The sequence below is a fragment of the Giraffa tippelskirchi genome, chromosome 6 (genome assembly GCF_054371585.1).
Source record: "Giraffa tippelskirchi isolate mGirTip1 chromosome 6, T2T-mGirTip1v1.2.pri, whole genome shotgun sequence".
Classification (NCBI taxonomy): Eukaryota; Metazoa; Chordata; class Mammalia; order Artiodactyla; family Giraffidae; genus Giraffa; species Giraffa tippelskirchi.
Window position 1 is genome coordinate 37,169,123 of NC_137280.1, and position 144,179 is coordinate 37,313,301.

The 144,179-nt window shown below is 36.9% G+C and overlaps 1 pseudogene; it reads right to left on the reverse strand.

The window, feature by feature from the left end:
* Positions 1–5,154: 5,154 nt before the first annotated feature.
* LOC145510767 (glutaredoxin-2, mitochondrial pseudogene) lies at positions 5,155–6,157 on the reverse strand (annotated as a pseudogene).
* Positions 6,158–144,179: the final 138,022 nt, after the last annotated feature.

A 144,179-nucleotide genomic window follows, 5' to 3' on the forward strand; every position in this document is an offset into this window, starting at 1 on the left:
TGAGAATTTTAATATCATAAGTAGCTTCATGAAACCAATTATAAAGATAGGATTCTGGGATTTATTATTTGATGCTTTTATATTTAAAAACAGGGATGAAATCACTGTCACTGGAAAACAGGATACTGATGGTGTGTTGCAGTGGCAATACTGTTACTTAACTGTTACAGTTGGTGTGTAGTGAAGTGCTTGTTGTATGCACTGTTTGATAGTCTAAGTGGCAGGAGCACTAGAGTATTGTCGTAATGAGAACTATAGCTAGCTGCTTCAGGGTTCACTGAAGAGTTTATAGAGTGAAGATGGAAAATACAAGCCTATAATCTCTGTTTAAGTCATGTGCAAGGAAATAGAGGACATATACATTTGACCTTGAAAGAATTTTTTTTTAACTCTTCTAGCCAAAGGACTAAAACATTCAAAATATAGGCCTAAAGTCTGATCTTGTACATTTCTGAATTACAGTGCAGTTTGGAGCATTGATTGGGAAAGATCAATATCTTCAGTGTTTTAATTAGAGCTTCTTAGTGGATTTTAAAAATCTGAATATCTTGGTGCCCTTTCCCCATATCCCATTCACTAATATCTCTTATCAGGAAAGTTATCCTTTGCTTATTCTGTCTGGAGAAACCTGCCTACCCTGTATTAGTTATTCCAAGTCCCCTTAAGACTCATCTCCTCTACCCTGTCATGAACTTGAGTTTCATAGTTAGAGGCACATCTAGTGTTCCCCCAAATGCAGTGTAGCTTATTCAATGAAAAATTGCATAACATTTGATTGCTAACAGAAACCTGAGAAATATATGTGAGAATCAATTCTGTAAGTATTAGGCAAAGAAGGAAATAACATAATTTGATCAGGTTGACTATATTGATATGCATACAATTATAAGTGATTGATTCATGATTTGAATAAGATGCAAGGGGATGTAATTCTTACTCTGTTGCTTGAATGGCACTTGAACAAAATATAACCTAAACTAATTGCAACTGAGGATGCAAAATTCTCTGGTACAGTGTAGAGGAATGAATCCAAAGGCTCAGGAATATAAGAAATGTTTAAATGGATTAATAATACCGAAAGAGCCATTCATAGCTACCTACCCCATCTCTCTGGGGTTCAGGATATACTCTCTCTATGCAATAATGAGGGGATCTCAGCATTCATGAAGATTTCCCTAGTGGTGGTCCTTCTGGAACTCTTGGTACACCATTGGCCTTCAGAGACAGGAAGGCATGTTAACAAAGTGGTAAACAGCACCAGAGCAGACATTAAAATGGACTGACTGAAGGAAAACTTTGGAAATTGCTAATTTATTAAATTGTTTCTAGAACCCAGGACAGAAATAAGTTGTCGCCTACAGAGTAATTATCTGGTTAGAATAATTCAAAAATAAAATACTGGTTTGGTGTATAGTTTTCCCTGCACTATTTGTTGAAAAGACTACCCTTTCCCCTTTGAGTAGTCTTAGAACTCCTGTCAAAAATCATTTGCACATATATGTGGGAATTTATTTCTAGACTATCTAGTCTATTCCACTGGCCTGTATGTTGGTCTTTATGCCAGTTCCACACATTTTGATTACTGTAGCTCTATAGTAAGTTTTGAAATTAGGAGGGAATCCTCCAATGTTGTTCTTCCTTTTTGAGGCTGTCATGGTTATTATAACCCATGTGAATTTCAGAATGGGTTTTCCTATTTCTGAAGAAAACATCTTTGGGTTTTTGATGGAAATTGAATTGAATCTGTAGATTATTTTAGGTAGTATTGACATCTTGACAATATTAAATCTTCCCATCCATGAAAAAGAGATATTTCCACTTATTTCTTTTAAAATTTCTTAAAATGTTTTATTGTTCTTATTAAGCAAGTCTTTCACTTATAGGTTAAAGGAATTCCTAAATATTTTATTCTTTTTAATGCTGTTGTTAATAACATTATATTCAAAATTTCCTTCCAGGTTATTCATTGTAGTGTAAACAAATGCAACTGCTTTTGTGTCCTGCTACTTTGCTGAATTCATTTATTAGTTTTAACAGTTTGTGTGTATGATCTTTAGTGTTTTTTACATATTAGATTATATTATCTGGAAATGAAAAGAATTTTACTTCTTCTTTTCCAATTTGGATGTCTTCTATTCCTTTTTTAATTGCTCTGGTTAGAAATTCCAGAATTTCTTGAGTACAGTATCGAAGGTGGGCACCCTTGCATTTTTCTTGATTTTGAAAGAAGCACTTTTCATCTTTTACTGTTGAGTATAATGTTTGCTGTGCATTCTCATTGGTGGCTTTTATTGTGTTAAGGTAACTCCCTTCTATTTCTAGTTCATTAAATGCTTTTATCATGAAAAAGTGTTGAATTTTGTCAAATGGAGATAATCATGTGAGTTTTTCCCTTTATTTTCTTAATGTACTATATTACATTGATAAATTTTCATATATTGAACCCCATTCCTGCATTCCAGGAATAAGTTCCCCTTGGTCATAGTGTATAATCATTTTAAAATGAGTGTTGTTGAATTCAATTTGGTAGTATTTTATTGAGGCTTTTTGCATTAATATTCATAAAGAATATGGGTATATAATTTTCTTTTTTCTTGTAATCTGCCAGGCTCCTCTGTCCATGGAATTCTCCAGGCAAGAATACTGGAGTGGGTAGCCATTCCTTTCTCCAGGGAATCTTCCTGATCCAGGGATTGAACCTGGATCTCCCACATTGCAGGCAGATTCTTTACCATCTGAGCCACCAGAGAAGCTCTTTCACTTTCCCTTTTTTTTTTAGATTGAAGATTTTTACATCAATATTCATAAAGGATGTGTGTGTGTGTGTGTGTGTGTGTTAGTTGCTCAGTGGTGTCCAACTCTTTGAGACCCTGTGGCCTATAATCCACCAGGCTCCTCTGTCTATGGGATTCTCCAGGCAAGAATACTGGAGTGGATTGCCATGGTCTCCTCTGGGGGATCTTCCTGACCCAGGAATTGTCCACAAGTCTCTTATGTCTCTTGCACTGGCAGAAGGGTTCTTTAAGATATTAGTATATAATTTTCTTTTCCTTGTATTGAATTTGTCTTTGGTATCAGGGTAATTCTGGTTTCATAGAATGAGTTAGGAAGAGATCTCTTCTCTGTAATATTTTGGCAAAAACTGAGAAGGATTGGTATTAGTCCCACTTTAAATGTTGGATAGAAGTCACCATGGAAGATCCAGAAATTTTCTTTGTTGAGTGACATGCAGATTCTGACTCTGTCTCCTTCCTAGCTATAGGTCTATTCAGATTTCCTGTGTCTTCATAATTTGGTCTTTGTAGGTATTTTTTCTAGAAATTTATCCACTTCATATAATTTATCCAATTTTTTTAGCATGCAATTGTTCATAATACTCTCTTACAATTCTTTTTATTTCTGGGAAAATGGTGGTAATATGTCCACTTTTATTTTTGATTTTAGTAATTTGAGTCTTCTCTTTTTCTTATTTAAAGAGCTAAAGGTTTGTCAATTTTGTTGATCTTTTTGAATAATTGACTTTTGGTTTCATTGACAATTTTTTATAGTTATTCTATTCTATTTCATTTATCTCTGCTCTAATCATCATCATTTATTTCCTTCTACTAGCTTTGGGTTTAGTTTTCTTTTTTTCTAGTTCCTTAAGTTTTAAAATTAGCTTTCTGATTTGAGAACTTTCTTGCTTCCTCTAATGTAAGCTGTATAGCTATACATTTCCCTTTAGTACTATTTTAGCTTCATCTTATAAGTTTCATTATGGTGTAGCTTAATTTCATTCATCTGTGCTTTTTAATTTCCCTTATGAATTTTTCTTTGATCCGTTTGTTTAAAAAACATTGATTTGCATATTTTGTTAAATTTGCACTTTTCCTTCTCTTACTGATTTATAACTCAATCCCATTGGATTGGAGAATTACTTTGTATAATAGCTTTTAAAATCTCTTAAGTCTCACATTATGACCGAATATATGTTCTGTCCCCAAAAACATCCCATGTGCACCTGAGAAGAAGGTGTATATTCTTGTCATTAGGTAAAGTGTTCTATATGTGTCTGTTAGATATGGTTGATTTATTGTGCTGTTTAAGTCTTCTACTTTTTACTTCCTTTCTATCTGATTTTGCTATCTATTGTCAATAGTGAGTTGTTGCTGTGCTGTGCTTAGTTGCTCAGTCATGTCCGACTCTTTACAGACTCTTTTTACAGACTCTACGGACTGTAGCTCACCAAGCTCCTCTGTCCATGGGGATTCTCCAGGTAAGAATACTGGAGAAGGTTGCCATGACTTCTTCCAGGGAATCTTCCCAACCCAGGGATCAAACCCAAGTCTCCTGCATTGCAGGCAGATTCTTTACCATCTGAACCACTAGGGATGCCCAGTGAGTTATTAATATCTTCAAATATTATTATAGAGCTATTTCTTCTTCAATTCTGTCAAATTTTATTTCCTGTATTCTGATGGCTTCTTGTTGTGTGTAAATAAATGTTTATAATTGTTATTTGTTTCTGTTGTATTGAAATTTTTAATAATATATAATGTCATTCTTTGTCTTTTTAAACTTTTCTGATTTAAAGTCTATTTTATTTAATGCTAGTATAGCCACCATCTTCCCTTTAAGTTTCTATTTGCACGCAATATCTTTTTCCATGCTTTCACTTTTGGTATGTTTGTATTTGGATCTGAAGTGACTCTCTTATAGACAGCATATAGTTGGATCATGTGTGTTTTTCTATTCTGCCAACCTCTGTCTATTGGTTAAAGAATTTGTTCCCTTTACAGTTAAAGTATGCTGAAAATCAGGGACTGCTATTTTGCTATTTGCTTTCTACATATTTTACAGCTACTTTTTAATCCCTCAGTCCCTCTATGGCTGTTTTCTTTTGAGTTTTGCTCATTATTTGTAGTAGAATATTTTAATTCTTTTTTCCCTTTGTGCATATTCTATATCTCATGGTTGCCATGAAGATTATTATCTTAAACTTACAACACTAATTTAAATTGTTTAGTTTCCATAGATATTTATCCATTATTTATACAGCTTTTTCATAAAGATAAATTTAAAATGCAAAATACTCACAAATTCTTAAAGTGCATTATGAGACATTATGATTTTATATAGCGGACATTTTACTAGCAAAGTTATAAGTACTTATCACTAAAATTCTTTCCTCACACTTTTTAAAAAACAGCACTGATGAAATAGTAGAAGCAATTTCTCTTCTTTGTGAAGCCTGTAAGTATCTATTGCACTTTCAATAAAAGTTCCATTGACAAATATTTTTAGCACACTTCTTTCACTGGTCATTTTGTAAAGAACATCTTGAATCTGGCTTCTATATTTAAGCATGTCCAATCCCACAACTTTATAATTAACATTTATGTCATGCAAAATCATGTTTACCATTGTACTGTAAGAACAAAATGTTTTTGAGAAAATCATCACATAATTATCAGAAATTGCTGCTTGGATCTGATTCACAGGAGCAGTTGCTGAGTTCCACAAAGATGATGATGTGCTATTTCCCTTAGCAGAGGCAGAAACTTTCACTGCCAATCAAGCTGGTCCACTGAGCCACTCAAACTTTGGATGAGCAGCTCCTTATCAGAGCTGCATGGTGCCAGCACACAGTCCTGATTTGAATATTCACTTTTAATTTCAGTAAGTATGCTCTTTTACAGCTCTATCCTCACCCCTTCTTGTTGTTGATATCACAAAGTTACATCTTTATACATTCATCATCTTCATCTGTGCACATTCAGTTGAGTCCAACTTTTTTGCAACCCTATGAACTGTAGCCCACCAGGTTCCTCTGTCCATGAAATTTTCCAGGCAAAAATACTAGAGTGGGTTGCTGTTTTCTACTCCTAAACGAATGTCAGTTTCATGTTGATCAGAGCTGGTTACGTGTGTGTGTGTGTGTGTGTGTGTGTGTGTGTGTGTGTGTTAACACACAGTCGTGTCCAATTCTTTGTGACCCCCCATGGACTGTAGTCCACCAGGCTCCTCTGTCCATGGAATTCTCCAGGCAAGAATACTGGAGTGAGTAGCCATTTCTTTCTCCAGGGGATCTTCCTGACTCAAGGATCAAAGCCAGATCTCCTGCATTGCAGGTAGATTCTTTACCATGTGAGCCACCAGGGGCACCCTCTTTATACATGGTGTGCTCTAAAGGAAACTTTTATACACAGTAGTCTCTTAAGAGCTTCCTTCCCGGTCTCTCAGACAGGAAGGAATCATCCTGCAATGCGGGAGACCTGGGTTCCATCCCTGGGTTGGGAAGATCCCCTGGAAGAGGGCATGGCAACCCACTCCAGTATTCTTTCCTGGAGAATCCCCATGATCAGACAAGCTTGGCAGCTTACAGTCCATGGTGTTGCAGAGTCAGGCACAACTGAACGACTAAGCACACACTCTCTTAAGTTGTGTTTTAAACAAAACATTGAATTGTAAATCACAGTTATAATAGTATCAGCTTTTAGAGTAATACTTTTAAACAAGATTTTCATTTCTTGGATGCTGTAGAAAACAATAAATGGACTTACAAACCATTGTTACAAAAATGCTGGCTTGACAATTGTCCACATGTTTACATTTGGTGAATTGTTTTTATTTCTTCATGTGACTTTGTGTTGTTGCCTTATGTCCTTTCATTTCACCCCTTCAGGACTCTCTTGAGTATGTCCAGCTCAAGGGCAGGTCTAGTGGTAATAACTCTTTCAGTTTGTGTTGTCTAAGAATGTCTTAATTTCCCCCTCACTTTTGAAGGACATTTTTATTGAATATAGTATTCTTCGTTAAGATATTTTTCTCTTTTATCAGATTAAATATATAGACCCTTGACTTCTGGCCTCCAAAGGTTATGTTAAGAAATCTGTTAATAATTTTATTGAGGATTCTTTGTATGTGATGACTCACTTTCCTCTTTCTGCTCCCAGGGTTCTCTCTTTGTCTTTTGAATGTTTAATTATAATGTGTCTTAATGTTGGTCTCTGAGTTCACCATACTTGGAATACATATAGTTTCTTCTAAGTTTAAGTCGCTTCAGTCGTGTCCGACTCTCTGTGACCCCATTGACAGCAGCCCACCATGCTCTGCCGTCCCTGGGATTCTCCAGGCAAGAATACTGGAGTGGGTTGCCATTTCCTTCTCCAGTGCATGAAAGGGAAAAGTGAAAGTGAAGTCACGCAATCATGTCCGACTCTAAGCGACCCCATGGACTATAGCCCACCAGGCTCCTCCGTCCATGGGATTTTCCAGGCAAGAGTACTGGAGTGGGGTGTCATTGCCTTCTCCCATACAGTTTCTTAGATGTTTGCAATTAAATATTTCATCAAATTTTGGAAATTTTCAGCCATATTTTTTTCCAGATATTGTTTTCTCTTCTTTCTTTTTTTCTTCTCCTTCTGTGACTTCTACAATGTGTATGAGAGCTGTATTGGATAGTTTTATTGGTAATTCAGAACATTTTCTTCTTTTAAAGTTTCCCACTCAAAGACGATATGTATTAGGTCAACAATGTTCCTTCCAATAAATACAGCTAAAAATCCTAGATGTTATAGGACCACCCCCCACACACACACATGAAAACCTGAGAGATAAAGATGGAAAATTATATATACATATATAACTTTTTCTGATCAATTTCTTCCTAAACACCTATCAGCAAGCAAACTTACATAAAGAAAAGTAACAAGAATATAGATATTGAGTATTGAATGTTATTGTATAAATGAAGTAGGAAATAAGGAATATTTGCTACATTATATTAAATTAAATTTATTATGAAAACATATTTTGCCATTTGAATGCAAATATATTTTAACATAACTTTTTATTTCATTAATCTTAAATATGTCTCTTCACACATTAATTCATATATATGTGTGTATATATATATATACACACACACTCACACACAGACTGAATGTTGGGGTATAAATATCTTTTTGAATAAGTGTTTTTGGTTTCTTCAGATATGTATCCAGCAGTGGAATTGCTGGATCCTGTGGTAGTTCTATTTTTGGGTTTTCAGACCTCCATACTGTTTGCTCTAGTGGCTGCACCAATTTGCATTCCTACCAACAGTGTATGAGATTCCATTTCTCTACAGCCTCACCAATATTTGTTATTTGTAGACTTTTAATGATTAGCCATTGTGACAGGTGTGAGGTGGTATTTCACTATAGGGGTATTCTGTGTTTTAAGGAAAACAAGTGTTTCGGATAATTTGAGTTTTGTCTTATTCAGTTTGTTGCTATAATAAAATATAATTCCCTAGGGGAGTTAAAAGCATGAATTTATTTTCTCACATTTCTAGAGGCTGAAATCAGAGATCAGAGTGCCTAGTATGATTGGGTTCTGGTGCTAACTATCTTCCTGGTTTTCAGATAATCAACTTCTCACAGTGTGTCCTCACACAGTGGAGAGAGGGAGCTCTGGTGTCTTTTCTTCTTTATGTGTGTGTTAGTCCCTCGGTTGTGTTCAACTCTTTGGAGCCCCATGGACTGTAGTCCATCAGACATCTCTGGCCATGGGGCTCTCCAAGCAAGAATACTGGAGTGGATAGCTGTTTCCTTCAATCCCATCCTGGGGGTTCTATCCTTATGACCTCATACAAATCTAATTAAGTGCTTCCCAGGTGACCCAGTGGGTAAAGAATCCACCTGAGATGCAGGAGACAAGAGATATAGGTTCAGTTCCTGAGTGGAGAAGATCCCCGGGAGGAGGGCATGGCAACCCACTCTGGTATTTTTGCCTGGAGAATCCCATGGACAGAGGAGCCTGGTGGGATACAGTCCGTAGGGTTGCAAAGAGTCTGACATGACTGGCATGACTGAACATGCACACAGAACCAATTACTTTCCAAAGACTATGCTGTGGGCTGTGCTTAGTCACTCAGTCATGTCCAACTCTTTGTAACCCTATGGACTGTAGCCTTTCAGGCTCCTCTGTCCATGGGGATTCTCCAGGCAAGAATACTGGAGTGGGTTGCCATGCCCTCCTCCAGGAGATCTTCCCAACCCAGGGATTGAACCCAGGTCTCCCATATTGTAGGTGAGTTTTTTTATCATCTGAACCATCAGGAAAGGCCAAGAATACTGGAGTGGGTAGCCTATCCCTTCTTCAGGGGATCTTCCCAACCCAGGAATCGAACTGGGGTCTTCTGCATTGTAGGCAGAGTCTATACCAGCTGAGCTATGAGGGAAGACATCACTTTTTAATACCATCACATTGGAGCTTAGGAATTCAACATATGAATATGCAGCAGCGGGGGGAGGGGGCACAAACATTCTGTCCTTAACAGATTTATTTTACTACAAAAATCCAAAAAAGATTTTCCTTTAAAATTGAATGCCACTTACTGCACTACATGAAAATTAGTCCTATAAATGTTTATATAAGCACTTCTTCAAATCAACATATATAAAAATATCTGTGGTGCTTCTTTAAAATTCAGGCTCACAGATCCAAAATACATGTTCTTATAAGCTCTTTTCCCATTAATACTATGCAACTATTGCTGTAAGTGTTAAAAAAGAAAACTTTTCAGCAATCAAGAGACATTTTAATGGATACTTTATTAAAATGCTTATTTATTTAATGTAGAAGTCACTATATAATTATTTGAACATTTAAGTTGCTACATATTTAATGTCATGGGATCAGTAACAACATAATAATGACTACATTTTTAAGCATCCAGCAAGACACTGTAGTTTAGTTGTATTATTATATTTTAACTTCATAGGAGGAATACAAGATGCATAATAATAGTATTTTCAACTTTAATATTTAGAAACTGAGATTTATATCGATTAAGTCATCTAGCTAAGAAATAGAAGATCAAACATGAATTTAAGAAGCTGTGGATCTGATTCCATTTCCTGTGCTCTGACCAATGTTAACAAGAATGTGACTGAAGTTACTTTTCAGATTTCAAAACAAGTTCTGTGTATTTAATTAATTAATTTAGTGATCTTTATTATTCATCTACATTTTTATGTTTCATTATAAAGTATTGCCATCATCAAAGACACAACTTCAAATTTGTAACTTTTAAATATGATCTTTTGGTGACTGGTACTGGTATTTTGAAATTTAGCATGTTGAGAATCTCCAGGAGAGTAATGAGTTTAATTTTCCATAGAATCAACAGATTTCTTTGGTCAACCAGAAAAAGACTGAAAATTGCAAATTTCTCATAAGTTAGACCTAGCATACATTTTCTTCTCATTATAAAAGTGCAAAGAGGAAGTGACAGAAATTTTTGCTTTTATAGATCTGGCCTATGGTATGCAGACATTCTGTGTGGCAATAGTACAGTTTCAGTTGTGAACTCCCATGCTTTGATACTTTAGACTGGAGTATATCTTTTGGAGCCTTGGTTAGAAATCCGAAGCCCTCATTATTTCTGCATTTGTTAAACTATGTCTTTTGTACCACTTGCAGACGAAGTAGTCGGCTTTGATAAAACTTGATCTACATTCAGAGATCTGCTCTGATCTTGGCTTTCTAAATGGTTCATCCTGGGGCACCCTAGAATGTTTGAGAAGATATTTTTAACTAGTTCCTTTTTTTTGTTCTTTTTAGCTTGGCTGTTTTCATTTATATACCTGAAACTTTTGACTTTTGCATTTGCTCTAAGACTGAAACTGTTTTGAAAAGCTTTGCATTCATATATTTTGCAGGATTTTCATGAATTAATGCTCTTATTTCAAATGTAAAATCTTATTTAATAATTTCATACATATATATACAGATCTAGATAAACATATATGTGTGTACATGTTTTACAAAGGGAATTTGCTGTCTTAAAACAGAAATACTGGTTATGTTCTACCTATGTTTACTCAAAATGTTCTTGTCAAGATCAGAATTTTAAAGGTTATTCTTCTGTATCTATTCTCTTTGAAACTGTGCTCATTGAAGGATGTAACTGAGGGTTTCTTGAAAACACAGTTTATTTTAGGATTTCACATATAAACACTTCATCAACTGAAAAATAATCTTAAACTATAGTGTCGTTTTTAAATTTTCAAGGTACTTTGTATATCTCAACTTTTAATTTGTGGACACTCATGAGATTAAATTAGTGATGTTAAACTATTTCCTCCATGCACATATGCACACACTGATATATATTTATATCAGTTTTCTGGGTCATTACATATATTATGCATTCCACTAAAGCTCCTATATGAGAGGATAGAAATTGACTTTACTTTTCTTCCCTAGATTGTCTATCCAGCTTGCATTCCGCTTTTCCAACTCTTTTGGACATTTTCCACATTTTTCATATTCTCATCAGCTCCTTGGGCTTCCCTGATGGCTCAGATGGTAAAGAATCTGCCTGCAATCAGGAGACCTGGGTTCAATCCCTGGGTTGGGAAGATCCCCTGGAAAAGAAAATGGCTACCCACTCCAGTATTCTTGCCTACAGAATTCTATGGAGTCCCAAAGAGTTGAACATGACTGAGTGACTCACTTTCACCAGTGCTTTGAGCCCAATATGTGTCAAGTGAAATTATTCTCTCTCCCTCTCTTTTAAGTGTGATCTTAGAAGTCTCACCAAGTGTATGACAATGGTGCTGATTCTTCTTAGTGCCAGAAGTTGATTTTCCATGGAGCTCTTCTGTAAAAATCAATATTATGGTGTATTTACTTGGCAGCTTTCGAATTTCTTTCCTTGGTTTTGGTAACAGGAAACTACCTGAATACAATTTACTTAGACTTACATGTAGAGACCAGGTAGAAGTGGTTATGAAAATACACCAGTCAGATCTTATGCTCTGAGGAACACTACTGTCCAGTGATCCCAGTTGCTCCCCTATGGATTCACCATTGCACTAGCACTGAGACTATATCTTCTATGTCCTGTTCCTAGTCAACAACTAAACACAGAGGAAGTATTAACATGGACCCATTTCAGTGAAAAGCAGGGCTATTCCAAGGCACAGCTTTTTCTTGAGAGCACTCAGCTACCCAACTGCAGCATTCTTCAAATTGTGCTGTAATCTGCAACATGTCCTACAATAACCTTCATTCCAATCACTCTTTTCTTACACAAGATTCATATTCATATCAAAAACTAAAGATTCTTTACACTTTCTGCTGCCCCTCCTTCTCACTTTCATCTCTAAACCCTTTTGGTCATCTGGAGAGCCAAATTTATGTAAATGATAGCCAGAATAATTTAAGAAAACTGATGGTAAAATGAGGTTTTGGGGATTGATTCATTCCCCACTGTGCTGGTGAAAAGTACATCATTCTGAGTAGTATCAGAGCATATATAGTGTTAAATACAAGATAGTCACTCACTAACTAAATATTTCCCTGTTTAAGAACTGGGGCGATAAACATGTGGAGGAAAATATCCTTGAAGATGTGGTGATTTCAGGCATTTGTCAGATATGGTGGGAACCATGTCTATAAATAGAGCAGAATTATGGCAATGTCTATAAATTAGCAGATTACGGCTAATCTCTATTGACTCTTTGTGGAGGGATAATGAGACTCAAAGAGCAATTAACAAGCAGTTAGGACCTCTTTTTTAAATTATAATATTGCCCTTAGCTCCCACAGTAAAGGCTGAGCACTATACCAAAGACAGGTTCCAGTAGAGACCAAGAGATATTTGAATACTCTGCCAAGGTAGATCTGAACCTCTTTGAAACTGAAAGTGGGGCTGTAACTTCTAGAAGAATATCTAAAAGTATGATTCTGCATAGTCCTGAACCATATGAGTTTAAAGAGATATCCCACTTTATTTCTTTCTTTCTTTATTTTGTCCAAGAGCTATCACTTCTCCTTTTGCAAGATGTTGCAAAAGCCTGTCCACCATAAAGGACTTGTAAACTTTCAGTAGCTTCCAATACTCCTTTTGCTGACCCACAAGCTGATAAACAGTTGAAATCTCAGCATAATTTGTGTAAGGGATGTACAATGTATGATAAAAGAGACAGATTACATATTGGAGACATTGCAAAAATTAGCTGGAGTCAAGGAAGCAATCCTGGAACTGGATTTTTTAATTAATTTATTTTTAATTAGAGGATGATTGGTTTACATTGATGTGTTGGTTTCCATCATACATCAACACGAATCAGCCATAGATATACACATGTCCCACACCTCTTGATCTTCCTTCCCACCTCCAACCCCATCCCATCATGCTACATTGTCACAGAGAAATGAATTTGGGTACCCTGCATCATACAGCATTCTCACTGTCTATCTGTTAAGTTTCAATGCTACTCTCTCAATTCATCCCCTTCTCCTTCCCCCACTGTGTTCACAAGTCTGTTCTCTGTATATGCATCTCCATTGATGGTATTTGATCAAGGTGGTTGGAGTTTAAGACTGGATAAATTTCAAGACCCATTGGCTTAGAAACACATTTTCTGGGCATGGAATGTAATATTCTGTCAAGAATTTCAGGGAATGGAGCACATTTACTGCTCAGTTCAGTTCAGTCGCTCAGTCATGTCAGACTATTTATGACCCCATAGACTGAAGCATGCCAGGCTTCCCTGTCTATCATCAACTCTCAGAGCTTGCTCAAACTCATGTCCTTTGAGTGGGTGATGCCAGCCAACCATATTATCCTCTGTCAGCCCCTTCTCCTCCCACCTTCAAGTTTTCCCTTCATCAGGGTTTTTTTCCATGAGTCAGTTCTTTGCATCAGGTGGCCAAAGTATTGGAGCTTCAGCTTCAGCATCAGTTCTTCCAGTGAATATTCAGGATTGATTTCATTTAAGATTGACTGGTTGGATCTCCTTGCAGCCCAAGGGAATCTCAAGAGTCTTCTCCAACACCACAGTTCAAAAGCATCAAATCTTCAGCACTCAGCTTTCTTTATGATCCAACTCTCACACCCATACATGACTACTGGAAAAACCATAGCTTTGACTATATGGACCTTTGTTGGTAAAGTAACGTCTCTGCTTTTTAATATGCAGGCTAGGTTTGTCATGGATTTTCTTCCAAGGAGCAAGCGTCTTTTAATTTCATGTCTGCAGTCACCATCTGCAGTGATTTTGGTGCCCAAGAAAAGAAAGTCTGTCACTGTTTCCCTTGTTTCCCCATCTATTTGCCATGAAGTGATGGGACCGGATGCCATGATCTCAGTTTTTTGAATGTTGGGTTTTACTGCTACAGAAACTTTTATAAACCTGGATAACATTTACTGCTAGGGAACCTTTTATAAACATGGAAAAAATGATGGCCAAAGCTGAACCTTTGATATGTCTCTATTTCTATTTTAAAATGTGTACACTTGTCTCATATCCTTGGAAGGACTAGCTGTCATCCACATAGAGTTAAATACTTATTATGAATGTGAGTTTGCCTTTCTTCACTTCAGACATCCAGCACAACTACCCAGGGGATTATGTAATACCTGATCTGTAAGCCTAGAACTGTATACAGCATAGTATTACGACCAGAAGACTATACATTATACATGCCTAGCCAACTTACCTCCCTTCTTTTCCTCTGTCTTTCAATGGGTATAATATGTACAATATTCTGAAGGTTTTCTTTACTTTCTCATGCTCCTTCCACTAATAAATCTCTTGCAAAAATAATTCCACCTTACCATCTGCTTTTCCACAAATGCAAAATGAGTCAGAGTATAAATTTATGGAGTAACCCAAGAGAATTCAATACGATCTTCTCTTATGCACCTAATGGGACTCAGGAAATAGTTCTTAAACGTATTATGAGTGGACATTTGTGGGACTGTGCATGAGGACAAAGATTAGCAGCCATCATTTATTGCTCTTGCTGTGTTACTTTTTTTTTTCATCTTTTGAACTGAGTGAGTGTAAACAGCTATTAGCCTGTGTGGACAGAGGGAAGAAAAAAAGGACTCTTCATTTTAACAGTGAGTGAAGATAGCAGTTTACACTATAGATGGGTGTTGAGAGTTGTATTCTATGAAGGAAAAAATGTTGTCCCATGCCAACAACCATTTGTCATTTATTAGCATCATGCAGAGGCATTTCCCTTTAAATAAATGTACATGTAAGTTTAGCACTGTCAATCCAGCTGGGGTTTTTTAGAGAATATAAGGGATTCTCCCCCTTATTTGGTTAAGAATGAAGAGGAATATGAAGGAAAGAAGGCAAAATAAAATCCAAAACAGTTAAACGACATTATTACTAAGCAGTTGGCCGTGGCTGTTTAATATTACTATGGAACAAATTATTTTTGTAATCTACTCTGGGAATTGTTCATAGATACATAACATACTCATATATTTCATGCTGCTATTTACACTGAGTAAGTTATTGATTAGAACCTCCAAAATGCTCTCAAGTTTGGACACTCATCTGTGTCACTTGGGGAGCTTTAACAAATACCCATGCCTTAGTCACACATCTGGAGATTCTGACTCAATTGTCCTGAATGAATATAGGCATTAATATTTTCAAAAGTTTCTTGTTCAGTCACTAAGTCCTGTCTGACTCTTTGTGACCCCATGGACTACAGCACACCAGGCTTCTTGTCCTTCACTGTCTCCCGGAGTTTGCTTAAATTAATGTCCATTGAGTTAGTGATGCTATCTAACCATCTCATTCTCTCTTGATCCCTCCTCCTTTTGCTTTCAATCTTTCCCAGCATTAGGGTCTTTTCTAGTGAGTTGGTTCTTCACATCAGGTGGCCAAAGTACTGGAGCTTCAGCTTCAGCATCAGTCCTTCCAATGAGTATTCAGGGTTGATTTCCTTTAGGATTGACTGGTTTGATCTCATTGCTGTCCATGTCATCAAAGTAATGTCTCTGCTTTTTAATATGCTGTCTAAGTTTGTCATAGCCTTCCTTCCAAGCAGCAAGCATCTTTTAATTTCATGGCTACAGTCACCATCTGCAGTGATTTTGGGTGCCAAGGAAATAAAATCTGTCACTGCTTCCACATCCTCCCCTTCTATTTGCCATGAAGTGAAGGGACTGGATGCCATGATCTTAGTTTTTTGAATGCTGAGTTTTAAGCCAGCTTTCTCACTCTCCTATTTCTCCCTCATCAAGAGACTCATTAGTTTCTCTTCACTTTCCACCATTAGAAAAGATTCTTGGATGTTCTAAAGTGCAATCAGGATTAAAAGCAATTGGTAACATGCAAAAGAAAAGGAGAGAGAGACTGAATATTCCATCCATATTCTAGGTCAGTGGAAAGTTGTACGTCTGCCTGAACTGTTTGACAGAAGGAAACCTCGGTTTGATTCCTGGGTTGGGAAGATCTGCTGGAGGAGGGCATGGCAACCCACTCCAGTATTCTTGCCTGTGGAATCCCCATGGACAGAGGAGCCAGGCGGGCTACAGTCCAGGGGGTCTCAAAGAGTTGGACATGACTGATCTCGACTAAGCACAAGCACAAGGAGGGGTCAGAAGCATTTTCTTGTCATGTTATGTCTTGATGGACTAGCTCACATTGTACTTTGTCTCAGTCTAAAGACCCACACTATCGTCTACCTCCAAAGCCTCAATGTCATACCACAGTAACTCTCCAGGGTTTTTCAGCCTAGATTCATGAAGGTTCCATGCTTTACAAGTTAGGTTTTTGATTCACATCAAATTCTTAAGTGGTTAGTAATTTTATTTATACTGCTTTAAACTTCTTTTTTTAAAAGAAGGAAGATATCACGTTGTGTCAAAAATAAACCTGACCAAATAGTAAGTCGATGCTCCAGATTAGACCACAGGGCTCTTTGCTCCCCATTCCGCTGCTTAACTCACTGAGGCATGAGGTTAGGGTATGGCTTTGAAGCCAGCCACAGCCTCTTTGGATTAGTCCTTAGGCTTAATGCCTTAAGACTTAGTGAGCTGCAACATATCAGTTCCCACATGTCCCACTTCTCTTAGTGATGGGTTAGTTTTTGCTTCATCATTTCTGCAAGCATCATAAGTGTCAAATGGGTCGATAAAAGCATCAGTATTAGGACAGTTCATATCCCGGTGGTCAGCAAGTGCTCACATGCAGAGAATCAAGTGGCATATCACTCCATGAATGTCTCCAAGATATGAGAATTAGGCTGCATTGACACATTTCTCAGATGGAGCAAAATAATAATTTCTAGTCTGCTACATTCCATTGTTGGGTTGCTCAGTCATTCATAGAGACTTCTGGTAACAATTAATACAGTCATAAAAAAGGGAAAATAACAGGGGAAAACATGCACACAAATTGAAAGCAGATATCTGAACGCTGTTATCCCACAAATTTAGATCAACCACACGTCTGCCTGGAAACTTGTAAATAGCATACATAAGTGATGTTATCATATAAAGTGTGGTGGGGAAATCACAATGGAGCCCATTTGTACATTCTGGAATTAATATCTATGTGCAGATAATTAAGAGAACAATAAAAATACGTGAAACAAATGTACACAGGGGAAGGTAAGAACTGAACATGATCCAAATATGTCATATTGTGGAAACCTTGGGGAAATAAAGCTTTATGGGATACTGGCAGACAGTATTGCTGCTGGAACCAGGATTTTCAAGCCTTTCAGCCTGGAAATAATGTTTTCAGTTAATAAGGGTGTGTGGGTGGAATTAGACTCACCACTCCCACTATTGTAGCCAGAATTATGTGCCTCATTTCCATACCCGGTCCTAAAAGTTATTCTTGCAATTTCTCTTATGAGAAGGCTTTTGAACAAGCCATGGTAGCATCAAATGATATCAAGATACACCTTCTTTGTGTTGCTTCTGTGCACATACGCTTACTTTGCAAAGTTTTAGATGTGCACACAGGCATCTGGAACACTCCAGCATTTTCCAAGAGAACAGACCTTAACCAAGTGTGTCAGTTTTGGTTTTTGACCCAATTAAAATTCTTTGAAGACTGCCAAGGTTACTAAAAGGCAAAAGTATTACATCTAGCAGTGTTTTCACAAGCTAGTGCTTCCTGGTTTTAGGAACATGTATTGAAAGAATATTTGCAACAATATAGACACAAGGCCAGATATGGTCTAAGTGATATAAATCTTTTGTTTATGTATCTCACAGTACAGTGCAGCAGGCTTTGGGTTGGGGGGTGGAATGTCTCATATTTGAGGCACAATTAAATGCACATGTAGCTTTCTGTGCACAGTTCACTGTGCACTTTGATTTATAGCAGACTAGATTTCAAAATCGATAGGTTTATATAATTGTGTGTGCTCCTGGTTGTGTGTGTGTGTTGGAGAAAAGGGAGTTCAGATTTGTTTTAAGAAGTCTTTGGTATTTCTCTGTAAATTTCAGTGAAATTAAAAAATATATAATATTTATATTATATTAAAATATAATATATTTTAAACTATATTTATAAATAGTTTAAAAAATGCCAAAAATTAAACACAAGGAAATTTCTACACACGGTTTCCAAATACCCAAAGACATGCAGTTTCTTTTGAGAGAGATAAACAGAAAGGATTAAGCTCATTGAATAGCGTAAGCACAAAGGATTCTGTCACAAATTGCTTTCAAACAATACTTTCCCATGTTCACTTAACTTTTTAAAATTGTTAATAAGGAAAAAAATAATGGTACTACTCTCAGCAGTGAATAGACATTGTAGATGGTCCTTAGTAAAGTGCTCCATCAAAAAGCCAACATGAATAAAAAATTAAAACCAAATATATTACCCTATAATAAATTATTTTTCTTCCGTGATCTTTGTCCTATAGCTTCTGGTGATTCATAATCAGTTGTTTTGTATGCCACCATGAGAAAAGCAACTTTCTCATATGCTAACAAGTCTTATTTGACTTAAAATGGACATGTTATTTTATTGGCATGTGGTATGAGCTTCAACAAATGTAAGTAGAAGGTTTATATAGAACTGAAATATCTCAGTTTGTTAGTAATGGAAGGGTCCTAAATAATATTTGTTTTTAGTCAAGGAAGGGGGCAGTCAGGAGAAAGGATGACACATTGAATGAAGTTTTCATCCTGTGCCATCTGTAGATGGTAGCTGTGGTGTAGTCACTCAGTCATGTCCAACTCTTTGTACCCCATGGACTGTAGCCCACAAGTTTCCTCTGTCCATGGAATTCTCCAGGCAAGAATTTTGGAGTGTGTTGCCATTTCCTTCTCCAGGGAATCTTCCCCACCCAGGGATCAAACTCGTGTCTGCTGCATTAAAGGCAGATTATTTACCACGGAGCCACCAGGGAAGCCTCGCCACTTGTGGGACTTGTATGAAATTATTATTCCCCAGCCTGTTGCTGGGAAGATTTGGAGAGAAAGCTTTTTGACTGTGATATTGTCCATCCTCCCATTAGTCTCAGGGTTGGTAATTCTAAACACAAGAGTGCTCTTTCTATCAAGGACAAAACTGTGACAAAGGTGGCATGTCACTTGGTCTACATAGAGCCACACGGAGTTGCCCTTATCTGCCCTTCCCGCACCTCTGTTATGCCTTTTCTCAGCCTTGCTCCTTAAGCAAAACTGTCTCTGAAATGTAAATTCATTCATACTTCCAGGGACTAAAGGTCACTGCTCTTCTGGGCCTTTGGGATTTTAAAAAATCCACTTAGCTATCTGGCTTAAACCAAAATCTTAGAGTGACCTTCAGAAATAAAGAGAATGTCCAAGTGAGTGTGTGAGTGTGTGTATGTTATTCTGGGCACAGTGAAAAATTCTCTTGAGGTATAACACACTGAATGGGGACTGCATTCTATTCTGTCTGTTTAGGAGGACAGTCCAATGTTTGGGCGGTCCTCAGAGATCAAAACTGCTTCACATTTATACTACTGTTAGCATTTACATCATTAGAAAACAATAACACAAAACTTTAATGACTGTTTAAGAGCTCCTTTTATTAATTAAGATCTCACAGCTACTCCAAGAGTTACTCTTTTCCAGGCCATCTTGTATATTGCACTCACTCCGTACTGGTTTGTTTCATTAGAAATATGATGTGACTGCATCTTATGCTATGTTTATCTGATACATTCTGGAGGTGAGTTCATGAGGGCCACCCTCCTGATTGCATAAGGAAACCAAAATTCAATGATAAATCAACTTGGATAATAATGAGCACAAAGAAAAAAGATAAATACAAGAATTACTGGCTTTAGTAGTTGTTCTAATATTGGGAGCTGACATGTAATAAAAACAGAAGTTAACACTTCCAGTAACTGGGGTACCTAAGACTCCTCTCCCCCAAATAAACTCAATGCTCTTTAAGATGGAAACAAACTTATTCAGAACCATGTATATACCTTATCTTCAGGTGCATCCTTATCTAAAAATGAATCTCTAAAGATTAAGTAGGACTAAGAATTCTAAATTCGCATCTAAAGCCTATTTTGAGATGTGTATGCAGTATCTGCTCCTTTTCACATAAGATCAGCTACTCTCTCCCCTACACTGCTTCCTTTAATCGTTCAAACTCTTACCATCTGCTATTTTAATCACTGGGTGAATGCAGACGTATAGGAAATACACATATGAGATTACCTTCATAAATTTTCCAATCTCATACAAAATATGATGCACAAACAAATAATTTTATTACAAAGGGACAGTTTCTTCCAGAGAAGTAGTACAAGGTACTCTGAAAGCATGAACAGGAAGAGATTTTGTGATATTTCAGTCGATTTTTGAAGTATCAGTAAGGATTGTTACAGGAAGAGGCAGAGATAGGACAAGTCAGTCACATCAAGTAGATTTAACATTTCAAAAAACATAAGAACCTCACATGGCTGGAGAATAAAGGAGAATAAGAGAGGGCAGAAAAAGTGATTAAGGGTCACCATGATCAGTTAGGTGAGGGTCTAGATTGAACAAACCAAGTCTGAATACAAAAGTAGTTTGGACCTCACCTGATATACAAGAGGGGATTTTAAAAACATTTGTCATAGTATCTGTGTTATATGGAGTGCATAGATGATGATGGGGAGAGGATTAGATAGGAAAAGAGAAATAGGACAGTTTTGATTGAGTTGAAGATCGTATTCCTGTTTTTAAGTGTGAGAACCAGCCTTGGAAGAAACCAAGTAGCAGACTGTCAGATTTGCACTGATCGAATGGGAAAGCATGCAAGATCTACAGACCCTTCGGAGTGCTGGCTGACACTGTGTCTGCCTTGCACATGGTAGAGAAGGCACAGTCAAAACAGTGAGTGATGCTCATTCCTCATGGCTCATTAATACGAGACGAAAGGGGTGAGACTCACATTTTCAGCTCCGCATCTTTAATAGAGAAATGTCAGTGGGTGGCGGTAAATTGGAATGACAAAAGATTACCCTTTTCTGTATTTCCAATGGAGGTGCAGGGTATGAAAAATGTGTGTATATAATCCATTGTCAAAATCCAGAAAAAAATTCCAGACCAATGTAGTGATATTGTCTATCATTCTCTGTGCTAGTCTGACATAAAGATTCTTTCTGGTGTCATGGGGAATATCTCTCAAGAAATTATAATGTATATAATGTATAAGCATCTAAAAGAAGAGACAGACTACTTCTAGAGCTGATTATTTGAAGAGGTGTTTCATAAATAGACAATAGGAAATAAACAAAAATACAGTGGCTATTTGAATTATTTTCCTTTAGGATGGAAGCAGCTTAGTACTGTACATAGCTGGTCATGACATTGCACCTGAACTGAGCATGTAAGCTTCTAAGTCAACTAATTCCAAAAAGGAAAAGCAACAACATATCATTCATTCATTCATTTATTAATTTTCTATTTCCTCAGATTCACCATTTTAAGTAGCTTTAAGTAACTTTGTGTACTATGGATACAAAGTTAATAAAAACAATGACTCCACTCTTGAGGAATGTTCAGGCCTGTAGAGATAAAAGTAGGCATGCAAAGAGATTGATTGTATTCAATAACATGATGTGGCAAGTACAATGGAAAGATGGAAACAATTCTTTCTAAGATGGTTCAGGATGGGTTCCCAGAAGTGATATTAGAATTTTGTCTTGAAGTGTGAATGGCAATGAGCCAGGTTTAAAAGAAAATGTCATACCAACAAGGAAATTGTAGCTTAAAAATGTATCTAAGAAAAATATTTTAAAAATCTTAAGATATAATAGAATGACTTTTGAAAACAATGGTAAGCAATAGGTAACTGATACATTTGAAGTCAGTAAGCAGCTTGGAGTCTGTCTTTTCAGAATATGCTGGATAGTCTACTTTATTTTGCCAAGAACAGTAACAAAGGAAAATCTTTCATTTTATTCTGTGGTAAAATTTCTCCTAATGCCATAGTTTTCTTCCATCACAAACTCGTTTTTAATAACACCATTATTAGAAACATTATTTTGGATATAATATATAAATTATATATTATATCACCATATTGCTGTCATTGTTGCAATTATACATTTAAATATTTTAGCTCAGTGGGAAATAATTATTGGACTTTGAATTTCATCTGTTGAATTACATTCTTAGTTTTGTTTCTTAATAAGTATACAAATTCAGGTAATGTATTTACTGTGTTCTTAGGACTTAATTTACTAATCTTTAGAAAGGAGGTAGTTTCCCTGAAGTGGAAGACAAATGCTCACTGGATCAGACTTTACATTGAAAATATAAAATTCTGTAAATGTGAATGTGACATTACTATAATAATGTTTATCTCTGATATCAATGCATGTCTCTTTAGGCAGAGGCAGAACGAATATCCTGTTAATGAGAAATGTACTCTGCTCAGCTTTTTGTTTTGGAAGAGAATGGGAGAATCTTAAGCAAAACTATCTATTTTCTCATCTTAGCCCTATTAATTATCAGTGATGTGACAATCCATTTACCTTTCTGAATCGCAGTGTTTTTCATGTGTAAACTGTGAGTGGAAATAGCTAACACCTATACATAAAATATCTTTGCATTTACAATACAGTTTTGCACATAATAGCTTGTGTAATTTATAACTAACATATTAAGCAAGCAATTGTATACTCCCTCTGTTTCTTTGTGCAAAACTGACCCTCAAAAAAGTGTGTCACTTGTTGGAAGTCGCAGTTTAATAATTCAGGAAGCCAAACTTATTTCTCTCATTTCTTCTTGTATTGTAGGTTCTTTTAAAACATGCAGTTGCCTTACTGAATTCTAGTTGCACTGCATTTCTTCAGGGCTGTGGAAGAGAGCACATTAAATAATGTATTCATATTCTAATTAAATTAATGCCTATCCATAAGTTCCTATTACTGTTTTCATGCTCTAGCAAATAATGTGATATATCTGTGCTTATATCCATGTATATCTGAGACTTTTCACATTCACTTTAAATTATATGGTTAATATTTTATTCCCCCAAATTATAAGATAAAATAAACGTTCTCCTTGAGTTTTTCTGTTGATGACTTTTTGTAAGTATAGAAGATTTTAATTTTATTCAAGGTATATAAGATAAGGTAGCAATGTTTTGCCAGTTCGAGTGTTTTAGGAAAGAAAAAACCCATTCAAACCACGGATGCTCCTAATTCACACACTTAAGCTCTGTTTGCTTAAATTTCATTATAGGCTATGGCATTCTCAAAGAATTAGCTGTGGGCAAGGAAGAAATCTTTACTCCCTGAGAATAATCAAGTGAATCACCCTGGGATAGGAAAACAGGAGTGAAACAAGGATTTGAGTACTTTCAAGCCCAGTATTAGATTTGAGGACCCTTGTCTGCCTACACTACAGGATTTTAAACAAAAAGGTATCCATTTACCTTAAGAAGTACAAAGTTTATTTAAGAGCCCCTGATTTCTTTAGAATATGATACGAGTCTTGGCATTGAACAGAAACACGTGATTTCACAACATGTGTCCACATGTGGTTCACGTACTCCACATGTGTTCTGTCAATGGGTCCTGTGACCTTGCTGTGGATCACATGTGTTTTACATATGCTTTGTATGGTTCACATCTGTTTTAAACATTTTTTTTTCTCTGACAGTAGACACTCTTGTTATATTACCATTTGCTATAATAATTAAATTCAAGGAACTGAACTTGAGAGGATTTGTGGGGGAGGGCATTTGTTAGTTTTGATTTATATTTGGTGCTGTGTTGAGTGATACCCATTATAACTGCTTATCGTATCTCTTTGTAGGCATGCTGTTGCTGCGTTTAACCTCACTGAAGCCAGACTAATCCAGAGATGTTCTTAAATTCCTATGACTCATATGAAGGTTATCATTTTAGAAGAGACCTTGAAAACATACTCTGGATTTAGGAGGAAAAAAAAAAAAAACCCTGACATTTCCAAGAGGAAAGATTTCTTTTTAATTTTATATTGTAGATTCAGAGCTTAAAGCACTTAAACACATAGAGTAAGTAATATAATATGTGATATAACAAAAATTAAATTTAAATGAAAACCTTTTGTGGTATATTGCAGTCACAAAAGAAGATACAAAATGAATGTGGACACCTGACTGTTTTACTTATTTCAGGAGAAAATAAAATTCATTTTAATTCAATGAAATACTTTCTATTATAGTACACTTAATTATCTCCTCCTTTTACCCCCAGGAAGTATCTTTTTAAACTCTCAGCTATATCTGAATACGGCTACCAATTAAACAGGGAAGCAATACTTTTTATTAATTACAGTGTATTTGTTTATATCTGTCTTTATAGAACATTCTAAAATTAGAGACTTGCCCCTTGAATAAAGCAATACTGAGCTTAATGAAGTCTAAGAAGCAGTGACTCTATTTTGTATCTTTTCTTGATGTGTGGATGTAATGCTCATTAGTGCTAATAATTTTTGGAAATAAATGAAGCATACTGGTTTGTGGCTACCTTATCTAAACACTGAGTAGGAACGTGGCGCCCCCCAGCCAACAAGGTGCCTAATGTTCAGTTGGCCAAATGTTAAAAGAGATTTGGTGCTGTAGGCGATTAAATCCACAGCCTGCCCCTGCGGACCAGGCAGCCGTAAATAAGAATTTTAAAAGAATCTCAGCCTTTAATGAAGAACAGGGGAATTTCGATCAGTAATCAGAAACAGCTTTGGAAGTACAGGGACAATGGTATGCATATTTTGATTTGGTGCATAGAACATGCATTGTTTTAGAGACATTCCAAAGAATGGATCCCACTATACTAGTAAATGTTCCACGGGTTTTGCACCTCTCAAGAATTTAGAGGAATCCATCTAGAGTAAAAAGAGGCATCCTTGTGAGAAATGCTTATACTTAATTTAAAATAAATGGCATAGAATGAAATGAGACAAAGAACAGGTACACTAGAAGAAGGAAAATATTTAAAATACAAAGTGTAGCAATTTTAATGCTTGCAGGTATTGCATATGAATGTGTGTGCATATTTAGAAAGAGCTTTGCAATATAAAAGAAAACATGCTTTTATCTTATAGTTTATAATAACAAGCACATTAATGCAGTATATGAAATCATTCAGCTAATGAATCATCAGAATTCTCAGGAGGAAACACAGTTCCATTCCCACATAGTTAAACATACTTAAAACAACTAGGAAAACATTAAAAGTAAAGGCAAGTCAGAGGAAAAAAGTAAGAATTGGTAATGGGTGCAACACAGTTAGATGGATGAAATGAAAGTAGATTAAAATGCTTCATCTTGGGGATCACTATTCTAAATAAACTGAATAGTCAAAGCTTGTCAATTGTTTTGTTTCATTTTTTTTCCTTCTGCTTGGAGTCAGTGTTCATCCCATACATCTTGTTGCATTTGAGATTGAAATTTAACGAGCAGGGGATTCAGAAATATAATGTAAGGCAAGTAATGTCTATATGTGTAGAAATGTCGAAAAGTGGTACCAAGAATTGGTAAGGCTGTCCCTTTGCCTCAGACCATTCAGCTGCCCATCATGCTTTCAGAGATGATCTCTTACAGCACTATTGATACCTTGCTGGGTGGAGTATTTCTAAAAGGTATTCTAATTACTTATTGTCATGCTAACTTGCATGAGAGGAATGACCAACAATATGCGGTCAATGCATGAAAGTCACAGGCAAACCCAAAACATGATGACAATAAGTCCATCTCTTTGATCTTATACCCAAAGCAACCAAATCTTGACAGTGTACTGCACTGTCTCCTTGACCCTCTCACTTAAGTATCTAATCATTATCTCACATTTAAATAAATTCACAGCTAGGTTTCTGATTCTCCCTTATTCTCCAAACACTACATATCTCACAATTTTGCCAACTCATTAAAGTTAACTCCACCCTCCCAGATACTCATACCAAAACACTGAAGTTGTCTATAACCTCTCTGCTTCTCTCACAACCAAATCCACCCAATATCATTGGTTCTGTTCCCAAAGGCTGTATGTTCAGTAGCTCAGCCATGTCCAACTCTTTGCGACGCCATGGACTGCAGCAAGCCAGATGTCCCTGGTCTCCACTATCTCCCAGAGTTTGCTCAAAGGCAGTATACTCTGAATACAAATTTTTTTCCCATCTTCATCCTTGTTACCTCCATCCAAGGTACCATCATTTCTCGTCGGGATTATTGCGACAGCCTTCTAATTGCATCAGTTCTTGTCCTCTTTCAATCTATTTGCAACACATCAAAGACTTTGCAAGCCATGGTTAATGACGGTTCTCTACTCCCATTCTTCAATGCTTTCACATTGCACTGAGAGTAAAAGCCACATTTCTTTAAAAAAAAAAAACCTGCATGATCCCATCTCCTGGAGGGCTGTAATCATTTTTCTTCCCTCATTTTGCTCGGGACACTCTGACTTCTGCAATGCCCAATACACCAAGCATGATTCGGCGACAGGGTATTTGTGCTTACTATTACTTTTCCTTCAAACATTCAGTGCTCAAATATGCCCCTGGATTATTCACTCTATTTCTGTAGGTTTGTTCTCAAATGTTAACTCATTGGAAATTGAACACTTCCTAGCTCTTGCAATTTTTCTTCACAGCATGTATCTCCAACTAATATGGCATTCATATATCCACTGTATCTACCATGGTATCAGCCACATAGTATTTAGTCAGTAAACTTTTATCAAATTAGTTAATGCCTTCATTACAAGTGAAGAAGAATAAAGGCCTGGAAATCTTATCAAGTCTCAACCTGTCACAGAAAGCTACAGACTAAAGAGCTAGAAGGTAGTGTCCACAAAAGGCAACATCAAAAAAAAAAAAAAAAAAATAGAGCTTTAGCTGTTTGTTCTCAGGACTGTCCAAAGGCTGTTGAAGGACATAGGACATTCAATGGGAAAACAGACATCAGACATCCTTCACACGTTTCCTCTGTGCTAGTGATTCTTTTTCCTGAACACACAGAAGATTCTAACTTCATGAGATAAAGACTACAGTCATCTCCTTTTCAATAGTGAGGAAGGACATCAAGGTACAGAGATTTTAAACAACTCGTCCAAAGCACTTGGTTAGAAAGTGTCAGAGTCAGCGTTGAAACAAAGGCAAGAAGGCTTAGGACCTTCTCTCTTAAAAACTGTAATATATTTCATTGAATACTTTTGTGGTCCAGAGGACTCATACACTTCTCGCTTCATTACTTAATAGAATTTCTGGAATTTAAAGTCTAAGTAATTCTGAGATTATTGTGACCCTGCACCACCTGAGACTTTGAAACCTTGCAGAACTCACAATATGTGATGGGATAGGCATCTCTGTTTTACTTTTTTTTTTAAACTGAAGTATAGTTTATTTACAATGTTGTGTTAGTTTTAAGCGTACAGCAAAGTAATTATACGTATATATCTACACATGCGTGCTAAATTACATCAGTCATGTCTGACTCTTTGCAACTCTATGGATTATAGCCTGCCAGGCTCCTCTGTCCATGGAATTCTCCAGGCAAGAATACTGGATTGGGTTTCCATGCCGTATTCCAGGGGATCTTCCTGACCCAGGGATCAAACCTGTGTCTCTTGCATTGCAGGAGAATTCTTTACTACTGCACCACCAGTGAAGCCCAACATATATATCTGTAGATATATAGATATGAAAGTGAAAGTTAGTCACTCAGTTGTGTCTGATTCTTTGTGACCCCATGGACTGTAGCCCACCAGGCTCCTCTGTCCAGGGAATATTATATATATATATATATATATATTTTTTTTTTTCATATTCTTTTAACTTATAGGCTGTTAACGATATATTGAATAGAGTCCTCTGTGTTATGCAGTAGGTCCCTATTGGTTACCTATTTTACATACAGTAGTGTTTATCCCAAACTCCTAATTTATTCCTCCCTCCAATGCAAAGTAGATTAAGTGATGAACAGTCAACTTTAAAAAGATATTATTCTCAATGAGGATGATTATACACTTAGACTATAAGCCTAAATGTCTTTGCTTAATCCATTCACTGTAGAGTAAGAGCTGGCTAATTTTTGCAGGTATGACTTGAACTACCTTGAAATTATTAATAAAATTGTTACATTTTGACAGCTTCTGTGCTTTACATTTTATACATTTTATAAACCCAATAGACTATCCCATAGCATCAAGGTACTTATTATTTATACAAGAAAGTACAGATTTTTTACACCTAGAGTGTTCAATGGGCTTCCCTTGTGAGTCATAAGGTAAAGAAACTGCCTGCAATGATCCCTGGATTGGGAAGATTCCCTGGAGAAGGGAATGATTACCACTCTAGTAGTCTTTCCTGGAGAATTCCATGGACAGAAGAGCCTGGAGGGCCACACAGTCCATGGGATCACAAAGAAATGGACATGACTAACACACTTGCACTTTCATAGTGTTCAATATGCTGTGCTATTACTATGTACTCACAGCTGTATGTTGGTGTGGGCAAATACCAGATGCACACATACACACACAAAACACACACATGCTTGCATTTCTCCTTGGAAATATTTGGCAATGCACACAAGGTTGGATAATGCATTTGTTGTTAGAACTTGGCCTTTGTTCTTGAAAGTATATTTATTAGCTATGAGAAAGATTCTTGAATTCAACTTAAGGTAAGAAAAATCTTTTTAATTTTTGTGTATTCTCCCTTACTCCTAAAGATAGAGGACACCTAAAAGTTTATAGTACGATTTTCCCTAGGACTAAACATGAGACACAGAAATTTTCAATGGTTGTGCAAAAGGTATACTGTTATTAAACAACAAAGAGAGAACTTGATAGTTGGTGTGTGGCTTCCCAGTCTATTGCTTTGTGAATGCACAGATCAAGAGACTTGAGACAAGTATTTATCTTAAATAACCAAGCTGCAGGCTTCTTAGAGACAGATAAAGGTTCTCTACGGCTCCCAGGGGTCCTTTGTGTCACTATTATTGTGTCACACATCTGTGACCCTTCTTTTAATTTATTCCCCTAATTTTTTGTGTCTTTTTATATGAAATGAAACACTGACATTTCAAAAAAAATGAATGTATCAAATTATAGTATGTTTTGAATTTAAATGTGTATGTGTAGACAGATAAATAGATAGACAAATAGATCTCATTATTTCTACTACATCGATAAATATTTAATATTCAAACTCAGAACTGATGTATCTGGGGAGAGGTGAGTCTGGGAGTAAACAGATGAAGATAAGCCACCCTTTCCTTTTCACATCAAAACCAGAAAAATCCAGTCTTATCTCCTAATTTTTTCTTGATTTTTAACAGTAATTCATCTCCCATTTTTCAGGACTGATTGTTATACTAGTCTTTATACATACATACATATATATATATATATATATATATATTCATACACTCAGCTTTTACATTTTTGCCATAGAAAACACTTCACTTGGCTTCTTTTGTGAATAAACATTTAAAGCAAAAGATGAACAAAGTAAGAAGTAGGTCCGTTGATACACCATCTTTCCCAGTGTATTGGTGAGTACTCTAAGCTCTGAAGAGCTTTTAAGAAATATAAACTCTTAATGCCAAGATCATTTTTGTGTTAAAAAATGTTTTTCTATAAAGTCAAGCCCCCAGCTGTATGAAACATTGTTTTATTTATTTGGGGGTTTAAAAAATTTTTATTGCAGCCAAGACATTTATCTTTTATGATGATGCATTTTGAAGACACAGTTGGGTTAAGCCTTACTACTTTGGCCTAATAAACAGAGAGATGAAAATTGAGCAGCTGGATGAAGCCAGGAAATTCTTGACTTTTGTGTCACTTGCCTCAGCCACCTGGTTGCCTACAAAGAGATCCTGACCTATGTCATAGAAGCACTGATGTGGAGATTAAATAACAAATAGCTGCAAGTGATTTTGAAGGGCAACTCAGGATGACTTTAGGGTGTTAGTTTACCCTGAGTGCCCCGTGAGAAGTCAAAGAGCAATCCATTGCACTTGTACTGTGGCGTCAGACTTGACTCCTGGCAGGTAACCAATACTCTTTATTTTGATTATAGTAGGAGGCCAGGATTAAAAACAAAGTATTCACTTAAGGATGAAATTATATTCAGTCCAAATAATGGATGCTGAAGTAAAACATTATCTTCTTGGGCTAGGGTTTTGTTATATATATATATATATATATATATATATATATATATTTTAAATACAAAGAGCAAATTTTTAAGAATTCTTAAAAATTAAGAGCAAATTTATTAAATTAATTGAAAAGGCTGATGCCCTTTTTCTGTATAGACTCCATAAGATTTGAATATAAGTTATTGTGTGCCAAAGGATATGGACAGTTAATTAATTGAATGGTAAATAGCAATCAAATAATGAAACTGCTTTAAAACATATATCTTAAAACTTAAATAAATTTATTCACACCAATTTTTTAAAATCTTCAATTGTAAGAGAAATCTGTTAGCAGTGACTTATCCATTTTGTTGGAATCTACTTGCCATACTTCTCCTTGAAATGCGTGCTTGTGTGCTCAGTCATGTCCAACTCTTTGCAATACTATGGACTGTAGCCTAACCGAGCTCCTCTGTCCATGGCATTTCCCAGTTACGAATACTGGAGTGGGTTGCTATTTCCTACTCCAGGAGATCTTCCCTACACAGAGGTCAAACCATGTTTCCTGTGTCTCCTGCATTGGCAGGCAGATTCTTTACCACTGTGCCACCTGGGAATTCCTCTTCTTGAAATAGTTTTCCATTATTTCAAAGTAAGAGTAATCCTTCCATTCCCCACTTCTCCCTGCTGTCAGCACAAGTTCTCATTATCTCATATCAGGGCTATTTTCTCCTTCTCACCAATCTCGTCCCTTCCAGTGCCTCCTAGACATGTCCACTCCATCTATTATCATCCATGTTATGTGACCTTGGGCTTCCTCAGTGGCTTAGCAGTAAAGAATTTGCCTGCAATGCAGTAGACGTGAGTTTGATCCCTGGGTCAGGAAGATCCACTGGAGGAGGGCACAGCAACCCACTCCAGTATTCTTGCCTGGAGAATCTCATACAGAGGAGCCTGGCGGGCTATAGTCCATGGGGTTGCAAAGAATCAGACACAACTGAAGTGACTGAGCACACACACACCTGTGACCTCTCCCATCTCCTAGAGTATAGAATTCAAAGCCCATATTCTTGTTATGAAACCATTCTACATGCTTCCTTTTCATCTTCCCTATCTTATCTTTGCTTTTATTTTTCTGCACAAAACTTTCCAGCCAAATGATTTTATTAATTAGTCCTCTTGTGCATTAATTCAATAACTACCTGCTTATCATCCACCCTGTGTAAGATCAAGGCTCTTGTGTCTCTGATTTTTCTGAGGCTGCAAGGCAGCAGCTCCCCAACCCACCTGGTTGTGAACACGCTCTCCCTCCAGTCAATTCCTCTTTTCCTACTTTCACTTGAAGACTTTTCTGAAACATTCTAGTCTTAAGGATGAGACTCTTCTACATATATAAAAACTGTATCACTTTATCAACACATTTGCTATATTAGTTAATTTATAGAAGATCAGGAGCTTGTGTCTTGTGTTTATTTCTAGCCTATATAGGCTGTTTGCAGTATCCTTCCTGTGTGTGTGTTAGTTGCTCAGTTGTGTCCAACTCTTTGTGACCCCATGGACCATAGCCCAACAGGCTCCTCTGTCCATGGAATTCTCCAGGCAAGAATATTGGAGTGGGTTGCCATTCCCTTCTCCAGGGGATCTTTCCCACACAGGGATTGAACCCAGGTCTCCTGCATTGCAGGAAGATTTTTTACTGTCTGAGCCACCAGAGAAGCCCATCCTTCATATAATACAATCTTAATAATCATTTATTGAAAGAAAACATAAAGAAGTAAAAGAGAATATGTTTTAAGTTAGATACAAGCTTGAACCCTGTTTGTGCCCCTATCTAGCTGTCCTTAGGCAATTTTATTTAATTCTTCTGAGTGTTTTTTCCTCATTTTGCAATGGGCATGATAATAACTACTCCATAGGGAGCTCTGAGTGCTAAATATTTAATCACCTTTTTCTCTTGATGATGAAGAGGAACTAAAACTAGAACTTGTGAATTTATTCTTTAGAATTTTTTTTTAATTTCAAAGAAAATATTACAAAAGAATCATAATCCATTCTTGCCACAATCAAACATGAATTGTCTTTCTGGTTTATGTACATGTTTAACATTTACATATGTGTGATTGCATTATGGCTGATTTTCTTTGAACTGAGGTTATTGTCTCAAAAGAAAGTCTGGTTTTAATATTTAACCATAAATAGAAGAAGCACATTCTACTTGCAAGTGTCATTAAACATAAGAGATTAAAGATTTGTCCATTTGAATAAAAATTGCCTAGTAACAAATTTCATAGCAGAATATTAATGAGTTCAGATAGTAGCTAACTTTCTCAGTGGCTCCACCTGTGGTGTAGACAGCTAAAGTCACTCAGGAAGAAGTGGATATACCTCTTTGGATCATGGAGCAGCATTTGCACCTCATATGCCACAGTACAGTCACCCAAATTTAGAAACTGTAAGTCCTGACACCTTGCAGCTCTCAGCAAAGGAAAACTGTCACATAGGAAATAAAAGTGCCAACCCCTCAACCAGAGAGAACCAGTCATGGTAGTTGGTTCTGCAAGCCACCTAGATACTTCCTGAGTTTTAATAATAAATGATACCTTGAGATCACAAACGTGGTAGACACTGAGCATCTTTCTCTGGGTCCTGAAGCATCACAATGCCTGAGGGTTGTGCGGGCAACTCAGGGACTTGAAAAAGCAGCAAATATAGATGTCCAAGAGAGAAAACCTTAGCAAATTCATTATTATTCTCACCTTAGAAGGGGAAACAATCTGAATGATTATGAAAAGTGAAAGAATAATGTTTTTGAATTGGATGAAATACAAATTTGGGATTCCCAGATGGCGCCAGTGGTAAAGAATCCGCTTGCCATTGCAGAAGATGCAAGAGACGTGGATTCGATCCCTGGGTTGGGAAGATACCCTGAAATAAGAAATGGCAACCCACTCCAGTATCCTTGCCTGGACATTTCCATGGACAGAAGAGCCTGAAGGGCTACAGTCCACGGGGTCGCAAAGAGTGGCACACGACATGAGTGTGATCGTTATGACTATGACTACCTCTTATTTGCTTTCTTCTTTTTTTAACAAGGGGCTTTTTGAAAAAATCGTGTTAAGATAGGATGGGTGTGTGTGTGCTCAGTCTTGTCTGACTCTTTTGTGACCCCGTGGATGTAACCCGCCAAGCTTCTCTGTCCATGGGATCTTCCAGGCAAGAATAAGAAGAGGGTTGCCATTTCCTTCTCCAGGGGATCTTCCCAACCCAGGGATCAAACCCAGGTCTCCTCTGTCTCCTGTATTGGCAGCCAGTTTCTTTACCGCTGTGCCATCTGGGAAGCCTCACGGCAAGGTATACACAGCATAAATCTTTCTGTTGTTGAAGGAGTCTTTTGGGCCTAGAAAAGAAAACAACAGTCTCAAAGGCCCTTGCTGAATCATCTAACTTCAGAGAAAACAAAATAGAACTTTAGGTCCCGCCCTGATGCTCCAGGCCGGTTGCATCTATCTGAGACTTATCACCCCCTCTTCAGAAACCTTCCACCCCTGACAGCTGCCCAGAAGACGTATCACCCCCTGCCCAACTACAAATGCCATCTCAACTAAAAAATACCCAAAACATCCCGCCCGATTAACGTTTCCCTTATCGCTTCCACAAACCCCCTATAAATATGGAGCCTCCCTAATCCCTCTCGGCACTCAGCCTGGTCGTTAGGCTGACCGTCTCCCCTCCTTGCCTGAGTAAAAGTAACCTAATTTCATTGAGGTCATCTTTCCTTTTCTGCCTCGGCCCGAACTATACCGTACAGTTGTAACCATTTTAAGTACACAGTGCAGAGTTTTAAGTAACTTCACATGGTTGTGCAGTTGTGCAACAATCACCACTACCCATTCCCAGAATTATTTTTAGCATTCTGTCCTGTACCCAGTCAACTCTATTTCTCCCTTCTTCCCTGCTGATTCCAACTTTGGCAAACCACTCTCCTTCTTGCCGTCTCTATGAATTGGAGGACTCCTGGTACCTCATATATTGACTTTCTTTTCTTCACCTTTCACTCCTAAACATATATGGTTTAAAATGTGTTGTCTTTGGAATGTGGACTTCATTACAAACCACTCACTAAGAAGTGCTGCAGCCCAGTGAGAATTCCTATGCTGGTGGTTTGATCTGATTCTACTCTGAGCAACCCAGCCTGCTACTGCCTCCAAGGATGGGGGCTCGGTGGGCTGGCGTCCTGAGAGGCCCCACGGGTTTACTTTGAGAGACTGTTATGTGACCCTACTGAGGCAACCTTCCTATCACAGATGCCCATGCAAAAACCTTTACCATTAGAGTGTAATGGAAAGCAGATTTTAACATTCAAGGAAAATGTGATTTCAGATATAGTAAAGATCTTTATGTTGAAAAGGCATCTTTTTAAGGGAGTCCCCACAGGAAACACGTTTCCCCTTGGGTGTTATGTAACATAAGCATGATTCGGTCTTCAAGATAGAGTTCAGGCAATTTAATGGGGGACAAGCAACAAACTCAAACTATCCAGACTTGAACTTGAAAGAAGTACAGATGGAAAAAATATAAAATGATCAAAATTTATATAAGATTGCTCTGATCAGGAAATCAGTTCATCAAAAGAAATGGTTTGCAGAGTATTTACAACTCTATAATTTAAGATATTATTTTCTCCATAAGCTGCATTTTAATGCTTCATTGCATGATGGATGCAAAGTAGAATACTATACATAATAAATTCCTACAATTGACTAATCCTTTCATAGTTATTTGTGCATATAGAGAATAATGTACTGCCCTGCAGAGAATACCAGGTTTTAATTCACTTAAGGGACTTTATCAACATAAAAATTGGAAAAATATGTGTTAATTTACCCTTGGATCATCTGTCAGTGTTATTATCACTAGCAATAATAATCATAATATTATATACTGTACTCATAATTAAATCATTTTTTCTTTTCATTCATATAATGCTGAAGGTTTTCCACACTCATTTCTAAACATACAAATGTCAGGGCTAAGGTACTACAAAGATATTAAAACTGAATTTTTATGCATTGATCTAGCAGGAAGCCGTTTCCCCTGATGTCAGTGAAAGAAAATTACTGGTTTATTCTCTGTGCCCCTTCCCAGAGAAATAAACTTGCATTTATGTTATAAACAGCCAAACAGCATCTTATATATATAAAACTTTACAGTCAAATGCCAGTACTTAGATCTGATATAATTCTCTTATAAGCATTATGGTATAACGTGTAAAATGCCAGGAAAACAAAGACTTATAGGAAGAGAATTCCTCAAGGGAGACCAAGCTCCAAACCTGTCAATCAAAACCTCAGGCACATTTCTATCCCTACATCCAGCCAGTGGTATTGCTACTGAGTGAGAAAGAATATAAAATTTGAATAACTGCAAGGCACACAGTAGACCTTTGTTATGACCTCTGGCTTTGCACATAAACAATATCTTCACAGGGGAGAAATCATCAGTTTGGAGACAGAGAATTTGAAGAAACTTCTTTGCCAAACATTTGCCTGTGCCTATTTTCCATCATTCTCCATGCATCCTGAATGATCTCAGAGTTTACAAGCATCAGTTAATTCTTGTAGTACCCATTTTGTATGTCACATCCATTCTAAAATAAAAATGATTCATCACTGTTTAACCTTTACCATTATCTTTCTCTGGCTTGAAGTTTAACTTGAACTGTAATGATCATTGCTAAAAATATCGATCATGTTTTCATAAGATATTGAGGAAATTCATGTCTTTCTTACGGACAGGCTAACATCCCAGTGTCTGTTGGTGAGAAATTTTGGGTCTGTTATAAAAAACTAAGCAGTGTTTGCAACTGTGTGTTGCTTATCTTTCCAGTTAGGCTGATTTTCCCATTGTTCCAAACACAGCAGTCTGTTTTCTGTTTTCCAGTCCATGCTTTTTGTATTCCATTCTGCCCTCTGAAATATTCTTTCTCCTCTTCTCTTCAGTGACAATCCTAGCAATCTTTTATAGCTGAACTCTTCTCTGAAGATTTTTAAAATCATTTCAGACAATTTTATCAGCATTTAATGGGTATATTACCACTTTTGCTCTTATAGCTAGCTTGTATGTTTGCATGCACAAATATATCAAAAAACAAAAGTTACAAAGTGAAGTCGTTCAGTCTTGTCCAACTCTTTGCGACCCCATGGACTGTAGCCTACCACGCTTCTCTGTTCATGGGATTTTCCAGGCAAGAGTACTGGAGTGGGTTGCCATTTCCTTCTCCAGAAGATCTTCCCAACCCAGGGATCGAACCCAGATCTCCCACATTGTAAGCAAGATGCTTTACCGACTGAGCCACCAGGGCTCAGCCTGCCACAAATATATCAAACTACTTTTTAGATCAAATATAAACTGCTTGAGACCCAAGGGTGTGTTTTCTTTTGTTTTCTGTAGTCTCTTTAAAGCTAATGAGTCTTATCTCACTAAAATCCATCCTCCTTTTAAATTATAAGGAGATGTGGTACATATATACAACAGAATATTACTCAGTCATAAAAAATGAGATAATACCATTTGCAGTGACACAGATGGATCTAGAGGTTATTATACTAAGCGAAATCAAACAAAGGCTAATATTATATGATATTGTTTATTGTGGAATCTAAAAAAATGATACAAATGAATCATTTTTATCTGTATTTACAAAACGGAAATAGATTCACAGACCTAGAAAACAAATTTATGGTTATCAAAGTGGAAAGGAGGGGATCAATTAGAAATTTGGGTTAACAGATATCATATTATATAAAATATGTGAAAATAATATATATAGGCTTCCCTGGTAGCTCAGGTGGTAAATAATCTGCCTGCAATGCAGGAGACCTGGGTTTGATCCCTGGATTGAAAAGATCCCCTGGAGAAGGGAATGGCTACCCAATCCAGTATTCTTGCCTGGAGAATCCCATGGACAGAGAAGGCTGGCGGGCTACAGTCCATGGGGTCACAAAGAGTTGGACATGACTAAGTAACTACACTTCACTGTATATATGTGTGTGTGTGTGTGTGTGAGTGTGCGTGCGTGTGTGCATGTGTGTATGTGTGCATGCATGCTAAGTCGCTTCAGTCATGTTTGACTTTCTGTTACCTATGGACTGTAGCCCACCAGGCTCCTCTGTTCATGGGATTCTCCAGGCAAGAATACTGGAGTGGGTTGCCAATCCCTCCTCCAGGGGATCTTCCAGACCTGGGGATTGAACCCACATCTCCTGGGGCTCCTGAACTGCATTATTTACCTTATGCCACCAAGGAAGCCACATATATATATCACGGAATCATTTTGCTGCATACCCAAAACTAACACAACATTTTGTAAATCGACTACACTTCGATAACAATTAAAAAAATAAAGTATGAGCAATATGAAACTATAAATAAATTATAAGCTGTCTTTCTAAAATGGTAAATAATCTGTTTGCATTGATTCAAACCTGAAATCCTTGCTGACTGTGACAGCATGATCTGCGATCTTACCTGTTCCTTATCTCTCTTCATCCTAAAGCTTCATCCATTGCTTTTGTGCTCTTGCGGTCAGGAATTGGGTGTCTTACAGCAGTGCATTTGGTAGGTTCACCGTCTCCATATCCTGTCAATCCTTCACATTCACCTATTAATTCTTAGTCATCTTTTAAGATGCAGGTCAAGCATCACTTCCTCATGGAAACCTTGTCCCTGGAGACTCTGCTATGAGTAACACATGTCCTCTGGTAGCATCTGAGCCTCCCTTTGGTCCAGGCCAGCTTCATATTACATAGTATTCTAAAGTTCTGTCAATGTCTCTTCTTTTTCCTTGGGACTGTAAATTCTTCAAGGAAAAAGGGCTGTGTTTTATCTGACCCTAGATTGCTTGAATGTGGCACAGGACTGGACTCTAGCCTGCCAGGCTCCTCTGTCCTTGGAATTCTCCAGGCCAGAATACTGGGGTGGGTAGCTATTCCCTTCTCCAGGGTATCTTCTCAACTCAGGGATCGAACCCAGGTCTCCTACATTGCAGGTGGATTCTTTACCAGCTGAGCTACCAGAAAAGCCCTATCACATGATAAACAGGTAACAAATCTCACCAGAAGGGAAGGTACAAGGTTGCTACCTTTCTGCTTCTCTAGTACCTTGTGGTTTACTGCCTGGGGCTGAACTTCAGCTATTCTTTTAAGTACGTTAATGATGACCCATAAAATAAGTAAATGTGTTTGTAAAATTTTCCAGAAGTGGTTTATTTTTATTGTATATGAAGCTTTAGCAAGGAACATTGAGTTTTCGCTTGACTTTATTATGAATACATACCTTTTTAGGACAGTTGGTAATGAGCCTGGATTTTTTTTTTTGCTTCATCAGACTGTGTCCTTGCTACAAGTGGCCACAGGTTTAGGCAAACCCAGAGAGTATTTAGCTGTTGGCTTTCTGTTTCCTTGAGGTAGTGGGTTACTGCTGTCAGCTTCTTCAACCGGCTGCAAAGAATGGAACTATTCTGGCTTCAGCCCACTGTCACCCGTCAGCTCTGGGCTGCTGGGGTGCTCCTGGGAGAATCACGGGAGAGTGGATGAGCCCCTAAAAAGAGACAGGATGGTGGGAAGAAGGCATCCAACAGAGGATCCAGAAACAGATAGCCAAGAAGTGGGATTGATCAAAGATGGAGCTATATGCGGAGATTGTTTTTCATCTCAAAATGTGCCATTGTATTCTACATTCTCCTAGAAACACTTCAAGTGCTCCATTTCCATATATTGTATGTTTACTTCTTTTCACTTCACATTCATCATTCCCACTGAATTACGTGTTAATCTATTAACTGTTGCTCTTTGGTACTTCTATCACTTTATATAGTCCCTTAAAAATTGGAAGTAGAAGTTTTCTAGCGTGTTTTCCTCTTGGTCCAACTTCTTTTGAATCTATCCCATATATGCAGAAAGATCTCAAGGGTGTGGGCCAGTCCAAATGAGACCAAATACACACTACTGAAAGCCTACACTCTAGAAAGACTTCAAAGACAAATGGGCTGCTCACTGTTGCGGTGACTACAGTCAAATCTATCTACAGTAGTTGCAAGGAGACTTCTTTAGCCCTATTTTCATATTAATTCTATTAGTATTTACATTTAACTGTATTTCTCTAGTTGATTTGAGTAAATCATTTGCTTAAAGTATTTTGTTTCAGTAGCTAATTTGTATCCTATGACATCCCTTATATGTGGAATCTAAAAAGAAATGATACAAACTAACTTACTTACAAATCAGAAACAGACTCACAGTCCAGAGAAAGAGCTTTTATGGTTGAAGGATGGGGAGTCGAGATAGTTAGGGAGTTTAGGATGGACATGCACACTGCTGCTGCTGCTGCTAAGTTGCTTCAGTCGTGTCCGACTCTGTGCGACCCCATAGACGGCAGCCCACCGGGCTCTGCCGTCCCTAGGATTCTCCAGGCAAGAATACTGGAGTGGGTTGCCATTTCCTTCTCCAGTGCATGAAAGGGAAAAGCGAAAGTGAAGTCGCTCAGTCGTGTCCGACTCTTAGCAACCCCATGGACTGTAGCCCACCAGGCTCCTCCGTCCATGGGATTTTCCAGGCTAGAGTACTGGAGTGGGATGCCATTGCCTTCTCCGGGACATGCACACACGGCTATGTTTAAAATGGATAACCAAGAAGGACCTACTGTAGAGCACAGGGAACTCTGCTCAGTGTTACGTGGAAGCCCAAATGGGAGGGGAGTTTGGGGAAGAATGGATACATGTATATGTGTGGCCAAGTTCCTTTGCTATTCACTTGAAACTATCACATCATTATTACTTGACTATACCCCAATACAAAATTAAAAGTTACAAAAAAGAATTCTGGAGAGTTTAATAAACATGAATTTTGTTTGTCCCGACAATTAAAATTCATGAATCAATCTCCTGCTTGTACAAATGCAGAATCATTACTATCCCTAATAATGTAAAACTCTAATAAATTAGATATCACTGTTCCTAAAGGTAGATTGACCACAAGATTTTTTTGGACCTAAGAATCTGCATTTGTTTCAGGCACATTTAACATCCATTCATGGCAGAAGGGTCAGGGTTTTTTTTTTCTGTTTCATATACAATTCTAAGAGGACATCATGTTTGCTTATATTTCCTGCTTATAATTTAAAGAAAAAAAAAAGACACCAAAAGAGAATAAAGGGATTGAATACTTGAACTGTTCCTTAATTGTATCACTGATTTTGGGGGGAACATGGTGTGATGGCTTTTATATATTCTCTATTCCCCCCCCAGTTTTATTGAGATGTGATTGACGTATGACATTGTATAAGTTCCATAATGGTTTGATATATGTATATAATGTGAAATGATTACCACAGTAAGTATAGTTAACTTCTGTCTCCTCACATAATTACAAAATTGTTTTTCTTTGTGATGAGAACTTTTAAGATTTACTCTCTTAGGGACTTCCCTGGTGGTCCAGTGGCTAAGACTCAGTGCTCCCAATGCATGGGCCTGAGTTTGACCCCTGCTTGGGAAACTAGATCCCACATGTTGCAACTAAGAGTTCCCATGCTAAAACTAAAGTTCCCACTGCAGCTAAAACTCCTACATGCTGCAGTGAAGATCAAAGATCCCACATGCTGCAATTAAGAACTGACACAGCCAAATAAATAAATATTAAAAAATATTTACTCTTAGTAGTGTCCAAATATACAGAACAGTATTGTTAACTCTAATCATTATGTTGTACATTATATCCCTAGGACTTTTAACTAGAAATTTACACCTTCTTGTGTTGTAGCCACACGTTCCGGGAAACAAACTCATTCAGAATGACAATGCAGATAGTGGAGTGCAGTTTATTACACTGGTGGGCCCAAGGCAGAGTCTCGTCTTAACCAAGAACCCCAACCAGTTTTTGTGAAAACCTTATATACTCTAAGTGTATGTGCCCAAACCCACCTCCTCAAATTCCCTGAAACTAGTCTGAACAAAGGAAAAGGAAGATACAATCAAAATTATTCATATGTCTTAAGCCTAGGTAGTGAACAGTGGGCAATTATCAATAGGCCTGTGGTCATACCCCAATAAGCATAATAGAATTTATGATTCTATTCAGTTACACAGATAATTAGGGTATTCTTTAGGCTATGGAGAGTCTAGGTACGAGCCCTTGGGGTCTTCCATCCAGGGGGTCTGGTTTTCCAGTTGGTATGTCGTTTCCATAGATACTGGGCATATAGCTCAAAGTCCACAGTCCGGCCCAAGATGGAGTCCTGCTTTCAAGATGGAGCCTGTTCTGTCTGTTTCTTCCCCTTGTAGTTTACCTATGCTGTAGCTCCTACCTCTGGCAACCACTAATTTGATGTCTTTTTAGGAATTTTTGTTTTTCCAGATTCCACATCTGAGATCACACACTGTTTGTCTTTCTCTGATCTATTTCACTTAGCATAAATCCTTCTTTACTTTCTCAATGACTCTGTTATTTGCCTTAATTTAATAACAACAAAAAATGTTTATTGAAGATCCCTATAAATATTAAGACTAAATTTACAAACTGTCTCATGCATTTGCACAATGTTGCACAGAGTCATTTAACTAATTTCTCTATTGTTTACATATTTCCTAACAATATATTCGAATCCCAGTTGATATCTAGTTTAGTTTAGTGAATTTTCTGGCTACTTTGGCCTCATAGTTGATGAAAATCGCCTGTAAAAATTGAGAAAAATGATGCATCATATTTTTCTATTTGTTTGACCAATATGTTCAGTCCAACATGCCTTAGACACTAGTATTTATTGATTGCTGTGATGTTTAAAGTACTTGTGTACCTTCTGTTAATGGTGAGATCACCACCTTACTACAGAATTCATCTTGTCTTCAGTTAAGCTGTGATTAAATGTGGTGCAGCCAAAATGGCTGGCCTCTTCTTTATTCACTAGAGAATTGGTGTTATTGTTCAATTGCTAAGTCCTGTCTGACTCTTTGCGATATTCCCATGGACGGTATCATGCCAGGCCTCCCTGTCCCTCTCTATCTCCTGGAGTTCATGTGAACAAAAGGTGGACAGAAACGAAGTAAATTGTTGTGACTAAAATAATTTACTATGTGGATCTCTGTAGATCTTTAATTTTTTCCTTACTCCTGGGATTCTAGTTGCTTTTGTCTTTTTCTTTTGTACAGGATATAGAAGTATTTGGGGCCAATTTTGTTCTTTTACAATGTGAGAGAAATATCAGTTTAAACTTATGTAACAACAGAGGACTGGAGCCATAAAAAAGTGATTACAAATTGGGGAATATGCCTTGCATAAAGTGAGTCAGAAAAGATCTGGAATTTTCCTAAAGACTTATACAGACTGAAATAAAGTCTGGTTATAAGGTAAAAGAACTTTGAGAGACAAACCTTCAGTTAAACTAAAAAAAGAAAATAGCTATGGGATAACATTTTAGTCAATAAATCTAGAAATATTTTCAGAGTTTCAGTTTCAAAAAGAAAAAAGAAAACCAACAAACTAAAGAGGTGTAAGAAATCTAAGAGATGTGGCCAAATGATATTTCTTGGAAAACATGAGTGAATTTTTTATTTGATAATTTATATCAGTATGGACTCATGAATATGTATTCTATTCTAAAGGTAAACCCAGGGCTGTTATGTTAATTTTGTTCCTGTGTTGGTTAGTAAGAGCTTCTACTCTATATTCAAATGAATGTTTTAGGAAAAAAAAATTAGCTATGCAAATATTCAAGTAAGTGGAAAAAGAACACGACAAATCTGAAAAATGTTCAAAAGAACTAATAATAACAATAACAATTAACAAAATATAAACAAAATAAATAAAACTAAATCCAGTACTTTAAAGAGACAAAGATACATTCTATGTAAACCAATTATTTTAAAGGATATTAAGTTTGAGATATGAAAGAGATTGAAAAATCACATGACTACTAATTTAAGCCAATGATGTTAATAAATTTTAAATGCAATATTATAGAAAAAATTTTAGACACACACAAATTCTGAAATCAAATTGGGTTAAACTGAGAAAACATAATTGACCAGTGCTATAGAAAATGTGTTAGAAATTGTACTTTATGCCTCTACTAAAATGTCTCCTCCAGTAGATCTGCTCTGACCACCGTATTTAAAATTTTAGTTCCTTTTCTTGGTTTGTCATTCTCAAACCCTAGACACTGCCCTACTTTTAATTTTGTTCCATTATATTTATCAACATCCAAGATACTACACTGCTTACCTATTTATTACACTTGTTGTTGACTGTCTCCCTTGCTAGAGTGTTGTCTCAAAAGCTTGAAATTGCTTGTCAGTATTGTTCACTGATACACCCCAAGACTCTAGGATATTTTCTAGTATGCAGTAAATATTCAAAAGTTTTTGTCGAAGGACTTCCCTGTCAGTCCAGCGGTTAAGACTTCACCTTCCATTGCAGGGTGTCAGGTTCCATCCTGTTGGGGAGCAAACACTACATACCTCAGGGCCAAAACAGCAAAACATAAGACAGAAGCAATATTATAACAAATTCAATAGAGATTTAAAAAAAAATTGCTACATTAAAAAAAATCTTAAAAAGATTTTTGTTGAATAATAATAAAAGGATGAACATATTGTAAACAGTGCTGCAATGAACATTGGGGTACATGTGTCACTTTCAATTCTGGTTTCCTCGGTGTGTATGCCCCTCAGTGGGATTGCTGGGTAGTATGGCAATTCTATTTCCAATTTTTAAAGGAATCTCTACACTGTTCTCCATACTGGCTGTACTAGTTTGCATTCCCACCAACAGTGTAAGAGGATTCCAGGACATGAGGCAACCTAGATGTCCATCGGCAGACGAATGGGTAAGAAAGCTGTGGTACATATACACAATGGAATATTACTCCGCTATTAAAAAGAATGCATTTGAATCAGTTCTAATAAGGTGGATGAAACTGGAGCCTATTATACAGAGTGAAGTAAGTCAGAAAGAAAAACACCAATACAGTATATTAACGCATATATATGGAATTTAGAAAGATGGTAACGATGACTCTATATGTGAGACAGCAAAAGAGACACCGATGTAAAGAACAGACTTTTGGATTCTGTGGGAGAAGGCGAGGGTGGGGTGATTTGAGAGAATAGCATTGAAACATGTATATTATCATATGTAAATAGATCACCAGTCCAGGTTCAATGCATGAGACAGGGTGCTCAGGGCCGGTGCACTGGGATGACACTGAGGGATGGGATGGGGAGGGAGGTGGGAGGGGGGTTCAGGATGGGGATCACGTGTACACTCATGGCTGTTTTATGTGAATGTATGGCAAAAACCACCACAATATTGTAAAGTAATTAACCTCCAATTAAAATAAATAAATTAATTTAAAAAAGGGATGAACATAAAAAGCATTCTTATTGAAGAAAAAAAAATAAGTGATATATTACATTACTATTATTAAGTGTTACTCTAGAGGTCCGGAGTTTCCCAAGTGGTGCTAGAGGTAAAGAACTTGCTTGCCAACACAGGAGTCATAAGAGAGATGGATTCGATCCCTGGGTTGGGAAGATCTCATGGAGGAGGGCATGGCAACCCACATCAGTATTCTTGCCTGGAGAATTCCATGGACAGAAGAGCATGGTAGGCTACAGTCCATTGGGTTGCACCGAGTGGGACACAAACTGAACCAACTTAGCACACAGACACTCACTAGAGGTCCTAAACTACTGAGATAAGACTAGAAAAAAAATATACCCATGCATAAATGTATATAGCAATTTGTACACATAATTTGTAAGTAATTTTGAAAAGTGTAGTTAAAACATCATGTTTAAAATAGAAATAGCAATCAAAATAAACCAAAGAATCATACCCAATATAAAAAACAAAATTTTAGTGAAATATTTTAAAAGCCTTTAATAAAAAGTTCTACTAACTTTTTGGATGAGAAGGTAAAATTTGGTAACAATTTCACTTCTCTCTAAATTACTCTAAAAACATCAAATAAAATTACAGTTAAAATCATGCTATGATGTTATGAGAATCAGCAAGGTAATTGTAAAATTCATCTGGAAAAGTAAATAATAGACCTAAGACTGCAGTTAGGAAATTCATTAAAAGACAAAGATGGTAAGACTGAATTAAATCATCTAATATTTGAAAAATTTCAGCCTACAAACTGATGCAGATCATTTAAAATGACAGGACATACTCAGGTTTAACATGCAAATATAAACAAATAATAAGACTCCCAGGAAAAATTAACCTTCAAAATATGTCTCACTTTGAGGTTTCTTCTAGACATGCCTAGCACATGTCTATGTTAAAGAGATGGACATATTTAGGACTGTAGATTATATTTTTCAGTTAATATACTATATATTCAATTTGATATAAACATTTCAATTAAATGCAACATTGTCTGGAGAATATAAAAACAAACAAAAGATTATTAGGACTTATGAAACCATCTTGTGAAACTTAAAAATTGTAAAGCACTACAGATTCAAGAGAATTTTTCATTCAATGAAATACTTAAAAATTAAAAAGTAAACTGTTACTTCAAGAATACAATAAAAAATTTGAACAGACTATGCATGAAACAAAAAGACTTCTGTTCCATAAAGGTTATAAAGTTTTGTTTAATTCTTAAATTTTTATAAACGATGCAATGATATGTAAACAGTTTAAGAATATAGAAAAATAAGGAAAAGGTCATACAGATCTCTGATTTCTGAGAGTATTTCCTTTTCCTCTTTGATTTTAGTGTACTCAGATTTTATACTTTTCTTTTAAGTGAACTTTGAAATTTATATTTGGCATCAATAATTTCCAGTAATAATAATAGTCAAAAATTGATAAACAATTCTAAACAATTCAATTCTGTGTAGTATTCTCCATTAATTTTTAAATTGCTCTCCATAAATCTGTATTTCATTTTAAAATTATTTGATATATATATATATTTTTTTTTTTTCCTGGTCAAATTTTTCAACTACTTGCCAATTTTATTTGTTTTCTTTATTAAGAAGATAAATGTCAAGCAGTCAAGGTTGTTGAAATGCTATTGATACCTAGCATTAAAAACCATGATAGATGGAACAATAGAGGGGTAGGGGATTAAGAGGTAGAAACTATTACGTGTAAAATAAGCTACTAGGATATATTGTACAACATAGGTAATATGGTTAATATTTTGTAATAAGTATAAACGGAATATGATGCTTCCCTGGTGGCTCTGTGGTAAAAACCTGCCTGCAAGGCAAGAGATGCAGGAGATGTGGTTTCAATCCCTGGGTTGGGAAGATCTCTTGGAGAAGTCATACTCCAGTATTCTTGCCTGGAGAATCCCATTGACAGAGGAGCCTGGCGGGCTACAGTCCAAATGGTTGCAAAGAGTTGGACAGGGCTGAATGACTAAATGCAACCACACTGTTAGGGTTCATAAAATTAGTACTATATTAATCATTTTTAAAGATCTGGAGTACAAGTGGAACACGGATTCAGTTCGCAATCTGAAAATGGAAGTTTTTGAATACTTTCATTGCTCATAAAACATGTTACTTTTCCTGCCAGACATCGACATTTCTTTACCTGGACCAACCATATCTCAAAATGTTCAGCTGTAGAGATAAATTCCCTCTATTAAATGTACAATATTATTTATAGTGTTTCTATCATGCTCTAGGCACTCTTCCAATGTTCTAATGATCAAGAAAATGGCAAAATAGCACAGAGAGGGAAGATCCACTGGAGAAGGGGAAGGATACTCGCTCCAGTATGCTGGCCTGGAGAATTTCATGGACCGTATAGTCCATGGGGTCTCAAAGAGTCAGACACTACTTAGCGACTTTCACTTTCACTTTCAGATAGATAGAGATAGATGGAGATGTGGACATGCATGTATATTATTAAATATTTGGATAAGAGAAGATTAACAAAATAATATAGGTTTCCCAGGTGACTCTAGTGGTAAAGAAGCTGCCTCTCAATGCAGGAAATACAAGGGATGCAGGTTGAATCCCTGGGTTGGGAAGATCCCCTGGAGTAGGAAATGGCTACACACTCCAGTATTCTTACCTGGAAAACCCCATGGGCAGAGGAGCCTGGTGGACTACAGTCCATGGAGTCACAAAGAGTTGGACGTGTCTGAGCGACAGAGCACACACAGCACACAATAAAATAATATGGAATCAGAGCATAAGGAAACCAAAAATTATATATTTGTGTTTGTGTGTGAACAATGTGAAGGGAACTATTAAGCAGCATTATTCTTCACTTCTTGACACTTGGTCTTGAGTTGAGTGTTCATTCAGATCACTTTATTTCTAGTTGAGTCAGAATTCTGTAAGCACTGACAAGTTTGGAAAGGTTTCATAGTTTGAAGCTGTCAGAGTCAGTGCCATAGATTTTCTCTAGCCAGAGCAGTGTAATCTGCTGCCATGTAGCATTCTCATATTTTCAGATGGTCACTCAAGACATGAAGTGAAGACCTTGATGTTTAGTCTATTTTCTAGAGAACCATATATCTCACAACCATAAGTCACATATACTTAAATTGTCCCTGAATACTCTGCAAAGTTTCTGCATTATTTCCCTTTTTCAGTTGATGCTTTGCTCTGCTTGTGTTTCAATATTATATCACAGGTGGTATGATATCTGCTTCCTATTGTATTATTAGGTTTTTCACAGAGAGGCTGCCTAATTAAAACATCGTGATTCATTTAAAAAATATTGCCTACTTTCCCATCCACTTGAAATAATTTCTTGGAAATAGTGTGAAGATGAGAACTAATGCAGAAACTGGTTCGCCAGCAGTTCTCTATTTTTGGTTCCAAAATTTCTTTTCTAAATGGAAAGCAAACTTTTAGTGACTCAGCTTCATCTTTATACTTAGAATTGGGGAATGATCCTCACTTTTCCTGTCTGAGAGCTATAATCAGTTGCCAGGTACCCATGCCATGGAAAGTTGGTATGTGAAGCTCTACATGTCAGTGAGGGCCCAAAGAAACCACTTACCCATTCCTGGAATAAGGGCACTCCAGGAAAGCTGTTGAGTGGCTATTTCCAATTCTAAGTCTCTTTTCATATAAAAACAATAATGATAGTATAAATTAAGCATCCCGAGTCCCCTTACTATCATGCTGAATTGCAATGAACCTGGACTCGGTGCCTGTGGACTGATGGCATTCCCCAATCTCATTACTGGAAACTCTGCCTTGTCATTTAACATTTAGTGGAGCGTGCAATGTTGCAGGTGGAATTTTCTTTTGATTTAAATACATGCCTGTAACAGCAAGTTGGAGTTCTCTTTATCTGAAGAAAGATAGACAGGGACATTCATTCATTTTTGCATATGTTGGACAAATTTTCTTAAGTACCTGTTATACTCCAACATGACACCCTTGGCTGAGGGAGACAAGAGAAGTATCAGTCATGATCCTAAGAGTGGAGATGCTTGTATTGAAACCTCCAATTTTATCTGAAATTTTCTTTAACCCCATTTCTTATTAAGCAACAGTGATAGCAGACACCATTTCTTGATCACTTATTGTATTACAGACACTGTGCTAAGCACTTTCTAAAATCAACTCATCGAATGTATTATTATTTTTGCAGAAAAACACCATTTTACAAATTCAGAAAAAGTCTGAGAGTGGTTTATATCTTGCTCAAAGTAACAGCCAACGAGTAAAGTAATCTCACAGCTAGTGGGTACAATAGTAGAGCCAGAATCTGAATTCAGATTCATTTCACTCCAGTGTCATTTATTTGATTGTTAGGTCTATACTGCCTTCAAAGTACTGAGTCAAAACTGAAGTTCTTGCATTTTCAAAGTACAGCAGAAGTCAAAGTAAGTAAGGAAAAGGATCAGTTAGTAATACCACAAAGCCAGCTTCTACATCAGAAGCCTAAGAAATATCATTTTCTTTCCTCATTCCTTCCACATAAATCTTTTGCAAGTGTTTGCACTCTTAGACCAGCTTCACACACTTGTTTCTCTGTCTCAAGTTTAGTCTATTAATCTATTCCCTGAATTATCACATAATGATCAATCTAATATACAAACCTGACCGCATCATTCTCGTGTGGAGAACTTGTTGAAGGCCTTCCATCATCTCATCCAATGCCCCATAAAAGGCATGGGATTTAGCCCCTTATGTGTCATCTCCTGCAGCTCACTTACTTCCCCCTAGAGACCCTGGTGGAAAACATATGCATTTTTTTCACATATCATTTTGTTTTGTACATTTAAAAAACATTTCCGGTATAGTTGCTTTACAATGTTGCATTAGTTTCCAGTATAAAACAAAGTAACTCAGCTACATGTATACACTTTTACTTTCCCTCTTGGACCTCCCTCCCACCCCTCATTCCATCCCATCCATCTAGGTCACCCAGAGAGCACTGAGTTGAGCAATTTTGCTATACACCAGGATCCTACTAGCTAACTGTTCTACACATGCCAGTGCACACACATCAATTTCTACCTCCCAAATCATCCTATCCACCTACTCCATGTCCACATGTCTGTTCTATACATCCACATCTACTTCTGTCTTGCAAATAGGTTCATCTGTATACTATTTTTCTAGATTCTCCATATAAGCATTCATGTACAATAATACACTTTATTTTCAAAATTTCAAGCATGGGCTTCCTTTCTACTTTGGTGCTTAAGTACCTCTCTGTATTTCTAATAACCCAGCACACATTTCTATCTTGGCATTTCTCATGTGAAACTGGATATAGCTATTTTTGTGTTCTTTATCTCCCAGAAACCTAGACTACTTTAATGCACAGACCGTGTCATTTTCATATTTGAACTTTCAGTGCTTAGCCAAAGGCTGAACAGTAGAAGTTTATTAAATTGAATTAAGCCAGACTGACAGCAAAACCAACTAACCATAAAACGCCAAATCAGAGATACTCCTCATTGTTCTAGTAGAACATAGGAACTGCTTTGGCAAATAAATCTGGTGAAAAATCAATGGGCTTCCCTGGTGGCTCAGATGGTGAAGAATCTGCCTGCAATTTAGAAGACCTGGGTTCGATCCCTGGGTTGGGAAGATCCCCTAGAGAAGGGAATGGAAATGCACTCCAGGATTCTTGCCTGGAGAATTTCGTGGATAGAGGAGCCTGGCAGGCTATAGTCCATGAGGTCACAAAGAATCAGACATGACTGAGTGACTAACTCTTTCTTTCTTTCAGGTATTTCTCCCAAGTTTCCTACATCTTCACATTTATTCATCACATAATCTTAGACCAACCACTTCATAACTTGAAGTGAATCTCAATTTCTTATTAGTTAAATGGTTGCATTCTCTCAGCCTTGGACATCATTCCAGGTGTAAAGGCTATGGTTACCATTCTAACTACCCAGTGTGCTAGAAATGACATTTCAGAAGGTATAAGTTCTCTAGAGGTCACAGATACGAATCAAAACAAGATCTATACACAAAGAACAAGCCAAATATAATACAGATTCCATTTGTAGGCAGAAACTGTTCCCCCAACCCAATTATCCACCCTAAAATGACCTGCTAAGAGTTTGAAGGAACTAAGTAAGAAAATGTAGAGAGAAAATTGCAACACAGCACCCCCAAGTAGAAATCAAGCTCTAACCATTGGGATAGTATCACAACCTTAGACATTTTTAATGCCTTATCTACCCAAAAAGCTGCCAGAATGGGCCTGCTTTCTACCATCTAATGAACCTATTGGAATCTAATAGGACTAAAGATCCAGGGGCAACCTTCCTTGGTTCCAAGAAGCCTTACTTCTTCAGTGAAGCAAAGGTTTATCTTGAGAAACAGCATCAGCTATGGAAAAGGACTCCACATGAAAAGATCCCTCATTAGTGTGGCTGGGCGGTTGATTTTCTGGGGCTGGCACACATTCATCTCTTTAGCTATAACAGATTCAAGTTACTGGTGTTGGAAAGCTGTCCAAGCAGTTTACAAAAATAGCAATGCAGAGCCTGCAAGAGTCATACACACTGTGTTTCAGTCTATTCCCTCTACTTAGAAGGCTCAAATTGTAGTTCTAGAATTTGGAGACTTAACAGATCAGTTGAACAAAGGGGAATAAAAATTCATTGTCATTGAAGGTTTAAGGCTTTGCTGAAGTGGGATCTGGTCACAGTTGGCTGATTGCTAAAACTAGAATCTTTTTTATGTTATTAAGAATCAATTAAGCATTGCTCCCCTAGGTATTGCCATGGCCCCTTGGCGATGTATCCAGGGTTTGTCCAACCGTATTTTTTGTAGGTGTAATATAAATGGGTCTGATTTAGATCAAGGATATTTTTAAAATTAATGAGTGGATCTCAGGGACAGACTAATGAAAAGCTTTATAAGAAATTTTTTCAACTACCTTCTCTGCATGTGCCCAACTTTAAAGTACTGAGCAGTTTTCACCGACCTTCTCTTGAACAAATCAACAAAATTAAGGACCATATTTATTAACGACCCAATAAAAATTACACTGAATTATAGAAATAGAACAAAAAATACACAGTCCACAGTAACAGGAAGACCGCTTGAATTTGTCTTCGGAACAGGAGACAGTTTTACTCAAAGAAATTATAAAAGTCATAATTAAAAAAAATCACAGTTGAGGGATGTGTTAAAAGCAGAGCATGGGTCTGAGCTTTTAGTGAATTTATTTTGAACCTCCTCAAGCAGACACTGCAAATTTTTACATTCTAATGAGTGAACTAAAAACATATATTTCAAAGCAAATAGCACTCATAAATTACATTTATGACACATGAGGTTGCTGACTGCTGCGCAGGGAGCACAGAGTAATGGTTCTAATATGCACTCTAGCTTGATTTTCTCAGTTCCCAACATGCTCTAATTCCACACTACAAATCTTTAAATGGCAGTTATATTTTAATTAATGTGATTATGTGCTGCCATTAGCAAAACCTCCCCCAGCACATTTCTCCTGCCAGGCCCATGAATGCCAGTAAACCATTAACATAAAAGGGCTGTTTGCTTATTAAATTCATCTACACAAATAGGCAAGGGTTGCAATTGTTGATTTGCCACTGGAAGAACAGAATGAGAAGGAGTTGCTCTGTGCCTGGCAGTTGCAATTATCTGGTGTAATTAAGTCTAATTTATAAAGCCCCCCTCAAATGAGAAAGTAACAATTTTTGTTAATTAACAAGAGCATTTGTAAAGCTCGTTAACTTCATCATTCAGAGGCTGCCTGGAAAAATGGGAGCATATGGCTATTACGATGGGACATGTTGCATATGTGTATTTGTACATTAATCTGTTTGGAAGTTCTAATGATTGAAATGGGAACTAGAAATGGAGGTTATATTACTGAGGAAAGAAGATCCACTGTTTTCATTTATCTTTACAGCAATGTGAGTGCTTTGTCATTATCTTCTGCATATGGTTTCATTATTCTGATACAGAGCTCAACATTGCCTCATACCATCAGGCCCATAAGCCTGCAGGGTACAAGAGCACTTATCTTTCCTGATGACTGTTGAATCATTTAAAACAAGTTATTAGTGAAACAATTAAAATGATATTGGTTCACAATTGTATTTATAGCTGGCAGGCATAATGGAACATTCTGAATAGCAGTCGGGGGTTCTCAGAATGGATGGAAAATGCTGTTAATCAGAGACAAGAGAAACCTCTAAAGAAAACCTAAATTGCAAGAGCACATTAATTGTATTGAAGCATTTCATTTAATTGAGAACAAAGGGAAGGTAAAAATCATATTATCAATGTTTTATGAACATGAAGAAATAGGAAAATTACTATGTCATTTGTCACATATCTTCTGCTGGAAGTGAAAATTAAAAAGGCAGTATTTAACTTTAACCAGAGCAGGCCAAATGCATCATGTTGTTATAAATTTTCATTTTCAAAAGGAGCTCAGAATAAAATAGAACAAATAAGTTAATTAACTCATAAATACAGAGGAAGACCTTTGGGCAGAACACCCATGCACATGGGAGGAGTCCAATGAAATTTAGAGTTTGTTAAATGGCTATAAAAGACATTGAGGACTGTCCCTGCTCCATTCCATTGATGATTCTTAAGAAATTGCTGCGATCAGATTTTCTGCCAGGAGTATCTAAATGTGTTATTTCTTTATTGCTGTTGGTGGTAGAAGAACCTGGAATTTGTCAGACATGGCTGACAACATGTAGATGAATGAATAGCCAACTTCTCCTCTCACATAAACCAACCCGAAACATGCCCTGACCGGTATTGTGAACAGGAACCATTGATCACCCCACACTATGCGTGGAGGTGTTGATATGTACTTGAAAGTGGTAGAAGTGAAAGACTAGAGTTGGAGTAGGTGACAGTGAGAATGAAGTTGATTGGAATAAACAAGACTCATACTTGGGAAATCAGATTTTGTAAGCTGCTTTGCAGGCAGCAACTCTTTGCAGGAGGCCCTTTGCCTTGTCCCTTAAGCAAAGCTAAATTTTAACTTAACCTTTACACCAAAATCCCCCATGCTTCACCAATCTCTAGCCTAGGCATACCTCTCAAATCTTTTGATCACACAATGCCTTGTCTAACCTGTTGATTCTTTTCTTAGATTGAAGAAGCAGGAATGGAGAATAAGTAGTTAATGGGTGACGAGATCTCTTCCCCATCTGCCCCTTCAGTAATCCTGGAAACAGACTGTGTGAACAAGATAACATTTAAAGGTAGATCACAAGATGTCAACAAACCTGCACACAATGAAAAATGGCAAAGAATCTGATCCCATATTTCAATGATTGATATTATTTTCTCTTAAAAAAAAATTTTATGGTCAAGTAGAACCCTGGAGTTGGTTCTTGTACATGAGTCTGACTTCTCCCCAGGTTGCTGGCCTCCTGAATAAGCAAACTTCCCTTTTCCAATCAACAATTGTCTCTCAAACATTGGCTTTGAACAGTGAGCAGCCAAATGTGAGTTCAGTAACAATTTCTTCTATAAAAATCTAGTTCACCAAACAAATGAACTGGCCTCTAGTCCAGATCGGTTTATTTTGGTGTATGGATACTCAGTCTCTTTGTCATGTGTCCATCTCTTTGTGACCCTGTGGGCTTTAGCCCACCAGGCTCCTTTTTCCATGGAATTTTCCAAGCAAGAATACTGGAGTGGGTTGCCATATCCTCTTCCAAGGGACCTTACCGACTCAGGAATCGAATCTGAGTCTCTTGCATCTCATGAATTGGAAGGCAGATTCTTTACCACTGCACCACCTGGGAATCCCTGTTCATTTTGGGGTTGTGTTCAAAATATGGACCCTGACATAAGTAGCTTTATTGATATCAGCAACTTAAAATCTTTACATTGGACAGAAATATAGATTCCAAATAGCATAAAAGTAGCACTAGCTATCAACCTGACCATTGTTAATCCGAGATGGCAGTTGTGTGGATAAACATACCACAGATCTGGAACAGAAAACAAATTTTTATGTACAAAAAGAACTTAAAATGGATATTAAAATAATGTGATGACTTTTCAAAGGGAATATTTTATTGACAAAGTCTGAACTTGTTGAAATAATTGCATCACAACATCATAGACAATTTAAGGAGACTTGAAGAGTTTTGAATCTGAAAGGAATAGATTATAACAGTAACAGTTAACGTTTATTGAATTCTTACTGTGGAACAAGCATTGTTTTAAATTTATAAATTGAATTGCAAAACCTACATAACATTTCTCAAAAATCTCTATGAAATATTAATGTCTTTATTTTATAGATGAGGAAATTTACTTGCAGAAATTTTCTGTAATGTGCCTGAGAACACACAATCACTGAAATAAATCCTTTTCAATTGATTAGGTGGGTTATAATCCATTGAACTCAACATCTGAATGTATATGTTGCTTCTACTCATATACCCTCTCTCACTGAGAAAAATATTTTAAAATAAAATTCCTATGAAAATTTCAATATATTAATTTTTCTACTTTCTGAAATTTTAAACTATATGTATATATACACACACACACACACACACACACACACACACACACACACATATATACTGGAGGAGGCAATGGCTATCCACTCCAGTATTCTGGCCTGGAAAAATCCCATGGACAGAGGAACTTGAGGGTCGCAGTCAGACATGACTGAGCACACAGGCATACATGTGTATATATGTGTGTGTGTGTGTGTGTGTGTGTGTGTGTGTGTGTGTGTGTGTGTGTATGTGTTAAAGTTGCTCAGTTGTGTCTGACTCTTTGCAGCCCCATGTAACCAAGTGTGTGTGTATATAGTTGCTCAGTCATGTCCGACTCTTTGGGACCCCATGAACGGTGGCCTGCCAGGCTCCTCTCTCCATGGAATTCTCCAGACCAGAATACTGGAGCGGGTAGCTGTTCCCTTCTCCAGGGGATCTTCCTAAGCCAGGGATGGAACCAAGGTCTCCCAAATTGCAGGCGGATTCTTTACCTTCTGAGCCACCAGGGAAGAACATATATATGTCTATACATATACATTTACGTATACAAAGATAGAATAATTTTCAGTCTAATCAGATAAATAATTAAAATAACATTTTCCTGGCTGCATTTAATTGTCTGTTGACTTGTAAAGTGAGGTGGTGGCAGCCAAGTAGTGCAAACAATGATGGAATATAGAAGCTAATTATTGTTCACTATTTTTTTCTCCTTTTGGCTTTCTCCTATTCACCCTCACCCTGCTGCTGCTGCTGCTGCTGCTAAGTCGCTTCAGTCGTGTCTGACTCTGTGCGATCCTATGGACAGCAGCCCATCAGGCTCCTCTGTCCATGGGATTCTCCAGGCAAGAATACTGGAGTGGGTTGCCATCTCCTTCTCCCCACCCTCACCCAAGTACATGGAATTCTCTGGTCCCAGTACTGTTCCTGATTATGAGGAAAATGGCAAAAATATGACTGACTGCAATGACCACCTAGTTTTTCTGCCAGTAGATCTGAGTTGGTTTAAGCTCATTATTATTGAAAATTTGCCTACAACATATGTATACTCTTGACTCTTACAAGAAGTAGAGTTTATGAATGTCTGTTTTTTGCCTTAGAGTTTTTAAACTGCAACTGGTACCAAGTAATAAATGGATGTTTTGGAAAAATATTTCATAATCTGATATATAGTATTTTAAAATTTTCACCTGAAAACATATAAAAAGGAAAATCTAACTCTTAACTTTTTGTTTAGTTTTCAGTCAAAATTCCAATATGTTACACATGAGAAACTAGGAAAGATATTTCACACAAAATATGTGAATTGTGATGACAGGATAAGGCATAAGATGATATGTATTGGGTCTATATAAGAAAACAAAAATAGACATGAGTATTATGGCAACTTTCTTCATCTTGAAAGTCTATCTTATTTAGAAATACTAGGAACCAGTATTTGATGAAGACATGAAAACTTAGTTATATCCAAGTTTCTTATCTATGTGTACCATTCCATTCCATTTGTTTTACTTAAATCTTTCTTATATATTCTGGGGCCTCTCCAGAGAAGGTAATCTCAAATGATAAAGAACCATTATAAACAATTTAATGAGACAAAGTTAAGTGTGAAGTTCAGAGAGTAAAGGAAAGGATGGAGTTGTTTTTATTTGTCTCTCTTGTTATTCACAATGTCCATAGTAAAATATATGCTACAAGATACAGATTTAATTAAACATGCTGGCTAAAGAAAGTACAGAAACTCTCAATACACATGCTATTAAACACTGAAATGGGCTATCCTGAGAGATTATTGAATTTCCTAGCCTGAGAATGCTAGTAATTGTGAAGAATTAGTCTGTTACGAATCCTAGAATAAGAGATAAAGGAGACTTCTTCTAGTCTGAAGAGCTTAAAAAATGTTTATTAAACTATGTATATCAAAAGGTCATTAGGTAAAAAGAGGTGTCCCAAATACACAGTTCAGCATCCTCTCACACATTAACAGCTTTGTAAATATTATGTTCTATTACAGCTTAAACTACATTTTAACTCTCAAAATACTCAATGTAATCACTCCATCAATGGCCAAAAGCTGCTAGTGTTGAAAGCCAAAACTGTGTGCCATTGCTGTTCCCATTGTACAAGGATCAATTTACACAAGGTGATTACTGAAAAAGCAATAGCCACTGATAGACGTAACTCTTTTATATTATCAAATTCAATGTTTTAACCTAATTGTAAAGCATAGACAACATTAGGTGGGGAAAGGTATTCTTGGGTTGTGTCAATGTCATAAAAATTTGACTCACAAAGCTACCTTTGACTCCCTCATACTCACAAGGATGCCCATATACATGTGCACTTGCAATGAAAACTAATTTCAAAAAAACCACAAACTTTAGTGAAAACTATGCTTCTCAACATAGGTAATCAAGATAAATGGAATCTGTCATTACCCTACAGCATCGTTGCAGCTAGTGGTGCTGTGTTTGTTGTTGTTTTGGTCACTAAGTCAAGTCCAACTCTTTGTGACCCCATGGACTGTAGCCTGCCAGGCTCCTCTGTCCATGCGATTTCCCAGGCAAAAGTACTGGAGTCGACTGCCATTTCCTTTTCCAGGGGATCTTCATGACCCAGGGACTGAACCTTCATCTCTTATGTCTCCTGTATTGACAGATGTGTTCTTCACCGCTGAGTCACCTGAGAAGCCCCAGTGGTGCTGTGTGCTCAGGGCTAAATTCTGGTTAGTACACTGTTTTAATGGAGTTTATCCTGGCTGCAGTTTGCTTCTCAGCCTTACCACCCTCAAGACAACTGGGAGCCAGAGAAATGTACTAGGTAAGAAAAGTAATGAGTGATTTTTCATAGTATCTTTCTTTAAACATTCCCAGCTTATGGTTAAATATTTACTACCAAAATTTATCAAAGTTCACTCAAATAATTGTTCTTTTTAAATTTTTTTCTTCCAGTTTTATTGAAATATAATTGACATACAGCACTCCATAAGTTTAAGGTGTATAGCATTATTATTTAATGTATATGCATCAGGGAGTGATTATCACAATAAGTTTACTGAATGGACATCATTTCATAGATATAAAATTAAAGCAGAAAAAAAATTTTCTTGTGATGAGAACTCTTAGGATTTACTCTTAACTGCTTTCATGTATAATGTATAGCATCACCAATTATATTTATCATGTAAGTTACATCCTTAATATGCATAACCTTACTATGCATACCTTTTGACTACCTCTGTTTTCCACAATCTAGAGGTGTTAAAGAACAAGCCATGTGCTGATTTTTAGTTCCTCCTACTTCAGAGTTACTGAATGAGGCGACTAGGAATGGAGAAGAAGACATACCTTTCCTAATAACACTTTATTCTGTCTTCTCTTTGCACTCCTTTATAGAGAGAAAAGAGCCAAGATTAGGAAGCAAAAGTGGAACCTGAGACCAGGATCGCAGTATTCCCTCACTTTGTCCAAATCCCAACCTTCTTAGCATTTCTCTGGTTTCTCCATGGCCAAAACATAAAGCAGGAAAAAAATGAGGAAATCAGGAAAATTATTGTTTGGTTATCCCAGTAAGAGGTCTTTCCTTACTGATAATGGAATTCAGTGTGGTTTCATAACAAGTCCAGTTAAATTTAATTTATGCTTTCTAAGTCATGTGAAAAGGAAGTCAAACCCTGCTCTGTGTTTTGAGAACCATCTTTCAAGTTTCTCTGGTATGTTGACATGTTACTAGAGCAGCAAGTTACCAGTGGAACATTCTCCTTGGCAACGCTCCCTTAATTCCTCTTTTTGACTAATTTCAAATATTATTTTCCAATTGCATTTAATCTAACTACATCACATCTCCTGTTCCTTTAATCCCTGATCACTACTGAAACTTCTAGGCTCATCAGTTATTACCTATCTGGTTTATATTTCCTTGCTTCATCTCTTCCTACTTTTGCCTCCCTCCCTCTCAGTCCTTCACAAGGAATATTCTGAATCTTGATGTGATACTAAACCCTCTTACTCCCATTCTTAACTAATTATTTATTAAGGGATCTGAAGGTGGGAAGGTGTTCTCCTATTTCCTAATCTCTGCATTCAGACCGCACATGTTGTCTAAGTGCTTACCTTCTCCACACACCACACCACCTGCCCTAATGCCGGCCACCTTTTATTTCCCTAGTAACTACTCTTTAGTTAAAGATTTATGTGGCATTTCCTGATACCAGGACACCATGATCTGTCACACCAGTTGTCATTCAGGCTGTCCACCCAAATGTCCACATTTATAATTCTTAACTTTTGATCTTCTCTGAGAGCCTCATTCTGCTTATTTAACTTATATGCAGAACACATCATGTGAAATGCTGAGCAGGATGAAGCACAAGTTGGAATCAAGATTGCTGGGAGAAATATCAATAACCTCAGGTATGCAGATGACACCACTTTATGGCAAAAAGCAAAGAGCTGAAGAACCTCTTGATGAAAGTGAAAGAGGAGAGTGAAAAAGCAGGCTTAAAACTCACGTTCAGAAAACTAAGATCATGGCATCCAGTCCTATCATTTCATGGCAAATAAATGGGGAAACAATGGAAACAGTGAGAGACTTTATTTTTTGGGGGAGAGGGGCTCCAAAATCACTGCAAATGGTGACTGCAGCCATGAAATTAAAAGATGCCTGCTCCTTGGAAGAAAAGTTATGGCCAACCTAGACAACATATTAAAAAGCAAAGACATTACTTTGCCAACAAAGATCCCTCTAATCAAAGCTGTGGTTTTGACAGTAGTATGTAAGTATGGATGTGAGAGTTGGACTATAAAGAAAGCGGAGTGTCAAAGAATTGATGCTTTTGAACTGTGGTGTTGGAGAAGACTCTTGAGAGTCCCTTGGACTGCAAGGAGATCAAACCAGTCCATCCTAAGGAAATTAGTCCTGAATATTCATTGGAAGGACTGATGTTGAAGCTGAAACTCCAATACTTTGGCCATCTGACATGAAGAACTGACTCATTTTAAAAGACCCTGATGTTGGGAAAGATTGAAGGTGGGAGGAGAGGGGGACAACAGAGGATGAGATGATTGTATGGCATCACTGACTCGATGGACATGAGTTTGAGTAAGCTCCGGGAGTTGGTGATGGACAGGGAAGCCTGGTGTGCTGCAGTTGCAAAGGGTCAGACATGATTGAGCGACTGAATGGAACTGAACTGAACTGAGAACCCCACCTGCCCTTCCATTCATGCATAGATTACACCCTCAGTTCAGTTGCCCATTCCCAAGAAGATACTATGGGTTTGTCACCAAGAAATGTCATTAGATCAAAAAAGTTGAACTCTCATCCCCTCATCTTTGTTCAAAGCTGTATATTCAGCTGACTCTCACATGATTTCACATAGTGGTGCCTCTAAGTGACCTCTGTTTTCTATTTACTCCACCTACAACTTTCTCCACATTCCTCATCCCACTCATTAGCAATCACTTGCTCTCACATCTCTACCAAGCTTTGATTGTAGTGCTCAGGAGTTCAGGGACTATAATCCACCCACTTCAGGTTCCCTGGTGGCTCAGATGGTAAAGAATCTGCTTGCAATGCAGGAGACCTGTGTTTGAACCCTGGGTTGGGAAGATCCCCTAGAGAATGGAATGGCAACACACTCCAGTATTTTTGCCTGGAGAATTTCATGGACAGAGGAGCCTGGCAGGCAACAGTCCATGTGGTTACAGAGAATTGGACATGAGTGAACGACTTCCACTTTCACTTTCAAGCTACTCATTTCTCTATGTATGCAAAGAGTACCAGGTAGTCGTATAGCTAGACAGAGCCATTCTTAATCACCATAAAAGCTTAACTTAGGTTCACGCTATTCACTTGCTCTTATCCCCAGCCTCAACAACAAGTTTGAGTTTTTCCCTGGCACAGTTGGACAAGACAACCAGACAACTATCAATCTCTTCTGTGCCCCACATGTAAAACACAATTCTAAATCAAGTACAGAGGCACTCTTTTCATCTTATACACCTCTGCAACTAAATCAACTCATGGAAAAAATACCATAGGTTTGAAGACTGCTACAGACGGCTTCCCTGGGGGTGCAGTGGTAAGCAATCCATCTAACAATGTAAGAGATGCGGATTTGATTCCCTGGAGGAGGAAACGGCAACCCCTTCCAGTATTCTTGCCTGGGAAATCCTGTTGACAGAGGAGCCTGGTGGGTACAGTCCATGGAGTTACAGAGAGTTGTACCTGACTGAGCATGTACACACTGCTAAAAATCCACATTTTTTTTTTTTGGCCTTGCCTCGGGGCTTGTGGGATCTTAGTTCTCTGACCAGGGTTTGAACACCAGTCTCCTACAGTGAAATCACAGAATCCTAGCCCTTGGACTGCCAAGGAATTCTCACAAACTCACATTTTCTAATCTTCTACCTGATCTTTCAATTTTAACACCTAATCCTCATAGTGTATTATAATAGCTCTTTGCTCAGATGAAAAAGGCCTTCAGACTCTTGGTATATTTGGTACAGGCTTATCTCTGCCCACTCTGGCCAGATGATAGGCTGTCCTCCTTCCATGTAAAGTTGAGCTTCCTTCCCTGTTTTTCCATCTTCAGCAAGGCCAGGGTTATCTTGCTTTCCTTGTTTCTGTATTGTCTTCCTCCTGATTGTTAGGCACACAACTGTGTCAAAGTGAGTTTCTGAAACACAAATCTTATCATGTCACCACTCTCCTAAAATTCTCAGTAGTTCTCCACTGCTCTTAAGTGAAATCTAAATATTTCAACTTTGCTTTCAAGACCCTGAATTACTTGATTCCAGATGTCTCATCTCTTGCAATTCATTCCTGTTGCATTAGGACTTTCTGCTGAATCTTTTGCCTAGAACACCACCCTTTCACCCACTCAACCCTTCGCTTTGTAACCAGGCTGCTACACCTTCCAGTGAGTCACTCTAATTTCACCTCTACCTCAGGGTTCATTCGAATCTTCAGATTTCAAATTAGACTTTTACTTTCTCAAAGAAGATACTGCTGAGCCTCCAGATTTGTACTGAGTGATGTGTTCCCATGAAATCCTGTGTTGCCCCTAACAGAGCCTTTATAATAATGTGTTTTAATTTTTTATGTACATGTCTGTTTCTCACTAGACACTAAGCACTATAAAGTCAATTATGCCATTCATCTTTTTCACTCATTTTTTTTAGAAGAAAAGCATTAGGATCTAACACATAAATATTTTGTGAACTATATACACTAGAATTGGCCCAAGATCCTAGATCCAAGAGCATAGGTAGGTTAGCAATTTAAATCTGAAAGGATTCACAAGAGTATATGACCTATTTTGCAAAGACAACCAGACATGATGGTTGTGTGATCTAAAACAAAAGAAAACAAAAATTAAAGTCATTTATCATAAAACAAAGGACATTAAAGAATCAAGATAAATGGTAAATGTTACAAAAATTCCTAACTCCTTAGGAATTACCTAATAGTTTACTCCAAAGAAAATAATGAATACTCAGATTAAAAACAGCCTTTGCCTCCACAACCTTACCACAGCCTGAGCTCAGATTCCAAACCAAGTAGAGTGTTTTCTAAAGAGAATACCAGTAGTCTCTTTAGATTACCAGATGTATCAGAGGATCTGGAGTACCTACGGGCTGTGTGAGAATTCGGATGCTTAGAATGAAACTATTTAGAAAAATAGTTGACTGCTAAAAGTACAAGGGAGACGTAAATTGTATATTATTATTTTTGACTGCTTGACTGTTTTTATTGAATACACCAGAATGCTCACACTGGTTGAAAAAGATTTCTTCTGCTTGAGTTCAATACATTTACATTGTTTACATGAAGCAATCTCCCTGTATTCATTTTTAATTATAGATTTTATTTATTAAATGTCAACCATACCAGGCCCAAGTTCAGAGGCAGAGAGGACAAAGATAGAACCTTGCATTTGGAGTGGTTCTTTCACAGAGAGAGTGGGCCAGCAACTTGTCAGAGAGGTCATGAAGCGACTTAGCAGCAGCAGCAGCATGACTATTTTGGCCAAAAACTATCACAGATAAAGCTAGTGTTGCCTTGAGGTTATTTGAACAATACCTATGCAGTTGTTACAAGCAAATTAATGGTCACCTAAAGACTTTATTTCATAACAAATATTCAGGTTACCTGGTTTTCTCAAACTGTATAGTAGGGTCAACAAGGCAGGTTATAAGCCTATGTATATCCTGGTATTACAGTAAATGAAACATTTTGGTTATAGATTTATAGTTTATAAATAAATGAAGCACCTTGGCATTATGCACATTACCTACCAGAAAACATACTGAAAGTACCAATTTATAAGGAGCAAATTTATTTAAATTTTGTACAGAAAATATTCTGGAAAATTTCCTATGTCTGGCAAATGAAAATTACTTATAATATTTCAAAATGCATAGCTCCTCATAGCTATTCTCTTAATTTCCTCTCTCCTGTTTTATTTTAGTGAACATTAAGATATTTGTATGTAATTTTTCATGTACATACACTCCTGATAACAAACTTTCTAGTTCTATTTTTTTATACTGTCACAAATCTCTTGAGATTTTAATATTACTGTCATATGCCTTTTAGTAATATCATCATCCCTAAGGTTGGATAAGTACTTCTTTTTAGGTGAAGATTTTTTAAAATTTATTAATTTTTTATAAACTTTAAGTCAAGCTTCACAAAATTTTAAACTATAATCTCATTTAATCTACTTAATTTTTTAAATGACCATTATGATTGAAACGACCTCCCCACAAAAAGTCATCTCAGTTAGCGGGGGAACAGGAATCTTCAGCGTTTAATTCAGTAGTAAAGTCCTAGATCAGGGTCATAATTATATCTATGAAATGATGCCATGTGGTTGGCAGCCACAAGAAAACAATCATATACACTTATCCTTAGATAGCCCAGAATAGCATGTCCCTGGAGCCTGTATTTTAAGTGAAATGTATGGGCAAAGTCAGAGGAATGAATGCTGGACTGGAAGCTTCCACCAAGTTCTATTTCTCCCCAAATGATTCACTGAAAGCAAGTAAGTCAACCCTCAGCCCATATAGCACACAATTAGTGGGAATGAAAGCTCACCCATTGTCTTTCCAAAATGGCTGTTCCTTCCAGCACGACCCTTAAATCCACAGGTCTCCAAAATCTTGCTTACATGAAGCACAAGGAGTTTGAATTACTGGCTGAGTCATCAGGTCACAGAGACCTCAGATAGAAATTTCTATTGTTTATTTAGGAAATGAAAGAGATTTGTAGAAATATGGAAATTACAGTCTGTCATTTGTAGGGCAGGCTCTTTGTTTTAGGCATTCTGAAGAAATAGGCCAGTGCCATAAACAACCTCACACTAAAATTTTTTCAATGCCACAACTTAGAGAAATAATAAAATGTAATTGATAGGCTTGGAGATCATGAAGAAGCTCTTGTTTGTTGAGGCGGTTTTGCACCACCGTGTTCTATTGCTGAAATAATTTACTTTTATATCCGGGGCTGATAGTGAAATCAGTACATTTCTGGTACAAAATAACTTTAGACATTTTGAATATCTTTTATGTTCAAACAAAGACGAGAGAAGGAAGTTTTGGTGTTCCTAAACCACTCTGGATGTCTTATGTTTCCTTCTTTTAGAAGAGAGGACCACAGCCATTTAGTGCACAGGGAGAGCTTGTGCTCAGACTATTGGGCGGCGCTGAGAACACGCAGCCAAGCTGAATGCCTTGCCAGATTGGAGCGGTATGTTGCACTTCCCCGGCTGATGGATGCCGACACACACATTGCTCCCTAATCAGCCGACTTCAATAATATCCCAGGCCTGCTGAAGGGACTGGGTAGGTGTGAGCCTCAGTCCAAGCCTGACCCTGCTGGATTTCATTCAGCTGGAAAAACGAACATCTAACACCCACTGGGAATGGGCTTTGCTTATATGGGAAGTCCTCCCAGCCACTGCTTTAACTCCGTTGACCTTTTCTCCAACACTTAAAACTGCAAGGGACTTGGCGATGTTGGGGAAAAAACACAGTTTTCAGAATTTTGGTTGGCAGGGATGCAAGCTACTGAGACCAGATGAATTTTTGCAATAAGAGGCCAACTGTGATTGCTGAGGTTCACTCGTTTTTGTCTAGATAGCCTGCTGAGTGATACATATGCCCTATTTTTAATGAATTATTTCTGATCCTGGTGGTATACACCTGCTCACGTGCCTTTTTCTACCCTAAATTAACAAATTCCTTAAGCACTTCAGTTTCAGTCGTGATGAGATTCATCTCTCCTTTAAGATGCTGAAGACTGGATGCTTACCTTTGGTTAGCTAACTTTGGTCTGTAAACTTCCAACATGTCTCATTTTTCCCATAACACCTGGGAAGCTAACACATGCTTATGATTGTCTTGGTTGTCAGCACTTAGGAGGTGGGTGCAAAACAAGCCTCACTTTTCCCTGGACTTTAGTTCTTATTTGGCTCCTGGTCCCAATTCATACCTGCTTCCTTGGTAGCTCAGTGGTAAAGAATCTGCCTGTAATGCAGGAACCTCGGGTTCAATCCCTGCATCAGAAAGATGCCCTGGAGGAGGAAATGGCAACACATTCCAGTATTCTTGCCTGGGAAATCCCATGAACAGAGGAGCCTGGCAGGCTACAGTCTATGGTGTTGCAAAGAGTTGGACACAACTGAATGACTAAACAACAACCCAGTTCATAGATAACCAAACAGAGGCAAATTTGCACCATGTCCTAGAGCATGTGAGAAATATGAGCCTGTGGCAGGGAAGAAGAGTACACATTATTTCCTATCACAATTCTGGACTTTTCATTATTTTCAAGTGTACCTTATACTGAGCTCCTTTGAAAAGTCACTAGATCCAATTAAAACACCACTTTTAGGAAGTAAATAATTTTATTATTGTGGATACCACAAAACAGAATTGACAACACTTAAAAAAACCCATAAAAGCTGTGGTTGCTGTTTCCTTGGAAAGAAATCCTTGGTTTCCCAACCCTCATTTATTACAAAATGAGTCTGATTCATTTGAGAGAATCAGGAATTATTTTCAATCCCAAGAGGGAAAGTTTCTTCAAAGAGGTTTGTTCTTTAGTTTGCTCCACTAATGGCCTCCAACTCTGCTTTGTAAGATTTAAAACATCTTTTTGTATGATGTGGAAGGGAGCAGAGGCCTGCTTCCATATTAGCCTAGCTTATAGCTCTGTTCATGTGCATTTAACTTGCATTTGGTAGATACAAATGAAATGCGTTGGTTCTCACTTATTTCAGGTACAGATTAGTTAATGAGTTTATAATAGCAGTCTTGATAGTTCTGTAGGTGAAGTAGTCACCAATTAGATTAATACATAGTGTCTGGTGAGATAGTTTCATACAACCAAAACACCTACTATTTGGTGCCAAATGAGTGCTATGCCTCTCACACTGGTAGCTAATCAGTTACCAAGTGAATTGAATCCTCAAATATTGCAGACATACTGAGTTGTCTACAAAGTTTATTCAGGTTTCTCCGTATGATACTAACTCAATATTTTGCTGCTAAAAGTGTTCTAATCTCCAGAGAGCGTTAGTCCTTGATATTTCTGAAACATAGCTTCCAATAGACATGGTGGGTTTTATTCACATAGAAGGAAAAACAGAATCCTCTCCACCCAAGGCAGCAATAAATATTGGTAAACAAACAAACGGGAAGTGAAAAGATTGACTCAGAATATCATGTTCTTTCACTCTATTGAGTAAATCCTATGCAGATGTTGATGACATTGTTTACTTTCCGCATCAGAAGCAGTATCTTTCCTAAGGCAATATCAAATTAGTTTTTAATGATGGTGGACTGAGCTATGATAATAACTTTAAAAAAAGAAATGCAATAAATTTTACCTTAGGTCCTGTTATGTGAAAACTTGTATGAAACAGAAGAATGTTAGCTAAATAGCGTTTACCAGAGGTGAGTTGGGCTTATAAGTGATAACATCTTAATTGCCAAGATTGCCGTATTAACATAGAAGTGACAAGTTTAAGAGAGAATAACATTTCAGGATTAATGCTTTAAATTAACAACTGTGCAGGCTCCACTGCAATCTATCATGTTGAAGATGGGTGAAGTTTATATTCAGGGATACCTCTTACATTTTCTAGGATTTCTTGGCCTTATTAATTCAAATCTTACTCTCAATGCATGCATGTAGCCAGGGTAATTACTAGAAGGCAAGATCAAAGCCAGCATATTATAGTCCTATTCCATTTTCTGCTGATGTGAGTGATCTGCTTTTCCTTTGATGTTGTATGCTTCTACAGAGAAAGTACAGAGGATAAAAATACTACACCATGTAATCTGGCATTTATCCCATGAGAGCAGAATTCCAAATGGTGACACATGTCAAGAAGTTAAAAAAAATAACTTAAAAGAGTCCTATGCTTTATAAAGTGACATACTCTGCATTTAAACACCATCAAACATCATTTTCCATTACAAATTTAGTCCCTGATATAAAATCCAAAGAATTTTTGTAACTTTAGTAAAAGAAAATAGTTACCACATTTACTAGCAATTACATTAACCCTGTGCCTGAACCTTTATCCCCCCTAATGAGGGGAGTTGAGAGGAAGCAGACGCACAGGGTACACACATTTATATTTGTGTTTGTACATCGATTCAAGGATTCAGTCAGTCAGTGGGTCCTCAACACGCACATACAGCTGGTTTTAGTTTGCTATGAATCTTCTGTCACCTTAGGTCATGAGGTTGAACAACTGGCAGATCTCTGGACTACTTGTTGTTGATTAGAGAAAAAGAGTTCTTGTTCTATAACATTATGTTTAACTTAAGTTTTCTTTTGTGCTATATCATTGGCAATATTCTATTGGATATGATAAGTTGTTAATATGATCTTGCTCTGTTTGAGAGTGTCCGTTCTTGTCCTAGTTCACATTTTAGAAATATATTAACTAGGCGTGACTGTGTGTGTTCATATGTGTTTTGTTGCTTACATTTACATGAGCATAGACAATGCAATATTCTTTCTAAATTACCTTTCCTGGTAAATTAAATTGAATTCTTGCCCCTCTGAAGGAAAATAGCATTTTACATTCATTCCTAAGTCACTGGTTGATTCTGGTCCATTCTATTTTGGACTCCGAGGCCTCCAAGGTATCACACTCAACATAGAAGTTTTGTCAGGAAAATGGAAGATTGTTTAGATTTCATGACTGTCATCTCTAAAGCACAACAACCAATATTGAGAAAATTGGTTTGATAAAATACAAAGTAGCACACACACTTCACTTCAAATCAAAATCAAAATTATTTCCTATTTTGAAAAATAATTGCTTTTCTCTTTGCCATAAACTAAACTTTCAAGAACCTCCAAATGCTAGAATGATTGTAAAGAGTGGCAACTTGGCAAGCCATATACAGAAATATTTAAAATACAGTTATATACACTTGTTATATACATAGTTTATATATACATATATATTGTTTGTGTGCATATATTTGTTTTTATGTTATATCTATAATATATATTAAAGATACTATAATATATTATATATATTATTTCTTGCTTCTACCTTCACCATTGATTGAAATTATTCTCTAGTAGTAAGGTAAAATAAAACAAAATAAAAATCATTAAATGTAGTTGAGAGCTTCCCTGATAGCTCAGTTGGTGAAGAATCTTCTTGTGATGTGGGAGGCCTGGGTTCGATCTGTGGATTGGAATGATCCCCTGGAGAAGGGAAAGGCTACCCACTCCAGTTTTTTGGCCTGGACAATTCCATGGACTATATAGTCCATAGGGTCGCATATAGTTGAATATCAAATATAGACAGAGAAACACCTTTGGTGATCTTTGATATATTGTAGAACGCAGTCAATAGAGAACACAGAATATGAGCATATGCCATATGTTATGATGACTTTTGGAAACTAAACATGCAGCCTTTATATAGATCTCTAATAAAATTTTAAGGTACACTTTAATAGAAATGTTTCTGAGATGGAATTAAAATAAGGATAAGGAGTCATATTTTGCCAATATGGATTCAATTAGAACAAATTACATCTGTGAAATCTCAGTCCCTTTAACTTGAGTGCTTCAGTAAGAAAATACCAGTTTGCAGTTCTATTCCCAGTTTTTTAAGGAATCTCCACACTGAAGGTGAGGGTGGGACGTTCTGGGAGAATAGCATTGAAACATGTATATTATCATATGTGAAACAGAACACCATTCCATGTTCGATGCATGAGACAAATGCTCAGGACTGGGGCAATGGGATGACCCAGAGGGATGGGATGGGGAGGGAGGTGGGAGGGGGGTCCAGGAAAGGGAACACATGTAAACCCATGGCTGATTCATGTCAAGGTATGGCAAAAACTACTACAATATTGTAAAGTAATTAGCCCCCAACTAAAATAAATAAATCTATTAAAAAAAAAAAAAAGAAAATACCATTTTGGGGAGGAGGGAATCAAGATGGCAGTGCAGGAGGACATGGAACTCACCTCTCCCATGAATATATCAAAAATACATCTGCATATAGAACAATTCTCACTGAAAACTAACTGGAGACTGGAAGAAACACTTCTGTACAACAAAGGTTATAGGAAAAATTCGTATGAAATTGGGTAGGAAAGAAAGAGATGTGATCAGATCAACACTGTGACCCTGGGAGGAGACTCAGAGGTGGAGACCTTCCCTGGAAAGTGAATTGTTCAAACCACATTTTGGGCACCGCAGCTCTGGGGTCTGACAAAGGGAAGCTGAGCCCCCTTGACTGATTGAGGAGTCAGTGAGATTAACAGGAGGGTTGTGGGAAGCCCAATTTCTGCTCATGAAGAGTATGTCAATGTTTGCTTGCACCTGAAGGACTGATGTTGAAGCTGAAACTCCAATACTTTGGTCACCTGATGCAAAGAGCTGACTCATTTGAAAAGACCCTGATGCTGGGAAAGATTGAGGGCAGGAGGAGAAGAGTATGACAGAGGATGAGATGATTGGATGGCATCACTGACTCAATGGAAATGAGTTTGGGTGAACTCCAGGAGTTGGTGATGGAAAGGGAGGCCTGGAGTGCTGCAGTCCATGGGGTCGCAAAGAGTCGAATACGACTGAGCTACTGAACTGAACTGAGCTGAAGCAGGGAGGAGGGGCTAGATTGAAACCACAAAACTGGATAATTATTATTATTTTTTTTTCTGTGACCACCTTGGTGCATGGCTCACTCTGAGCCAAGCAAATACTCCAGCACAGTTTGCCTTGTGTTGCTTCTCCATGCTGGAGGAAGGGTCTGCATGACTGAGGAAAAAGCTCAACTGTGAGATACTGTTGGGACTGAAACCCTGAGTTTGAATAGTGAGGAGGCAGCAATTCCTGGTGATTTCAGAGGTGGCACATCAGAGGCAGACCACGTCTCTGATGACAGCTGAACCTCCATGCCCTGTATCCTGAGCTTTGCTGAGCACCCACACTAGCCCCTCTTGTTCCATCAGTGCTTCCCTCTAAGGCCAAGGGTACTGGTGCTGTGATGGCCACTGAGCAGAGGAGAAGCCCTTCCTCACACCTGGCTCTGGCCTTAGCACCTCTGGCTCCAGTCCTACTTCCTACCAAGATGACTGCTGCCAACACAGCCTGGGGAAAGACCTGACTTGTTTTCACATCAAATTCAGCTCTGCAATGAAAGCCACTGGGCACATGCCAACTGTATAATGACACTCCCACATAAGGACACACTTTAAAGACTGCCACAGGTAACTGTTTCACCTAATTTCATAGACACAGAGAAACATAAGCAAAATGAGAAGACAGAGGAATTTGTCTCAGTTAAAAGGGTAAGATGGGAACCCCGAAGAAAAAAACACAAATAATGAAACAGAAATAAACAATTTATCAGAAAAAAGAATTTGAAGAATTAGTAATAAGAATGCCAACTGAATTAGAGAAAAAAAACAGATATAATTTTAATAAGAAACTAGAAAAAAATATATATATAAAGATAATCAGCACTGAAGAATACCATAAATGAAATGAAAAACACTGTGGAAGGAATGAATAGCAAACTAGGTGATATAGAAGAACACATAAGAAATCTGGGAGATAGAATAATGGAAATTCCCCCATCAGAAAAACAAAAAGAAAAAGAAATTTTTAAAAAAGTGTAACCAGCTTAAAGAATCTTTGAGACCATCAAGTGTACCAGCATTTACATTATGGTGGTCGCAGAAGGAGAACAGAGAAGGGGGCTAAAAATGTGTTTAATGAAATTGCGTTTGAAAACTTCCCATGCCTGAAGATGGAAACACATCCTGGTATAGAAAACAAAGAGAGTCCCAAACAAAATGAACTCAAAGAGACCCACACCAAGATACATCAAAATTAAATTAAATATATCAAAATTAAAATGGCAAAAGTTAAAGAGACAGCTCTAAAGTCATCAAGAGATAAACAATGAGTCATTTACAAGGGAATCCCCTTAGGGTTATCAGCTGATTTTTGAGCAAAATTCTTGCAGGCCAGAGTGGCAATATATATTTAAAAAGCTGAAAGGTAAAACAACCAATGATACTCTACCCAGCAAGATTATCATTTAGAATTGAGAGAGATAAAGAACTTCTCAGATGAGCAAAAATTAAAAGAGTTTATCAGTACTAAACTGATCCTGAAAGAAATGTTAAAGGATCTTCTCTAAGTGGAAAAGAAAAGCAAGTAATTTTATATAGGAGAGGAAAAAAGTAAATGCAAATATACAGTAAAGGCTGAGAATCAACCACTTAAATAAGTTAGTGAAAAGTGAAAGTGTTAGTCACTCAGTTGTGGCCAACTCTTTGAGATCCTATGGACAGTAACCTGCCAGTCTCCTCTATCTATAGGATTCTTCAGGCAAGAATACTGGAGTGGATTGCCATCCCCTTCTCCAGGGATCTTCCCAACCCAGGTATTGAACCCAAGTCTCCTGCATTGCAGGCAGATTCGTTACTATCTGAGCACCAAGCTAGTACAAAGATTAAAAGACAAAAATTTATAAAACCAAGTAAAACTATAGTAATTAGTAAAGGGATAAACATAAAAATGTAAAATATGGCATCAGAAACACAAAATGGGAAGGATGTAAAAAAAATGTAATGTCAGAATATGCTTGAACTTAAAGGACTACGGGTTTAAAACAAATAGATATAGGTATAGGCTGACATGCAAGAGTCATAAACCTGCAATATATACATAAAAAACAAATAAATTAGCATAAGCATACTGCTAAATAAAATCATCAAACTGCAAGAGAAGAAACTAAAAGAAAAAAGAACAGGGAAGGACTAAAAAAATAAGTTGGAAGTAATAAAATTTCAAGAAGTACATATCTACCAATAATTACTTTAAATGTTAATAGAACACATGCTCTAGTCAAAAGACCCATCTATATGCCACTTACAAGAGAAGCATTTCAGAACTAAAGACAGACTGAAAGTGAGGACATGAAAAAAAATTTCATGCAAATGGAAACAACTAGAAAGTGGAGATAGTTATAATTATATCAGACAAAAAGTCTTTGAAACACATCCCATAACAAAGGGCAAAGAAGGGTATCATGCAGTGATAAAAAGGTCAGTACAAGAAGATGGTAGTACACTCATTAACATACACACACCCAATACGAGAGGACCTAAATATGTAAATCAAATATTAACAGATATAAAGGAAGAAATTGACAACAATACAATGGTAGTAGGGAATTTAACACCCCAATTATATCAGTGGACAGATCATCCAGACAGAAAAACCAATAATGCAATTGTGGTCTTAGTGACACAATAGGCCAGTTGGAGTGAAAAGATATCTATGGAACATTCCATTAAAAAAAAAAAAAAAACAGCAGAATGCACAGTCTTTTTAAGTACATATGGAACTTTCTTCAGGATATATCACATGCCAGGTCAGAAAATAGGTTTCAACAAATTTTAAGGACATAGAAATTACTTCAAGCTTTTTTCCCACCAAAATGATATGAAACTAGAAATCAATTACAGGAAGAAAAAATGGAAAAAGCACAAACACTTGGAAACTAAAAACCTGTTATTAGAAACCCAATAGGTCAAAGATAAAACCAAAGAGGAAATCAGAAAATATCTTGAGGCAAATGAAAATATATTAAGAGCTCACACAAACCAACATCAAAGACAAAGAACCCAATTAAAATATGGGCAGAAAACCTGAATGGACATTATCCCAAAGAAGATATACAGATGGCTAACAGGCACATGATATAATTCTCAATATTACTAGTCATCAGAGAAGTGCAAATCAAAACCACAGTGAGATATCACATCATACCTGACTATGACCAAAAAGTCTACAAATAACATGTTGGCAAGGATGTGGAGAAAAGAAAACTCTAGTAGTACACATTTGGTGGGATTGTATCTTTGTGTAGACACTATGGAAAAGCAGTATGAAGGTTCCTCAAAAAAATGAAAATAGAGCTACCTTATGATCCAGCAACTCTACTGTTGAGTATATATCTGAAGAAAATAAAAATACAAATTCAAAAAGCTATCTGTATCCCAGTGTTCACAGCAGCATAACTTAAAATTGCAAAGATGTGGAAGCAACCTAAGTGTCCATCAACAGGTGAAAGGATGAAGAAGATGTGGTAAATATGCACCATGGACTAGGAATATGAAGAATAAAAAAGCAAATCACTGATGGCTAACAGTTAATGGTTAATATATGTATCAAACTATCATTTTGTACATCTTAAGTGTGTGTGTGTGTGTGTGTATGTATACATACATATATTTGTGATTTTTACCTCAATAAAAATGAAGTAAAAGAAAATGTACCACAGAATATTACTCAGCCATAAAAAATGAAATTCTGCAATTTGCAACACTGTGGAGATTCTTATGTTTAGTGAAATGTCAGAAAAAGACAATTACTGTATGATATCACTTACATGTGGAATCTAAAATATAAACCATATAGTATATACAAAAAAACAGAAACAGAGTTGCAGATAGGGAACAAAGTAGTGGTTACTAGTAGGGAGAAGGGTGGTGAGAGGGTCGAGACCCAAGAGACCCAGAGGAGACCCAAGAGATAGAGATGTGGGTTCCTAACTTGGGTCAGGAAAATCCCCTGGAGGAGGGCCCGGCTGGGAGAAGGACCCCATCTCCTTCACCAGATGGGGTCTGGTGAATCCTATCAACAAAACAGCCTGGCAGAATACAGTCCATGAGATTGCAAAGAGTTAGACAGGCCTGAAACAACTTAGCATGCAAGGCACTGTTCTAAAAGGGCTTACATGTCATAACTAATTTAATCCTCATAAAAATTCCATGAATTTGATTATATTGCTACTCTCAAATTATGGTTACTTCCAATATACTCACAGATAGACATATATCTCAAAAGTAATGCGTCCCAAATCTCTTTCTCCTCCACAGCTGACTCTTTGCCAGTTTCATGGACTGTGTAGTCCATAGGGTCACAATGAGTTGGACATAACTGAATGACTTTCACTCCAAGACATGGAACATCCATTCATTCTTCCAATTGCTTTAGAGTTCTTGGATCAACCTAGATTTATTTTATTGTTTTTCACAGCACATCCAACCCAACAGCAAACTTTGTCCATTATCGGACCACATCTCAAGGCCAATGTTATCATCTCTCATCAGAACTATTGCAATTTCCTCCTCAATGGTCACTCTGAGTCTAAGTAATTCTATTGCAAAAGAGAAATTAGTAATTCTATGTTCAATGTCACCTTAGGGTTTTCCAGCTTACTTGGAATAAAATGTGACGTCCTTAGTATGGCCTAAAAGATTCTTGTGACTTAGTGCTAGTCCATTTCTGGATCATCTATAACTCACCTAACTCACCATTTTCTACCTCATTTCTTTTGATCTCTTTCCTAATATCATCCTTATCAAAATTGCTTTTCCTTATTGCATTAACTCTAAGAAAATATACCTCACCTCATTATCCTATGTCTTTTTTTAAAGTAGCCTTAATTTTCAAATAATGTGCTCTATAGTATTTATTTATTGTCCCTTTTCCTTACTGTAATATTGTACAAGTTCTATAGGACTATGGCATTTTGATTTTTTATATTATTGAATCCTGAATGCCTAAATTTGTGTTTGGGACTAATTAAGTATCAATTAATTTTAAGTGAGTAAATTAACAAATATCTTCAACAGTTTTGTGAATTGTTCCAAACTCACTAGTTATTATTTCTCTGGAAGTGGACCAAAGTACAGTAAGGATGATAAGTTCTCTAGAGGAATCCACTAATTTGGATAAGAAGAGGAACTGACATGTTAAGAATGTATTAATGAAGCAATTAATATGATTTAAAGGGTAATTACTTTAGCTGTTAAACAAAAGCAATTTGAATTGGTTATTAAAATTTATCTAAACTGTTTAGCTTTGCAAATCTCTATCTGTTCATGAGGATGTTCTTGCTCTACTGTTCCTTAGTCATTTTACTTCTTATAGCACTAATATACTTTTCCTTATACATAATGCTTTAAATTAAAATTATAATATCCTTTGTTTAATACATTTACTGTGATTGTGTGACCTAGATCAGACTCAATTTTCTTATTATTACTAGAATGTGTTTTATTTTTATTTTCCTTTAGCTGGGCCCACAGGTGTTTAGCTGTTCCAGTAAATGAAGGTGTTGTGTGTGTGTCTGTCACACATGTCTTTAGAAGGAATATATAGAACAACTGTGGAATAAATTTGTAGCTTGGAGGTAGATGCCCAGGCAGACACTGGGTTACTTAGCCTCAATCACTTCTAAATGTAGCCATGTAATGGCATCCTTGCCAATAAAGGATGAGTCAAAGTGATGGATGTGTGTCACCTTTTGGTTCAGGACTTTAAACATTGCCCGTGTGTTCCATATCTTCTCCTTCCTATGATGGAAATGTCTATGTTCCAAGTTCATCTGTTTAAATTAAGTAAGAATGAAGAGAAAAGATGAATGAAATTTGTGTCCCTCATTGCCCACAGAAGTGAAGTGCTAAGTCGCTTCAGTCATGTCCAACTCTTTGTGACCCCATGGACTGCAGCCTGTCAGGCTCCTCTGTCCATGGGATTCTCCGGGCAAGAATACTGCAGTGGGTTGCCATGTCCTTCTCCAGGGGATCTTCCAGACCCAGGGATGGAACCTGTGTCTTTTATGTCTCCTGCAATGGCAGGAGGGTTCTTTGCCACGAGCGTCACCTGGGAATCCCCACCCAAATGAAGAGGAGCCAGTTTAGCCAGTTTAACCAACCTCCGATAATACAGTAAACATAATTCTTTGGTTTTTAATCACATCAGTAGCTTGGCATTTTTTCCTAATAATGCACATTTTCTTATCCTGCAGCCTTCCTTTTGGTTAGAATGTGAATTTGGGATGTTGGAGCTTGAGCAACCATTTTAGACAATGAGGTAAAACCTACATGTTGATGACTTAAGGAGCTCCGGTTACTTTTAATCTTGGAACACGTGAGAGCCCTGAGTGGCTTATTCCCACTTTGTTTATGTGAAAAAAAAAAAGAAAAAAAAATGTGGCTTTATTTTAGCTTTTATTTCAGGTTTCTATCACTGGAGATGAATCTAAATCCACTCAATAAACCACATTCTACTTTCTATTAATTGAATTATTTGCATTCTGTCAACTATTAGTGGAGAAGGAAATGACAACCCACTCCAGTATTCTTGCCTGGAGAATTCCATGACAGAGGAGCCTGGCAGACTATAGTCCATGGGGTCACAAAGAGTCAGACAAGACTGAGTAGCTAACACACACAATTATTAGAGAGCTAATTCTGACGCAATTCTGCTATGGCTTGTGGGGTTACCTTCAGTCTGAATATCAGCTCGTTCTTTATTTATTATCCAAGAGAATATGGTTCTTCTATAGGTAGTCCTTCTTGATGAGCTATTATGTCACAAGTACAGCTGAGTAGGTATTGTTGTAGACCTGAGATACCAAGAGTTTTCATTACAAAATTTCCATTTATCTTGCTTGAAGAGTGGCCTATTTCCTTCCTTTGATATACCTAGAAAAATTTGTTACAATAAAATAAAATAAATTCTTCATGGAAAACCACAGAAATAACTTAGGTAAGTTTTAAAGTGTATTTTCCATGGCTTCCCTGGTGGCTCAGATGGTAAAGAATCTGCCTGCAATGTGGGAAACTTGGGTTCAATCCTTGTGTTAGGAAGATCCCCTGGAGAAGGGAATGGCAACCCACTCCAGGATTTTTGCCTGGAGAGTTCCATGGACAGAGGAACCCTGAGGAGTCCATGAGGTAGCAAAGAGTTGGAGACAACTGAGCAACTAACACTTTTCTTTTTCCTTCACACTCCACAATATTAAGGCAGATCCAATTAACTTTTAGTATCCAAATACAATTCTTGCTGTTATTTTTTAATAGAATTTGGTCTAATATTATCTTTGAAACAGAGTTTCAGATTGCAGAATCATTGCCCTCCTACCCTACTCTGCCTTTGCTGCCTTTGTGTGAAATCCCTCTGAAGATATGGAACCCAGCTTAGTAAGATTTTAGTCCGTTTCAAAAGTCTTAGGCAATTAATAATTGAGTGTATCTTGAAAATAATAATAATAGGTAATAGTGATAGACTAAAATAGTTTAAGCCTGATGTGGATGTGTGTGCTAAGTTGCTTCAGCCATGTTCCACTCTTTGTGACCCCATGCATGGTAGCCCTCCCGGCTCCTCTGTCCATGGGGTTTTTCAGGCAAGATCACTGGAATGGTTTGCCATTTCCTTCGCCAGGAGAGATCTTCCCGACTCAAGGATCAAACCCACACCTCTTACGTCTTCTGCATAGGCAGGCACGTTTTTTACCACTAGCGCCACCTAGGAGATCTAATGTGGATAATTATAACTATTATTTTCTGGTACACCGTTGTTTCTAAAACATTTTGACAGCAATTATTCCATTTGGTTTTTATAGCAGTTCTATGAAGTACAGTGAGCAGGTGTTATCATATTATACATTTAAAAAAAATATATAACCTGTATTCAGCCATTAAAAAGAATAAAATTTTGCCCTTTGCAGCAACATGGATGGATTTGGAGGCCATTATACTAATAAAATAAGTCAGACAGAGAAAGACGAATACTCTATGATGTCGTTTATGTGTGGAATCTAGAAAAATATAACAAACTATCGAATATAAAATAAGAAAGCAGACTCACAGATATAGAGAAAAAACATGAGGTTACCAGTGGGGAGGAGGGAAAGGACAATATAAGAAAATGGGGACTAAGAGGTACAAAGTATTGTGTATAAAGTAAGTTACATGGATGTATACACAGATATATTATACAACATGGGGACTACAACCAATATTTTGAGATAACTGTAAATGGAATATTACCTTTAAAAATTGTAAATCACTATACTGTATACCTGTAATTTGTATAATATTGTACAGCAACTATATTTCAACCAAAATTAAATATTTATGTATCAAAAATAATAAAAGTAAAAATATATAACCTAAATGTTCTAAACTTTATATGAAGATCTCTATTTACCTATCTATCCCAGGCAAAGGTAAGTTTCTAGATTCCAGAGTCCATCATTTCTTACTCATCACATAGTGTGTAAATTAAAGCTTAAAATCTCTATTTACAAAATTGTATTGCTGTCTCATGTTACATGTACAGATAAATACTACCAATTCATGCAATAATATAATAAATGAGAGACAAGGTTTAGAAAGACTTCTTCCTGCTTCTCTGGAATTTTGACCAGAAATGAGAACATGCTTTGAATTGAAGGGATGAGAGGTTTTAAATTAATTCAATATTTTAATGAAGTTAGGTTTCCCTGGTGTCTCAGGCAGAAAAGAATCTGCAAGAGATGTGGGTTCAGTCCCTGGGTTGGGAAGACCCCCTGGAGAAGGGAATGGCTACCCACTACAGTATTCTTGCCTGGAAAATTCCATGGACAGAAGACCCTGGAGGGCTACAGTCCATGGGGTTGAAAACACTTGGACATAACTGAACAAATTTTTTTTTTGTAATGAACCATGTTTTTCCTCATATGGCTTCTTCTAATGCAAAATATGTTCAAAGAAAGCATCTCATGCTAGAAGACAAAGCTATACTGGGAAATAGTGATCCTGATGCCTCAACATCCATGTGTGGCTGACTGCCTGAACGTTTTGAGCAAAGTATCTACTCAGTCTTATCAAACAAATTGTGATATTTTTTGTTGTTGTTTAACAAAATTTAATTTTTCTACAAAACTGCTTGATTGACTGGACGTTTCAACATCTTATATAGACAGCTGGTTTCTTTAATGATTATTCCCAAGCCTAGTGAACAGTGATTTCCTAAAGGAACTCATCTTCTACAAATGCTTTAAGTATAATTTAGTTATTCAAGGTGAACACAAGGAAGGTTAAAAGAGGAGGTCATTGAAGCAGCTCAGAAACCACTATAAATGTATGAAAAATTTGTATTTTCCCTTTTCTCTGGGTAAATTGCCCAGTAAGCTACCTAAATGGTGCACACAGCTCTCATGGCTTGGCTTTTAGACTACATATTTAAGTGGTCCCCATTCTGTTCACATCATACAGCAGCATTGCATATTAAGAATCACAATAATAGCAAAACTACTAAAACATTTATTAGCATGATTTTATTTTTCTTATGGCTTCTTGACTAGTTTGACAACTACCTACTGATTTTTAAGAAATGCCTAAATTGCCAGTTATACATGCTTTATATTGGAGAAGATAGACAGCTTTAGCTTTACTCATGGGGTCATCCACAGGAAGCCTTTCAGACAGAAATTTGGGGTCTTGAGTTACGACGAATCTTCCATACACAGGCCTCCTTGTTATCAATTAATTCAACTTACTTCTTCATCAATTTTCTCCCCCTTCAGTCTTGATGGTTTTATGACCTGGACCCAGGCAATACCCTTAGGCGGTCCATGTGATAATTGACACATTTTCTAACACGGTATAGTGATGCCCAAGTCACTGCTTTCAGGCTGTGACTTGAGCTTATTGGAATCTGCAGCAGGGGCTCCTTTTATCCTCATACATCAGAATACACTGACAGCTCTCCCATGCAGGGACCACGCGGCTCTCTCCCCCAGGAAAATATATGCAAACACTTCCAGAACATTGTAATGGTTGCTAGGCATCACAATGGTGACATCTTTATGATAAACACAGTATGCAGAAGAAGTCTAATAAAAGAATAACAAATTATTACATCCAGAGGGCAATTTTACAAGATTAACGGGTATAATAAATTACTGCTAGAGTCAGAATACCGTGTTACCTTTTAAGGTATTTCACAGTGGAGACAAAATGAACTGGCCTATAAAAACCCAGAGAATGTAGGAGAGAATAATAAACTGCTTTTTCACATATCTGAATGATAGTCACAATCCTTGCCTTACAGTATGGTGAGTTCAGCAAGCGATTATTGTAAATAGGGTCACACACAATTCATGCTAAGATGTTTATTATTATTTTTCATACTGCTGTTGTATGTTCAGTTAACATTGAAATCTATTTAATATATACTTCCACCTTAACCAAACTTGTAGCATTTTATTTCTAAAAAAATTCAACACATACAATATTAGATAGATAGTAAATACCAGGGCTCCAATATGTTTAATTAAAATTAGTAAACATATGTTTTTGATAGAATATTAAGAGTTTTGGTGTTTCTGTAAAAGACAGTGAATTGCTTCTCTTGATTGTTTTGATCTGGTGTTCAAGAGTGAAAAAGAAAATGCTTCTAGATTTCCATTTTAATATATTTTTTCTACTTATTTTTAAAAATAACCAGTACTTCTTTATTTTTTTTATGCCTGTACTTATGGCATATTACGAAACTGAGGCAAAAACAGAGACTTCTGTTGCTTTAACACTCTAGATATGACATTTGTGATATATAGAATTATTATTATATTTTATTAATATTAAAAAAATAATAGCTATCAGATATTTCCAGTGGTGACTCTGATCTTTTCTAGAAATACATAAAATTCAGAAAAAGAACGGAAGGGATGGAGGAAGGGAAAGAGAGAAGGAGAGAGAAGAGAGAAAGAAAAGGAAACAAAATAATGTCATGAGGTTGTTCAAGTATGTTCTTCCCAAACATTCTGATATTGAAGTTGAAAAGTTGTTTTCTAGTAAAATATATTTCAATAGCTGCTTTAAATATGATTCTTTGGTTGTAAATAATGCAGTCAGCCTTTATTGATGATTGTTTTGAGCCACTTGTTGCTGTTATGGGTGGGACATTGAACTGACCCAAGAAAATTTTGCAGCAAAAACATTGCATTCACATTCCTTTCATTTTTTGTTATAGCTCATGAATACGTAGGGCTTCCCTGGTGGCACTTGTGGTAAAGAACCTGCCTGCCAATGCAGGAGATTCAAGAGACATGGGTTCAATCCCTGGGTTGGAAAGATACCCTGGAGTGAGAAATGGCTCCCAGCTCCAGTATTCTCGTCTGGAAAATTCCATGGACAGAGGAGTCTGGCAGGCTACAGTTCATGGGGCTACAAAGAGTTGGACATGACTGAGTGAGGACACACACACATACACACACACTCACATACACACACACACACATACACACACACACGGATACTTAAAATCAGGAGTGTGTTCTATTTCTTTCTTTCTCATCACCCATCATCCTCATAGTGCTTTCTACTGTGGCTGTCATATAGTGGTAATTTACAAGTGGAAGAATGTATCAAGAGTACAGTGTTCCAACAGCAGCACATTAAAGTGTCTAAAAGGATGGTCTTCACCTGATCAGAATTGTAAATACTCCTCTTGACTGATCCTCTGCTCTCCTCAAGGTAAGGTTGCTAATGCTGACAGTATAGTTTTGTAGGTGAAGAAGAGGAATGGTTGAGTTAACATTGATAATCACTAGGTGTAGATTGGAGAAAGAGTTGGGAGTGAGGGATAGGGAAGGGACTGAGCTTCCTCAAGAAGAATTTACACATTACCCAACTTATTGGGAGATATATAGAAAGAAAATGGAAGCTCGTTCAACTTCAGTGTTTTTTTTTTTTTTTTTTAATGAATTAATTGGATATCTGTGAGAGTTCTTACCCATTTTTTAAATTGTCATGCAGAGAATGCTTTATTTATTCCTTCTTTGATGCACACCCTTTCTTCATGTAAATCCAAGTTTCTGACCTATCTCAGAGTATTTCTTGCATATCTGAAGTTTCAACTTATTAAACTTATATTTAGCTTCATCTTATCTACTTTGCACAGGCTTCCCTGGTAGCTCAGACTGTAAAGAATCTGCTTGCCATAGATGGAGACTTGGATTCACTCTTCCCATTGGGAATATTCCTTAGAGAAGGGAATGACTACCCAACTCCAATATTCTGTAATAAAATTTCATTTGGTAGATGAAACATTTCAAAGTAAATATGCTACATACATAATGGACAAAAAGCAGGAGTTCTTTTTTTTTTTTTTTTAAAAAGCAGGAGTTCCTGACAGAAAAAAATGTCAAGGTGAACCACCAGCCTGTGTTTTATAAATAAGTAGCAGAAATTCTTAGAGACAAGAGGTTTTACCTTTCTACTGCTGCATCCCCCAGGTTACATGCCTAACATGTGTTCTGTAACTTCTAAAGATCAGCCCATTTTTAGTGTTCTTTATGACACTTCGTACTTGGCTTGAGGTTAAAAAAAATTCCACTAGCACCTAAACCAAAAAAAGATATTTTTAGCTCTTATTTCAATAATATATTCTATGCATTTTATAGTAATGAAACATAGCCATATTCCATGGATTAGCAAAAAATTTCACCAGTTTTTCACAGGCTTCCAGGTAGCACTAGTGGTAAGGAACTTGCTGCCAATGCAGGAGATTTTTTTGCTTCCCTGATAGCTCAATTGGTAAAGAATCCACCTGCAATGCAGCAGACCTTGGTTCGATTCCTAGGTTGGGAAGATCCCCTGGAGAAGGGATAGGCTACCCACTCCAGTATTCTTGGGCTTCCCTTGTGGCTCAGCTGGTAAAGAATCTGCTTACAATGCAGGAGACCTGGGTTCGATCTCTGGATTGGGAAGATTCCCTGGAGAAGGGAAAGGCTACCGACTCCAGTATATTCTGGCCTGGAGAATAACAGTCACACAGGACTGAGCTACTTTCATTTTCACTTTCAGGAGACTTAAGAGATGCAGATTTGATTCCCTGGTTGAGAAGATGCCATGAAGGAGGGCATAGCAACCTGCTTCAGTATTCTTGCCTGGAAAATCCCACGGAGCGAGGAGCTTGGCTGGCTGCAGCCCACAGATTTACTTCAAAGAGTTGGACACAACTGTAGTGACTTAGCATTCATGCATAGGAACTGTGCCTTTACTTACTATCACGGTAATGAGGATTTGTCGTATATATAGAGTCCTCTGTAGAAGAAGCTCAAAATATTTTACAGTCATAAAATATAAATATTTTCTACCAATTAGTCCTATATGTCAAGCATTACTATTCCCTGTATACAGATGAAGAGCCAACAAGGAGGCTGCTATGTCAGCAAAAGAGTTTGTTCTATATGTTGGGAGAGAGAAATGTATATCATATCCAAGAATTTTCTACTAAGAATGCCTTGGAGACTGAAGTTTTGGAGGACTGCAGAAAAGGCATAGGTCAACAGTACTTTTAAACTTCTTGTAGCTAAATTTGCATGCGGGCTTATCTGCTAAGTCATGTCTGACTCTTTGCGGCCCCAAGGACTGTAGCCTGCCAGACTCCTCTGTCCAAGGGATTTTCCAGGCAAGAATAATGGTGTGGGCTGCCATTTTCTCCTCCAGGTGATCTTCCTGACCCAGGGATTGAACCCACATCTCCTGCTTCTCTTGCATTGGCAGACAGGTTCTTTACCACTGAGCCACCTGGGAGCTAAGTTAGTGTTAGTCTAAAAACCTGAAACAACATCCGTGAATTCATTAGGCATTCATTCTTACTAATCTGAATTAACAACAGGCTAAAGACACCAATGGATGTTTCAGTAATTTTGCTTTATAAAATGAGAGCATTTTTCTTAGAGATCCTTCTGCCTTAACTTTAAGGAGTGGGCACAAATACCTTCATTTGCTGTTCAGATGGGAATTGAGTGAATTGGTGGGTTACAGCTCACTGTGTGACTTTTTTGTTTTCATTTGTGTTTAGCCTTTCACCTGACCTCTGATTTTCAGTTTAGTTTAGCTCCTTCATTTTTTTGGTTTTGTAAATTTTGGCCTTATGTTGAATTTTTGATTTGTGTTCTTTTTCTTGACCTTTACTCTTATATATTTTAGATCTTCACAGATAAAGCTAAGAAGATGAGACTCTTCCTCCAAGAAGTCTTTGAATGAATGAGTGAAAGAAAGAAATGCCAGTTGCAGAGCAAAGATCATGTCAAGAGCAGGATTGTAATACTTTACAGATGGCTGGTATAGAGCGACACTTTTAACTCGGTTAAAAGATATAAAGACTTGAAAGGGGTCTTTTTTTGTAAAATTAAATTTCTGATCAAAACTCTGTTTAGTATCAGTATCCAGTACTAATGGCTATCAATAAATACCAGACCTATGGGAAGATTATTCTAGACAAATTTTTTATTTAAAATTGGTAAGTCTAAGTGCTTTAGTACTATTCTTGTTTAAGAATGATCATGTATATTTTAATTATTTTCTGGTTAAGGTCTTTAAATAATTTTTTCTACAAAATTAACTAACTTAACACCTTTAAAGGAAATAAATGCTATTTCTTTTATTGTGACTGAATGTTGGTGAACTTTAAAAAATAATAAAAATAGTTTATATTACCTAAATTTACTTAAAATGATCATGTATTATTTTCCAGAATTTTTTTCAGGTTTTGCTCTGAACTTATTAATTGACCATCTCTAGTTCTGGTAATCATAAGATTGTTTTCTACATCTGTGACTCTATGTCTATTTTGTATATAAGTTCAGTCATTGTTTTAATTTGCAACTCCCTAGTTACATTTAATGCCGAACATCTCTGCATATGTTCTTTTCTCACCCTTTTATCTTTTTTGGTAAGATGTCTATTCAGAACTTTTGCCCATTTTTTAATTCAAGTCTATTTCTTTACTTACTGTTAGTTTGAAGATTTTTTTGTATATTTTGGAAAATAGTTCCTTATCATTTGTATCTTTTACAAATATTTTCTCCCAGACTGTGGCTCTTTTTATTCTATTGACACTTTTCTTCCACCCCAAAAGAGCTGACATTTTAAATTTTAATGAAGCCAAGTTTATCAATCTTGTCTTTCATCAATCATGCCTTTGGTGCAGTATCTAAAATGTCATCATTACATTCAAGGTTAAGCAGATGTTTTATAGTTGCTTCTTTTTTTTTTTTTTTACTATATGTGTATAGGCCCATTGAGATGGTCTCCTCGTGTGAGTTTTGATGCACTGCATTTTCCAAGGAATTGATTCATTTTGTCTAGGTTATGAATCTGCGGGCTTAGAATTGTTCATAATTCCTTTTAACGTCCCTAAGATGTCTAGTAACATCTCCTTTTATTCCTGACATTGGTGATTTGTGTCTTGTCTCATTTTTTCCTAATCTGGCTAGAGAATTATTTATTTTAGCACTCTTTTCAAAGAACTAGCTTTTGATTTCTTATTTTTGATATTGATTTCTGTTCTAACCTTATTATTTCTTTCTTCTGCTTAGTTTGTATTTAATTTGCCCACTTTTTCTAGTGTGTTAATACGGGAACAGATTTTTGATTTTAGATATTTCCTATTTTCTAATGCATACATTCAATGTTATACATTTTTCTTTAAGCATTGCTATATTGTACCCCACAAATTTTGGTAAGTTGTGTTTTCAATGTTATTTAATTCAAGTTCAGTTCAGTTCAGTCTCTCAGTCATTTCTGACTCTTTGCAACCCCATGGACTGCAGCACCCCAGGCTTCCCTGTCCATCACCAACTCCCAGAGTTTACTCAAACTCATGTCCATCCAACTATCTCATTAAAATGTTTATTAATTTCTCTTAAGATTTCTTCTTTGACTTGAGTGGTATCTAGAGGTGCATTGTTTCATCTTCAAGCATGTGAAGCATTTTCCAACTATCTTTCTTTAATTGATTTCTCGTTTTATTTCTTTGTGTTCTGGAAGCAGACATTGCATGATTTCTGTTATTGTAAGCTTGTTAATGGGCATTTTATGACACAAAATGTGGTCTGCTTGGGTAAATTTTCCAAATGAGATTGAGAAAAAGATGTCATCTGCTGTTATTGGATGAAGTAGTCTACTGTTGTCACTTATATCCAGTTAGTTAATGGTGCTGTTGACTTCTTAGACCAGTTGAAGTTCAGGAATGTTACTGAATGCACTTGATCCACCAGCCATTTGATTCCTTGTGATTGTATGAGTATTCTACTTTGGTCTCTGAGCTCCCATGCCAAGCTTCTGAAACCTATTCATTGCCAAGCTTTGGTGTTTTTGATTTTTATAGGTGAGCATGATCAGGCAATGAAAAACAGTCAGAAAACATTGTCCTGACTAGGAAATACCAAAGGAGATGAATGGATGTTCTTTCTAGTGCAGTGCTGGGCGTTACCTAGTAAACTCTCTTTGTATTATCTGAGTGTGTGGAGATGTGCACATATGTTTGTCTTTCTGTTACTTAGTCTATTATACAGTTCTACTAAGGCAGATGTTCAGTAATTTAAAAAGAATTAAGAGCAAGTGATTCTTATTCATAGAAATAAAAAAGCATTTTTTTTTCTGATATAGAAAATTTCTTCCTAGTTAAAAATGAGTCCACTAATTATACTTCATTGTTTTATACATATGAACCAATTTTTCATCTTAGCAAACTTATTTCAACTTTCCAAATTGCTTACATATGTATGTTTTTCTTCAAATTGTACTTTGAACTGGTTTTAGCATCTTACTGGTTTCTTTAATTAATGCATTTAATTAATCTTAGACAAGTTCATTTTAAACTTGTATGTGAGGCATGATATTACCTTTTTGAAAATTATACTTTCATATAATTAAGACATAATAGTCACCTGTGCCTCAGTGATTATAATATAACAATTATTGAAATATTTAAAAATTAAATATAAAATTGTACACATTAGAATTGGTGAAATATGGTAATTCCTAAATTGTACTATATTTTCTTCAAAAAACTCTTGATTATATCTTCCTCCTTTAGTTCCCCTTACCTTCATTTGAGTTTCTTTTTTATCTGCATAACTTCCTAATGTTTCTCCTTTCTTTGAGATTCCACTGTCTCCAGTCTATCCATTGCAATACTGCTTGAGTAATAATTCTAAACTCAACTGTTTATGCTGTGATTGTTTCAAATCCTGCAATGATTCTACTTCTTTATATTGACTATTTGGATCTTCACAATTTAAATCTTGCATATATCACATCCAACTTCATTTGCTCCTTAATTTGTCTCAAGTTTTCTGACCTTCTTAGAGGCCTTTCACTTAGAGTATTACTTTCTGGTTAGAGATACTTCAAGTTCTATAAGCTTATCATTGTTTCAAAATAAACAGCAGATCGCACACCTTTTTGTATATCTATTTTGTTTTTATTTAGAAAGTTAAATTGCTTTCTCATAGAATTAAGTTTTTCTGATATGTGTTACCCTTTGGACAAAAAGTTTATAAAATTCCAGTGTATTTACACTACCTGTTGAGGCTTAATTTCACATTTGTGCTCAAAGATAGTAACCATATACATAGATTCTGAAAATAACTTTAAAATAAAGTAGCAATTGATTTGGGTCTTCTCATTCTATTTAGTACATCTAGGATATAAATTAGGAGCATTTTAAGGAGTTTTAATGAACTAAAATAAAATAATGCTTATTATCATTATATTTTGAGATTTTCTTGTAGTTGGTTTAGACAGATACAGAAATTGATATGGATATAGATATAAATATAAGTATGTGTGTGTTTAAAGGTTTGTGTATACACAAAGCATTCATTTTAAACAAATCTTTCATGAAAAGGAATCTGTCATGGAAGGAATAGATTTTCTTATGAAATACATATTTTACCTATAAAAATTATTTTTGTTGTAGACAGTTAAGAAACAAATTACAAAGAATTTTAAAATAAAATACTTAGTTATTTATATTTTTTTAAAGTTGCTTTAGACAAAATGGCATCATATTATTAACAACAAGTTTCTTTGTTGACATACTTTTGTTTCCTAGCCCCAAAGTTGCTAACTTATTGAAGTGGAAACATAGATTTTAGGCAAAGTTTTTTCATAGAGGAATGAAGTATTTGTATCCTGAAAATATAGATATTTTATACCAAAATTTCACTTTTCAAATTGGCTTCTTTTGAGCAAGCTATATAGAGCGGATTATATGTTTATACATATTTATTCACCTAAATTTTGTTCTTTTTAAGCTAGTCCATGGATATATAATACTCTTTATCTCTCATTTTTATCACATTATATTTGTAAGAAGGATTGACAACATTTATTATGAATCTTAATTTATTTATTTGTTTAACAAACACATTTTTCTCCAATTGTACCACGAGGACAACACAAACAACAAACAAGCAAAGCAAAAAACATTAAAGCCTAAGATGTGCATTATGAATCCCACTATTAGGCATATGCCCTGAGAAAACCATAATTCAAAAAACGCATGTACCCCAGTGTTCATCACAGTACTATTTACAATAGACAGGACATGGACACAACCTAAATGTCCATCAACAGATGAATAGATAAAGAAGATGTGGTACATACACACAGTGGAATATTACTCAGCAATGAAAAGGAAAGATATTGGATGATCTATAGCCATCTGGATGGACCCAGAGTCTGTCATACAGTGTGAAGTAAGCCAGAAAGAGGAAAACAAATGTTGCTTATCAATGCATATGTGTGAAATCTATAAAAATAGTATAGATGAACTTATTTGCAGAGCAAGAATAGAGACACAGATGTAGAGAATAGACATGTGGACATGGAGGTGGGGAAGGAGGGTAGGATGAATTAGGACATAGAGATTGCTGCATATTCACCACTGCGTATAAAACAGATAGCTAGTGGGAACTTGCTGTATAGCACAGGGAGCTTAGCTTGGTGTTCTGTGGTGACCTAGATGAGTGGCATGGGGTGCAGTGGGAGGGAGGTCTGAGGGGGAGGCGATACATGTGTACATACATATAGCAGATGCACTTTTGCTGTACAGCAGAAATGAACAAAACATTATAAAGCAACTGTATCCCAATAAAACATTTTTTAAAAAAGAGAAAGAAAAATAAAGTTTCTAGACTTAAAGCTGTCTTTTTCAGGTGTCATTATCTCTGTCAATCATGAATTTCTGTTCAAGAATTTATTGACTTTTATCTTTAGTCTTCATCCCAATTGTCTGCAGCTATTGAAATTTTTAGAGAGTTTAAATATCATCCTGGCAACAGGAAGAGTTATCTGGTTCTTATGCTGTCTTATTCTGATGTTAATCTTAACTAGTCTGATTTCTAAAAGATTTTCACTGGTATCCATTAAAATATGACTGGAGTCACCTTATGCTTTGGACCCTAGGCTGGTGAACATTGCTGAGGTCCACCGTACCAGGTCACGGGACCTCTTTTTCACCACCTTCCCTTCTAAAATTCAGGTTTATTTTCACTGTTTCTGTAACTCTCCTAGGGCACCTGGAACTCCTTGGGTCACATAGATCAGTGATTTTGATGGTGTAAAAACAATTGGGAGTAAAATTTCTCTGCAAAATTCAAAGCAGTGGATGGTATCATCTGCAATAGTAGTTATCTTAAGTCTTCATCACAGCAAACTGATAGCTTGCAAATGACAGCTACAAAGTGAATGGGTAAAATCACAAATTTAAGTACAAGGTAGACCAGCAGATTTTGATATAGCAAAAGAAACCACTTTTTGAGTTTTAGCATAATGCCATTGAAAGATATTCACAATTATCTTTTTTAAAAAAAGTCATTTCACTAGTCCCCTGTCATTCTTATCCAAATGTTGGAATACTCTTCAATGACAGCAACATATCACAAAAGATACGCTGGTAACCAAAGAAGCAGATATGGGACACCAACTGTCAGGAATTTAAAAAAATTAGAAAAATGTAAATCAAAGCCTCTCTCATCACTATATTTTTTTTTTTTTGAAATTTATTATTTTTTCCCCCATGTTAGCATTAAAACTTTTTGTTTGGATATAGTAAGTATCAGATTTTGGATTCCTAATACAGTAAATACTATGACTATGAGGGTTCTTAATAATTTTTTAAAGTGTAAAGTCATAATGAGACCAAAGAAGCAATCTTGCTCTAAATACCGCACATAAGCAGAGGGCTTGGTGCCTGCTCAGTCACTCAGTGGTCTCCAACTCTTTGCAGCCCCATGGCCTACAGCCTGACAGGCTCTTCTGTCCATGGAATTTTCAGGTAAGAATGCTGGAGTGGGTTGCCATTTCCTACTCCACGGGACCCTAGGGTGCTTCCCAAACTCATCTTGACTCAGTTAGACCTTCCCACAACTAATTCCATGCTGCTATCTCAAGAGTGCCATATTGTGCTGAGAAGCAAAAAGCAATGCATGCTCATTTAGGGTTTTTTATCATTCCTTCCCCACACCCTTGACACATCGGATCTTTTAATCCACCCTCTCTCTCTTCAGAATGCATCCCCTCCCCCTACTTCCTCCTCCATCTCAATAGACCATAAATACTCTCATTCTTGTCTGGAAGGTCAAGCTTTTGAAGCAATTGATACACAGTATAGTTTTTAAAGTTTATTTTGAAACTCAGAGCTTAGAAATGAAGCAATGACCTTCATTGTGCTGTCACGTCTGCATTACCTTCCCTGGAAAAATATTTTAACTGTGGGTTTTACTCTTATTGGTTAAAAGATTAAAGGAGAAAATAAACATCTACCTACATTTGTACACACATGCATGCCTAAAAACTAAAGTAAGTTGGACGATATTTCAGAATATTATCCCACTAAAATTATTTTTCACTGCCTGCTGTACCCTCTTTAAAGTCATCCATCCTATGGGTCATTTTCTCTGTAATAACATTCCTAATTAACCCCTCTTCTTTGATAAATGTCTTTATTTATGAATTTTTAGGTTGAGCACTACAAAGAATGAACTGTGTCCTCCTCAAATTCATATGTTGAAGTCCTAAAGCTCAATACCTCACAGTTTGAGTGTTTTTGGAGATAAGGCCTTTAAAGAGGTAACAAAGATAAAATAAGGTCCTTAGAATGAGCCCTAATCCAATGTGACTGGTGTCCTCATAAGAAGAGGAGATGAGGACAGATAATACATACAAAAGAAAGATCATGTGAAGATAGGGGGAGAAGATGGCCATTTATAAGACAAGGAAAGAGGTCTGCAAAGAAATCAACTCTGTTGATATCTTAATCTCAAAGTTCCAAAACTGCAAGCATGATTAGGCCAATTATCCTCTGTATTCTTAAAGACTGAGCAAAAGTATTGTTTTTTCTAGGACTTCCCTGATAGCTCAGTTGGTAAAGAATCTGCCTGCAATGCAGGAAACCCTGGTTCGATTCCTGAGTAGGGGAAGATCCCTTGGAGAAGGGATAGGCTACCCACTCCAGTATTCTTGGATTTCCCATGTGGCTCAACTGGTAAAAAAATATGCCTGCAATGTGGGAGACCTTGGTTTTTTCTAAGAACGTTTTTTTAAACACTCCACCTTATTTATATGTTTATCTTATTCACTATGGTATCAATTCATACTGGACCATATTCACATATTATTTATTGAATATACATATCAAAATACAGTTATACCTATTATTATATCATATAATTTATCTCATTGAATGTAATAATTTGCTTGATTCTATTTATCTTTAAGCAAAATATCTTAATAGATGATATTTATTCATCCATCTTATTCAAGTTTGTATGCTCAATAACTTTTACTCACCAGTAAAGTCGTTCAGTTGTGTCCGACTCTTTGCAACCTCTTGGACAGTAGCCTATCAGGCTTCTCTGTCCATGGGATTTTCCAGGCAAGAGTACTGGAGTGGACTGCCATTTCCTTCTCCAGGGGATCTTCCCGACCCAGGGATTGAACCTGTGTCTCCAGCATTGCAGGCAGATGCTTTACCATCTGAGTACCAAGGAAGCCCTGGTATAAACTGGATGTAAATTATCAATATTTCTTTTTTTCTTTAATGAAAGATTAACTTTCTGGGTATTAAAGGGACATAGTATTTTGAAAAAATGTGAAATTTTTGAAATAGGTAAAAAGATTACAGTCTATTTTACTATGGAATACTTGATGCTGTCCAACTGACCCTTGAGGCTATCTAATTCTAAAGGAGTCTGTTAATTGATTTGTTTTGCAAATTTAGAGATAGAAGTCAACTTTTGTAGGCCTGATGGTAATATAAATGGTCCTTATTCATTAAGATGCCAGTGAATTTGGGGGGTTAGAAATGCAAAAATGCCTTGATTCCATCTTTCCCATCTGAAGAGATGATTCTAACATTCTATTTCATTGTCTTTTGGATATTAAGTAATTGTTCATCTATTTGTAAATTAACTTCAGCTTTCCTGATTGTATGTGTGTGTGTGACTTCAGTTTTATTTTTCAGTTACTTTAAAATCTTGCTGATTAGTTCACTTATTAATAAGTTAAAAATCTGACATATTTATTTTATAGTTACATGTCATATATTTAACTATTAAAATGATTATTTAATAACAGTATATCAACAGAAATCTTCTCTGAAATATCAGTTCATCCATTGTAATCATAAGTAGGAGTTTACTATTTACAAATTTTCTAGCTTGAAAAATCTATTACAAAGATGGACTTTGTACTTACTCACTAAACAATAAGAGATGATCTCCATTCTTTCCTATTTTTCTTCTTCCTTTATTTTCTTTCTTTGTTATCTTTTTATAAATCATGTTAACCTTATTTGAAAGAGGCATTGGATTGATTTATATTACCTGGCCATCACAGGACCATTAACACTTTCTTTGTTTATTTTTATTCTTCACAGTTCATATATAAATTAAGTCATTTGAGTGAGATACTTTTTTAATTCATTATTTCTATCATGTTGCTAGTGTACTGTTATCCTGAAATCTGCTTCTTTTAGGATATTTTAATATTCTTTATAATATTTTGATTAGAACACTTTTGTCCTAATTAGAAATGTGAAATTCAAATGGAAGATGGCAATGTTCAACCTTCACTTCAAAGGATCCTACAGTCATTTCAAGAAGAGGTCAAAGAAATAAACTGTAATACATTAGCCTGGGGCTATGAGTGATCTCTCACCATACTGGAAATTGGCAGCCCTTCTGTCTTCTGTCCTTAAGGACTTGAACATTAAACTAATTGTTAAATATACCAACTGGACTGACAGTAAAATAACAGGCTCTGGTGACATGCATAGAATAGAAAAGGCCATTAATTTCACGAAAGATCCCTTTTTGGTTAATATTTACAAGCAGTCTTGATTTCAATAACTTGTGACATACCACAGAAAAATTTTTAAAGTACAGATGGCCTGAACTTTCTTTGTTTCTGTTATATAGAAATGGTTTTAATGATATCTCAAGCAATTATATACAATGATCCTTTTTGAAAGAGAATAAAAACACTCCATATGTTTTATTTATGGTGAGTGATATGCCTGTTATTTGGGGCATATAATTAGCTGCAGTAATAAGAAGCATATCTGCATATTAATATTTGAACCACCTTTCTTTAAAAAAAGTAATGCTTTGTTAAAGTGTTTTTATTTCGAAATACATTATTGTTCTCGATGTTTAAATGTTGTAACGCCTTTTGATCTTTATTTCATGATGCAAATACCTCTGGTCCAATTCAAAATTGTAACCTCAGAATTTATTGAGTACCTTTCTGAATTCATTTCAATACTTCTGCTAGGCTCTTCATAAACCAAATGATGCATAAGCACTCCTCTAGATTGCTAATATTTTAGTGCATTATTCTGGTATAGATTAAACGAATGAAAATATAAGAAAATAGGTTATATTGAGCTGGTCAAAATTTGTTTGGATTTTGGTCTCTGTTGTATCTTAGATCAGGTTCCTACTGGTATTATAGGTTGAATGAAATGTAAAATTCACAGATTCAGTGTATTAGTTTTTTGTTGTTGCAAAAATGAATTATCAAAAATTTAGCAGCTTCAAATAATATCTAATTATTAGTTCACAGTTCTGTAGGTGAGAAGACCTAATGAGCTCAATAGAATTCTGCTTAGAGTCTTAGAAGTCTCCAATCAAGGTGTCAGTTTGAAGCTCTCAAGAAGAATTTGCTTCCACATTCAGGGTAGAATCCTGTTTCTTGTGGTCATGAATCCTAGTTTCTCACCCTGTTAGATGTCAGACAGGAATACCTTCTGCTCATAAATACCACCCACATTCTTTCTCAGATGGTCCCTCCATTTTCAAAGCAAGATACCTTGAGTCCTTCTAACATTTTGAATCCCCCTGACTTCCTTTTCTTCTGTGATCTGGAGAACATTCCTTGTTTTTAAAGGGTGCATGTGTTTGGATTAAGTCCAACCGAATAATCTCCCTTTTGCTACATTGTCATAGGAATAATACCATCGGGTGGGCTTCCCTGGTAGATCAGACAGTAAAGAATCCATCAGCAAAGCAGGAGATCTGGGTTTGATCCCTGGGTCAGGAAGATTCTCTGGAGAAGGGAATGACAATCCACTCCAGCATTCTTGCCTGGAAACCTCTTGGACAGAGAAGCTCGGTGGGCTACCGTCCATGCGGTCGCCAAGAGTCAGACATCGCTGAGCGACTAAGTTCACCAAACAATGCGACAATGGTCACAAGGGCCGTTTTAAATTTCCACTTACCAGAGATATGTGTGAACTAATAGACAAGAAGATCTTTAGGAAAAAAATGTGATCATTAGAATTTTTATTTTTAATCACGGAAGACTAAAGGATAATTTTGTATTTTGTTAAGTTTATAAAGCCTTGGGCTTCCCAGGTGGCGCTAGTGGTAAAGAACCTGCCTGCCAATACAGGTGACATAAAAGACGAGGGTTCGACCCCTGGGTTTTGAAGATCCCCTAGAGTTAAAAATGGCAATCCACTTCAGAATTCTTGCCCGGATAATCTCATGGACACAGGAGCCTGGCAGGCTACAGTCCATAGGGTTGCAAAGGGTCAGACATGACTGAAGCGACTTAGTATGCATACAAGTTTATAAAGTAGTTCTCTCCAAAAGCCAGCAACATTTTACAATTCAAAATAATTTATATCCTTTAAGACAAGAATAAAATTTGTCCTCTGGACTAAATGCTTTCCTATCCCCAAGTCCATATGTTGAGCCCTAATCTTCAATGTGATGTTATTTGGAGGTGAGGTCTTCAGGAGGTAATTAAGTCCCTTATCAATGAGATTAGTGGCCTACTTAAAAGAGACATGAGAAAGATGATCTTTCTCTCCATTATGTGAGGCTACAATAAGAAGACAGCCATGTACAAACTGGAAAGAGAGATTCTCACTGGACACCAGGCTTGGCAGTGCCTTGATCTTGGACTTCCTTGCCTTCAGAACTGTGAACATGTTTATTGTTTAAGCTGTCCAGTCCACTGCATTTTGTTATAGAAGCCTGAGCTAGGAGAGGTTGGAAAGACAAAATGTGAAGTCTCCTTGTAATGTCTGAAGAAAGATACTATCTCTCTGCAGTTTTATCCAGTAATCCCAACTGAATTAACTTGCAAATTTAGTCAATCATGAGTTAAGAATGTCTAGCCAATACTCTGAACGTGTGAAACCTTAGGATGTAGACATCATACTTCATTAAAAAAGAACAAATTTATGGAAATCCAGACATTTTCTCTTTTATATTAATATAAAATTTTTTATGAAATACACTTATTTGCATATATTGAAGCAAATTTTTGGAAAGCTATTTGTTAATAGAGTCAACATGAATTTGATGCTCATTTGAGATTCCAAATTATTTTGTGTGAGGGACAAGTGAAATGATCAGGCACAAGAATCTTGAAAATGGTAAAGTTCTGTGCAGATATTAGCAGTTATTAGCAATAATTTAGTTAATGTGTCTTCTGTCCACTGAGCAGCTTGGTTGCTGAGGAAACTGGCATCTAAGAACCAGTCAATACTCTGACCAAAGACTCATAATCAGAACGAATGTTTTGTCATCTTGAATCCATATGCAGCCAAAGATGTACCAAAAGCCAAAACACATGTGAGCCTCAACATAGAATGGTATCATATTCTCTTTTTTAATATTATAACAGAAATTTCATTCAATTTTCTAGGTTTCTTAGTTGATTTGTTTAAAAAAACTCAGATAATTATCAAACTATTGACTCCAAATTATGTGCAATTAAAATGTTTACCGTCTATTAAAACCAAAAGTATCAATACTATATTGCTAAAAATAGATCAAGAATTTTTGGTCATGGTTTTTATAACGGCTAGTACATCTTCACTATGTCAGTGAGTATTTCATGACCTAATATATCTAACTCAGTTCAGTTCAGTCACTCAATCATGTCTGATTCGTTGCAACCCCATGAATTGCAACACGCCAGGCCTCCCTGTCCATCACCAACACATGGAGTTTACCCAAACTCATGCCCATCGAGTCAGTGATGCCATCCAGCCATCTCATCCTCTGTCATCCCCTTCTCCTCCTGCCCCTAATCCTTCCCAGCATCATGGTCTTTTCCAATGAGTCAACCCTTCTCATGAAGTGGCCAAAGTATTGGAGTTTCAGGCTCAACATCAGTCCTTCCAAAAAACACCCAGGACTGATCTCCTTTAGGATGGATTGATTGGATCTCCTTGCAGTCCAAGGGACTCTCAGCTCTCAAGAGGCTTCTCCAACACCACAGTTCAAAAGCATCAATTCTTCGACTCTCAGCTTTCTTCACAGTCCAACTCTCACATCCATACATGACTACTGGAAAAACCATAGCCTTGACTAGATGGACTTTTGTTGGCAAAGTAATGTCTCTGCTTTTTAATAGGCTGTCTAGGTTGGTCATAACTTTCCTTCCAAGGAGTAAGCATCTTTTAATTTCATGGCTGCAATCACCATCTGCAGTGATTTTGGAGCTCAAAAAAATAAAGTCTGACACTGTTTCCACTGTTTCCCCATCCATTTCCCATGAAGTGATGGGACCAGATGCCATGATCTTAGTTTTCTGAATGTTGAGTTTTAAACCAACTTTTTCACTCTCCTCTTTCATTCTCATCAAGAGGCTCTTTAGTTCTTCTTCACTTTCTGCCATAAGGGTGATGTCATCTGCATATCTGAGGTTATTGATATTTCTCCTGGCAGTCTTGATTCCAGCTTGTGCTTCATCCAGCCCAGCGTTTCTCATGATGTACTCTGCATATAAGTTAAATAAGCAGGTGACAATATACAGCCTTGATGTACTCCTTTTCCTATTTGGAACCAGTCTGTTGTTCCATGTCCAGTTCTAACTGTTGCTTCCTGACCTGCATACAGGTTTCTCAAGAGGCAGGTCAGGTGGTCTGATATGCCCATCTCCTTCAGAATTTTCCACAGTTGATTGTAATCCACACAGTCAAAGGCTTTGGCATAGTCGATAAAGCAGAAATAGATGTTTTTCTGGAACTCCCTTGCTTTTTCGATGATCTAGTGGATGTTGGTAATTGGATCTCTGGTTCCTCTGCCTTTTCTAAAACCAGCTTGAACATCTGGAAGTTCACGATTCACGTATTGCTGAAGCCTGGCTTGGAGAATTTTGAGCATCACTTTACTAGTGTGTGAGATGAGTGCAATTGTGCGGTAGTTTGAGAATTCTTTGGCATTGCTTTGGTAGAAATAAATCTTCAATATCTCCCAAGATGCTGTGAAGGAGGTAATATCTATAACAAAACCAATTGAAATAAACTCATAATAAAGCCATTTTCTAAATATTAGAAGAATAATGGAAGTACATAACCCTATACTTAATTTTAGAATAATAGAAAATACTTCAGTTAAGTCATTGCCTAGATTTTTTTTTTGGCAAATCAGAGGGAATATGGGAAAATTAAATCAAAATTTCACCCAAATATATACTATGCTTGAATTCTCATTATTTTCAATGTGCTTAATGATCACAAACACCAAATTAATTTAGGATGAATGATAAGGAACTTGTTTTGTGGGTTTTGATACAGGCTTAGAAGACTCTTGAGAGTCCCTTGGACAAGGAGATCAAACCAGTCAATTCTAAAGGAAATCAGTCCTGAATATTCATTGGGAGCATTGATGCTGAAGCTGAATCTCCAACACTTAGCCCACTTGATGCTAAGAACTGACTCATTAGAAAAGACCCTGATGCTGGGAAAGATTGAAGATAGGAGGAAGAGGGGATGACAGAGGATAAGATGGTTGTATGGCATCACCAACTCGATGGACATGAATTTGAGCAAGCTTCAGAAGATGGTGATGGTCAGGGAAGCCTAACTTGCTGCAGTCCATGGGGTCACAAAGAGTTGGACATGACTGAGCAACTGAACTGAACTGAACTATACATATATTATAGGAAAATTTTTAAAAGCAGTAAATGAAAACTTTACTTTTATAATTGTTAAATTATCTCAGTTAAAAGAGTTAGACATTATATGGAATTAAGATTTTAATCAGGACTTTTTTTGATGGATTTTTCCTTAACGTTTTTATAATCTTCACATATCTTTTAATCATTCACTATGTCTATAAAATTTTTACATTTGTAAAAATGAGTTTATTCATATTCATCTAGAGATTTACTGATATATTTATCCATATATGCTTTTTCTCCATCCATTAATGTGAAATCTTTATGTAACATTAAAAATTGTATTTGAACAGATGCCATTGTTGTTTCTTAGTAATACAACAGAAAATGAAATTTCATGGATTTGCATTAATTATTCCAGTGTAGAATTGCTAGTAGAGCTATGCTTATAGTAACACAATCATCCTCATTTTTCTATTAGTCCTTGTAGAAGACAATATTTAAATGACTTGGTTTGGTCAGAAGAATGTCAACATTAGACAATTTGACCAGATTTGTCCTATTTTGTCTAATAAATTCTCAGTGTATGCACTGTGCTATTGGAACAAGGCTCATGAGATATTTAGTAAATAAATAGAAAGGATTAGTCAATTTTCTAAGAATGTGTTTGTCTATAAGAGAAAATTGTTTCTGCAGGTGGTAAGTATTGGCCCTCTAGCCTGAGATCTGGTTTCCTTGTCATAAAGAAACAAGTGATTACACAGAGAATGCATCTTCATAAGCATCTCTATAAGGAAATGAGAGGAAGAAAAAGGCAGGAAGGAATATTACCTGGAAACCCCAAGTGAGGCATTTTATTATTTTTCTGAAATTTAGCCCGCATTGCTGTGATAGGTTCAGTGCTTTCTGCTTTCATAAATATGCCCTATTGGTGATAAGCACCATGAGGTTTTCTACATCAAGGACTTGCTAAATCCAATATTATAAAAACTTTTTGTTTTCCCTAATCTTACTGTGTCACTGAAGGCAACTCTTTTTTATAACCATTTTATTTTTTATTTTTTATTTTACTTGGAGTCTTTGCAAATTTTCTCGGCTGCCATTATTGCTATTGTATAATTTATCCCTGAAAGAAAGAAAGTCTTATCTCTCTCACCATGTCACATAGTCACTCTGGCCCAAAGACTTGTGGATGTTCAAAATGAGAAAAAAAAAAAAAATGTGACTTGGAACCTGGGTAGCAAAAATGCCTGAAATTTATGGAAATCCAAAGAAACAGACAATGATGTTGGTACTTTAAAGAACTCCTGTACTTGGTTGGAAGAGCTGCAAAAACCCAAGATATTACCATTTCTATATTTATATATAGTGTAACAATGCTCTGTGTTTATAATTGTTTTTATATTTGGAAAAACTGACAACATATACTCCTCATAATAGCTCTGTGGAATTGCATTTATGATTGCAGCCATGAATAACGCAACTTGAGTCATTAAACTATTTTTAATGATAGTTTCCATGATCATTTTGTGAATGAATTACTACAGAGGTCAAAATTTCTGATAACTGCCTTTTGAATACCATAGGGAAAAAAATTGTGGTTTTACTTTGGTTAGATCAAAATACTAGGGTTTGATAAAACTAAGTTAAATTTTAAATGATTGTCTTGAATTTTTCACCTAAAAATCTATCCTTAATAAACAAATTTTTTCTTTTACTTTCAGTTCAGTTGCTCAGTCGTGTCCAACTCTTTGCGACCCCATGAACCGCAGCATGCCAGGCCTCCCTGTCTATCACTAACTCCCTGAGTCCACCCAAACCCATGTCCATCGAGTCGGTGATGCCATCCAACCATCTCATCCTCTGTCGTCCCCTTCTCCTCCTGCCCTCAATCTTTCCCAGCATCAGGGTCTTTTCAAATGAGTCAGCTCTTCACATCAGGTGGCCAAAGTATTGGAGTTTCAGCTTCAACATCAGTCCTTCCAATGAGCACCTAGGACTGATCTCCTTTAAATCTTACGTATTAAATTTATAAGACATATAAATGATTGCTCTTCAAGAATTGTTGAGTTTTTATGAAAAAAAATTATAACTTCTGACAAGCAGAATTGGGACCAAAATATTTTGACCAGAAATGCTATTTTCATGAGAATTTTTAAACTGACTACTTTTTTTTCCTGTCTTTTCCACCAGCTTTCTCTTCCTAAATTTTTCCATCTGATATATAGACTCCGTAAGCATCCAAGAAAACTGGCAAAGTTTTGACCACAGTCCCAGTAGAGTAGATGATGGTCAAATGTTTCAGACTCTGATGAAGAATGGAGATATTTATTTCCATTGCTTTCAGAAATAAAGTAAAATTACTATTTTTGATTATTTAATACTTCACATCAACACTTCAGAAATAAGTGTTGATATGAGGGATTAAATAATAAAAACATGATTATAACAAACTGATATTCAGCCATCCTAAGACACAATATGCAATTGTATACTAACTTTGCTAAATTTAAATAAATAACCTCAGATATGCAGATGACACCACCCTTATGGCAGAAAGTGAAGAAGAACTAAAGAGCCTCTTGATGAAAGTGAAAGAGGAGAGTGAAAAAGTTGACTTAAAGCTCAACATTCAGAAAACTAAGATCATGGCATCTGGTCTCATCATTTCATGGGAAATGGATGGGGAAACAGTGGAAACAGTGGCTCACTTTATTTTTCTGGGCTCCAAAATCACTGCAGATAGTGATTGCAGCCATGAAATTAAAAGATGCTTACTTCTTGGAAGGAAGGTCATTACCAACCTAGAGAGCATATTAAAAAGCAGAGACATTACTTTGTCAACAAAAGTCCATCTAGTCAAGGCTATGGTTTTTTCAGTAGTCATGTATGGATGTGAGAGTTGGACTGTGAAGAAAGCTGAGTGCCGAAGAATTGATGCTTTTGAACTGTGGTGTTGGAGAAGACTCTTGAGAGTCCCTTGGACTGCAAGGAGATCCAACCAGTCCATCCTAAAGGAGGTCAGTTCTGGGTGTTCATTGGAAGGACTGATGTTGAAGCTGACACTCCAATACTTTGGCCACCTCATGCAAAGAGCTGACTCACTGGAAAAGATCCTGATATTGGGAAAGACTGAAGGCAGGAGGAGACGGGGATGACAGAGGATGAGATGGCTGGATGGCATCGCTGACTCGATGGACATGGGTTTGGGTGGACTTGGGGAGTTGGTGATGGACAGGGAGGCCCGGCGTGCTGCAGTTTATGGGGTCGCAAAGAGTTGGACATGACTGAGTGACTGAACTGAACTGAAATGAAATTGGCAGGAAATTTCTTCTAAAAGAATAACTTGTAAAATAAAAATTCAACATAATTTTCCACTTGTTTAAAATTTTAAATAATATTTAAATAAATTAGGTCCATACATGCTATACATATGTAGTAGATTAGAAAATGTACTGGAGTAAAGCAAGACTAGAGAAATGAGTCTAAGAATTGACAATAATACATGGGACAGGTGGCATATCTAAACCAGAGCTATAGATGGATGGCTGGAAAAGAGAAGGTGGACTGAAAAATTCTAAGAAAGAGTTGATGTAACTTAGTGATTAATTGAAAGTAGGGAATGTGAGTAATTAGAGAAATGAACATTACTTCAAGGAGTAGGACTTAGGTCGGGCAGTGGCTTTGTAACTGATGAGGTAGAAAATATAGAATGTATTAAGGGGAAGGGTGGTGGGGAAAGCTGGTGACTTTACCTGCGGTAGGCTGACTTTTGGGGTCAGGACTTTCTGGATGTCTAACAGGTAAGAAGACATATATTCTGCAAGCTGTTAATCCACTGAGCTACCTTTCTTAAGAATATTTAGCAAACTTCAGACACTATAGGAATTTTCTTTAGGGGACAAAGCTATGTTGACACTGTTGGAGTCATGCTGGATTAAACTGTGTGACATAAAATCAAAATATTGGGTAAATTGTTTTCTGCTGTTTCCCTGCAATGTGATGGTAGCAAGTTAAATCTCTCTGAAACTTGATTTCCTCACAGGATTATTGTGAAGACTAAATGAGTGAACATGTCAAAATAGTTTCTGACATGTAACAAATGGTAAATAAATCATGTTGGGCCCCCGTTTCTTATTTAAAGTGATCTCTACTATCCTTTCAATCATCTCTGCCTTGTCTCTACTTCATCACCACCATTTAAACCATTCTGAAATTTATCTCATCTTCCTTCACCCATTTATGGAATTTAATCACTAAACAATCATGTTTGGCAAGGCCTGAAGTGAACCAAATGCTTCTTTAGATATTGGATATCTTGCAGTGCTTCTTCTAACCTTTCATCCTGATATAATGGTTACTGTTTTAAAATTAAAAAATAATTTTTATTAAATAACAGATTAAATGTATCCTGTGTTACTGGAACTCTTACAAGAGAAGATCTAAATTTCTTAACCAAGCATAGGAATACTTTCATAATCTGTCTTTGTCTTCTGACTAACCTCTTTTACAACTCATCCTCAAATCTCCAGTTATCCTTCTCAAATCTCTGGCAGTTCTACCTTTTAGTCTCAGACTTAATCTCACATACGTTATCTGAGAACATGGTTGCTTTGGTTGAACATTCTTGTGATTTAATGATGTTTCTTACATTTTAAATATATATTAATATAAACTTATTTTAAAAATAGATACATTTATATAAAATATAAATATATTTAGCATATTATGTAAATAATGAATGTATATCTATATTGCATAAATAAATATATTTCATATTGCATGCATGCTCAGTCGCTTCATTTGTGTTTGACTCTTTGTGACCCTATGGACTGTGGCCCACCAGGTTCCTCTGCCTGTGGGATTCTCCAGGCAATGGGTTGCCACGCCCTCCTCCAGGCAGTCTTCCCAACCCAGGGATCAAACCCACATCTCCTGCATTGCAGGAAGATTCTTTACCACTGAGCCAAAGGGGAAGCCCATATTTCATACTAAGAACATATAAAAACCCTAAGATTCCATCTTTGTACTGGGAAAATATCTTCAATGTATCATTCTATTCCCAATCAACCATTTCAACTTTTAGAATAAATATTTAGAAATTTAGCCTGTGGATTGTTTACCTATCAGCACAAAGGTACATGTCACAAATTTATATGGCAGAAATTTTTGTATATGAAAGGCAGAATGTGTGCACATATGTGCTTAAGTGTGCAAAATCCTGTTTCTAAATATGGGTGTGTAGGATGGGCACAAATGCATCAAGATATCTGGGAGATACACAAGGAAATATTCATGGTATTACTTCCAGATAGTGGTTATCAAGGAAGAAGAGTCAGAATTTTATATTTTTTACTGTACATCCTGCTGCAGGGTTTGATTTTTAAATGAAATTTGTATATGTTAATCATACATATTAAATACAACTTTATAAAAAATAAATGCTCTTGTCCATAAACAATTAATTACAAAGATGATAGTTTCAGGAGCAAGATATGTCACTTTGCAATTGTTGCATCTATTCTTTTTAGATGCTTTCCAGGGGGTACTAGTGACAAAGATACCATCTGCCAATGCAGGAGACATAAGAGATGTGGGTTCTATCCCTGGGTCAGGAAAATCCCCTGGAGAAGGGAATGGCAACCCACTCCAGTATACTTGCTTGGGAAATCCTATGGACAGAGAAGCCTGGTGGGCCATAGATTGCAAAGAGTCAGACCTGACTGAAGTGACTTTGCATGCACATTCTTTTTAGTGTTCCTTGATCTGCCCTTTTTAGTAGCTGTGATTATTTCATTTAGATAGGTGTTCCCAGAATACTTTATGCCAACTCTCATTAATATATTGTCTGTGCCTGTGAATCTTTACAGAGGTGAACACATGCTCTCTGCTGGCAGCCGACTCCTAAAGAATCAAAAGCTGAAAGCATATAATTCATATCAAATTCACTAATTAATTAGGATAGCTATTGTCTCCAGGGAATGTGTTTTTCTACTTGACATTTTTCTATTTTAAAACTGGAAGAGTGGACAAGTATTTATTTATTTTTTTGGTTTTTATTCCCCTCAACGCTTGTTCAATTGAGTATCTATAGAAGAAGTGGAAATGTTTAGAAATGCACACCTGGAACTCAAAAGTGATAGAACTTGAAATGACTTATTAGGGATTAATTTGTAAGGCTACCACAATATGGTAATCAATGACCATATTGTAGATAATTTAAAGTTAGCATATATATATATACATATATATATGTATATATGTATATATATATCAAGTACAAAGAGTCAAAAATAGAAAAGTTACAATGAAAGGAACTCCAGAGTAAAAGGAGCTAGTGAAAGAAAGAGGAAAAGAACATTTAAGAAAATCCAAAGAGCATAACATCTTAGAACCTGAGGTAGATTTCAAAAGGACACAGGTTCAGAAGTTCTAAATGCTTGGTACATGACAAAGGATTTGAAGAGTCAGGAAGACCTGGACATGACGGCATGGATTACTGGAGAAAAAGAAAGTGGCATTGGAAAAGAAAGAAGGAAAAATACATGAACTGAACATTGAGAGAAAACAGGAGAAGATGTGGAGGTGGGAAGAGAGCCCAGATAAATGAATACATTGTTAATTTTGGAAAGTAGTTAGGGAGATCAGAAAGATATAAGATCAGGTGAACAGATGAAAGTGATTGGGGGAAACTCGAGAAAGCTCAGGCTGATAACTGTGTGTATTTCTGATGGGCTAAGCATAAAAGGCATCAGGATTAGGGGAGAGCTTGGGGTGAGTTTTATAACACCTGTGGTAGAAAATGGAAGGAACAGTCAACTAGATCTAAGTTTGGGGGTGATGATTCTGGGGTAGCATGAGGGCTTAGATGTTTCCCTAGGTCATTTAAAAAGTGTTAATCACTCAGTCGTGTCTGACTCTTTGCAACCCCATGGACTGTCGACCGTGGGCTCCTCTGTTAATGGAATTCTCCAGGCAAGAATACTGGAGTGGATTGTCATGCCCTTCTCCAGAGGGCTTTTTCTGACCCAGGAATCGAACCCAGATCTCCCGCATTGGCAGGCAGATTCTTTATCATCTAAGCCACCAGGGAAGGTCATTTAAAGAAGGAGCCAATTTACTAAACAGTCATGCTCACCAATTACTGTGTAAGTATGCACTGTTTTTTGGTTTGATTTTTTTTTTTAATCTGCCTTTATCTTTTAATAAAAAAACAAAACAAAAGCCTTTAGTTCTGAGTTGCCACAGCCTTTGCCCCTGAAAATCTCTGTGCTCTGCAGAATTATGTAAGGCTTTATATGAACATCTGTTTTTTATTTATCTTTGTTTATTTAAGTCCCCACTTTATTATTTTATAAACAGTAGCACAGATAAAGAAATTAGGGATGGTTGTTTTTGTTGGAGAAAAGTTTTAAACAGTGCTCAGCAAGAATAAAAAATTTTAGCTGTCAGGAAAAGTTTCAAAATCACCTCTTTGGAGAAAAAACTGGTTAATATTTATTTGAGCAGAAAATCCGAGTTCGATCCCTGGGTTGAGAAGATTCCCTGGAGAAGGAAATGGCAATCCACTCCAGTATTCTTGCCTGGAGAATTCCATGGACAGAGGAACCTGGCAAGCTATAGTCCGTGGTGTTGCAGAGTTGGACATGACTGAGAGACTAACATTTTTACATTTTTTGAGCAGAAAATGTGTTTTCTCCAATTTTTACTTATGCATTATGATCGTAGAAGGTTGTTCAAGGATTTGAAGCTTTTGGTAATGCAGATTTGAGAGTAGGACTCTGTGACAAATCCGTCTGGGTTGAAATACAGAAGGGCACTTAAAGTATGATGGAACTGTGCTTCTGTCTGGCAATGTTTAAAGGCTGATAGGGATAAACTGGAGTTTCCATATAGAGGTAATTATACTAACATTTTAAGATTTTCAACACATGCATTTGGGGTTGTTGAAAAACAAGATTCAAGTGAGTAAATTTAAAGACTGTACTGGCTTTATTCAGGGGCTTCCCAGGTAGAACTAGTGGTAAAGAATCTGCCTGCCAATGTAGGAGACGCAAGAGACATGGGTTCCATCTGAGTTTGAAAGAATGGCTGGAGTAGGAAATGGCAACCTAATTCAGTATTCTTTCCTGGAAAATTCCAGGGACAGAAGAACCTGATGGGCTACTGTCCATGAGGTCGCCAAGAGTCACACATAACCGAGCAACTGAGCACACTGGCTTTATTCAACAATGCATGATTCAGGTAGCCTCCAATACAGCAAATAGAAAGGGGATCCAAGGACTGTAAGAAATGGAAGACTTTTAAGGGCAGATGTGGACAGGAACAAGAAAATTTTCCTCGACAAAAATGCAGATTGGTTATGGAAAATCACTGAGTTTAGGGGATATAAGGGATCAACTTTAGGGGATATAATGGGTCAAAGAAGAGGTGGCAAGAGGACACATAACTGTACAAAAAGATCTTCATGACCCAGATAATGATGGTGTGATCACTCACCTAGAGACAGACATCCTGGAATGTGAAGTCAAGCGGGCCTTAGAAAGCATCACTATGAACAAAGCTAGTGGAGGTGATGGAATTCCAGTTGAGCTATTTCAAATCTTAAAAGATGATGCTGTGAAAGTGCTGCACTCAATATGCCAGCAAATTTGGAAAGCTCAGCAATGGCCACAGGAATGGAAAAGGTCAGTTTTCATTCCAATCCCTAAGAAAGACAATGCTAAAGAATGCTCAAACTACCGCACAATTGCACTCATCTCACACACGAGTAAAGTAATGCTCAAAATTCTCCAAGCCAGGCTTCAACAGTACATGAACTGTGAACTTCCAGATGTTCAATGTGGTTTTAGAAAAGGCAGAGGAACCAGAGAACAAATTGCCAACATCCACGGGATCATCAAAAAAGCAAGGGAGTTCCAGAAAAACATCTATTTCTGCTTTATTGACTATGCCAAAGCCTTTGACTGTGTGAATCACAATCAACTGCCGAAAATTCTAAAAGAGATGGGCATACCAGACCACCTGACCTGCCTCTTGAGAAACCTGTATGCAGGTCAGGAAGCAAAGTTAGAACTGGACATGGAACAACAGACTGGTTCCATATAGGAAAGGAGTACGTCTAGGCTGTATATTGTCACCTTGCTTATTTAACTTATATGCAGAATACATCATGAGAAACACTGGGCTGGATGAAGCGCAAGCTGGAATCAAGATTGCCAGGAGAAATATCAATAACCTTAGATATGTAGATGACATCACCCTTATGGCAAAAAGTGAAGAAGAACTAAAGAGTCTCTTGATGAGAATGAAAGAGGAGAGTGAAAAAGTTGGCTTAAAACTCAACATTCAGAAAACTAAGATCATGGCATCCGATCCCATCACTTCACGACAAAAAGATGGATAAACAGTGAGAGATTTTATTTTTTTGGCCTACAAAATCACTGCAGATAGTGATTGAAGGCATGAAATTAAAAGACACTTACTCCTTGGGAGAAAAGTTATGAAAAAGCTAGATAGCATATTAAAAAGCAGAGACATTACTTTGCCAGCAAAGGTCCGTCTAGTCAAGGCTATGGTTTTTCCAGTAGTCATGTATGGACGTGAGAGTTGGACTACAAAGAAAGCTGAGTGCCAAAGAATTGATGCTTTTGAACTGTGGTGTTGGAGAAGACTCTTGAGAGTCACTTGGACTGAAAGGAGATCCGACCAGTCAATGCTAAAGGGGATCAGTCCTGAATATTCATTGGAAGGACTGATGGTGAAGCTGAAACTCCAATACTTTGGCCACCTGATGAGGAGTGCTGACTCATTTGGAAAGACACTGATGCTGGAAAGATTGAGGGCAGGAGAAGGGGACAACAGAAGATGAGATGGTTAGATGGAATCACTGACTCAATGGGCATGAGTTTAAGTAAACTCGGGGAGTTGGTGATGGTCAGGGAGGCCTGGCGTACTGCAGTCCATGGTGTCACAAAGAGTTGGACATGGCTGAGCGACTGAACTGAACTGAAGGGCTCAATCAGGCAGATGACCTAACTAGTGCTAATTAGATGATTCCAGATTGACTGGTTTAAGACTCCATTTCTACATCTGTATCTCTGTTCCTGACCTGCACATAGGTTCATCATTATCATTTTTTCTAGATTCCACATATACGTGTTAATATACAATGCTTGTTTTTCTCTTTCTGACTTACTTCATTCTGTATAATAGGCTCTAGGTTCATGCACACAGTAGGGGAAGGAGAGAGTCTGATGGATTGAGAAAGTAGCATTGACATATATTCATTACTGTGTATAAAATATCTAGAGGGAAGCTGCTATATAACTCAGCGAACTCAATTTGGTTCTCTATGATGACCAAAAGGGGTGGGATGGGGGTGGATGGGAGGAAGGTCAAGAGGGAGGGGATATACGTGTACCGAAGAATTGATGCTTTTGAACTGTAGTGTTGGAGAAGACTCTTGAGAGTCCCTTGGACTGCAAGGAGATCCAATCAATCCATCCTAAAGGAGATCAGTCCTGGGTGTTCATTGGAAGGGCTGATGTTGAAGTTGAAACTCCAATACTTTGGCCACCTGATGTGAAGAGTTGACTCATTGGAAAAGACCCTGATGCTGGGAAGGATTGGGGGCAGGAGGATAAGGGGACGACAGAGGATGAGATGGCTGGATGGCATTACTGACTTGATGGACATAGGTTTGGGTAGACTCCGGGAGTTGGTGATGGACAGGGAGGCTTGGCATGCTGTGATTCATGGGGTCGCAGAGAGTCGGACACGACTGAGCGACTGAACTGAACTGATACCTGATTCATGTAGTTACACAGCAAAAACTATCACAACATTGTAAAGCTATTATCCTCCAATTAAAAATAAAGTTTAAAACAAATAAATTAATATTCCCCCCCCTCCAAAAAAAACAAAACCACTCCATTTCTGGGACAGCTGGAATTTAATAAAGTTAAGTCTAGGTTTGGTGACAAGGGACTTAGCATAAATGACTCCATTTGGGGCCTGTTGTCTTGTTTTTAATGGGTTACATTGTTGTCCCCAACCCTATATTTTCCATGAGGAAGGCTGTTCTCTAATAATTCTTGGTTATAAGTTGCATTTCTGTTCCTTCCAAGAAGGTGGAATAAATTATCTGGTTGATGAGTCATGGGGAGGCAGCAGCCTATGTAGCTAAGTTCTTTGTTGCCCCCTTTCTCAGAGAGCTCATCCACATTGTATGTTTTAACAGGTGAGACCATCACATAATAGGATCATTTTCTTCTTCCTGGGACTAAGTGAACCCTCTGGTCTAATTTTAAGTTTCAAGATTCAAAAAAAACCACAATTGTTGCTACACATTTAAGATATGTCCTCAAATTTAGCATTTTTCAGTAATAAAGATGAGTCTTGCCTTTATAGTAGTATCATCTGATAACACATTTGTCTCTCATAATGAATTCAAAACACAGGCAGTGACAGATTTGTTAGTTGAGGATGGAGAAAATCAATTAATGTCTTTCATCAGAAAATGTCCTGATGGTAAAGGAGACAGTTGACATTTGTTTAGAAATTACAATGATCTTGCACTGTAACTTTACAGGATTTTTCCCATACCTCCACTTATAATCTATCTCATTGTTAAAATGGTTCATTTATTTATTTCTTATTCATTTTTATGTTCAGCTCTAGTTGAGTGAGTGGAGCCTAATGTGTATGTAATAATTATTTGCAGAATGAATAAATGAATGAAATTCAATGATTTTTAATGAATAGCAATCTCATTCTCTTTTCTATAGCTTTCATTTTAAAATAATAAAATATGGAACCTAATATTTAAAAATTACAACACTAAGCATTTGGTAATTCTTCTATAACATCTAGCATATTATGATGAACAAAACATCCCATATTTTATGACTAATTTGTCATTTTACAGTTATTAGGTGTGAATCTGAATTTTAAAATGGTCATTTTAATTAGATGTAATGATTATGAAGTATTAATAGTGGAGATAGAAAATCATGCAATTAATCTCAAAATAGAAAAAAAACTCACATGGAAATAAGAGGCAGCATGATATAGACCAAGGTAAAATTATTATTACTATAACTGTGTTGTTACTGCTATTATTACAAATAAATGTAATCAACAGATATAATGAAGATACAATTAGGCTTCTCATAGTTTAGAAGGTTATTCAGAATTACAGCTAAAAATTAGCTGTGGAAATTATGGACAAAAATGAAATTGAAAATAAAGCCACAGAAATCTATAAAGATTTAAAAGAAAGTGGATACAAAATATTACATCTCTGAATTTGAGACCATGTAGTTGAAAACCTTCAAACACCTTGCTAGCTTTCCAATGAAGTTTGCATGCACATATGCATACAGTGTTTTGAATAATTAGAACTTGCATTTTCACAAAGGAAACTGGGTTCTTTGTAGTTAGGACAAGAAAACTCAATTTGAAAATTATTACAGTGATAAGACCGAAAATAATTTTTCATGTTATTCAAATATGAAGTTGTCAACTCATACAAGTCACTTTTGGGATCGATATGTATGTTAGTTTCTTGATCAGTTAATACTAACAGGGTACACAGTTCTGGTGTATACTAAAACACACCCTTTACTAAAACCAATGTGAGGAATGGGGAGAATACCATTAATATGGCTAAGAGTTGTTGAAGCCATAAAGTCTCATTGCAAATATATTTTTCAGTGAAAAAAATTTATTGTTTAATGTGGCCATTCACAATTCACATGACTAGTATTTGTTCTTGATGACTAGATGTAATTGAATATTGAATAGACAAATGGAAAAAAATATTTACGTGCCAAACCTTTACAAAAGAAGCATTTACTTTAAGTTTTAGCATTGAGTGGACTTCACGTGGGCTTCCCACGTGACCCTAGTGGTAAAGAACCCACCTGCCAATGCAGGAGACATAAGAGATGCAGGTTTGATCCCTGGGTCAGGAAGATTCCCTGGAGAAGCGCATGGCGACTCACTCCAGTATTCTTGCCTGGAGAATCCTTTGGAGAGAGGAACCTGGTGGGCAACAGTCCATGGGGTTGCACAGTCAGGCACGACTGAAGCGACTTAGCATGCATGCACATGTCATGAAAGGTGATCTACTTCTGTATGCACAATTTATAACCTCTTCATATAAGGAATATAATATTTTCATAGAAAAAGCACAAAATGTTTCAAACGTGCTGATAATTTTTTCCAAATAGATGTATTCATCTTGGGGAAAAAATGTGATTATGAACAAGGATCTTCATACACAAGAACGTCAAATACTATCCTGATAGACGCTGGCACCTCGTTTGCACGAGTGCTAAGTCGCTACAGTGTTGTCCTACTCTTTGTGACCCTATGGACTGTAGCCCACCAGGCTTCTCTGTCCATGGAATTTCTCAGGCAAAATACTGGAATGGGTTGCCATTTCCTCCTCCAGCGGATCTTCCCGACCCAGGGATCGAATCTGCATCTCTCCTGTCTCCTGCCTTGGCAGGCAGGGTCTTTACCACTAGCACCTCCTGGGAAGCCCCATGTTTACTTTTCCCCAAACACTAAGCAGCTATTACATATCAGATTGTCAGAATCTAGTAAAAGGCTGCACGTTTCAAAACCAACTTGCGAGAGTAATAATTTGGTGAATTACATGATAAAATATAAAATTATCTGGTTAAACAAAAGAGAAAAAATGACAGATACTAAAAATCATTGTACAAGGTGTATATTTCCTTCCTATACTCATGGATTCTTTCATTTTCTGTAACATTGCATGGTCAAACCTTCCTATTTACCATGCTTTTGGTGGCAAGAGAAGCTAATTAATAAAATGAATTTTTGTAAGCCTCCTTGGGCAGCTGGATTTGGAAGAGTTTTAAGATTTCAAAGAGTGCAATCATCCATTCCTAAAGAGTGATGCATTAAATCATGTATTTGTGGCAAGACAGACAATTCCGAAGTGCATTTTTTTCCCCATAATGAAAGCTTTAAATTTTCTGTTATTTTTCTTAGAAATTTAATTTTTGTTGGAAATGGACTAGATTGTTCAAGATTAAAAAAAATATATGTCAAGGTTTTAGAAACCCCTAACTATTATTTTTCAAAGTTATAATTATATATAACATGGGAGAAATCTGGCACCGTTATGTCCTTTAATAATATAGTTTTACAAGAAACTGATTTTTTTTCTGCTCAGAATTGTTTATGGGGTTCATGTTAAATCATAGGAAAATAATTTTATCAACATGTAATCTTGGTGAAAAGCACAACATATTTTCTGCACTGACATAAGTAAACAGATGTATCTAACTTGTTTCAAAGTGCTTTCCTTCTGAGAATCTATTCTTTCCAGTTACAGAAGTTTGCAAAAATTCAGAGTATAATTTGCTAAGGTCAAGTTTCTTGTAGATATTTTCTACCATTGATGGAGGTGTAAATCTACACTGCAGGATTATCTTTTTCAATGACCAGGGAACCATTCGGTTGAAATATAATCATCAAGTAAGAGGGTCCTGTCTCCTACTCACTGTGGGTTGGTAGGTGCCTACTTCCATGGGCAGCAATCAGCAAACATCAACAGACCTGTCCATTCCATTCCTCTAGCATATTTCCATTAACTCATTCCAGTGTCCTCCCACCTTCTGTTTCAGTCGAGTTGAGCTCAATCCCTCTCACCAATTGCAGCAAACTCCCTGTTCTATTGAAATAGTTTTACATTTGCTAAGTGAAGTCTGAATTTGTTACTGTACTATTAAACTGGTTCAGTGCAATTTTATATATATATATATATACACACACTCATAGCCAGACTTGATAGCCTGCGATGAATGATGCAGGGCTTGATATATGCTAGGAATAGTTAGCCTGTTCTCATTTTCACTTCCTGGAAAATCACAAAGGAACAGGTTGCAATTTAGTTACAAAATTACTCTGTGGATGTTGTGAAAGTTACAAAACACTTTGCAACAATAGAGTTCTAGTTTTCAATTAGTTGAGAACCTAGGGAAGAGAAATATAAAGAACTCAGACTTGAAAAAAATGTTACTGCCTGCTTGATATGGGAGAATAGCATTGAAACATGTATATTATCATATGTGAAACAGAACACCACTCCATGTTCGATGCATGAGACAAGGGCTCAGGGCCGGGGCAATGGGATGACCCAGAGGGATGGGATGGGGAGGGAGGTGGGTGGGGGGTCCAGGAAGGGGAACACATGTAAACCCATGGCTGATTCATGTCAATGTATGGCAAAAACTATTACAATATTGTAAAGTAATTAGCCCCCAACTAAAATAAATAAATTTATTAAAAAAAAAATAAAAAAAAATAAAAATAAGAATAAAGCTTCATATCTGAGAAATAATGGTTACAGTATAATGAATTTATGTATGATGCTTTATTTTAACCTTGTAGCATATGGGAAAAAATAAGTTAAATCTTGATGATATGGAAATTGAAAAAAATGAAAAGTACTCCTGCATCTTTCTACTCAAGCTAGTATTATTCCTGTTTTTAATTCAAACTGACTCAATGTATTACAAAGTTTTGGTGGACAAAGTTTATGAATTTGGAATATAAAGGAAACAATCTGTAAGAATCCTGTTTTTACATATGTGTGTGTAAGATCTGCACAAATGCATGAAGATATCTGGGAGATGCACATGGAAATGTTTACAGTATTACTTCTAGGCAGTGATTCTCAGACTCAAAGAAGAGGAGTTAGATTTTTATATTTCTTATTGTACATTCTGCTGCATGGCTTGATTTTTTAAATCATATTTGTATATGTTAATCATACATATTAAATACTGCTGTTTATAAGCCGGAAATGATCTTGTCCATAAACAAGTACAGAGATGATAATTTCAGGAGCAAGATATGTCACTTTGCGATTATTGCATCTAGTGACATAGGATGAAATATGTTTATTCCATAATTTTGATCAGTAGAAAGCATCCTCTTTGCTTGTTAGAGACTTAAAAAGACAGGGAGCCTTTTGCACACATGGCAGATGCATCCCTAGCAGGAAGAATATCTTGTATAATTTAAACAGGGACCCTGAAATTCCATCTTATATCATAGGACACTAGTTTATATCAGAACCATCAGTACCTGGTAATAATAATACACTGACAACTGTATCTTGATTTTCAGAATTCAATGGCAAATATAGATACTCGATGACCTGAAACTGCTGGAGGAGTACAGTACGGTTTACATAGAGACACCAGGCATTAATCATTTAGGTAAAACCAGTTAAATAGTCACGAGTTTGATTACTGAATTTAAACATTCAATATGGTTTAAGGCAATTAGCTTTGCGCATTTGGGGGGAAGGAGAAGTGTTGTGTCTTGGGAAGGGCAATGTGGGCCTGTTACAGAGTCCATGACACGTGAAGAGAGTTAACCTAAGTCGTAAGCACTGAGCGTGAAATAGGAAATGCAGCACTCTGAGCCACCCGTTAAGATCCTCTTATCTCCCTGCAGAAGGAAACTGAACTTTACGTGTTGCTGGGACTAGTGAGACAGCCTACTATATTTATCACGAATGGGGGCTGGGAGTCTAGTTAAAAGGATTTTATACTCTCGGCTTCAGAGCAAAACCAGCTGCAGAAATAACCCCCTCACCACCACCATTACCAAACACCATCTATTGAGCACCCACATCTACATGGATTCTATCAGAGCCAGGCTAACGGAAATCAACCCCAAATCCCGTCGGCAAATGGATAAATGAGCAATTTTTTCATCCTGTATTCCTATTTTTCTTAGAATACTCTGATTTTTCAGGGTGAGGGGGCATGGTTTCTATATGTTCTTTCAGAAGCGGTAGCAGCTCTCAGTTTGAGAAAGTGGACTAATGTTAAACCATAGGCAAGACCCTGTTATTGATAAAGAGTTACTGGCATTTCAAAGTTGTGAGACAATTCACCCTTCTGAGTCTCATAGCCAGGTTGGCTTATTTGAGATTATGTTTCTCCAAAGCCGCAGGAAGATCAAACCTTCCCTCTCCTTTGCCCTTGCCCTTGCTAAAGTCTTAACAGAAACATTTTATTCCTGATGTTGCACTCTTGTTCCTTATTGGATGATAGCTATGGTCCAAGTTCATATTTATCTATTTGTTCAGTGTGTCATCTCCCTTTTCCCATGCATTTTGGCCAGAAGCATACCCGTTAGAATGGTATTATCAAAGGTTAAATGTCTACTGCCCCTCAGCAATATGTTACAAATGAGTTGACACTGCAATTAAAATAGACATCAGACACGTCTACAGAGAGAAGATCTATTTATACTACATTCTCTTGACAGCTGATGACATCACATGAGCCATCCCTAATGATTTGAATAATGAGGGGAAGTCCTGCTCCTGAATCATCCACTCCAAGTATCATTTTAGATGCAATTCTGATTTATTTGGGAAGTCCTGGGACATAAGGAGCAAACTCCTATTCCTTATTCTAAAAACAACGGAAAAGATCTGGGGACTATAATCCACCAATGAGAATTCCCATGGGAATACTGAATATCCTAAAACAGTGGTTTTGACTTAAAGTTATGGTTAAGGATTAGGCTAATTGAATTTTTGAAATCTAAGGCTGTTATTCCACAGAGCAAAGAAGACAAAGCAGATAATTTAAAGTTACTTTAATAAGGCTGCTTATTAGATGGGAAAATTAATTTGAGTCCAATAAATCCTATTTCTTTAATGCACACAGATTTCCATAGATTAAAAATTAATCAAAACTTTTGAGAAATCAGAGAATGGTGAACTTGACACCTTAAGACATACTGTTGGGGGAAAAAAAAAGAAGTTATGTTGTTGATTTTTTAAAAAATGTGCTACTTGTTAAAAATGTAGTGATAAAAATATTAGAGGTCCCAAAGATTTCAGAGCAGTATTTTGGCCTCAGTAATCATAATGACTAATCCCTTGGACTGCAAGGAGATCCAGCCAGTCAATCCTAAAGGAAATCAGTCCTGAATATTCATTGGAAGGACTGATGCTGAAGCTGAAACTCTAATACTTTGGCCACCTTTTGAGAAGAACTGACTCATTTGAAAAGGCCCTGATGCTGGGAAAGATCGAAGGTGGGAGGAGAAGGGGACAACAGAGGATGTGATGGTTGGATGGCATCACCGACTTGATGGACATGAGTTTGAGTAAGCTCTGGGCATTGGTGATGGACAGGGAAGCCTGGTGTGCTGCAGTCCTTGGGGTCGCAAAGAGTCAGACACGGCTGAACCACTGAACTGAAACACAGTAAATTTTAATAAACTCCAGATGGCATTCTGAATTATATAATTCATATCTAGGACTCTGCATAATTCTGATAAAAAGATTTATTATAGCACATAAGTAGCTGGATAGAACTGAAATCAAGAATGGGAAAGATATATGAAAGAAAAAACTCAATCAGATTCCTATTATATTTCCATTAGCAAAAACACCAGGAGATATCACTGAAATTCCATTCATTTTTGTAAAGAATGAGGAATTACTGTGCTCACATCTTTGATCTTTTCACCTGGCTTTTAGCAGGTCCATTGGTATTTTTTTCTAAAATTATCCTAATCCTTAAAAATCTTCTATGTTTCACACAAAAAGAAGCTTGGTGAAAAACTTTGACCATCTCTACAAATATACTTGGGTCTTGAATCCTGGCTCTAAGCTAACCTAAACTTAAATTTCATTATTGGAACAATTGTATAGGTACTAAGAATGTGTTATTTGTGGAAGACAAAGACAAGAGAGAAAGCATTTGAATTGACCCTTTGTTTTCTGATAGGATACAAGTAAGAGGACAATAGCCTATCTGTTGGGGCCATGAGACAGAAAGGATGTAGACAAAATACCAACTTTACAAAGATGCCAAATGGAAGGTTGAACTGAACTAGATCTTTGATGATGTCTTTGAGTCACTGAACTAGTACTGGAACAGCTAACCTCCAGACATCCACTGCCATACAAAAAAATGACCTAAACCATTGGTTCTCTGTTCAGTTCAGTTCAGTCACTCAGCTGTGTCAACTCTTTGCAACCCCATGGACTGCAACACGACAAGCCTCCCTATCCATCACCAACTACCAGAGTTTACTCAAACTCATGTCCATTGAGTCAGTGATGCCATCCAACCATCTCATCCTCTGTCACTGCTTCTTCTCTCACCTTCAATCTTTCCCAGCATTAGGGTCTTTTCAATGAGTCAGTTCTTCACATCATGTGGCCAAAGTATTAGAGTTTCAGCTTCAACATCATTCCTTCCAATGAATTTTCACGGCTGATCTCCTTTAGGATGGACTGGTTGGATCTCCTGGCAGTCCAGGGGACTCTCAAGAGTCTTCTCCAACATCACAGTCCAAAAGCACCAATTCTTCAGCGCTCAGCTTTCTTTACAGTCCAACTCTCAAATCCATACATGACTACTGGAAAAACCATAAGCTTGGCTAGACAGACCTTTATTGGAAAAGTAATGTCTCTGCTTTTCAATATGCTGTCTAGGTTGGTAATAACTTATCTTCCAAAGAGTAAGCGTCTTTTAATTTCATGGCTGTAGTCGCCATCTGCAGTGATTTTGGAGCCCCCCAAAATAAATTCTCTCACTGTTTCCACTGATTCCTCATCTATTTACCATGAAGTGCTGGGACCAGATGCCATGATCTTAGTTTTCTGAATTGTTGAGTTTTAAGCCAAGTTTTTCACTCTCCTCTTTCACTTTCATCAAGAGGCTCTTTAGTTCTTCACTTTCTGCCATAAGGGTGGTGTCATCTGCATATCTGAGGTTATTGATATTTCTCCCAGCAATCTTGATTCCAGCTTGTGCTTCATCCAGCCCAGCATTTCTCATGATGTACTCTGCATATAAGTTAAACAAACAGGGTGAAAATATACAGCCTTGACATACTCCTTTCTCTATTTGGAACAAGTCTGTTGTTCCATGTCCAGTTCTAACTGTTGCTTCCTGACTTGCATACAGGTTTCTCAAGAGGCAGGTCAGGTGGTCTGGTATTCCCATCTTGAAGAATTTTCCACAGTTTGTTGTAATCCACACAATCAAAGACTTTGGTATAGTCAATAAAACAGAAGTGGATGTTTTTATGGAACTCTCTTCTTTTTTTGATGATCCAACGGATGTTGGCAATTTGATCTCTGGTTCCTCTGCCTTTTCTAAAACCAGCTTGAACATCTGGAATTTCATGGTTCACGTACTGTTGAAGCCTGGCTTGGAGAATTTTGAGCATTACTTTACTAATATGTGAGATGAGTGCAACTGTGCTGTAGTTTGAGCATTCTTTGGCATTGCCTTTCTTTGGGATTGGAATGAAAACTGACCTTTTCCAGCCCTGTGGCCAATGCTGAGTTTTCCAAATTTGCTGACATATTGAGTACATCTTTTAGGATTTGAAATAGCTCAACTGGAATTCCATCACCTCCACTAGCTCTGTCTTAGTGATGCTTCCTAAGGCCCACTTGACTTTGCATTCCAGGATGTCTGGCTCTAGGTGAGTGATCACACCATCATTGTTATCTGGGCCATGAAGATCTTTTTTGTACAATTCTTCTGTGTTCTTGCCATCTCTTTTTAATATCTTCTGCTTCTGTTAGGCCCATACCAGTTCTGTCCTTTATTGTGCCCATCTTTGCATGAAATGTTCCCTTGGTATCTCTAATTTTCTTGAAGAGATCTCTAGTCTTTCCCATTCTATTGTTTTCCTCTATTTCTTTGCACTGATCACTGGGGAAGGTTTTCTTATCTCTCCTTGCTATTCTTTGAAACTCTGCTTTCAAATTGATATATCTTTCCTTTTCTTCTTTGCTTTTCACTTCTCTTTTTTTTCATAGCTATTTGTAAGGCCTCCTCAGGCAACAATTTTGCTATTTTGCATTTCTTTTTCTTGGGGCTGGTCTTGATCCCTGTCTCCTATACAATGTCTCAAACCTCCATCCACAGTTCATCAGGCACTTTGTCTATGAGATCAATCCCTTGAATCTATTTCTCACTTCCACTGTATAATTGTTAGGTAGTTGATTTAGGTCATACCTGAAAGGTCTAGTGGTTTTCTCCACTTTCTTCAATTTAAGTCTGAATTTAGCAATAAGGAGTTCATGATCTGAGCCACAGTCAGCTCCTGGTCTTGTTTTTGCTCACTGTATAGAACTTTTCCATCTCTGGCTGCAAAAAATATAATCAGTCTGATTTCTGTATTGACCATCTGGTGATATCCATGTGTAGAGTCTTCTCTTGTGTTGTTGGAAGAGGGTGTTTGCTATGACCAGTGTGATATCTTGGCAAAACTCTATTAGCTTTGCCCTACTTCATTCTGTACTTCAAGGCCAAATTTGCCTGTTATTCCAGGTGTTTCTTGACTTCCTACTTTTGCATTCCCGTCCACTATAACGAAAAGGACAATTTTGGGGGGTGTTAACTCTAGAAGGTATTGTAGGTCTTCATAGAACTGGTCAACTTCATCTTCCTCAGCATTACTGGTCGGGGCATTGACTTGGATTACCATGATATTGAATGGTTTGCCTTGGAAATGAACATAGATCATTCTCTCATTTTTGAGATTGCATCCAAGTATTGCATTTTGAACTCTTTTGTTGACTATGATGGCTACTCCATTTCTTCTAAGGGATTCTTGCCCACAGTAGTAGATATAATGGTCATCTGAATTAAATTCACACATTCTAGTCCATTTTAGTTCGCTGACTCCTAAAATGTCAATGTTCACTCTTGCCATCTCCTGTTTGACCACTTCCAATTTGCCTTGATTCATGGACTTAACATTCCAGGTTTCTATTCAGTATTGCTCTTTACAGCATCAGACTTTGCTTCCATCACCGGTCATATCCATAACTGGGTGTTGTTTTTGCTTTGGCTCTGTCTCTTCATTGTTTCTGTAGTTAGTTCTCTACTGATCTCCAGTAGCGTATTGGGCACCTACTGACCTGAGGAGTTCATCTTACAGTGTTCTGTCATTTTGCCTTTTCATACTGTTCATGGGGTTCTCAAGGCGAGAATACTGAAGTGGTTTGCTATTCCCTTCTCCATTGGACCATCAGAACTCTCCACCATGATCTGTCCATCTTGGGTGGCCCTACACGGGATGGCTCATAGTTTCATTGAGTTAGACAAGGCTGTGGTCCATGTGATCAGATTGGTTAGTTTTCTGGGATTGTGGTTTTCAGTCTCTCTTCCCTATGATGGAGAAGGATAAGAGGCTTATGGAAGCTTCCTGATGGGAGAGACTGAGGAGGGGGAAACTGGATCTTGTTCTGATGGGTGGGCCCCTGCTCAGTAAATCTTTAATCCAATTTTCTGTTGATGTTGTAGCTGTCTTCCCTCCTTGCTATTTACCTGGGGCCAAACTATGGTGGAGGTAATGAAGATAATGGTGACCTCCTTCAAAAGATCCCATGCATGTACTGCTACACTCACTGCCCCCAACCCTTTAACAGGCCATCACCAACCCACGCCTCCACTGGAGTCTCCTGGACACTCCTGGGCAAGTCTGGGTCAGTTTCTTGTGGGGTCACTGCTCCTTTCTCCTGGGTCCTGGTGCACACAAGATTCTGTCTGTGCCTTCCAAGAGTATATTTCCCAGTCCTGTGTAAGTTCTGGTGGCTCTATGGTGGGGTTAATGGTGACCTCCTCCAAGAGGGCTTATGCCATACCCAAGTCTGCTGCACCCGCAGCCCCTGTCCCTATGTCAGTCCACTGCTGACCTGTACCTCCACGGGAGATGCTCTAACACAGTTCTGTCTCAGTCTCTGTGCGGTCCCTGGGTCCTGGTGTGCATGAGGTTTGTTTGAGCCCTCTTAGAGTCTCTGGCAGGAATGGGTGTGATACTAAACATGAATTCACCCCTCGTAACATGTTCCTGGGGTTTCTCTGACCTTGGATGTGGGGTATCTCCTCACGACTGCTCCGGCGCCACACTTTTAATAAAAAATCATCCTTGACTGATTAAATAGCTTCTTAGCTAATTAGATCAACCATTAAAATGGCATGTAATATCTTCCATGAAAGTGTCCTAATGCATTTCCCATCATCCTTCACTATATTCAGAGATGCAACTGCCTTTTTTCTCTCTTCTTGTCAAAAACATTATCTCAATGTATATCATATACACTCTTCCCCAGTTTTTGTCAAGTTCATTGTAACGTTGTCTTCTTATTCTTCTAACATTCAGGTCTCATTCTGAGTGCCCTTTCTCAGAGATAGTTTATCTGATTATTATAGATAAGGAAGTGGCCCACAACCAATTATTTTTTTCTATTACAAAAACGGTTTATTGTTTTCACTTTATGGCACTTTTTGTAATTTTTGTTGTTTATTTCTAGTTCCTTTAATCATATCACCTCATATTGTAATACTGAGGAAGACAGAGGCAAGTGTGTTTTAAATATCTCTGATACCTGGCTTCAAGCCAGGTGTAACATATAGTAGGTCCTGATAAATACTTCTTAAATGAATAGATGCAGAGATTGGTGCTTCAGAGTAATACATGTAGAAGCAACACCCATTTAAATATTTTAGCCCCTTAGAAAGCCAGACATTAGAGTAATAAGCACTGAGTCTGGTGCTTAAAACATTAATTCTTATTTATTATTTTTTCTACATTATGATCTCCCTGCAAAAGTAACATTTTTGTCAAATCAGTAAGGTCCTATGATGTTGCTATTATGTATCCTGATTTTCTTTGAACATTTTTGTGTGTATATATTATTTCCACTAACAAAGAAGTTTGAGTCACTATGCTTATTTCACTTTTCATGTGATTGTTTGCTAAACAAATAAGTACAATTTACTTCAGTAACATTGTTACAAAATTCCCCTTTATTAATTTATATCCCTTTTATGAAACAGTATGACATCTATCACCTTTTATTTCAGAAATAAAGTTGCTACAGTGTAATAATCTGAAAACAAGTTTAATATCAGGGATTTTAAAAATGCTGCCTATGGGAAAATTATTTAAGTAGTACTAGGAAAAATATCAAAGTGTGATGGAAAGGCAGAAATAATAACATTTACCTGATTGTGGCTCAGATCATGAACTCGTTATTGCCAAACTAAAACTTAAATTCAAGAAAGTAGGGAAAACCACTAGATAATTCAGGTATGACCTAAATCAAATCCCTTATGATTGTACAGTTTAAGTCAAATAGATACAAAGGATTAGATATGACAGATAGAGTGTCTGAAGAACTATGGACAGAGGTTCGTGACATTGTACAGGAGGCAGTGATCAAGACCATCCCCCCAAAAATGAAATGTAAAAAGGCAATGGTTGTCTGAGAAGGCCTTACAAATAGCTATGAAGAGAAGAGAAGTGAAAGGCAAAGGAGAAAAGGAAAGATATACCCATTTGAATGCAGAGTTCCAAAGAATAGCAAGGAGAGATAAGAAAGCCTTCTTCAGTGATCAGTGCAAAGAAATAGAGGAAAACAATACAATGGGAAAGACCAGAGATCTCTCCAAGAAAATTAGAGATACCAAGGGAACATTTCATGCAAAGATGGGCACAATAAAGGACAGAAATAAAGGACCTAACAGAATCAGAAGATATGAAGAAGAGGAGGCAAGAATATACAGAAGTACTATATAAAAAAAATCTTCACAACCCAGATAACAATGATGGTGTGATCACTCACCTAGAGCCAAACATCCTGGAATGCAGTCAAGTGGGCTTTAGGAAGCATCACCAAGAACAAAGCTAGTGGAGGTGATGGAATTCCAGCTGAGCTATTTCCAATTCTAAAAGATGATGCTATGAAAGTGCTGCACTCAATATGTCAGGGGATTTGGAAAACCCAGAATTGGCCACAAGACTGGAAAAGGTCAGTTTTCATTCCAATCCCCCAAAAAGGCAATGCCAAAGAATGCTCAAACTATCACACAGTTGCACTCATCTCACATTCTAGCAAAGTGTTGCTCAAAATTCTCCAAGCCAGGCTTCAACAGTAAGTGGACCATGAACTTCCAGATGTTCAAGCTGGTTTTATAAAAGGCAGAGGAACCAGAGATCAAATTGCCAACATCCGTTGGATCATCAAAAAAGGAAGAGAGTTCCATAAAAACATCCACTTCTGTTTTATTGACTATGCCAAAGCCTTTGACTGTGTGGATCACCACAAATTGTGGAAAATTCTTCAAGAGATGGGAATACCAGACGACCCGACCTGCCTCCTGAGAAATCTGTATGCAGGTCAAGAAGCAAACATTAGAACTGGATATGAAACAACAGACTGGTTTCAAATCAGGAAAGGAATACATCAAGGCTGTATATTCTCACTCTGCTTATTTAACTTATATGCAGAGTACATCATGAGAAACGCTGGGGTGGATGAAGCACAAACTGGAATCAAGACTGTCAGGAGAAATATCATTAACCTCAGATATGCAGATGATACCACCCTTATGGCAGAATGTAAAGAACTAAAGAGCCTCTTGATGAAAGTGAAAGAGGATAGTGAAAAAGCTGGCTTAAAATTCAACATTCAGAAAACTAAGATCATGGCATCTGGTCCCATCACTTCATGGCAAAAAGATGAGGAAACGTTGAAAACAGTGAGAGAATTTATTTTTGGGGGCCCCAAAATCACCGCAGATGGTGACTGCAGCCTTGAAATTAAAAGATGCTTACTACTTGGAAGAAAAGTTATGACCAACCTAGACAGTTTATTAAAAAGCAGAGACATTGCTTTGCAGACAAAGGTCCATCTAGTCAAAACTATGGTTTTCCCAGTAGTCATGTATGTATATGAGAGTTGGACTATAAATAAAGTTGAGCGCTGAAGAATTGATGCTTTTGAACTTGGGTGTTGGAGAAGACTCTTGAGAGTCCCTTGGATAGCAAGGCTATCCAACATTTAACCAGTCCATCCTAAATGAAACCAGTCCTGAATATTCATTGGAAGGACTGATGCTGAAGCTGAAGCTCCAATACTTTGGCCACCTGATGTGAAGAACTGACTCATTTGAAAAGACGTTGATGCTGGGAAAGATTGAAGGCCAGAGGAGAAGGGGATGACAGAGGATGAGATGGTTGGATGGCATCACTGACTCAATGGATATGAGTTTGAATAAACTCCAAGAGTTGCTGATGTATAGGGAAGTCTGGTGTGCTGCAGTCCACGGGGTCACAAAGAGTCGGACACGACTGAGCAACTGAACTGAAACTGAAATCTGTTAGCTTTTATTTTTAGGTTTATCCGTTAGAAAATACAATTAGCTGCAGGTAAAGGAGACCCCAATATAAGAGCATAATAAAATTCGAGTTTAATTTTTTACCACATAACCTATTGACATTGGTTCAGGGGCACATGGATCTTAGGGACAAAAATTAAGATAATCTTAGCCTCTTTTTTTATGGTGACTTTGTGGTCACAAGAAGGATGTTGATGTTCCTGTTTTCGTGTCTTCATTTCAGTGAGGAACAAGGGCAGAAGAGTCACATTTATTGCAAAAGTCTCAGTTGGTTTCCACTCATATTTTATTGGCCAGAACTGAATTTTGAGACTATGCCTTCCTTCAAAGCATGTGAATAATATGTGTTTTTCTGGATGCCTGAGGAAATCAGAGTTACTATTCTTGTTATGAAGAAAGGAAGAATAGTTACTTGATGCTGAAATAATAATTTTGCCAAAATAGTTGTGTTTGTCTAAGAATGAAATACATATCTAGGGTGATTGTATATGATTGATGGCCACATTGCCACCTTGAAAATCTGCCATATGACAGAGCATATATTTTACAGTGCACACTATGAGTTTCATCCTTCCATTGGACCATTGAGTAGAAGAATGGAGAGAGAATGAAAAGACTTTTACTTCTGCATATGAATGTTCTTGTTATGAGATGAAGATTGATAACAACTTTAAAAAAAAATGTTTCATTTGGCTGCGCTGGGTCTTAGTTGCAGCACATGGGATCTTCAAATTTTGTTGCAGCATGGGAGATCTCTATTTGTGGCATGTGAGATCTTTTTTTAATTGCAGCATGTGGGACCCAGTTTCCTGACCAGGGATTGAATTGGGAGCACAGAGTTTTAGCCCCTGGATCACTAAGAGAAGTCCCTGATAATAATCTCTTATGGAAGCAAAACCAGGCTTAGAATTTGCCACTTATACAAACTACATGGCAAGATAAAAGAAGTGCCCTTGCCAAACTGAGGTCCAATATACTGTTTCTTTAGTTTTTTTTTTTTTTTTACATGTGGATATTCAGTTATCCTGGTACTGTTTGTTGAAAATCTGTTCTGTCTGCATTATGTTTTCTTGAAATCTTCGTATAAGATCAATTGACCTTACACATTTGAGTTTATATATCTGGACTTTCAAATCTATTCCATTGATCTATATTTCTGTCCTTTTGCCTGTATTACACAGCATTGTATATTGTAGCTTTTTAATAAGATTTGAAATAAGAAAGTAAGAGTTCTCAAGCTTTCTTCTTCATTTGCAAAGCTGATATGGCTTTTTTGGAACTCACATTTTCATTAAGAATTTTAGGACCAGTCTGTCAATTTCTGCAAAAAAAAAGGGCATTTGAAATTTTAATAGGGATTATGTTGAATATGCACATCAATATTGGGAGTACTGCCATCTTACCCATCAGTTCAGTTCAGTCACTCAGTTATGTCCGACTCTTTGTGACCCCATGGACTGCAGCATGCCAGGCCTCCCTGTCCATCACCAACTCCCGGAGTTTATTCAAACTCATGTCCATCGAGTCGGTGATGCCATCCAACCATCTCACCCTCTGTTGTCCCCTTCTCCTCCTGCATTCAATCTTTCCCAGCATCAGAGTCTTTTCAAATGAGTCAGTTTTTCGCATTGGGTGGCCAAAGTACTAGAGCTTCAGCTTCAGCATCAGTCTTGCCAATGAATATTCAGGACTGATTTCCTTTAGGATGGACTGGTTGGATCTCCTTGCAGTCCAAGGGACTCTCAAGAGTCTTATCCAACACCACAGTTCAAAAGCATCAATTCTTTGGCGCTCTGCTTTCTTTATGGCCCAACTCTCACATCCATACATGACCACTGGAAAAACCATAGCTTTGATTAGATGGACCTTTTTCGGCAAAGTAATGTCTCTGCTTTTTAATATGCTGTCTAGGTAGATCATAACTTTTCTTCCAAGAAACAAGCATCTTTTAATTTCATGGCTGCAGTCATCATCTGCAGTGATTTTGGAGTCCCCCAAAATAGTCTGTCACTGTTTCCACTGTTTCTCCATCTATTTGCCATGAAGAGATGGGAGCAGATGTCATGATCTTAGTTTTCTGAATATTGAGTTTTTAAGCCAACTTTTTCACTCTCCTCTTTCACTTACATCAAGAGGCTCTTTAGTTCTTTTTCACTTTCTGCCATAAGTGTGGTGTCATTTCCATATCTGAGGTTATTGATATTTTTCAACTGAATATATACATATTCGAAAATCTATACATGTATATACACATGTATATATATGCTGTTGTTTAATGTGAAAAATCAGTATTTCATTTCCCAAAGATATGTGCTGCTTTCTAACTTTTGGTTTATGTAATTTGCCTCATACTTAAGCACATGTATATGAAAGTTCAGGGTTTCCCTGGTGGCTCAGTGGTAAAGAATATGCCTGTGATGCAGGAGACCTGGGTTTGGTCTCTGGTCAGGAAGATCCCTTGGAGAAGGGAATGGTTGCCCACAACAGTATTCTTTCCTGGAGAATCCCCATGGATAGTGGAGCCTGGTGGGCTACAGTCCATGGGGTGGCAAAGAGGTAGACACGACTGGGCTACTAACAACAGGAAAAATATATATATATAAAATTTCAGACCTGAACTATGATTTGAGTGAGACATATATTGCATATGAGGAAACCACAGGCTCAGCACCAGATGCTTTTTCCATCTTGGCCAGTCCCCTTCAAAACATATGTTGGCATCAACTAGAAAAGATACATAACTTCTCAGAAAAGACTACAACAAAATAGAGTCAAATAAGCAAAATGCTATATGAGTTGCTGGAGAAATATCTGGTGACAGAAATAGATGGTGATTGTTTGTTATTCTACAATCAGAGTTTAAGCGGTGCTGAGGTCATGCTATGGACTTTAGCAAGGATTGAGGAAAGCAGCACGATGTGGAGCGTCATCTTTAAGTGCTCTTTCCTTCGAATGGCATTTGTCTTCCTTTTTAATTGTGGATTTGAGTTTAATTACAGAGTTTAATTGCGTCTTTAAGAATGTCAAATGTGGGACGAGAATGTGTGGGTGTGATTTGTGGCTCGGTCTTAAGCAGCCGTGTGACTTACCCTCTGTGGGCCATGATGTTCTCATTTACAAAGGGCTTTTGTGGTGTTTCAGTAAGTTCAACCACAAAAAGAAGTTAGAACAGTGACTGGTACAGAGCAGGATCTCAATAACATTAATGTTGTTGCAACGATTATCTCAAAGCCAGATTTCTTTAAAGTCATTTGCCAACTAATCTCCAACAAGGTATTAGCTGTTTCGGTTAAGGTGTTTATACATAAGGGCATTAAAATTTAATTAGGTGACTCCTGAAAGTTAGAAATGCTTCCAAATCCGAAGGATAGGACATCCATTTGTGGTATTTCAGCCACTTTGTATCAGGCCCCAGGAGAAAAAGCGTGGCTGTTGTAGCTGTTTGAGGGACTCGCATTCCCACATTACTGTGTGTGGTCAAATGTTTTCTCCATTTGTCTATAATGGAGGCCTAGAACTAGGAATTAAGAGAGAAAACAAAACAACTAAACTCGGGGAAGGAAATGGGTGCATACTGAAGAAAGAGTAGAGCGGGAGAGTTAGATGACAGCATGTCTGCCATTGGATACTCAACTTGCCTGATGGAATGAGTTGTGACGTTCTTCAAATGCTGTTGAAATGACCTTGATTTGTGGTTTCACATGGCTTCTATATGTTTCTCCTGAAAATATAAGAATGAGAGACTCAAGTCTGCTAAATCTGTTTAGAGTGGATATTTGATGAAATTATCTGAATGAGAGAAGTATGCATATAGATCGTGAACCTCAGTGATACTTGACTATCCTCTAGGGCCATTAGATTTGCAAGGAAGCTACATTAACTCTTGTGAATAACCAACCAAGCAAACAATGGGGGAAATGAAAACAACTTAAGGCTATCGCAGAGCTTTTATTCCTCCCGTATGGCTATTAGTTATGCATTTGTTATCTGAGCAGAATGATGGCAAGTAGGGGAAATTAAAAAGACGCTCAAAGAGAAAGAAAAGAGAGAGAGAGGAGAAATAAAAAGAAAGGAAGAAAGGAAGAAAAACAGGAAGAAAGAAGCAGAGGAAGAAAAGAAAAGTGGTGGAAACACAAGACTTCTTGAAATAAAATAATAAAATTAAAACACTGGGAGAGTGAGGGTGTTACTTTGCTCTCTAAAGCTGTATGGAGCGCATTCAGTTATCCTGATGAAATGACTAAGGTTGGGAGGATCAGAGAGGTGATATCTTGACTGCTGTTCATTTGCCCTCGGATGGCAAAGGTTATGCTCTCTTCCTTTGAGTTATTTCCTGTCATTTTTCTTGGGATATATGAGCCATTTTGTTCAAGATACTGTTGGTAGTCTCTCTCTCAAAGGATTCCTAGTAACTTCCACTAGCTTGCTGTCTCTTTCTTGCTTGCCCCTGGTGAAACCCCTCCCTGAAATCCTAGAATACGCAAGCCGGTTTTTACCTCCAGCAGTGGTGATGGTTAGGCCATTTTTCAGTGTTCTCCAGAGGTTGGATTAAGCTGGTCAGTTGTTGTAAAGACTACCTATTAAAACATGCTCCTAATTACCTTACTGACTATTGGGAGAAAGCTCTCCTGGCTTCTCTGTGCCTAGTCCTTATTGAATGAGCTACTCCTGGATGAAATAAATGTGTTCTTTATAACAATGAGGTCATGTTTTTACACTTATTAGTCTTTAAAGCAAGCTGTTTCTTCATAGAACAAAGTGGGATTTGAAAGAGAGAGGGAGAGAAGATGATGACTTATTGAAAGGAAAAGAAAAGAAGCTTTTGTGTGTATGTGCCCATGTATTTTATTAAAAGTTTTAGTGGCTGTTCCAAGAGCAAGGTGTCTGTGCCTTTAATCATTTTCATTTTAAAAACAGAGGCTTATATTTCCACATCTTCAGCCATCCCAGAGGGCAGCTAGGCCAACTTTAACAACATTAATTTCTCTTTATGACAGGACTAGTGCTGCCCCAGGTCTTCAGAACTGCCTAAAATGTCTAGAAAAGTAGATAATGAAGAGGATATTAGAATTGTAAACAAGAACAATTTTGTAATAAAAACCATATATTTTCTCCATTGGACTCTGGGCTTAATACTGCGGCAGCAAAAGTGTCAGGAGTCATAATTTGTTGATGGCTACTGAGCATTAGTTACAGTCAGAGTGTGTGCATAAAGGCCATGTCCCCCTGGCTTCCCATTACAGGGGATCTCTGATGGGTAATTGCAATTTTGTTGTTCTAATGTGTCTCTTTCATTTGATTGTTCATTGTGCTCCCTAATGAAAAGAACTTGTGTCTTACAACTTCCCAAGCTGCTCATAGAGACTTTTATTCTTATGCAGAAGCGTTTTGCAGAAGTTTAAAGATTTACTAATAGTGAATGTGGAAGGATCACCCTACTAAAAGTCAAAGGAGACCTACCCCCGATTAGCTTCAAACGTTTAGGAAGAACCCAGATAGGAGCGTTGGAAAAAGAAGCTCTTCCTTCCCCGCTCTGTGTTTCTCCAGCAGCACAACCCGGCTTCTATCATCTATTCATCCTTCTTGCTGACAGGGTTTATGAGTCTGGTACAATAGACTCTGAAACAGTAGATTTTCCCCAAGAAACGGAGTGCTCTTCTTTGTTTGTCTGCAAGAAATGTGGGAGCGAAGTGTGAAGTGTTAGTATCATATCATCTGTTAATAGCATAAACGAAACTGTCTTCTTAAGATGCAGGACTGCTGAGAAACTTTGTACTGTGCTTAACCTTTTGTCTTTCTCTCATCCTTCGTTGTCCAACTCACATGGAAGAAATCAAACACGTCATCCTGAAAACATAACAACTTCCCATAATATGGTTTTTGCTTGCATGTCATACCTGTTTTTATTGTACTTGGTGGCCTATATTCCACAATCCGTTCTCTGAATTTAGTTTTGCTGGAGAAACAATGGTACACAAAGCTCCTCAATTTCTTTTGAGGTCTTTTCCTATAGGAGGTAATCATGAAAAATATTTATGTTTTCTTTCAATTAGCCAGAACTTTACTTGCACTGTTGTAGGATTTTCTTTTCAAGATTTGCAGTAGCATACAAACACGTTTCAAAAAAGACAGTAGTTATTATCATGAAGGCTAGAGTAAGATCCCAAATACTTTACTATTGAAACGAAAAGAGAAGGCACATCATGTTTTATGAACTCCTTTGAAATATTGAGATTTAAAAAAACAAGGGCAGAAACCTTCCCTCTGCATTTATTAGCATCTAATTCATTTCTTGCAGCTAGGACACGCAGGTAAGCAGCTTCATCCTTGTAGTGGGATCAGGTTGGGTGGAGGTGTCTTTCAGCTGAGCTGGGATTGTGGGATGCAATTCTGAGATAGAGTTCACTTGGACTCCATACAAAGTAAAAGACAAAAATGACACTCTTCTATTATTTAGGCACCTGTCCAGAAGCTGGGGTAGGGGGAATATCTTTCATGTGTAGATTTAGCCTAAGAGAGCACAGATAACCACCTTGCTTTCTCTGTCTAATAAGATGTGAAAGGGGGCAGAAATAATGAGCATTACATTGTATTTTTCATGTAAAAGCCCAAGAAACAAAACATCCTGAACACTGGCAGTGGTTCCCGTCATTTTCAAATGAAAAGGGCTATTTGTTCCCAAATTACAGCAGCCACTGGAATGCATACATTTATGGCTCAGAAATCCTCATTTTGAGAAGTAAAATTACCTTTCAGTAATTTAGTCACTGCAGGCTTTCTCCTGCTGACTGGTCAGAAGCTATCAGATAGCTTGCAGCTGCGGGTTGAAGCCTGACCATTTTTTTTTTTCCCTAGGACAGGCAGTTAGTTAGTAGAGCCATCAGTACGGCATCTGTCATCCTGCTAGGCCCAAATTGTTTTCTATGATGGATGTCACAGTCTGTATGATCAAAATAGAAGCCCTGCTGCTTTTAATTGCAAAATCGGAGTACTTGCACATTTGTTATTATGCCGAGGTTATTACCTCACACAAAATGAATTAACAGGTGAAAATAATTGATGAGAGGCGTCTCAGGATTTTTAGCCTCTTCAAAGAGACTTTGTAATTATGGCATAATGAATGTTCTGAGACATATCTGTGGGGGGCAGCATGAGACCACCAAAGATCTCTTCAGATTGATGATAAATTCTCTTGAATTTTGCTGTAATACTGCTTAAATTTACTTAGCAATTAGTTTAATAGGCCTACATGATTCATGAGACCATACTGAGAATTTTTAAATAAGTTTGTCCCATCAATCTATAAATTAAGCTACTTACCTCAGCTTTCTTCCCAAGGTGATGGAAAACATGAACACATCAGACTTTCTGAAACAAAGATGACAGGACAGGGGTTTAGGTTTCAGAAAATCCTTGACCGAATGGGGCTGGCATCTCAAATCCCTTGCCTTCCCCTCTTCCAATAACTTGTGAAACGAGCCTGACCGAATTTTGTCCAAATATAGTTTTAAGACTTTCCCAGCACATGAAGACTCTGCATTTGTCCTGTGAAGTAAATCGTTTAAACATTTTGCAAGCTGAAGTAATTGCTTTTGGCTTTGTGACCACTCTTCCATTCAGACTTGGTCATATTTCAAATTCATTCAGCCCCTGAGTGCATCCAGAGTGATGGAGTCCGGCCATCTCTCCCCTTCCTCGTGACATCCTGAAACTTCACGATGGTGTGGGGGAGCTCCGTCACCATGAACTCACTGCCAACCTTGCTTCAGAGCACAGAAAGCACTTTCCCTGTATTAACCCAGGGCAGCCACAGGCTGGGGTATGGCTTTTCATGTGTACCTAACTCCATACAGAATGGTGGTGTGAGATAGACAACCCAAGAGTACAAGGGCGGCACAATGTTATCACTTGAAATAGAAGAGCATTTCAAGAAAAGGAAAGAAAGCTGAACACATCATGAGCATGCTTCTTTTCCATAACTGGATATTATTCATAAACAGTATGTGTCTAAATCTCAAGGTAATTCTTTAATTAGCAAGAGCTGAAAACGCCATTAGTTGAGTACACTTATGTGAAGTATATGTAAAGAAATCTTGAGACTAAGGTAACCTTTGGTTAAAAGTAAAGGAGAGAAAAAGTAATGGAAAACAGGACTGTAAGTGCTGAGGAATTATAAACTCAATAAAAGAGTCACATGTGGAAAAACATCTATATTCATTTTTTAAGTGACAGGGAACTTTATCACAGATTCAAACTAGATTGATTAATCCATATTTCTAGAAGACATGCATTATTTACCATTGTTCCTTTTGTCTCTCTCACACACACACACACACGCACACATACACACTTTCCTACCCTCACAAATGAATCCTTATAAAGCATCTCTTCTATTTGAAGTAGTTTTAATGTTTAATTTGAAGTTTAAGGCTTAAAATGAAGTTTAATGTGAAATCTGAGTTTAAATGAAATGCATATTAGAGGTGTGCAATCAATAGTGAGGGATGCGATTGATACTGAGGTGACTCTTTTTACATTATGTATACATCATCTTATATAGAATATAAATGCGTAATAGATGTATATATCTCATTCCTTTCAGATTTACTGTCAGCATTTTGTATTTAAGAATATATTACATCAAAGGGTCTCAAAAACAGGAAGAACAAAATACGTGGCCAGCAAATATAATGAATGCAAGGCAAGTAGCGGATTCATGGATTGCCCCATATGTGAAACGGACTGTGGTAACTCATACCAGGCTGCATGTCACTTGCAGAGGCATTTTTCATAAACCTTCACATGCCTGCATTTATCTTCAGTCTAAACCCCAAGATTAATTCTCCAAAGACATTAACAATAGATAAATGTTTTTTAAACAAAATAGTCTATTTGAAAAAATCTGTGACAAAGGTAGGAGAGTGTTATACAATCGAATTTCAATTGCTTCATAAACCAATGCACCAATCTGGCATATTACTTTATCGTGGTCTTAACTTTAATTGGAAGTAAAATAACCTCAAATTCAGAGGTTAATGCTGTAAAATTTTGATACCTGTTTCATTTAAATTATATTGGATTATTGTTATGAAACACCATGGAAAACACTCAAGGGATTCCAACTTGAACAACAAAAAAATGCAGGCAAAAGAGTGAATTTCTGAAAAATTTCATGGTAATGAAGGTCGAATGCAATTTAAAAAATTTGATTATTAAAGGCAATGCCCAATCTTATTTGTAGCACCAACCAAAGAGCAATAGATTACACAATTTAAATTTCACAGAAGCTATACAAACACAGATAGATGTATCTTATGCAGAAATGAAGAACAGAGGGACAGGGTGTGCTTTATGATAGCTTTGTGACAAATGACACATATACAGAGTGCACTATAACTGACTCTAAAGCAAATTCAGTTGCTTTTTTCTGGCGTCTTTTTTTTTTTTTTCTGTTTATAATATTTACAGAAGTACAAATGTTTAGACAGTGTCTAGTGACTACAAACAAAGAACATTCAATTCAATGTGTATGTTAACGAAAGAAATTGTATTTTAGATGAAAAAATCTGATGTCTTTTTTAATGACTATAGTATGTGAGGCAGTGAGGATAGAGAGAGAGTATTTGTTTTATTCATGGGCCTTTGCAAAATAATTCTCGTGTGTCATAGAGGATGGTGAGCTCATGGAGTCTGAATCACTGACTTATCAGACAGTTCCATTTCCAGGAAAGGGAAAGATTTTTGTTGATAATTTAATGAGAATGCAAATAATTTCTTTGCTGATGCTCAGATTTTGGTAGTGTTTGTCTGCTGCTAGTGTGCTATGAATTCTGTGTAATTAAATGGAATTGGATTTTGGACCCAGCTTTATGTAGACGGCACTGGTCTCTGAGTAATAACCCATTCAAACACCTCACTCTGATGTATTGCATTAATAGATCATCAGAAGCAGTTGTCATTCCAATGATGTATTAGTGTAATACATGAGAATGAGACTCACTGATGATGTATTTAGTACTCACAAGATGGCAGTGTCCGAAGAAGAAATGGGCCCAAGAAGGAAACCATTATGACTCCAGGATGAAGTCAGTCAGCTTCCAGCACTTTACAAGCTTTCAGGCTGCTAAGTTGGTATGTGGGTACTGAAGCTCCTTTTAGAGCACTTTCACTGGTGTGGTGAGAAGACAGTTACTTTCCAAGTTCAAAATATTTTCCATTGGTGACCTTCAAGACAATGTACAGACATGTCTGGTTACCATTCAATATTTTAGTGCATATCGATATCTATATTGGCAGAAAGCCTTGTGTACTCTTAGTGCTTGCTTGTGCAGGGGAAAAAAAACTCTTAAGCAGGATTTTCTGAGTTGATACACAAATATATTATCATAACAGCAGTTTTCCAACGGATATTTTCTGCCAAAGGGGTAGCTTTCGCTGGTAAGTGTCTACATGCCACCAATCATGGCCACAGCTTCTGGCATTAGCTAGAAAGGTAGATATTTAAAGTAAAATATTAAACTTATATCTGACTGCCATACATTTTCTGCTAATAGAGCTTGCAACACCTACTATAAATGTAGATGAATTAGAGACTTCAAGTGACCTCTATCTACCTCCTGCTGTGCTTTTTCTAAAAGGGTAAGAGAGACTTTTAAATGTTTATAACACAGGGCTAAAAAGGCTTTTTTTATGCAATAGAATAGCAGTTACAGTTCACCTTCTTACAGAAGCTGATTGCATCATAAATAAAACAGTAGGGCTAGTCATCCCAGCTGTGGAATGGATACAGCCAGATAGCAGCCAACAGGCATGGGTGAGGGTATGCATTTTCTTCCCAGGATCTGGGGTGGTAAAAACGGGGGATGCCCTAAGGTGTGTGTGTGTGTGTGTGTGTGTGTGTGTGTGCACCTGAAGTTTGGAAAGGAGGAAGTGATGGTAGAAACAGAAAAGGACATCAAGGTGATGGCTTATACTTGTCATTTTCCTCCCTGGAGTGTAACAACTGAAGAATTGTTTGAAGGAAGTTTCCTGAGCTCCTCCGTATTCAGGAAATGGAAGTAGCAGTGGAAGGAAAGGAGTCACCATTAGGACAGCAGGGTGTGAACCATGGTTGTTCCCATTTCTCTAGCTAAGCTGGAAGTGGCTTTCTCAGGTTACCTAATCATGCCCGGAGCAGAAGACGAAATTTGGAAGAAAAACACGGGGCATCATTTTTCTTTGTCTTAAATCTTTACTGGGATGTAGTTGATTGACAATGTTGTGTTAGTTTCAGGTGTATATAGCACAGTGAACCTGTTATACATATACCTGTATCTACTCTTTTTTTAGATTCTTTGGCATTCTTTTGCTTAAGTGGCATTTCTACTTTCAGAGATATTTTCAATTCTTAAATTTTAGACAGAGAAATCATTTTAAGATTTATGAATGATGAATAGGAATTCTTCTTGTGAACTCATTTAACCACGTCCATTTTGTGTGAAGGCTAAATGTTATGGAAAAATGTATTGTGTACTTTAAATTGACAAGGAAGAGGATTTTGGAATGTTTAATATAATATATCCATTCCTTTTTAAGAATGATGATGTTATGTAATGCCCATTAAAGTGTACATTTCCCAAAATGTCTTTTGCTTTACCAAATTATTAACCTCTAATGCTCAGTTATATTTTAGACTCAATAGTAACACTGCTAAATGTTTATTTTGTACTATGTAAGTTTTCTTAAATCTAGGAACTAAGGTCTTGGATATAGAAATTGAACTCCTCTTTATGGATCACTGCCTTCTTGTGCCAAAGGGGCTTGTGTAACTCAATGAAATTATGAGACATGCTGTGTAGGGCCACCCAAGACAGACGGGTCATAGAGAGGAGCATTCTGACAAAATGTGATCCACTGGAGGAGGGAATGGCAAACCACCCTAGTATACTTGCTGTGAGAACCTCATGAACTGTATAAAAAGACAAAAAGAGATGACTCTGAAGGATGGCAGGGAGGGCTGGTGTGCTGCCGTCCATGGGGTCGCAGAGTCAGGCATGACTGGGCAGCTGAACAACAACATAGACTTGAACTAGAGAATGAATAAATGTTAGGTACCATTACTAGAGGGGAAGGGTAGGAGGGAGGCATAGACTGGGAGTTTGAGATTGACATATACACACTGCTATATTTATAACAATATGCCTTTCCATAAAAATACATTTTTTTAATTTTAAAAAGAAAATAAAATAAAAAAATATTGTGAGGGTTCAAAGACACCAAAAGAAACAAGCCATAGACTTAAACTTGAGATTATTATACTATAGGTAGCCACCACTAATTTTTAGGTGATATAGAAATGATTTTTTACACTAAGTGGGTACAGTTTCATTACATATTTAAACGCATAGCATGTGTATTCTTACTTTTGCCTCAACATGTTTACATGAAACAGGTTTAATTATTTGCCAAGAGAGTTTAAAAGTCTTTACATTGAAAATGTACATGATTAATGCAGCAAATATTTGTTATAGACTTCCACACGATTAAGGAATGGGTCTTATCAAGTCTGTATGAAGTTAAACAGCAGTGCTAACTATATAAAAGAAAAACCCAGGGGTATTTTTTTTTTTTTTTTTGCTTTATATAGTAGAAACAGCTCAGACAACCTCAGAATTCCTTTTCCCTCCTTCCTTCCTATCTTCTTCCCTCCCTTTCTGACTGCTTTCCTTTCCTTCCTTCCTGTCTTCCTTGGGTAAGTAGACCGTAGTAGAGGAGAAAGGTTAGAAAGAGAGGAATTGTCACCTTCAAACTGTGAAAATCATGAAGCAATTATTTACCTAAAGCTGTACAATATTTCTAAACTGTTATCTAGTTGCAAGGGTATATTAATGATATTTTCATGTAATAAGATATGCTTTTCTAAATACATGCATTAACTGTAGTGGATGAGTAACAAGGATGTAAATTCACCATAAAATAAGTGACCAGAAAATTTACCACTGGAAAACTCTAGTGCTTTGAGGGACACTTTCAATAGTAGACCAAAATAAAAAATAAATAAATAAATAAAAGTGAGACTATGAAAGTGTGAAAGGGTTAGTAGCTCAGTTGTGTCTGACTCTTTGAGACCCCATGGACTGTAACCCACCAAGCTCCTCTGTCCACGGAATTCTCCAGGCAAGAATAATGAAGTGTGTTGCCGTTCCCTTCTCCAGGGGATCTTCCCAACCCAGGGATCAAATTCAGGTCTCCTCCATTGCAGGCAGATTCTTTAACGTCTGAGCCACCAGGGAAGCTTGTTTAAAAAAAGAGCTAAGCTAAGTTACTTTTATGGGAAAGTTTGGGGTTTTGAATCTTTTATACTAATAGTTTAGACGCATTCATTTTAAGTATATTTCAGAGTTTTAAATCCTATGAAAGAGCTGAAACAAATTTATATGCCTCAGGTTGTATTAAATAAAAACAAGAAAAAGAATACTAACAGAAAAATGAATTCTGACCTTTCAAACATGGTGCTCTATTCAACAACATCTAAGGTAGCATTAAATCTAAGCTCTTACCTGGTATATGTCACATTGTCTAAGAAGTAACAGCAACCAGAAAATCCAGAGTTCTCACAGCCATTGCAGGAGATCAACACCGATCAAAGTCATTTCTGATGATTTGTAGCTAAAAAAAATATTTTAATGTGTAAACAAATTAAATATGCCATACCAAATATCTCTATTTTTTTTCAGGAGAAAAACTATTTAATCCATTACTATCTGCCTTATTAAAGTAAAAAATTAGATTGTTAGCTAATGAGGAATTGTAAGAAGTAAGTTCCCCTGCACACTCGTGAAATAAAAAGGAAAACCTGTTTTAGCAAAATAAAAATCTGCCGCTTCCATCTGATCTTAATACAGAGATCTTCATCAGTCAAGTAACCATTCAAAGTTTTCCCTATAATTTCAGCAAGTGCTCACAGTGTTTGCACTGTTTGATATTTGCAATTCTTGGCTGAGTTTTGGCTCCCAGTTGTCTCCGTGTGCTTGAATTCATCCCACCATTACCATACTAGTTTATCAACTATAACTATGATTTACCATATAATAGGTGCTAGCTCTCTGATGATTCCACCTATGTCTTAATTCTAGATTTTTCCCCACACTATTCTATTGTTTGTATGATTTTTCCCCCTTTTCACCAACTTCTCCACCCTCCTCCAATTTCTGTAGGAAATACTCTTCTTTCAGCCACATAAATGTTGTCTTCTCCCTTGATGGAAATTCTGCTCATCACTTTTCTCCATCTTTTTCAGGCTGTCTGATAGTCTCATTCTGAAAATGACTATTTTTCTTTTACTTTTTTTCATGAGGAGTTATTTTTCCCAATACTAGCCTTCACCTTCACAGATATAAAAACCTAATTGTGCACTGTGGTACAAATGAAATCTGAAATTATCAAGTGCAAAATTAGCATTAAAAATCATAAGACAACAAACAATAGGGCTTTTATGTGATTTTTGTAATTGCATGAAACTAGTTACTCTGGCAATAATTGTTTGTGCTTCATTAACATGCAAAATGGTTTTGTAGACTAACCCACACACAAAAGAAACCATTTTTGATGAGAACTGTGCTTTGTTTAATGTTAGACACTATTGTATTTGCTTTCCTAATATAACAGTTCTAATTAGTACCTAGCACTCATCCTGAATTTTTCAGCTTGAACACTCTAAAGGTGACAATTGAGTCACAATTCCATGACACCTTTTGTCAGTACCTGTCAAAATATAGTGAAGACTTAGGAGTTGTGATCTAAATACTGAAAAAAACAGTTAATAGTCCAGAAACAATATGTCTCTTGGTAATTTTAAAACAAAATTGTGTGTTAGCCCTTGCTTAAAAACATAATACTAAGAATGTTACTCCATTAAATGCAGCCCTGACAAAACTATGTTTGTCCTAATAACTTCTTAGCATTGTTTTTATCATTTGACCCTTATACATTTGCCTGATTCATTTGATTCATTTGATTTTACCTCCTTGGTGAGGTAACACAGGTAGGTGAATATCAACACTTTAAATCAACTAAGCCGTACGTGCACTGTTTTCAGAGATAATTAGCTGTTCAACTTAGAAGCATGGGAAATAGATATATATATGTATATATAGGATGCTGCCATTCATCAGTCTTGATTACCAAAAAAATATCAAACATAAGACATATTATTTTGGGGGAAATTATGAAAAATTGAGACTGATTTAAACCTTTACCAATGATTAGGCTCATAAGAATTATAGAATCACATTTTTATTTTGGGGGGTGCCAGACGCATGTCATTTTACTCCAAATATTTGAAGTAGCTTATAAAAACATTCCATATAACTTCAGTTTGTTTAAAATGCTGATGAATTTGCTAATTTGCAAAGCTGATCCATTGAACTTATCTTCCTGAATTAAATGAGGTTGACCAGTTGACCAGAAGCCATTGTGGCTTAAGGAAAGCATTTTCTAGAGCATTTTGTTCTTCTTTGCTTCTCATTAAAACTAAACACAAATGGCTTTTACTAATCTCGTGATTTTGTTATTGTTCAGTCACTAAGTCATGTCCAACTCATTGCAGCCCCATGCAGCACAGCAGGCTTCCTTGTCCTTCACTATCTCCCGGAGTTTGCTCAAACTCATATCCATTGAGTTGGTGATGGCATCAATGGAATTTTAATGATAGAAAATAAAGTGACTGTAATTTTACCCATACAATTCTGAGTCATTTGAAGCCTTGATTTCTGGATCACCTATAAGAATTTTTTTTTTTTTTTAACATACGATATATGTGTTAGTCTTAGTACACATCCACTTACTTATGTCCTGGAAACATTTGAATTTAAAAAGTCTTGAGTAGAATTTCCTGTCTTTAAAAAATAAAAGAATTGCTGATGACATTAATATTTTGGATACACATAACTTCTGAAAGTTTTATGAAGACATAATTTTTGCTACAAAAAACTTAAAATCCACAAATAAAGTGAAGTGCTTTGGATGATTGATTTTGGAGGAAAAATTGTGAACAAACATTTTAATAGAATAATGCACACATGAAAATAGAATCCATAGATCAGAAAGTTTGAAGGATCTTAACCATACATCTTCTATCCACCTCCCAACTAAGATATAATTATAGATTCTAATTTTTTGGATAAAGAATGATTAAGTTTCTGATTGGGGACATCTAATAATTGTAAATTTATTATTTTACACTATAGGATCCTTTCACAGTTTTTACCATAAGATGTGGCTTCAATATTCCTCTCCACCCGTTTTTCTGCATGTTCTCTAGCTTGTAAACTACTCTCTTACAAAATTCAGAACTTCTCTCTCTGTTTAACCTTATATCTACTCACTCTATCTAGTTTTAATATGAATACTATGGTCACAGTGTGCACAGTGGTGAATTCAGACTGATTCATTAAATCATTATCTTCACCCTAGAGCGATTTATAGTCATGAATGGAAATAATTGATAAAGAATGATGTCATTCAGTAAAACTTGTGAGCAAGTACTTCCCATGTGGTGCTAGTGGTAAAGAACCCACCTGCCAATGCAGGAGACATGAGATGCAGATTCAATCCCTGGGTCAGGAAGATCCCCCTGGAGGAGGGTGTGGCAACCCACTCCAGTATTCCTGCCTGGAGAATCCCATGGACAGAGGAGCTTGGTGGGCTACAGTCCATGGGGTCACAAAACAATTGGACACAACTGAAGGGACTAAGCACAACAGTTTTTTAGATTTTTTTTTTTTTTTTTTTTTAAGAGAGAGAGACTTGATTTAATGGAAGTGGAAAAGAAAGTCAAGGGTATTTCCTTAAGGAAAAAACAATGATATTTTCTTTTTTTTTTTTTTTTTTTAAGTTTTTTCCCTAGGGAATAATGATACAAAGACTGAACCAAAACTTCTAGTATACAGAAGATTATGCATTAAGATTTTCAGACAACAAAAAGAAATGTTATACATAGGCTATTGTATATATTAGACAATCACTATCAAGCAAGGATCTTATATTGCCTATACTCACATTCCTATAGTGACTAAATCTTGAGTCATGGTAAAATAGACCTACCTTCACTCCATACAAGTCCCAGGGAATTAATTTTTAGTTTTAGCAAGAATCTTATGTGTTTCAAAAAGCTCGTTAAATGTAATCTAGAATCCTGCATTGACCATGAGAGATTAATCTCAAACTTATACAGTAGAAGATAATTCTAGTTGGGATTTTGACATTTTTTTCACCCTTATTTGCTATCTGACTCTTTCCTCAGTCTAGTTTGTCTCATATTGTATTTTTCAGGTTTTCCAGAATCCTTAAATGCAAAGAATAGCTACAGTATTATCAGAACATATTTTAAAACAGATGAAAACATGTAGCTACTTCTTTTGGAGTCGATCATTCTTCAATCACTAATAACATCCTCTATGCTAATTTGGGACCCCAATTCCACTACATGGTGACATATTCAGAGTAGTTTTTTGATGATAAGGAAGAGGAATCATAGCTAACTAAGTTCTCCTGTATAGCCCACTGACAAATATAATGACATTCAAACACCCTTCTCTTCTTCATTCCACCGATATTCAGACCTCATCATCAGCTAAATCTAAGCAAAGTGTGTGTTTAGGGAGGGGAGGTGTTTTGAAACTGGGCAAATAATCAAAGCAGAGGAATGAATACAACCATCTTTATGGAAACTGGTAAACTGCAAATTGGTCCCCTAACTGGGATTAGGGAGAATACATGTTTTCCCCAGCTCTGCTTCTTTCCCAGAATTTCACATACATCAATAACAATGGCTTTTACTTCCCTCAGCTGAAGATGGAGCGAGAGATGCTTTAAAGTTGTCAATGTCAGGGAGGGTTTGTCCTGCATAGTTATAAGCCCATTATTTAAAAGAACAAAATGTAGGCTCGTTTACTACAGTGAATTTAATATTTTTCCTGCTCTATATTATGGTGAGAGTGCTGAAAAGGAGAATCAGGAAAAAAATCAAAAAAAAAAAAAACAGGAATGAATTTTTTTAACTCAAAAACAAACTGCAACCCTTTCCTGCATGATGGCTGTACTGGTATGTTTACCTACCAATATAACCTTTACAAGCACAGTTAGAACCAAAGAATATTTGATAATCTCTCCTTTTATTTTCCTGTTAATTACTTTTTATAGGAATCCCTTTTGGAGTCTCCTAGGAGGCTAGTGTAATATAATAGGGTAATATAATAGGGTATGATGTACGCACTGACATTTTGTTGTTGTTGTTTAGTTGTTAAGTCATGCCCAACTCTTTGAGACCTCTTGTAGCCCCAATACACCACTGTTAAATAATGTTTAAACTTTGAAGAAATAAACCAAAGAGAAGCAAATAAAAGTAGATGATCTAGTCTGAGTGATTAGATCTAAAGTTTATGATTTATGTAAGCCTAAAATATGAGTGACAGAATTCTGAGAAGCTCTACAATCTTTGCTAAATTGGAGAACCGAGGAAGAGCACATCATAAAATATGTAACAATCTACATGAACGATTAGAATGTTTTGTCTATTTTTTAAAAATATCATGGATATCAATATATTTTTAGTTATTTCTGATTATAAAGTATGCACTCTTTTCATTTAAATCCAATAAGAAAAATTTTGGAAGTATTTTCAAATTTCACTGGTCTTTTTCCTCTCCCATAAGTATGAATGTAAGAACCAGCTGATTGGAGACACAAATATGTTTCTATGACATTGTGGGACAATATTAATACCAGTAATTGTACTGAATTGAATAGTAAACTCTTAAGAAGATATGTTCAAATCCTAACACCCCATACCTGTAAGTGAGTCTTATTTGAAGAAAAATGGGTCTTTGCAGAATAATCAAATGAAGTATCTCAAAATGAGATCATCCAAGACCAAGCAAGTACTTCCCAAATTCAATGACAAGTGTCCATGTAAGAAGAGGAGAGGTTTAAAGACAGAGGAGAGAAGTTCAAGAAAAGCTGAAGGTGGAGATTAGAGCACTGTATCCACATTCCAACTGACAACAAAGATTGCTGACAGCCTC